The sequence below is a fragment of the Hemitrygon akajei genome, unplaced genomic scaffold (genome assembly GCF_048418815.1).
Source record: "Hemitrygon akajei unplaced genomic scaffold, sHemAka1.3 Scf000038, whole genome shotgun sequence".
In the NCBI taxonomy this organism is placed as follows: domain Eukaryota; kingdom Metazoa; phylum Chordata; class Chondrichthyes; order Myliobatiformes; family Dasyatidae; genus Hemitrygon; species Hemitrygon akajei.
Window position 1 is genome coordinate 7,890,107 of NW_027331924.1, and position 144,179 is coordinate 8,034,285.

The window sequence follows — 144,179 nt, forward strand, 5'->3', positions numbered from 1 at the left end:
GACTGAAACACTTCAAGACCTGTGTTGCTTAATGGTTCCTGCAAATTCATCCCCGTCCTAATGAGGGGCCGCGGGGGATGGGGTTGTGGGAAAGGGGACAAAGTCATCCTCATCTGCCATCTTTGCCCCCTCCAGCTTCTCATTACGTCTACACACACAGTTCACCCACAGGCTTTCCACCCCTCCCCCTCCTGGTTCAATCTGCCATTCATCTCTCCCCTTATCACCTCCTTTACTGTCTCAAACTATCACACTGCCCCACTACACACTCACAAATGAATGTGAACATTGTATGACGGGCCTGTTCCTGTGCTGTACTGCTCTATGTTCTCTGTTCCCAGTTTCGGAGAATGAGAGGAGATCTCATGGAAACACAAAATTCTTTCAGGGGTCAACAGGCAGGAGTGAGGGAGGATGTTTCCCCTGCCCAGCGGAAAACCCTTGTGGAAACATCTGCTTCTGTCTAGTCAAAGGTTCGTGTCGGCCACCCGACCGCGCCTGAGGCCCAGCGGCCTTTCCCTCGGTCCCGGGGCTCCGCTGCCCGAGTCTGGCCCCGATCCCCGGGGCCGCGCGGCCCGAGTCTCCCCCCCCCGATCCCCGGGGCCGCGCTGCCCGAGTCTCCCCCGATCCCCGGGGCCGCGCGGCCCGAGTCTCCCACCTGATCCCCGGGGCCGCGCTGCCCGAGTCTCCACCCGATCCCCGCGGCCGCGCTGTCCGAGTCTCCCCCGATCCCCGGGGCCGCGCGGCCCGAGTCTCCCACCTGATCCCCGGGGCCGCGCTGCCCGAGTCTCCCCCCGATCCCAGGGGCCGCGCTGTCCGAGTCTCCCCCCGATCACCGGGGCCGCGCGGCCCGAGTCTCCCCCCGATCCCCGGGGCCGCGCTGCCCGAGTCTCCCCCCGATCCCCGGGGCCGCGCTGCCCGAGTCTCCCCCCGATCCCCGGGGCCGCGCTGTCCGAGTCTCCCCCCGATCCCCGGGGCCGCGCTGCCCGAGTCTCCCCCCGATCCTCGGGGCCGCGCTGCCCGAGTCTCCCCCGATCCCCGGGGCCGCGCTGCCCGAGTCTCCCCCCCCCCCCCCCGATCCCCCGTGCCGCGCTGCCCGAGTCTCCCCCCGATCCCCGGGGCCGCGCTGCCCGAGTCTCCCCCCCCCCCCGATCCCCCGTGCCGCGCTGCCCGAGTCTCCCCCCGATCCCCGGGGGCCGCGCTGTCCGAGTCTCCCCCCGATCCCCGGGGCCGCGCTGCCCGAGTCTCCCCACGATCCCCGGGTCCGCGCTGCCCGAGTCTCCCCCCGATCCCCGGGGCCGCGCTGCCGAGTCTCCCCCCGATCCCCGGGGCCGCGCTGCCCGATTCTCCCCCCGATCCCCGGGGCCGCGCTGCCCGAGTCTCCCCCCGATCCCCGGGGCCGCGCTGCCCGAGGCTCCCCACGATCCCCGGGTCCGCGCTGCCCGAGTCTCCCCCCGATCCCCGGGGCCGCGCCGCCCGAGTCTCCCCCCGATCCCCGGGGCCGCGCCGCCCGAGTCTCCCCCCGATCCCCGGGGCCGCGCTGCCCGAGTCTCCCCCCGATCCCCGGGGCCGCGCTGCCCGAGTCTCCCCCCGATCCCCGGGGCCGCGCTGCCCGATTCTCCCCACGATCCCCGGGGCCGCGCTGCCCGAGTCTCCCCCCGATCCCCGGGGCCGCGCTGCCCGAGTCTCCCCACGATCCCCGGGTCCGCGCTGCCCGAGTCTCCCCCCGATCCCCGGGGCCGCGCTGCCCGAGTCTCCCCCCGATCCCCGGGGCCGCGCCGCCCGAGTCTCCCCCCGATCCCCGGGGCCGCGCTGCCCGAGTCTCCCCCCGATCCCCGGGGCCGCGCTGCCCGAGTCTCCCCCCGATCCCCGGGGCCGCGCTGCCCGAGTCTCCCCCCGATCCCCGGGGACTCTCTAATTCTCTGCTTCTCCCCCCAGTCTCTGTCACCCTGGATGTGGAAACGGCGAATCCGCGGCTCGAGGTGTCTGAGGATCGGAAGAGTGTGAGACGGACCGGGACCCGGAGGAATCTCCCTGACACCGGGAAGAGATTCACAAACCGGGCTTGTCTGCTGGGATCGGAGGGATTCACATCGGGGAGACATTACTGGGAGGTGGAGGTGACGGGGAATCAGATCTGGAGTCTGGGAGTCGCCACAGAGTCTGTGGAGAGGAAGAGAGGGGTCAGACTGAGTCCGGAGACCGGATTCTGGGTCATCAGGCGGTTTGGTGACGTGTTACATCGGGATTATGACGTGTCCCGTGGTCTCATCTCCCCCGAGTCCCGTCTCGCTGCCGGTCCCATCCCCGGGAGGGTGGGAGTTTATCTCAGTTTCGAGTCCGGGACAGTTTCATTTTACAACGCGGAGACCAAGTCCCATCTCCACACCTTCACTGGGAATAAATTCACGGAGAAACTTTATCCTTTCTTCCGGACTGTGGATGTAAACCAGTGGCTGAGAATCTGCTCCGGTTCCGCTCCGGGTCTGTAAACGGGTCGGGTCCCGGGACCGGCGTCAGGAGTAAAGTCCCTGTAAATATAAATGTGCGGAGAGTGCAGCTAAATACGTGACTAAGGAGACGGTGCAGGAGGAGTGCTTCATGTTTCTGGACAATTGGGCTTTGTTCCCGGGAAGGTGGGGCCTGTTCCGACGGGACGGTTTGCCCCTGAACTGGAGGGGGACTAACATCCTTTGCAGAGGGAGGGGAACCAGAGTGTTAGAGCAGATAGTGAGGTGGAGGAGGATAAAGGTCATACGAGGACTGCATGTATAGACAGAAATCAAAGGTTTGCACATTAGGTTGCAAATTAATTTTCAGAGCTTTAGAAATTGTAGAAAATAAAGATTTCCAAAAAGATTTTGATGAAGAACATGACCAGAACATATGTGAAAAAGTGGCTACTTCAGTTTTATAACTATCACAATAATTGTCTATGTTAGGAAATATTTTAGATAGTCTATCCTTTGTTAAATAGTAACAGTGAACAATTTTAAATTGAATTAAACACTGATTGGTTCATATTAAAGAAGAATTGACCATCTTCATTAACAAAGGTCATATTAAGTTCTCTTTCCCAAACTTGTTTAATCTTTAGTGATTAAGGGGATCTGTTTTTTTTTTGGAGATTTATTTATCTTTATTATCATTTATTTTGTGATGGTCGATTGATGACTTTTGAAGAGTTAATTAGCAAATATTCTCTCATACACACTTACTGCAATATCATCAGGTTAGACATTTTTTACAAAAGTAATTATCTCAGTTTCCATATATGCAAGAATCTGATTTGTTGGATACTATTTTGAATATGAATCCTTCAGTAAGAGAATTTGTAATTCTCATTGGTAGAATTTATAATTTATTTTTAATACATTATTACAAAAAGATAACCTCCCACCTAAGGTTTATACATGAAACATCACGTTGTTTCAGACGTGATAGAGGGGGAGGGGTGGCATTACTAGTCAGGGAAAATATCACAGCTGTGCGTAGACAGGACAGCCTGGAGGGCTTGTCTACAGAGGTCATATGGGTGGAGCTGAGGAACGGGAAAGGTGTGACCACACTAATAGGGGTGTATTATAGACCGCCCAATAGTCAGTGAGAATTGGAGGAGCAAATCTGTATAAAGATAGTAGACCTACTTTCATACCCTTCCTCTTAACTAAGGTTTTTTTTTCGGTCCCTTGCTTTCAGCTCTTTTGTTTTGGTAGTAGGCATTATTATTTTCTGTTTTTAAGTGTATTTACAGTTTTGGGGGTTTGAATGTCCTGATTTATGGACTGGAGTTGTGGTTGGACTGCAGTTTTTTTTTGTTACGGAGCTTGGGGAGGAAGTAATTTTACATGTCTTCAATTTGGGTGCTTTCTCAATTATCTTTTTTGTATTATATTATTATTGTATGTTTATTTTTGCACTGTATTAATTTTCTTCATTTTGATTTGGGATTTTTTTTCTATCTGTAGCGATGTAGAAAATGCATAAAAAACTAATAAAAAGATAGTAGACCGATGTAAGAAACAGGAAGTTGTAATAGTAGGGGATTTTAACTTTCCACATATTGACGGGGACTCCAAAAAACTGTAATAGGGCTCGATGGCTTGGAGTTTGTGAAATGTTTTCAGGAAAGTTTTCTAAATCAATATATAGAGGTACCTACGAGAGAGAATGCAATACTTGATCTCCTATTAGGAAACCAGACAGGTCAGATGACAGAAGTATGTGTAGGCGAACATTTTGGGTCCAGTGACCACAATGTCATTAGTTTCAAGTTAATTACGGATAAGGATGGGTCTGGTCCTCGAGTTGAGGTTCCAAATAGCAGAAGAGCTAATTGTGTGGAAATGAAAAAAGACCTCGGAAGAGTGGATTGGGATAAGTTTTTTTTTTCCTGACAAGGATGTGTTCAGGAAGTGGAATGCCTCCAAATGTGAAATTTTGAGGGTGCAGAGTTTGCATTTTCCTGCCAGGATTAAAGACAAAGTTAGCAGGCATAAGGAACCTTGGTTTTCAAGGGATATTGGCGATCTGGTTAAGAAAAAGAGAGAAGTGTATAGCAGGTAGAGGCAACAAAGAGCAAATGAGTTACTTAAAGAGTATAGAAAACATAAGAAAATACTAAAGAAGGAAATCAGGAAGGGAAAAAGAAGACATGAGGTGGCTTTGGCAGATAATGTGAAGGAAAACCTGAAGGGTTTCTACAAGTATATTAAGAGTAAAAGGATAGTAAGGGACAAAATTGGTCCCCTAGAAGATCAGAGTGGTCGTCCATGTGTGGAGCCTCACGAGATGGGGGAGATCTTAAACAGTTTTTTTGCATCAGTATTTACTCAGGAAACTGGCATAGTGTATATGGAAGGAAGGGAAACAAGCAGTAGTGTCATGGAACATTTGTAGATTAAAGAGGAGGAGGTGCTTGCTGCCTTACAGCGCATAAAGGTAGATAAATCCCTCGGGCCTGACTTGATAATTTCTCGCACACTGAGAGAGACTAGAGTAGAAATTGCAGGGGCCCTGACAGAAATATTTAAAATGTCTTCAGCCACGGGTGCAGTGCCAGAGGATTGGAGGGTAGCTCATGTTATTCCGTTGTTTAAAAAAGGCTCCAATAGTAAACCAGGTAACTACAGGCCAGTGAGCCTGACATCAGTAGTAGGTAAGTTATTGGAGGATGTTCTGAGAGATCGGATTTACAAGTATTTGGACAGCCAAGGGCTGATTAAGGATAGTCAGTACGGCTTTGTGCATGGTAGATCGTGTTTAATGAATCTCGAAGAGTTTCTCGAGGTGGTTACCAACTAAGTAGGTGAAGGAAAGGCTGTGGATGTTGTCCACATGAACTTTAGTAAGGCCTTTGACAAGGTCCCACATGGGAGGTTAGTTCAGAAAGTTCAGACATGAGGTATCCATGGAGAGTTTGAAGAGTGCAGAGATTTACTAGGATGTTGCCAGGTCTTCAGGAGTTGATGTACAGGGAAAGATTGAACAGGTTAGGACTTTATTCCTTGAAGCGTAGAAGAATGAGGGGAGATTTAATAGAGGTTTACAAAATTATGTGGGGTATAGATAGTAAATGCGAGTAAGTTCTTTCCATTTAGATTAGGAAAGATAAATATGAGAGGACATGGTTTTAGGGTGAAAGGGGAAAGGTTTAGGGGGAACATTAGGAGGATCTTCACTCAGAGAGTGGTAGGAGTGTGGAACGAGCTGCCATCTGACATGGTAAATGCAGGCTCACTCTTAAGTTTTAAGAATAAATTGGATAGATACCTGGATGGGAGAGGTCTGGAGGGTTACGGACTGGGTGCAGGTCAATGGGACGAGCGGAATAAAGTTTCCGCACAGACTAGAAGCACCAAATGGCCTGTTTTCTGTGCTGTAGTGTTCTATGGTTCTATGGAGTGAAATAAACACGAAATAAGAATTGTCGATTGATTAATTTTAACTCGTTCACCGCATCCGTCAACCGAACAGAAACACCGGGGATTCAGCAGCAGTTGCGGGCGGCGGGTCCTGAGCTCCCCCGGGTCCTAAAGTCCACCCGTAATGAGAAAGGTTAAATGGGACAAGTGGGGGCGGTGCTGACCAGAAAAGACAGTGAAGATTGTTCATTAAGTTCATCTGCCATTTCTTTGTCCCCCATTACTACTTCACCAGCATCATTTTCCAGTGGTCCAGTATCAACTCTCATCTCCCTTTCACTCTTCATGTAACTGAAAACTAAACTTTTAGTATCCTGATTTATATTACTGGCCAGTTTGCCCTCATATTTCGTCTTGACCATTCTTATGGCTTTTTTCATTGCCTTTTGTTGGATTTTAAGAGCATCCCAATAATCCATCATCCCACTCACCTTTGCTACCCTATATGTCATTTCCTTAGGTTTAACACAATTATTACATGCCTTTTCCAGCTCAAACTGTGAATTGATTTAAAGTCAGTCCCATAATTTAATAGTTTCTATTTGAAAACTATCTACCCTCGCAAACATTGTACTGAAGACTGCATTTGATTTTTCTTCAGCCTTATACGCTTCACATTGAAATAGTATCTGTTTCGACAGTTTCATAATGACAAACTGTACACGACACAGAATGAAGTTTTCCAATTAGTTACAAGGCATAATTAAGCATAGTGTGGACATTTCTATGTCATGTCAATATCATTCCTTCCCTTGTTTTAAGCCCTTCTTCTATAAACCCAACAGGTTTATGTATTCTGTAAAGGTGTCTGTCCTTATGTCCATTATCCTACGTCTTGTCATAAGCCCCCAATTCTTAACACTACCAGCCCTTTAGCTTCTAATTTGCTAAGTGGAAGGTCTATATCCACAGCTTAACATTTAACAGCTTTTGGTGCTAAACAGTCAACATCATCATTTCCCTCAACAGTGTGATGTGCAGGGCCCATAATGTGCAGACATATAAATCAAACTTTATATATGAAATCCCGATTGACAAGTTTCCAACAGTCAATCTGACCTACTGCCAGAATGACCTGTTTAAGACTTATCAAAACTGAAATGTATTCTGAGCAAATTATAAGGACCAATTTCCTCCACCCACTGTAAGCCTAAACTGTTGGCAAATAATTCTGCTTCCTATGCTGATAAATGGCTAAAAGTCATTTCTTTATCATTACCTGCAATTCAGGCACACAAAAACAGCCACACCAACATCCCCAGTTAACTTATCTTTGGATTCATCTGTAAAAATGGTTACTGTATGATAATAACTTTCATTAATATACTAACGAACCAACAGACTCTCAGGCAGAACCGAATCCGATCGTGTAACATAAAATCAACTGAAGTCATTGGAAAAAACAAGGTGGGGTTACAGAGAAAGCTACAGTGGGACATATTGTATCATCAAGTACACCCGTATTCCCAGCGTGATAAGAACCCAGCCACTCAGAACAAAAAACACTCTTCTTGTGATGTCCCCAACCGTCCTCCAGCACACCTTTAACAGGATGATCATTTCCTTGCCCCGCAAATTAATCCAGTATGTTGAGATCAACTTGAACCTCTGTTACTTTGAGGGCAATTGTCCCATTGCAATCAGTAAAGCCAAAACAGGAGACAACATTACTGCACCAGAACACAATCTTAAAGTCTGTAATTGTATCACATACAAACATTTTTAATTTGAAGATGAAGGTGATCCATAAGCCACACAGACATAATCAAGAACAGATCAAATTAAACAAATATAATTGGTCAACAAAGATTTTCATGTTGCACCCAAGAATACCCACATAGATGTCTGAGGAGATTTAAAGCTCCTTTACATTCATCAATTATTTTACTGATAGGTGCTTCCACGTCAGCTTATTATCCATCCACATACTGAGAAATCTTACCACTGACACTTCCACAAGATATTAATGACATAATTTAAAATCAAATGCAAGTCTATTAATGCTGTTTGTAAACCACATAATGCGTTTTAACGACTAAAAGCTTAAAATCCTCTTCAATCTGCCCACTTTTTTTTTTCCTTTTCAAATCTTTTTATTAGTTTTTTAAAAAAAACAGAAGAAAAATATTGTTACAAGACATTTGAGAGTACATAGTAGATTGATAAACATTCAAATATATATTGATCCATACATAGAATCTCTCAAACTCATATAATAATATAAATGATTAAGAGAAACCCCCCCCCCCCAAAAAAAAAACAACAACTAAATAGAAAAAAACTAACCAACATGGGCAATCGCATAATGTTATATATATACAGTAGTGCCTATGACTCCCAACCTCCATCCACACAATTCAGGATAGTGACAATAAGGTTCAGGATCAGACCGTTTAATTCATATGAAAATGCTGAATAAATGGTCTCCAAGTTTCCTCAAATTTAACTGAAGAATCGAAAACCACACTTCTAATTTTTTCTAAACTTAAACAGGAAATAGTTTGGGAAAACCACTGAAATACTGTTGGAGGATTGGCTTCTTTCCAATTCAGTAAAATGGATCTTCTAGCCATTAGTGTAATAAATGCAATCATTCGTTGGAATGAAGCGGATAGACACTTATTATCTATCATTGGTAGGCCAAAAATTGCAGTAAAAGGATGTGGTTGGAGATTAATATTTAAAACTCTTGAAATAATATTAAAAATATCTTTCCAATAGTTTTGTAAGCAAGGACAGGACCAAAACATATGAGTCAACGAAGCTATATCAGAATGACATCTATCACAGGTTGGATTAACATACGAGTAAAATCGAGCAAGTTTATCTTTAGACATATGAGCTCTGTGTACGACCTTAAATTGTATTAGAGTATGTTTAGCACATATAGAGGATGAGTTTACCAATAATAAAATTTTTTCCCATTGCTCAGTAGAAATAGGGCAATGCAGTTCTTCCTGCCATTCCTTCTTAATTTTTTCAGATATATCTGGTTGTAGATTCATAATCATATTATAAATGATAGCAACAAGACCCTTTTGACAAGGATTAAGAGCTAAAATTCTTTCTGTAATGTCCAATGGACATTCTTTCGAAAAAGACTTTAGTTCATTATATAAAAAATTTCTAACTTGTAGATATCTAAAAAAATGGGTTTTAGATAAATTATATTTATTAGATAATTGTTCGAAGGACATAATGTTATCATCCAAAAACAGATCACGAAAACATGTTATACCTTTTGTTTTCCATAAATAAAAGGCTTGATCTATGGAAGATGGTCGAAAAAAGTAATTAGCTGTTATAGGACTTGACAGTATAAACTTATTCAAACCAAAAAATTTACGAAATTGAAACCAGATTCGTAATGTATACTTGACTATAGGATTAGTTATCTGTTTATTCATTTTAAATAACGAAAAGGGAAGTGAAGATCCTAAGATTGAAATCAATGAGAAATCTTGCACAGATTTACATTCCAAATTTACCCATTGTGGGCCAGCAACTGTAGTCGATTCTTGTGTCCAAAATATCAAATACCGTATATTAACTGCCCAATAGTAAAATCTTAAGTTTGGTAGAGCCAAACCGCCCTCCTTCTTAGGCTTCTGTAAATATTTTTTAGCTAACCTAGGATTTTTGTTCTGCCACAAATACGACGATATTTTAGAATCAACTGTATCAAAAAAAGATTTAGGAATAAAAATTGGTAATGCTTGAAATAGGTATAAAAATTTAGGTAGTATCATCATCTTAATGGCATTAATTCTACCTACCAAAGACATAGATAGTGGAGACCACCTATTAGCAAGTTGCTTAATTTGATCTATTAAAGGCAAAAAATTAGTTTTAAATAAATCTTTATGTTTTTTAGTAATTTTAATACCTAAATAAGTAAAATAGTCTGTAACAATTCTATATGGTACCCGATTATAAATTGGAGTATGCATATTTAATGGAAAAAGTTCACTCTTATTAAAATTCAATTTATACCCAGAGAAGTTACTAAATTGAGCAAGCAAAGAAGAAATAGCAGGAATAGATCTTTCAGGATCAGATATATATAATAACAAATCATCTGCATATAATGATACCTTATACATCGTCTCCCCACGGGTAATACCTAAAATATTGGGTGATTCACGAATAGCTATAGCCAAGGGTTCCAAAGCAATGTCAAATAATAAAGGGCTTAAAGGACAACCTTGCCTTGTACCCCGAAATAGCTGAAAAAAAGGGGATCTTTGATTATTAGTGAAAACCGAAGCTAAAGGTTTCTGATATATTAATTTAATCCATGATATAAATTTTGAACTAAAATTAAAATGTTGCAAAGTATTAAATAAATATGACCATTCGACTCTATCAAATGCTTTTTCGGCATCTAAGGAGATGACACATTCTGGGATTTTAGATGAAGAAGTATAAGCAATATTAATTAATTTTCTAATATTAAAAGATGAATAACGATTTTTAATAAATCCAGTCTGATCCTCAGAAATAATCCGAGGCAATATATTTTCTAATCTAATAGCCAAGATTTTACTAAAAATCTTAAAATCCATATTCAGCAAAGATATAGGCCGATAAGATGCACATTCAGTGGGATCTTTATCTTTTTTAAGAATTAAAGAAATAGAAGCTTCATAAAAAGATTGTGGTAGTTTACCTATACTTAATGCATCTTTAAAAATTTTACAAAGCCAAGGAGAAAGTATAGAAGAAAAGGATTTAAAAAATTCTGCAGAAAAACCATCTGGGCCCGAAGCTTTACCCGAGTTCATTAAGAAAATGGCCTTTTCTATTTCAGACTCCGTAATAGGTGTATCCAAAAATACACTATCCTCAGCAGTTACTTTTGGAATATTCAATTTCCTTAAAAATTCACTCATTATAGAAGAGTCTTTAGTACATTCTGATTGATATAAAGAATTATAAAAGTCTTGAAAGGCTGTATTTATCTCTTTGTGATCAATCGTCAGAGTACCATCTTGTTTACGAATCTTAGTAATTTGTCGCTTATCCGAAACAATTTTCAATTGGTTAGCTAGTAATTTACCAGACTTATCTCCATATGTATAAAATTGAGCTTTCGATTTAATTAACTGACTTTCAATCGAAGAGGTTAATAATAAACTATGCTCCATTTGAAGTTCCACCCTTTCTTTATAAAGTTCTTTACTAGGGGTCAATGCATAAATCTTATCAATTGCCTTAATTTTATCAACTAATGTTGATATTTTAGAATTAGTTCGTTTCCTAACTCCGGCAGAATATGAAATAATCTGTCCACGAATATATGCCTTAAAAGTATCCCAGAGAGTTCCACTAGAGATGTCTGCTGTGGAATTTATTGAGAAAAACAAATCAATTTGCTGTTTAATAAAGTTAATAAAGTCAGAGTCCTGCAGTAAAACAGAATTAAACCTCCAACTTTTAGTACTAATATGTGAATCCGTCACCTTAATAGATAACTTCAAAGGTGCATGATCAGATATAACAATAGAGTCGTATTTGCAATCCATGACATCTGTAAGGAAGTGCTGATCAATGAAAAAGTAGTCAATCCTTGAGTAATTATGATGCACATGGGAAAAGTATGAGAACTCTTTATCATTAGGGTGTAGAAAACGCCAGATTTCACAGATAGCTGAATCAATCATAAAAGAATTAATAAGAGAAGCCGATTTGTTCGGAAAAGTTTGAATGGGTTTGGATCTATCCATCAAAGGGTTTAAACAACAATTAAAATCCCCGCCCATTATCAATCTGTATTGATTCAGATTAGGAAAGGATGTAAATAAACATTTAAAAAATTCAGGACAGTCAGTATTTGGAGCATAAACATTAACTAAAACAACTTTTTGATTAAAAAGCAACCCAGTAATAAGCAAAAATCTACCTTGCGGGTCTGAAATTGTTTCATAATGTATAAAAGCAGTTGATGAGTCTATAAAAATAGAAACACCTCTCACTTTGGCTTGCGAATTTGAGTGATACTGTTGGCCCTTCCAAAACCTAAACAACCTCTGACTATCCACCTTCCTAACATGAGTCTCTTGTACAAAAATAACATTCGCATTCATTCTATGGAATACTTTGAATACTTTTTTCCGTTTAATCGGATGAATCTGCCCACTTTTTGACCTATTAATTGTAAATTGCAATTAATACCTCTAATCCATAAAGCGACGTCATCTGTATATTGTGATTTACCCAGGGTATCCCATTTTCCCATCTCAGAGAAAATATCATTAATCATAATATTAAATAATGAACGGCTACAAATACTGCCTTATGGGATCCCATTCTCTATCTCATAGAAACACAAACATAACATGCCGACCGGTACATGCACAGTCTGTCCAAATAAAAAACTCAGAAAAATTATACAATGTCCCCCTCACTCCTAATTTAATCAAAAGTCCTTTCTTCCATATCATTTCCCTTTTCAGTAACAAGAAATACTGATATTACAACATCTTTATTTAATTGTGTTTTCCGAATATCGTCTTCCAAATCTAAAACTGAATCTAATGTCATTTCACCCTTCCAAAATCCACTCTAATAAAACACTTTATCACCACTCTTTCCAAAATATAACTCAAGCGCTTGATTACCATACATTCCATCAGTTTACATAAATGAGACATTCACGATATAGGCCCTTAACTAGAAGGATCAGATGGGGATCTGACAGGTTTTAGAATTGGCACTAGTATTTCCATTTTCCATGAGGAAAGTAGATGCACAATTCAAACATTTAATATTTTCACAAAAGCGAATTAGAAACAATTACAATTTCAAATATCACTCTTTCCTGGGAGCACCTGACCTGCATTATTAATAGACGTCTTAAATTCATACAAAGAAATCTCTCCATCAGTGATACTATCATTACTACAGCTGACTTCCAGCACATCATTCCAGCACTGAAAAACATATCCCTACATTGTTTAACTTCTTCACTTAAATTATCCTGATTATGAATCTCAACAAATGACCCAGACAGTAACACAACCTTCCCTGTTTCAGTAACAATCATTTTGCCCTCATTAATCAACACTGGAATATTATGATCCCCACAAATCCCCCCATTTTCTAAATCGTATCCCAAACAATTCCAAGTTTGATATCCCTTCCAATATTATCTCCATATAAACTCCAGTAAATCACCTACTTCCTCACAACGGCCTTTGCCCTTTTATTGTTAATAATGTCACTCGGAGACTGATGCACCATCACATAAAAACTCACATTTCTCCCAATTTGCTTCCGGTCCCGTTATAAATCCAAATCTAAACTCATAAAGACAGGAAGGCTGACTGACGTTCACAGAAACTAATCACCATCTGAGTTCCCTTTTGAGCGACAGCTAGTACAGCCAATGACAGCAGGGGTCAGTGTTAAGTCTGCACTACGATAAGCTGGTGGAAATCGGCCCATGATCAGCCCCTCCTCTTCCGCTCCATCGCCATGGCGGAGATCAGCGATTCGCTTCTGTCGGTGTCGCCGGCCTCGGCGCCCACAAGGACGGGTGTGATTCCGCTTCGCGCCTCGGTGGGTCTCTTTCGGTGACGTCTGTGGTGGCTGACGAAACATGCTTTCACAGGGAGCGAGCGAGGACAATGACTACAACTCCCAGAAGGCCCCACTGATGACGTTGTGGTGTTGTTTAGGGGTAAGTTATAAAAGCAAAATGGAGGAAAATGTAATGCATTACGTTTTCTGTACTGTGTCGTGCCTTCAATAAAAAATTAAAATAAAAGAGAGATTCCAACGAGAAATAGATAGAACATAGAACAATACAGCAGAGTACAGGCCCACAATGTAGTGCCGACCCTTAAACTCTGCCTCCCTAAGCTTAAATTCCTCCATATACCTGTCTAACAGTCTCTTAAACTTCACTAGTGTATCTGCCTCCACCACTGACTCGGGCAGTGCATTCCACGCACCAACCACTCTCTTGAGTATAAAATCTTCCTCTAATATCCCCCTTGAACTTCCCTCCCCTTACCTTAAAACCATGTCCTCTTGTATTGAGCAGTGGTGCCCTGGGGAAGAGGCGCTGGCTGTCCACTCTATCTATTCCCCTTAATATCAACTATACCGCTATAATTTCTCCTCTCATCCTCCTTCTCTCCAGAGAGTAAAGCCCTAGCTCCCTTAATCTCTGATCATAATCCATACTCTCTAAACCAGGCAGCATTCTAGTGAATCTCCTCTGTACCCTTTCCAATGCTTCCACATCCTTCCTATAGTGAGGTGACCAGAACTGGACAGAGTACTCCTTGTGTGGCCCAACCAGAGTTTTATAAAGCTGCAACATTACATCGCAACTCTTAAACTCTTAAATCCCTCGACTTATAAAAGCTAACAACCCGTAAGCTTTCTTAACTACTCTGTCTACCTGTGAGGCAACTTTCAGGGATCTGTGGACATGTAGCCCCAGATCCCTCTGCTCCTCCACACTTCCAAGTATCCTGCCATTTACTTTGTACTCTACCTTGGAGTTTGTCCTTCCAAATTGTACCAGCTCACACTTCTGCAGGTTGAACTCTATCTGCCACTTCTCAGCACTCTCCTGCATCCTATCAATGTCTCTCTGCAATCTTTGACAATCCTTTTCACTATCCACAACACCACCAACCTTTGTGTCTTCTGCAAACTTGCCAACCCATCCTTCTTCCCCCACATCCAGGTCATTAATAAAAATCACGAAAAGTAGGGGTCCCAGAACTGATCCTTGTGGGACACCACTAGTCACAACCCTCCAATCCGAATCTACTCCCTCCACCACAACTCTCGGCTTTCTGCAGGCAAGCCAATTCTGAATCCACCTGGTCAAACATCCCTGGATCCCATGCCTTCTGACTTTCTGAATAAGCCTACAGTGTGGAACCTTATCAAATGCATTACTAAAATCCATGTAGATCACATCCACTGCACTACCCTCATCTATATGCCTGGTCACCTCCTAAAAGAACTCCATCAGGCTTGTTAGACACGATCTGTCCTTCAGAAAGCCATGCTGACTATCCCTGATCAGGCCATGATTCTCTAAATGCCAATAAATCCTATCTTTGTGAATCTTTTCCAACAGCTTTCCCACCATAGATGTAAGGCTCAATGGTCTATAATTATCCAGACTATCCCTACTACCCTTTTTGAACAAGGGGACAACATTCGCCTCCCTCCAATCCTCCGGGACCATTCCCGTGGACAATGAGGACATAATGATCCTAGCCAGAGGCTCAGCAATCTATTTCCTCGCCTCGGATGCAGAACTGGGAAGTGGCAGAGGGAGTTCAACACAGATGAAGAGATTCATTTCTGCAGGTCAAATTTGAACACAGAATAAAATATTAATGGTAAGACTCTTGGCAGTGTGGAGGGTCAGAGAGATCTTGGGGTCCATGTCCATACGACTTTCAAAGCTGCTGTGGAGGTTGGCAGTGTTGTTAGGAAGACGTCTGGTGTGATGGCCTTCATCAACCATGGGATTCAGTTCAAGAGCTGTGAGGTGATTTTGAAGCTATATTTCTCCTAACCTGTACATAAGTAATTGTAATAAGATGATGAGAGGTTTTGTCCATGTGGATAACCAGAGGCATTTTCCCAGGCTTGAAGTGACTAACACGAGGGGACGTAGTTTTAAGCTGCCTGGAAGTCGGTACCGAGGGAATGTCAGGGGTAAGTTTCTTACACAGAGAGTGGTGGGTGCATGTAATGCACTGCCGGCAGCGATGGTGGAGGTGGATACAGTAGGATATTTTAAGAGGCTCTTAGATAGGTTCATGGAGCTTAGAAACATGGAGGGATATACGATCAGGAAATCCTAGGCAGTCTCTTGAGTAGGTTACATGGTCGGTACAACATTGTGGGCTGAAGAGCCTGTAATGTGCTGTAGATTTCTGTGTTCTGTGTCAAAGACAGGCAGAGGGATTAGTTTAAATGGACAGGAGGACAGCATGGTAAGGTTGGGCCGAAGGGCCTGTGTTAGTGCCGTAAGGGAGGGGTTCTGTCCCAACCATCGACTCTATTCCCCTCAACAGATGCTGCCTGACTTGACAACGTTCTTGAAAAGTTGCATTCAGTTCCGCTTAGCATTCTGTACAAAGGATGTTTTGTGCTGGAAGAGTGCAGAGGAGATTCATCATGATTGAGGGGGCTTCTGTTCCTAAGTCCATAAGGCATAGGAACAGAATTAGGCCATTCAGCCCATTGCGTCAGCCACCTTTCCATCATGGCTGATCCCAGATCGCACTCAATTCCAGATATCTGACCTCCCGCCATATCCTTTGATGCCCTGACTGATCAGGAAACGATCAACTTCCGCCTTGAATATACCCACACACTCGGCCTCCACCGCAGTCTGTGGCAGAGCATTCCACAGATCCAATACACCTTGGCTAATAAAAAAAATAAGCTGCTTACATCTGTTTGAAAATGTGGCCCCTCGACTTTGAGGCTGTGCCCCACCACAGGAAATACCTTCTCCACATCCACCTTATCCAGTCCTTTCAACATTCGGTAGGTTTCAATGAGATGCCCCACATTTTTCTGAGTTCCAATGAGCACAGGGTTAAAGCTGCCAAGTGCTCCTCATATTTTAACCCCTTCATTCCCGAAATCATCTTTCTGAACTTCCTCTGGACTCTCTCCAATGACAACACATCCTGTCTGAGATATGGGACCCAACACTGTTGACAATACTCCAAGTGTGGCCTGACTCGTGTCTTATAAAGACATTATCTCGTTGCTGTTGTATTCATGGGGCGAGATTGGACTGTGTTGATCTACAGGGGGACCTTGGAATCCGAGTTCATAACTCCCAGATAGTGGTTCCATTGTCAGGCAGGTATGTTGCAGTTGTATAAATCTCTAGGTTAACCACATCTGGAGAATTGCATTCGAAGACAGGAATAATACGTTGGCTTTGGATGGTGAGTGGAAGACGCTTAACAGGATGCTGCCTGGATAAAGTGAGACCGGACAATCTCGGGTAATTTTTTCCGGAGTGGCAGAGGCTGAGGAAGGTCTGACAGACGTTTACAGGAATGTGAGAGGCACAGACAGAGTGGACAGCCGGGATTTTATCTCTAAGGAGGAAATGTCCAATGCCAGTGGGCATGCACTTCAGGAGAAAGGGGGAACACATCCTCATTGGTCCTTTTTGCACTATTGAAGGATTTTGTAACTTTTAGTGCATTTTGTATCTTTTCTCTGCATAGTTGCTGTTGGAAAAAAAACAATTAGAAAAGACAATGATGTTAAAAACCTGACTCAGGATGTTTAAAGGAGATTTGCGTTTCAAGTTTTGTTTTTCATCCCCATAGTGGTGGGTGTCTGGAGTGAATATCGGGTGGTGGTGGAGGCAGATGCGAAAGAGGCTATTAGATACCACGTGAATGTGAGGAGAATGGAGGGATGTGTTCCTTGTGTAGGCAGAAGGGATTGGTTTAGTAAGGCATGAAGTGACCAGTTCAATTGGTTCAAAACAACACAGTGAGCAGAAGGGCCTGTTCAAGGACAAGTACAGCAAGCAGAGCAGGTAAATTGGATAAAGTGATCCCACTCAGAGAAGAGACTGTGACGTCAGTGGATATATGTCATCATCACAGTTCTCTCACCAAAGATACTTCACTGCTGGATAAAATGAAGTTTGTGATGTTTATAACCGATGTGGTGAATTGTACTGCTCAGACATCTCATCCTACTGAGGAAATTAAAATTATTGTGAAAGCTGCAGAAAGGTATCTTGGTGTAACTGGTGTTTTGTGGGAAGCTGTAAATGAAGCTCTGATTTGTGGGGGTTTCTGCATCCCAGTCTACTTGTGAAGATATGTAATGGGATTGAAATATTGAAGTGAAATTCAAGAAGCCTGATTTTACATGGTCAACACTTTAAGAAGTTTATTTCTGATTTGTCAGATTCTTCCGATGTTATATCTATTCAGGAAACCTGCACATTTTGGGTTTTATTCCTGTGCAGGATTATATTGTCGTTTGGCTTGACGGGTTTGTTGGTAGAGGGGTGGTGTTGTCAGTTTTATAAGGAGAAGGGCAGAGTATAGTGTTGTGAATGGGAACAAAATGTATCATGAACTTGTAGTAAAAAATCTTGATTCAACAGGCATGTGTGTAATTTTCTTTTGTGAAAATATTAACTTTCTGAATCGTATTTGGAGGTTTGGCCATCTACTTTTCTCATGGAAAATGGTTGTAGTAGTTCCCATTCTAAAACCTGGAACTCCCCATCTGATCCTCCTTCTTGTAGGCCAATATAATTAAAGTCTCATTTTTGTAAACTTGTGGAACGTATGGTAATCGAGTGTTTGAATTATATTTTCGATAAAAGAGGTAATTTCATGTTTTATCAGAGGAGAATTTGGAACGGTAGAATAAGACCATAAGACAAAGGAGCAGAAGTCGGTCATTCGGCCCATCGAGTCTGCTCTGCCATTTTATCAGGAGCTGATCCATTCTCCCATTTAGTCCCACTCCCCCACCGTCTCACCATAACCTTTGATACCCTGGCTACTCAGATACCTAGCAATCTCTGCCTTAAATAACATTGGAATCAGTTTGGGTTTGGAAGATCATATTAGGAAAATACAGTTAAATAAAGATGTTGTAATAGCAATATTTATGATATTGAGAAGGCAAATAATATTTATTGAAGTATGGACTTTTGATTAATTTTTGGAAATGCAATTGATAGGGCTATTGTACAAATTTTTTCTGATTGTTTCTATTTGTACATCTTCTAAAGGTATGAATGGGCAAGGATGACATTGAATTCATTTTTATATTTAGAAGATGGTATTAGTAAAGCCAGTTAAATATAGATGTTGTAACTGCAGTATTTTCACTATTCAAAAGGCAGATGGTATTTATGCAAGGAAAGAATTTTTATAAATTGTGGAAATGAGGATTGAGGGGCTATTATCTAACTTTGAGTTGTTTTAATTGAATGTTTTGTGTCAGGTATGGGTGGGAAAGTTATATTCAGGTTGTAATGAGATAGAGACTGGGATTCCACAGGCAGTGTTTATTATTTATAATTCATAGTATTTTTCTCTGAGACAGGTTTTGGAGTGTGTAAATCCCTATATGCAGATGATGGAGGTTTATGGATTAGAGGTAGAAATTTCAATTTTACTGTTTATAGGATGCATTCACAATTAATAAGGTCGATAAGTCAGGAAATAGATGGGACAAGTTATGTATTTTACGGACAGGATTAATGAACCTGCACTTGATAGGAACTGATATGGTCAAACTCCTTAAAAGGTGTCAGTGGTAAGATTTCCAGGCATCTGGACGGATAATAAGCTGACATGGAAGCACCTGATAAGAAAATAATTGATAAATATAAAGAAACATTAAATATTCTCAGTTATCCCTGCGGGTATTCTAGGGTGTTACATGAAAGTATATGTTGACCAATCTCATTTGTTTAATTGGCTCTGTTCTTGATTATGGTTGTGGTTTATAGATCAGCTTCAGCTTCAACTTTATTATATTTGGGTGTGATGCAAGCACAGGCTTTGAGATTGTGTTGTGGTGCAGTAAAGTTATCCCCTGTTTCGGCTTTACTGCATTGGTCAGGCCTAATCTGGAGTATTGTGTGTAGTTTTTGCTACCTGCCTGAAGGAAAGTTATCAACAACATTGAAAGAATGCAGAGAAAATTTACAATACGTTTGCTGGGACTTGAGGACTCGAGCTTTAGGAAAAGCTGAGGACTTTATTCCCTTTAGTGTTGGAAAATGAAGGGGGATTTTGCAGATTTATACAAAATTATGAGTGTTGTTGAGAGGGTAAATGCAGGCAGGATTTTTCCTCTGAGTTTGGAGGTCGCAGTTTAAGGGTGAAAGGTGAAATATTTATGAGGAACCTGAGTGGGAATTCCTTCACTCAGAGGGTGGTGAGGGTGTGGGAAGAGCTGTCAGTGGAAGTTATGGATTTCATTGCAGAGAAGTTTGGATCAGTACATGGACGGGAGGGGTATTGTGGGCCATGGTCCAGCTGCGGTTATGGGACTCGGCAGAATAACAATTCGGTACGGACTAGATGGGAAAAAGGGTTTGTTTGTTTGTTATAGTGCTCTCTGACTCCAAATAAAGTGTCGATGAAGGGGAATTGGTTGGGGCTGTTGTCGGGAAGCAAACGATGTGCTTTCAGGATTTCCTGCTAGGAATAGAAGTGAATTGATACTGGATATCCATAGTCAAAGTGTGGCGATCAGAGCCAGGGATTGTAAAGTAGTTGAAAACAAACAAACACATACACCCCCCCCCCACACACACACACACACACACACACTCTCACACACCTCACACACACTCTCTCTCTCTCACACTCACACACACACACACTCTCTCTCTCTCTCACACACACACACACACACACACACACACACACACACACACACACACACACACACACACACACACACAGATTTTGGCGTTCACCCCACTTCCCAAAAATATCTAGTTCCTCTTTGGCTCAAAATCTCCCCACCCTCCTGTCCCCATCTTCACCCCTTCCCACTTTTGCCACCTCTGCTTCCCCATTCCCTCACTGTCTCTTTCTCTCCATCTCTTGTCTCCTACTCCCTCATTCTTTCTCTTCCTCCTCTCCCCTCACCTATTTCCTTCTCTTCCACACACTCTCTGTCTCTCTCCTCTCTTCATCTGTTCCCTTCCCACTGACACACCCTTGTCCTCAGCACATTCCTCCCTACCCTACCCACTCACTCACTCCTCCTTTACCTTGTTGTCTCTTTCTCCCTTTCTACCCAATGCTTCACCTGCCTCTCGCCTTCTCCCCAATTCCTCCTTTACTGCAGCTCGTTTCCCCGGCCACCCTCCCGTCCCCACATCCCCCACCCCGCACTGTGATTACGGTTGACTCCCACAGTGAAATGACTGATGTTGTGCAATTCTTCGTTTTTTGGACAGTGACAATGTTTTCTCGGAATATGAAGGCTTGTGGTTTCCGGGAGAGGCCAGTTTGTTCCCTTTTTATGTGCTACAGAATAGGCGGGGGAGGGGAGTGTGGAGGAGAGTTGAGAGAGAGAGACTAAATATATGTAGCCTCAATCTCTTTCTCCCTGTCCTCCTCTCTTCATCCGTTCTCATCCACACTGCCCCACTCTTTCCTCCACACATTCCTCCCTAATCTTCCCCACTTTTCTGTCGCCCGCTTTCCCGACCCCCACCCCGCACTGTGATGACGGTTGACATTCACAGTGAATTATAGATGTTGTGTCATTCTTCATAGTTTGGAAAGCAGCAATGTTCTCTCAGAAGATGAAGGCTTGTGGTTTCCGGGAGAGGCCAGTTTGTTCCCTTTCTGTGCGCTACAGAATAGTCGGGGGAGGGGATGTGGAGTAGACGGGATAGCCGTGTGTTCTCAGTAGCTACGCCGTCACGACAAAGACCGAGCGCCGTCTGCGAGCTGGTCTCTGACACAAACACACACAGACACACAAAGAGACGGACAGACACATACGAGGACACATAGGAACATACAGAGATTCAGACATACAAAAATACTTTCAAAATGAATGCAGTTTGCATTTTCATCGTTTTAAGATGGATGTCGCTTTTTTGTGAACTGTTTGAAATGATTCTTTCTCTGGGATAATCTAGTGTGCTTGTGGGGATATCAGCGGGTTTGGGGGTTCACATGGAAATGGGTCTGCACATTGATTTGCGGATGTGCGAAGGTTTCAGGGTATGTTGGTGAATATGGATTTTGGAGTGTCGGTGAATTTGGGGCTCACACTGCTTTGGGCATTTGAGGGTGCACGGGGATTTGGGAGTATTTAGGGCTGCGCACAGATTTGAGTGTCTCAGCGGATTTGGGGTTGCACACGGATTTGAGGATTACGCTGACTTAGAAACGTTTTGGAGAATATGGGGTGCACAGGGATTTGCGCAGACATAGGGGTTTGTCAGTGAATATGGGGGTGTTGGTGGATTTGCGGGCACCCACTGACACCGGGGTGAGGATGGTTTGGGGAGGAGCGTAGATTTAAGGGGATGACAACTAGAATATGGGGACTATGCATGTGGACGTGTGTTTGAAATTTAAACTTTGTTCTTGCTACTTTTCAGGAGGAGGCAGCTGTTTTGTGAACACAGTTCTTAAATATTCTCTCTCTCTTCGGCTGTCACTCAGAAACCAGCTCCAGCCTCTGAAAGTGACACTCAGAGTTAAGGAAACAGGAGCTGGTAACAGGTGTGTCGGTTGCTTTGGGGTGCACACTGACTGGAGGGTTGAATGTGGGGTTTTTTCGGTGAGCCCAGATTTGTGGGTGCACACCGATTTGCAGATATGTGAAGAGTGGGTGTGTTGGCGGATTCGGGGCTGAACACTGACTTGGGGGAACCGGTGGATTTCGAGGTGTTACAAATCTCATGGTTTTTCCCTTTATACAGACTTCAATAATAAATGCAATATGAACTTTGACCTCTGTTTTTGATTTTTTATTAATGGAGACAGCCATTTCGTGAAATGATTCTTGCACTTAATGTGTATGTGGGGCTGTGTGCAGATTTGGAGCTGTGACGAGTCTCAAGGCAAATTTACAGTGGCAGCATATTCAATTGATCCCAACCTTTGTTGGGACAGACTAACTCCCACATATGGTCTAAATATTAACTCATTAATGTAATCACAATCTGTCTCCGTGGGCATTGCGCCGGTCAGACGTTATCAGGTGATGAGCCGGTGAAATATCCGGTCACCTCGGGGCTTCAGTTCATTAATAAAGCCGCGTCCTGAGCACACGGCAGAGGCGGCCGCAGTGTCTCCGGCCCGGGCTCCAGAACCTCACATTCACCGCCTCATCTCCCAGGTGTTTCTAAGGTGAGGACATGTTCGGCACAGCAACCTCCTGTTTTGTGCCGGAGGTTTCTATGTTTATTCCCGGGCGGATTGTCCCATCGACCGGCAGCTCCGGGAGGTTACCAGAGTGTGTGTGTGTGTGTGTGTGTGTGGGACGGGGCAAAGCACCGGCCTGGAAACTCGGCACCTCTTTGGATCGGTCAGATGGCAGTCAAAGAATTACTCCTGAATGCCGCTCGCCCATTGGTCTGCAAATATGCCCATCAGTTCCCATTCCCGCCCACCGAACTCGCAGCCCGACGTTGCCAGAAAGTGGCGGAGATCTAGTCGACACGTACAAACAAGCTGGAGGAACTCAGCAAGTCGGGAAGCAACATTTCGGTCCGAGACCCTTCGTCAGGACCACTTTGATGGCGACGGTCTAGCCGGATGCTGGTTGGCTAATCCATTGTCAATCACACCAGTCTCCGCCTTCTTCTTGAATAACTGGCTGACGTGAAGAACGAGGGCGGGGTTTGTATAAACAGCGGCGGACGCTCCAATTTAAAGCCGCATTCCGGACACGAACTGGACTGGAATGTGGTGTAGAGAATTGGGACATAAAACCCTCAGTGCTTCCTTTTTCAAATGAAACCTAAATTACACCCCAAAAGTCCTATAGTTTGTACGCAACAAAACACAATAGCGTGAGTTAAATTAAAATTATTGCCATTTTTAAAATGAAAACGACATACCCAGAATGATGCTTCCCAACATGAACAAAGAAATACAGTAATTAGGCATAGTGTGTCAAATTCCAAGTCATGTCAATTCCTTACCTTCTTGTTTCATCCACAATCTTCCATAAACACAACAGGTAAGTTTTCTGTAAAGGTGTCTCCATTGGTGCCCTTTATCCCACCAGTCTTGACATAATTCTTAACGCACCAATCCCTTAGCTTCTGATATGTTAGTTGAAATATTAACGGCTTTTGTAACTATGTGCAGGGACCCATAGAAGTGGAAATATAAACCAATATTCTGCGTATGAAATAATGTTTGATGAGTTTCCGACAGTAAATCTGTCCTACTGCCAGAATTACCTGTTTTAAGACTCATCAAAATTGAAAAGGTACCTGAACAAATGACAACTTTACATGAACAAATTTCCACCTAAGCCTAAAACGAGGGAAACAAATTCTAGGATAAATGGTTGGTAAGTTGTTTCTTTATCGTTACTTGTAATTCATGAACAAAAAAACAGCCACACCGTCATCCCGGTTAAGTTATCTTTTGATTCTTCTGCAGCAATGTTTAACACATCATAATAATTTTCCGCAATATACCACGAATCAAGATTCTCAAGCAGAACAGAATCCCGAGACCTTATTAAATTGTGTATCCTAAAATAAACTAAAGGCATTGAGAAAAACAATGTAGGGTTACCAAGAACGCGACAGTGGGACACATTGCATAATCCAGCGAACCCATAATCCCAGCGTGATTAGAACCCAGTCCCTGAACAACAAGCTGTGTGAACTGACAGCCAGAATCTCTCACCAGCGGGAAACAAAATAATGTAACGTTTTGTGCTTTGTGGATCCCTGGTTGACGGAGGAGACACCGGACCACGCCATCGAACCCTCCGGGTTCTCCCTGTTCCCTGGGGACAGGTGGAAACCCCTCACTGGGAAGAGTAAAGGAGGTGGGGTATGCTTCATGGTCAACAATGCTTGGTGCAACCCCCAGAATATGCATGTGCTCCAATCCTTTGTTGCCCAGATGTGGAGCAGCTGTTTAGACCCTACTGGCTGCCCAGGGAGTTCACGGTGTTATCATCACAGCAGTGTACATTCCGCCCCAGGCTGATACTGACCTGACTCTCAAGGAACTGTACGAAACCCTCAACACGCTGAAGACTGCCCACCCAGAGGCTGCCTTCATTGTCGCCGTGACTTTAATCCAGCATCGCTGACTGAAGTCCCTCCGAAGTGTTGTCAGCACATCCAGGTGAGCGCTCGGGGAGCTGGCACACTCGACCTTTCCATAACGCTTACAAAGTGCTCCTCCGACCACACTTCAACAATCAGATCACTCTCTGATCCGGCTTCTGCCGATGTACAGGCAAAAGCTGAAACAAGAGGCGGCCATAGGTGATCCGTCCACTGTTGGTCCGTCCAATCGGTCTTCATGCTACAGGACCGCTTGGATGACATCAATTGGATTGTCTTCCATGATGAGGATGTGACCAAGTTCACGATGGGGTCACGTGCTTCACCTGAAAGTGCATCGAGAATGTTGTTCTCCAGAAATCGGTCAATATCGTTTCTTTATCATTACCTATAATCTGGGCACAAAAACAGCCACACCGACAATCCCAGTTAAATTATATTTTGATCCTTCTGTAAAATGGTTAACATATCACAATAAACTTCCTTAATATACCAATGAACTAACAGATTCTCAGGCATAACAAAATCCTGAGACTTTATTAAACCGTGTACCCCAAAATCAACAAAGGCATTTACAATAACAAGTTGGGGTTACTGAGAATGCCTCAGTGGAACATATTGCATAATTCAACGAACCCACATTCCCAGCGTAATAAGAACCCAAGCACCCAAAACTATAACACTCTTCTTGTGATGTTCCCAACAGTCCTCCGACACACCTCTAACAGGATGATCATTTCTTTGTTCCTTCAAATTAATCCAGTACGTTAACATTAAATTCAATCTCTGCAAAATCAATCAGTAAACCTGACACAGGAGACGACCTTACTGCACCACAACAGAATCTTAAAGCCTGTGCTTGTATCACAGCCAAACATTTGAAAGTTGGAGATGAAGCTGATCCATGAGCCACAGAATCAAGACAAGATCTAAGGAAACAAATGTAAATGGTCAGCAGAGATTTTCAAGTCGCTCCCGAAGAATATCCACAGAGACACCGAGAATATTTATTGCTCCTTTATATTTATCAATTATTTTACTGACACGGTGCTTCCATGTCAGCTCATTGTGCATCCACCTGCCTGGAAATCTCACCACTGACACGTCTTCAAGAGTTTGATCAGATGATTTCAAATCAAGCGCAGGTCGATTAATCCTGTTTATAAAAACCTTGACTTGTGTTTTTTTGCCACTGAAAGCTCAAGTCCCATCGATTTGCCAACTGATTAATTGCTAATGGCATCCCATAGACAGTTAAATTGACATTTCTTCCTCTAATCCATAAACCTCCATCATCTGCAAATAGTGATTTACCCACCCGGTACCTATCTCAGAGAAAATATTATTAATTATAATAAGAAATAATAAATACTGCCTTGTGGGATCCCAATCTCTATCTCAGAAACCCGTGAATAACTTGTCCACCGGCACCTGCACAAGGCGTCTAAATAAACAAAAAATCTCATGAAACTTTACAGTCGAAGTTCCAAACTTTAATCAAAAGGCCTGTGTAAAAGCTGAGGAAATGGCATATAAGTAGCAAAAGTGAGTGGGAATTTGGATCATCGGGATGCTTTTAATGTTCAACAAAAGGGAACTAAGAACCCATAAGAATGGTAAAGGTGAAACACGAGAGAAAACTGGCCAATAATATAAAACAGGATACTATTTTTTCAGCTACATAAGGAGTGAAAGGGAGATGAGAGCTGATATTGGACAACCGGAAAATGATGCTGGTGAGGTAGTAACGGGGAACAAGAAATGGCAGATAAACTTAATGAATACTTTGCATCATTCTTCACTGTGGAAGACACAGAAGGAGTGAGTGCCTTCGTTATTACAAAGGAAAAAGCGTGTGACTAACTCACAGGTCTGAAGGTGGACAAATCACCTGGAACAGATGGACGACAACCCAGAGTCCTGAGAAAAGCTGTTGAAGAGATACAGATGCATTGGTCACGGTCTTTCAAGAATCACTTGATTCTGGCATGGTCCCGGAGGATCGGAAAGTAGAAAATTGCACTCTTTACGAAGGGAGGAAGGCAAAAGAAAGGAATTTCTATGCCAGTCAGCCTGAGTTCCGTGGTTGGGAAAGTATTGTAATCATTTAACGAAGATGGTTTTCCGAGGTACTTGGAGACTGATGATAAAACAAGTCAATGTCAGCATGGTTTCTGTAAAAGGAATTTGTACCTTATAAACCTGTTAGAGGCCATTGAGGAAGTGAAAAGGAGGATGGACAAATGAGAGACAGTTGATACCATTTACTTGGATTTTCAGAAGGCCTTTGATAAGGTACCACACATGAGGTTGCGGAGAAAGATAAAATCCTATGTTGTTACGGGAAAGATACTGGCATGGACAGAGGAATGTCTGACAGGCAGGAGGCTGCAGGTGGGAATAAAAGGCTGGCTTTTCAGGCTGGCTGCCAGTGACTAGTGTTCCTCAGGGGTCAGTATTGGGACCGATACTTTTCACATTGTGTATCAGTGACTTAGATAATGGAATTGACGGCTTTGTGGCAAAGTTTGCGGATGATACAAAGATAGTTGGAGGGAAAGGACGTGCTGAGGAAACAATGTGATGCAGCAGGACTTAGACAATTGGAAGAATGGGCAAAAAATAGAGGAATGGAAAATAAAATGTCAGATTGAATACGATGTTGGGAAATGTATGATAATTCATTTTGGTCAAAGGAAGAATAGATCCGACTGTTATTTAAATGGGGAAAAAAATTCAAACATCAGAAGTGCGGGAGAAGGGGGGGGGGGGGGGAGGTTGGTGAATGACTTAGGAGTTCTCATGCAAAATTCCGAGAAGGATATTTCACAGGTTGAGTCCGTGGTAAAGAATCAAAATGCAATGTTGTTTTTTTTTTATTTTTGAAGAGGAATAGAATATTTATAAGGAGATAATCCTGAGCCTGTATAAGACACAAGTCAGGCCGAACTTGGAGTTTTATCAACGTTTTGGGTCCCATACATCAGAAAGGTAGGGGAATCCCATTGAAACGTACCGAGTGTGAAGTGACGAGATAGGGTGGATGTGGAGAGGCTGTTTCATCCGGTGGGCGCATCCAGGCTAGAGGACACAGCCTCAACATTGAGGGGAGATGTTTTTGAACAGAGGTAAGGAGGAATATTTTTAGCTAGAGAGTAGTGAACCGGTGGAATATCCTGCCTCAGGCTGCGGTGGAAGCAGTCTGTGGGTATACTTATGGCGGAAGCTGATCATTTCCTGATCGATCAGGCCATCAAAGGATATGGAGAGAAGGCAGGTGTATGGGGTTGATTGGGATCCTGGATCTGCGATGATAGAATGGCGGAGCAGAATCGATGGGCTAAACGGCCAAATTCTGCTGTTATGTCTTACGGTCTTTTCAAGATTCAACTTGACTTCCCTTTTCCACTCATCACCGCCCCCACTTGTCTCTGTGCGGGTGGACTTTAGGACCCGTGGCAACACAGGACCGAATCCGCGGTGTTTCTGTTCCTTTGACAGACGCGGTGAGCAAGTTAAAATTAATGGATCGATAATTCTCATCTCGTGTTTATTTCACTCTCCGCACATATATATTTACAGGGACGTCACTCCTGACACTGGTCCCGGAACCGGAGCAGATTCTCAGCCACTTGTTTTCATCTCAAGTCCAGAAGAAAGGATAAAGTTTTTCTGTGAATTTACTCACAGTGAAGGTGTGGAGATGGTATCGGCGTTATAAAATGAAACTGTCCGGTACTCATAACTGAGATAAACTCCCACCCTCCCGGGGTTAGGACCGACAGGGAGACGGGGGTCAGGGGAGGTGGCAACACTGAACAAGTCATAACTCCGCTTGACCACGTCATAACCTTGTTCGATTACCAAGATCAGCGAGATCCTGGCGTCTGTGTCCACAGGACACTCGAAGCTGCTGCGGAGGTTGACAGTGTTGTTAAGAAGGCGTATGGCGTAATGGGCTTCATCAACTGTGGGATTGATTTCAAGAGCTGTGAGGTGATGTTACAGAGAAACAACGCCTTAGTTAGACCCCACCATGAGTACTGTGTCCAATTCTGTTCACCTCACTACGGGAAGGATGTGGATACTATAGAGCGAGTGCAGAGGAGATTTACAAGGGTGTTGCTTGGATTGGAGAGCATGCCTTATTATAATAGGCAGCGTGAACTTGTCCTTTACTCCCTGGAGCGCCGGAGGGTGAGAGGTGACCTGATACACGTGTATAAAATGATGAGAGGCACTGATTGTGTGGATTGCCAGAGACTATTTCCCAGGGCTGAAATGGCTAACACGAGGGGGCACAGTTTTAAGGTGCTTGGAAGTAGGTACAAAGGGGATGTCAGGGGTAAGTGTTTCACACAGAAAGTGGTGGGTGCACGGAATGCATTGCGAAGATGGCAGAGGTGGATAGAACAGGGTCTTTTAAGAGACTCTTCGTTAGGTACATGGAGCTTAGAAAAATAGAGGGCTATGCGGTAGGGAAGTTCTTGACAGTTTCTGGAGTATGTGACATGGTCAGCACATCATTGTGGGCCGAAAGGCCTGTAATGTGCTGTAGAAACTTTGTTCACTGCCAACGGCAAGATGCCGAACAGTGTTGCGGAGAGACAGTTCTTGGGATGCAAGTTCACAGCTCGTTGGATGTGGCTAAACAGGTCGATTAGGTGGTGAAGGAGGCTTATAGAAAACCGGCTTTTATTCGTGAAGCACTGAGTTCAAAAGCCAGGAGGTTATGTTGTAATTTATAACACTCTGGTCAGACCATGTCCGGAGTATTTATCTGAGGCTTCTATGCTGCATCTCTGGACAGTTAGGACGCAACATCCATGGTCGACCCTCTCCGACGGAGGCCTCACACACTCACACTGAGAAATATACAAATAACCAATGTCCCAGCACCCGACCCTGCGGTACACCACTTGTTCCAAACTTCCCTCACAACAGAGATGAGGAGGAATTTATTCAGAGTGGGGTGGTGAATGTGAGGCATTAATTGCCCTAATTCCTGCTGTCGGTGGTTGCCGGCCTCTGCGTCCACAACGACAGGCGTAGTTCTCTTCCGACGTCACGGTGAATCCGTTCCAACAGATGTTTGTGATGGCTGAGTGTTGAAGCAGGGAGCGAGTGAGAAGCTGAGAAATTGGACTACAACTACCAGATGGCCCCGCGGCCCCGCATATTCGGCAGCTGAAGCTGACTGAGCGCGGTGTCCGATGGGAGCTGTAGTTCTGATAAAAGCGGGTGTTTGTGACTTATGTGCAACTGTTCTATCATTGAACAATTTGTGTCATTTGTCACTCTTTATGTAACCCGACAATTACATCGTGACAACGGGGCCTGTGGTGGCGGAGGGGAGAATCGGTGGTGCATCATGCTCAGTTTTGGGGTCAGTGCACAATCACAATCGATCTCCTTTTGACTCCCGTTCTCCCCGGCCGGCAACAAAAGTCGTGAATCTTTACTGCGAATTCCAGTTTAATCACATCCTTTCTGAGGCGGCCGGCCAGAGTTGCACAGTTCTCCAGCCGTGGTCTCACCGACAGAGAACAATGACAGCAGGGGAACAGGCCCTTCTGCTCACTGTGTTGTTCTGGACCAATTGAACCGGTCATTTTATGTCTCACTAATCCAGTCCCTTCTGCCTACACAAGGTCCACATCCCTCCATTCTCCAACCATTCACGTGGTATCTAATAGCCTCTACCACATCTGCCTCCACCACCTCCCCTGGAATTCCTTCCAGACACCATCACTATGAGTCCGAAAAAAAAACAAAAGTTGCAACACACATCTACTTTAAACACTCAGAGTCAAGTTGAACATTACAGTCTAATATAAGGTGTTTGTTTTACAGCAGCAGTGTCATGAAAAGAGAGAAAAAATGCACTAAATTACAAAATAAATAAACATCGCAAAAAGGACCAGTTCCCCGTTTCTGCTGAAGTGCGTGTCGTCTGGTAGTAGACATTTCCTACTTGGAGACACAATACCGGCTGTCCACTCTGTCTGTGCTTCTCAGGTACCCATAAACTTCTGTAGGGCTTCCCACAGCCTCACCCGTACAGAGCAAATCCCCCGAGACTGTTCAGTCTTACTTTATCCAGGCAGCATCTTGTTAAGCGTCTTTTAATTACCATCCAAAGCTTCTGCATTATTCCAGTATTAGAATGCAATTCTCCAGATGTGGTTAAAATGGAGATTTATAGAGTTGCAACAGAACTGCCTGACACTGGAACCACTATCTGGGAGTTATGAACTCGGATTCCCTCTGTAGATCAGCCCATGAATACAGAAGCAAAGGGATAGCATTGAGCCTTTATCAGACACTAGTCATGCTGTACTTGGAGTATCGTCAACATTTTTGTGCCCCGTATCTCAGAAAGGAAGTGTTGTCCTCGGAGAGAGTTCAGAGGAATTTCACCAGGATGATTCCGGGAATGAAAGGGTTAACATACGGGAAGCATTTGGCAGCCTTGCGCCTGTACTTACTGGAATTCAGTAGAATGCGGGGCGATCTCATTGAAACCTACCGAGTGTTGAATGGACTGGATAGGGTTGATGTGGAGGGGATGTTTCCTCTGGTGAGCGTATCCAGCACTAGAGGGCGCAGTCTCAAAATTGAGGCGCAACCTTTCAGTACTTTTCTTGTTTTTACTGACTCTGTCTCAGGAGACAGCTTATCCACTGATGTCTACTGCAAACCCACGGACTCTCAAAGCTGCCAGGGTTATAACTATTCCCATCCTGTTATCTGTAAAATCGCGATACATTTCTCTCAGTTCCCCAGTCTCCAGCACATCTGATCTCAGGATGAGGCTTTTTATTCTAGAGCGAAGGAGATGTCCTCCTTTTTCAAGAGGCTTCCCTTCCTCCACCATCAACGCTGCCCTCAACCGCATCTCTTCCATATCGTGCACGTCTGCTCTGACCCCATCCTCCCGCCACCCTACCCGGGATAGGTTTCACCACCCCAACAGCCTTCGCGACCAGCACATAAATCAGACCATCTCACTGATCTCCCACCTGGGGCTTATCCTTGGAAGCAGAGCAAATGCTACACCCGCCCCGACTTCTCCTCCCTCTTTACCATTCAGGACCACAAACAGTCCTTCCAGGTGAGGCGACGTTTCACTGGTGAGGCTGTAGGGATGGTGTACTGTGTCCGGTGCTCCTGCTGTTCCTCCTGTTTAACGCTGAGACCCGACGGAGGTTGGGAGATCGCTTCGCCTAGCACCTATGCTCCGTCCGCCGGAAGATCCTCTACTATCGCGATGAGGCCACATTCGGGTTAGAGGAACAAAACCCTATATTCCGTCTGGGTTGCCTCCAACCTGATGTCATGACATCGATTACTCGAATTTCTGGTAATGCCCCCCCCCCCCTTCACCAGACCTCATCCCATTTTCCCTCTCTTATCTTATGCCTTGCCTGCCCATCGCCTCCCATCTGGGTCAACTGGCCCATCTGGGTCACATCTGGGTCACCTCTGGCCCATCTGGGTCATCTGGCCCATCTGGGTCACATCTGGCTCATCTGGGTCACATCTGGCCCATCTGGGTCATCTGGGTCACCTCTGGCCCATCTGGGTCATCTGGCCCATCTGGGTCACATCTGGCTCATCCGGGTCACATCTGGCCCATCTGGGTCATCTGGGTCCTGTGGGCCATCTGGGTCACATCTGGCCCATCTGGGTCATCTAGGTAATGTGGGCCATCTGGGTCACATCTGGCCCATCTGGGTCATCTGGGTCATGTGGGACATCTGGGTCACATCTGGCCCATCTGGATTTCTGGGCCATCTGGGTCATGTGGGCCATCTGAGTCACATCTGGCCCATCTGGGTCATGTGGGCCATCTGGGTCACATCTGGCCCATCTGGGTCATCTGGGCCATTTGGCCCATCTGGGTTATCTGGGTCATGTGGGCAATCTGGGACACATCTGGCCCATCTGGGTCATCTGTGTCACATCTGGCCCATCTGGTTCATCTGGGTCATCTGGCCCATCTGGGTAATGTGGGCCATCTGTGTCACATCTGGCCCATCTGGGTCATCTGGGTCACATCTGGCCCATCTGGGTTATCTGGGTCATCTGGGTAATGTGGGCCATCTGGGACACATCTGGCCCATCTGGGTCATCTGGGTCATGTGGGACATCTGGGTCACATCTGACCCATCTGGGTTTCTGGGTCATCTAGGTCATGTGGGCCATCTGAGTCACATCTGGCCCATCTGGCTCATCTGGGTCATGTGGGCCATCTGGGTCACATCTGGCCCATCTGGGTCATCTGTGTCATCTGGGTCACATCCTGCCCATCTGGGTTATCTGGGTCATGTGGGCCATCTGGGTCACATCTGGCCCATCTGGGTCATCTGGGTCACATCTTGCCCATCTGGGTCATCTGGGTCATGTGGGCCATCTGGGTCACATCTGGCCCATCTGGGTCATCTGTGTCATCTGGATCACATCTTGCCCATCTGGGTTATCTGGGTCATGTGGGCCATCTGGGTCACATCTTGCCCATCTGGGTTATCTGGGTCGTCTGGGTAATCTGGGCCATCTGGGTCACATCTGGCCCATCTGGGTCACATTTGAGTCTGTTGAGACTTCAGTTTTCTGCAAAGGAACAAAAAGCTCCTGAATTAAACTAAATGAAGCAGTCTTGATCCTGATTTGTGCCCTGTGACCGGCCTCTCAATGAGCTTGTGGGAGACGCTAATGGGATGAACAGTGACATCGGCGGGTTGCAACAGTCGTAGATCGACCCCACGCTGAAGAACAACCTGATCCAGGCCTGGAATTGTTCGGCGAGTGGGGGATTGTGCGAAATACAGAAAGGAACCACAGGGGCTGCGTTGAGCTTCTGATGATTGAAAACATTTTCTGGACGGACTGCTGTGTATTCTGTGATATTTCATTACAACCCCAGGGGAGGTGTTCTTTGTTAAATAAGTTCCAAGCTGTGAACTTGATCTCCACTTTGCTCTGTGAGCTCCGCCCCGATGCTGTCTGGCGTGGAATGAAATCAGCTGAAATATTTCTCAGAACAAAAGGACCCTATTCCACTGAACTCGGCCCAAATCCTTTAATTGCTTTCTGAAATCACTTCTCTCAATACTTCTAGTCGCAGAGAACTTGGGTGAAATTTGAGTAAGCTTGGTGAAAGGAGAAAGTAAGGAGGCAGGAGAGACTGTGGTTGCTCGGCGGATAGGTCGCCTCGGGACTGACCCTGCGCCAATTTAACCCGTTCCATGCCGGATGGTCTCCATTTCTCCATCTGAATCCGGTCTCCACCAGACGTTGAACCCCGGGTCGCGTACAATAAAACTGTTCCAAGATTTTCTCAGGACTTCTCGATTCAGGGGAATTCACTGACATTCATTTATTAACTCTATCACTGAGAGATTATTGCATTTCCGTCTTACATATATAGTCGTATGTGTTTGGTTTAATTGCAGCAGGAAGGACGCTCCCTGTACCTGAACAAGTGAGGGGAGTTTCAGCTGAAACTCTATCCGTGTCAGGCAGTCTTTCTTACACAGAAGGCCGATCTCAGATCCTCGCAGAACCCAGGCTGGATCAAATTCGCAGCCTGGGACTCGCTAAGCCAAACAGAGAAACTCCACGCCACTGGTGGCGATGAAAGAAAAAGGCGAGATCTCCATGGAAATCCGGACAGAAAGGTTAATGCAGCCTGTTTGTTTTCCTCTTTAGTGTTGCTACATGATCCCACTCCCGCCTCCTCCTGCTGTCAGACCCGTCCTGAGCCAGTGAGAGTTAGTGTGACCCGGACCGCGGCCGTCCAGCTCTACCCCAGCTCACCCGGCCCTGTCAATCTGATGAGCGACGGACACGTCACAGCCGAGTGGCCTCGGGAACGGCAGCTCAGACTCAACTCTCCGTACAGGGTGAGAACACCGGTGCAGGAACATTGTCGGTCACCCGGGTAGTCAGACTGATTTCCCGGGACCACACTGAACACTGTCCGGTTACAACATCAGAAGTAAGTGTTGTCTATGATTCTGTACCAGTATTCAGCATTTACAGCGAGGCTCCGCTTTGGTCCGGATCGGAAGTGAATTTAGTGGGAGGAGGGAGTCCTGACGTGTTCATGTTAACGAGTCAGTTATTGTCCAAATGGATTAAGACAAACGAGGTCTTTGCCGTCAACCACAAATACTCTCCAGGGTTGTCTCTAATCAGTGCGAGCAGAAAGCATCTTTTTCCCCGGTAGTGACATGCGAAATATCCCACCCGTCACCGATCTCTCTGAAACAAGAGAAGATCAGCAGATGCTGGAAATCCGAGAAGCAGACACAAAATGGCGGAGGAACTCTGCAAGCAGGGCAGCATCTATGGAAAAATAAAGAACAGTCACCTTGGAGACTGCAGGTACTGTTCTTTACATCGCGTCATGTAGCAGAAAGGTTTAAATAACATATTAAACTTCCTTCACATTTGAACAACAGTGTCTTGTCGAACCGGTCTGGAATTGATTTCAGCAGAACGGCCGCTCCCTGTTCAGAAGAATGAGCAAGGACAGTGCACGGACACAGAGACCCTGAACACCGTTTCTCACAGAACAACGAGCCGTGCCTTCCAAATCAGTCAATCGTTTGGCTCCTTCCCCTTTCCATTCCAGTCCTGATGAAGGGACTCGGTCCACAACATTGACTGTCCATGGATGCTTCCTGACCTGCTGAGTTCCTCCAGCATTGTGTGTTGCCATGGTTACGAGAGATCCGCGTAGGACAGTGAGAGGGGCAACTTGTAAGACACGACACACAGTATCCACGTTGCCATAATATTCTTGGGGAATTAAGGTGAGAATAATTCAGCTTCCGATGTTTTTTCCTATACTCATTCTACATGAAATGTTCCTTTGATTTCTCTGATCTTCTTCAACAGATCTCTTGTTTTTTTTTTCAATTCTGTTGGTTTCCTCAGCTTCAATGCAACGCTTCTTTAAGAGAGTTTCCTTATATGTTCTTGCTATCTTCTTGAACTTTGCCTACAGTTAGAAGTATTTGTTCCAATCTCCATTTACTCCCTGGAATGTCAGAGAGTGAGCAATGACCTTACAAAAATGCTTTAAATTATGAAGGGCAGAGTAAAGGACTCACTCTGTTTTATTTGTGTAATTTCAGGTCATTGCCAGCAGGCGGAGCTTTCTTCCACCCGGACGGCAAACAAGAGGACGACACTCAACCAAAGTCAGAATGGACACAGGTATGTTCATTGGGCTCATTGTCATTAAAGCTCTGTCCTTCTGGTACACGTGAGGTCAAATCACCAATAGTTCAGAGGAATAAACTTCAGCGATAAAGGGGCAGAGAGAAAGTACCATCAAACGGGGTCATTGATCCTACTGATAATGCGACATCGAGCACTGGAACAATTCACCAGCTCCAGCGCAGGTATCTAATAAGGAGATGGTCGAATCACTCCGCTACCATCAGACAGGAATACAGCAGCGAGCAAGGTAACAGTCCAGGGAACAGACAGAATTTCTGTCAGTATTTGGTACATCCTGATGTGAGATATGCCTTCAACAGCCAGTGGTTGAAACAAATGTTGCTTTCTCTTTTGGAAGGGCAATGGTGAATTCTCCCCGGATTTTCGGGTTGTTGCCCAATGGAGGTGAGGATAGTTTCCGGTGTCTGTTTCTGTGACCGAAATTTTAAACAGGGAATCAGGGGTGGGGGTGAGGGGGGGGTGGTGGTGGCTACTGAAATGACATTGGCGAACAGGATTAAAGTAAAACAGAATGATAAGCAGAGAGGGCAACGCACAAAATCTGGGGGAACTCAGCAGGTCAGGTAGTATTGTAGAAAGAATTTAACTATCGACGTTTCGGTTAGAGGCATCTTAATCGGAGAATTTGTACATTGATTTCAGAGTTGTCTTGGGCACATAAGAAAGAGTCAGAACTGGAGAAGCATTATTCTGGCTGAAGGTCTGTGACCAGTAGAGTCCGCAAGGTTCACTGTTTCACCATGCGCCGTGTGTGATGTAAATAAATCAATAATGTACTATGATGTAAAACTACATGGTTGGAGTGATTCGTCGATTTACAGAGTTGGCGGAGTTCACTAAATTTGGGACTGTTGTCTTAGTATTGGATCCAATTACAAACACTGTAGAAATATGAACAGAGAATCACCAGGTACAGGTAATTAGGGCAAATGTGAGAAGTTGCACTTTGGGAGGTCAAGTTCCTAACGATGTGCACGGTGAATATGGGAAGCGTTAATAAGATTGATGTACGGACGGGTCTTGTGATGGATATGCGCAGCTCCCTGAAAGTGGTAACACAGTTGATAGTGTGCCAACGATAAGTTGAGGTATTTGTTAAAGATGGGCTATAACTGGATGAACTTTGTTTAAGAGACATATTCAGTTTTATGCACAAATCTGGTAACCACATCACGAGAATGATATGAGTGTCTGGACAGGGTGCAGACAGGTTTCGCCACAAATCCCAGAGGGAATGTGCTTAAGGTTAGAGGGTAAAGTTTAAGGGGGATTTAGGACGCATGTTTTCCACAGAGAGTGATCAATGTCTGGAATGTGCTGCCGAGGGAGGGACTGGAAACAGATACCCAGCAGCATCTGAGAGGCCGGGAATGGATGGACATTGGCCATGTTCCTGAAGATGGGATTGATTTAAACGGCATCGTGTTGGCATACGCATGGTGCACTCTACTATTTTATGTTCTGTGACTGACTACAGATCTGAACTCTGCAATCTCCGCCTTCCTGTCAAATTGTGAGGATCACCACCTGTTCCGGTTGACGAGATTCCACACGGAGCGACTGGAGCAGGCGATTGAGGAGGGCGTGGAGGGAGTCGGCTTCATGTTAACACATGATCATCATTTCAATGAGCGGGAGTATCACGTAAGTGGAAGGAACATAGATTCAGTGTAGATTCTACTGAATCAATCACAGACCGACAGAACAGGCACAACGGCACCACTGGGCTATGACAATCCTGCGATGCTTGGGTTAACATCAAGAAAAGAGTTTACATCTGCGGAAACACTGAACCTATTTTCACCAATACAATCCTCTATCCAATTGTCGGAACACATTCATTTTTTAGACGGGTTGGGATACAGACAATGATTGACAGGTGACTTTAGTAAAACGTCACTTGACGGATACTGCAAGTGGACACGGGACCACTTTACACCACTGTTTTTGGTATCACATCAGGTTCCCAGTGTTCGACCTTAATGTCCATTCACCAATCTGTGTTCTCCTGATGACCCACGGGATTCCCACAAATCAAATATATGGTGAGCTATTTCTCATCTAATTTCTCGAGTCTACTTTCACCCTGATTTTCAATTGACCAGGCCACACTGATTATCGTCTCTCATTTGAACTACTGACCTTTTTTGATCAATATCCGAACCTGCCTCATGTTTCTGTTACCTTCTGTTTCTTGTGACTATTCCAATTTGAGTTTGTAATAACTACAGCATATACCGTTAACACCTGGAAGTGCAGCATTAGAATAGCTAAGACAGAATTACAAATGGTCCTTGTGCTACTGGAGTGCTTTCAGCTAATGCCACCCAGATTGAATTTTAGTGAAGAGCTACACACCATACTGAACACTACACTCCACGTGAGGCAGCTGACAATTTCAATCCAAACCTCTTAATCAACATTACCACCAGTTGGCTTTGGTCTGTCACACATGCACAATAGTTCTGAATTTGCTGTCTGCTCCTCACTGCCAATTCCCAGCCGTAGGCTGACACTGTTCCGCTCCCCCCCCCCACCTCCCTCAGAGCCCGGCAGAGAAGTGTATACCTGCTGGGGTTCACCAGCAATTACCCCAGGGACAATAAACAGCGACCCTGCCATAGTTTGACCTACCCATAGTCATCAAACTCTACAGTACAGCAACAGACTCTTCTGCTCATCTCGTCCACACCGACCTATTACCAGCTTATTGACATTGATCTGAACCCGGTCTGGAGACGCACATAACTCCCCCATTGAATGAACTTATCCAAACTGATCATAAATGTTCAAATCGAATGTACATCGACTAATTCCGATGGCAGCGCGTTCCACGCCCTCTGCAACCTCTGAGTGAATAAATTCCCCTTCATATTATGGAGAAGGATAGGACAGGAACCAGGGTTGAGATTTCTGATTGGAGAAAGGCTAACTTTGAGGAGATGCGAAAGGATTCAGAAGGAGTGGATTGGGACAGTTTGTTTTATGAGAAGGATGTAATAGAGAAATGGAGGTCACTTAGAGGTGAAATTTTAGGGTACAGAATCTTTACGTTCCCTTTAGGTTGAAAGGAAAGGTTCAAAGTTTGAGAGAGACATGGGATGTTGGAAACTTGGTTAGGAAAAAGAGAGATATCTAGAATAAATATAGGCAGCATAGAGTAAATGAGGTTCTCGAGGAATATAAAGAATGTAAGAAGAATCTGAAGAAAGAAATTAGAAAAGCTAAAAGAAGATACGAGGGTGCTTTAGCAAGTAAGGTGAAAATAAATCCGAAGGGTTTCTACAGTTATATTAATAGCAAAACGATAGTGAGGGATAAAATTGGTCCCTTAGAGAATCAGAGAGGACAGCTATGTGTGGAGCCAAAAGAGATGGGGGAGATTTTGAACAATAACTTTTCTTCAGTATTCACTAAGTAGATGGATATTGAATTGTGTCAGGTAAGGGAAACAAGAGGGAAGTTATGGAAACTGTGACGATTAAAGAGGAGGAAGTACTGGCACCTTTAAGGAATATAAAAGTGGATAAATCTCCATGTCCTGACAGGATACTCACTAGCAGGGGCTCTGACAGAAATATTTCAAATGTCATTAGAAACCGGGATGTTGCCGGTGGATTGGCGTATTGCTCATGTGGTTCCATTGTTTAAAAAAGGGCTCTTAGAGTAAACCTAGCAATTATAGGCCTGTCAGTTTGACGTCAGTGGTGGGTAATTTAATGTAAAGCATTCTTAGACAAGGTCTTTGACAAGGTTCCGCACGGATGGTTAGTTAGGAAGGTTTAATCGTTAGGTATTAATATTGAAGTAGTAAAATGGACGCAACAGTGCCTGGATGGGAGATGCCAGAGGGTAGTGGTGGATAACTGTTTGTCAGGTTGGAGGCGGGTGACTAGTTGTGTGCCTCAGGGAACTGTACTGGGTCCAGTGTTGTTTGTCATATACATTAATGATCTGAATGATGGGGTGGTAAATTGGATTAGTAAGTATGCAGATGATACTAAGGTAGATTGCGTTGTAGATAATGAAGTAGGTTTTCAAAGTTTGCAGAGATATTTAGGCCAGTTAGAAGAGTGGGCTGAACGATGGCAGATGGAGTTTAATGCCGGTAAGTGTGAGGTGCTACATTTTGGTAGGAATAATCCAAATAGGATATACATGGTAAATGGTAGGGCATTGAAGAATTCAGTAGAACAGAGTGATATAGGAATAATGGTGCACAGTGAAGGTGGAATCTCACGTGGATAGGGTGGTAAAGAAAGCTTTTGGTATATTGGCCTTTTAAAATCAGTGCGTTGAGTATAGGAGTTGGTATGTAATGTTAAAATTGTTCAAGACCAAATTTGGAGTATTGTGTACAGTTCTGGTCACCGAATTGTAGGAAAGATGTCAACAAAATAGAGAGAGTACAGAGAAGATTTGCCAGAATGTTACCTGGGTTTCAGCAGGTAAGTTACAGAGAAAGGTTGAACAAGTTAGGTCTTTATTCTTTGGAGCGTAGAAGGTTGAGGGGGGACTTGATAGAGGTATTTTAAATTATGAGGGGGATAGATAGAGTTGCGGTTGATAGGCTTTTTCCATTGAGGGCAGGGGAGATTCAAACAAGAGGACATGAGTTGTGAGATGGGGGCAAATGTTTAAGGGTAACACGAGGGGGAATTTCTTTACTCAGAGAGTGGTCGCTGTGTGGAATGAGCATCCAGTAGAAATGGTACAGGCAGGTTCGGTATTGTCATTTAAAGTAAAATTGGATAGGTATATGGACAGGCAAGGAATGGAGGGTTATGGGCTGAGTGCGGGACAGTGAAACTAGGTGAGAGTAAGCGTTCGGCACGGACTAGAAGGGTCTAGATGTCCTGTTTCCGTGCTGCAATTCTTATATGGTTGTATGGTTATATTACCTTTCACCTGTCATCGTTACCCCATGACCTCTAATTCCAGTTACTAAATTTACTAATTTAGTAAACTTGTATATCACATCTCTCCTGGTTCTCCTACACTCCATGGAATAATTTCCTAACCTATATACACTTTCCCTCGATCTCAGATGCTCAAGTCCTGACATCAATCTTTAAATTTGTTCTGCACACGTTCAATTTTATTGATATCCTTTCGAGACGTAGGTGCACAAATTGCTTCAAATTAGCCTGTGCTACATCAATTTCGACATGATATCCCAACTTCTGTATTCAGTATTCTGATTTATCAAGACCCATGTCCTAAAGGCTTTACAACGCCATCTAACTTCGACAACACTTTCAAGAGATTTTGGATCTGTATTCCCAGACACTTCAGTTTCACCGCACTGTTCAATGTCCTACCTCTCAATGTCTTAGTGTTATCGTTGTTTATCCTCAAAAAGTACAACACCTCACACGTGTCTTCATTAAATTCTGTCTCCCAATCTACATTCCACCATTTCTAATCTGTTCCACGTCCCACTGCAATCTCTGATAACCTTTCTCGCTGTCACTGCCTTGGTGTCATCCAGATTTGCTGACCCAGTTTAGCACATTATCATCCAGAGCGTTGATACATATGACAGACAACAACAAGATCCCTGCCGCACACCTCTAGTCATAGAGTCAGAGAAGCAAGTCTCTGCTGCCACTCTTAGCTTCTCTCGTGAATCCAATATCTAAACTAGCATACTCTCATGTCATGAATGCCAAGCGACTTAAATCGTATTGACAAAGCTCCCATGATGGACTTCGTCAATGGCCTAGCTGAAATCCATGTAGACAACTTCCACTAACTTGTTTTCATGTGATTTGCTTGGTAAATTCCTCGAGAACCTATAAGATAGGGTAGATGGGATCTACTAGGCACAAATCCGTGTTGACTATCCCTAATCAATCCTTGCCCATCCAAATGCTCATATTCAGTCCCTTAGAGTACCTGCCGGTAACTTTCCCATCACTGGTGTCAATCTCACCAGCCTGTACTTCCCTGGCTTATTCTTACAGACTTTCAAGTAGCAGAACAACAATACCAATCCTCCAATACTTCCGCATCAAACATTTAAAATATCTTTACTGAAGCACCTGCAATCTCTGTTTAGCCTCAAACGAGGTACGAAGCAAAGCCCCAGGGATGTATCTACCCTAACCTGCTTCGAGACAGTAAATATCTCCTCCTCTGTAATCTGTATAGAGTCCGCGATCTCACTGCTGATTTGCCTCAGTCTAACTACTCTATATGCCTGCTGACTAAATATAAATGCAAAAGATTAATTTAAAATCTTCCCCACTTTTTCTCATCTTCATGCATAAAGGCCCACTCTGAACTTCAAGAGGACCAATTTTGTTCTGAATATATTTGATGAAGAGTTTGGTATTCTCCTTTCCCTTGTCTGCTAGCGCAAACTCATGCCGTACTTTAGCCCTCTTTTGTTTTCTGACTTTAGTAACTCTTGCATTTCTTTTACTCATCAAGTGCCTCATCTGATCCCTCGAGCCTGTACTTGTGATGCGCTCGGGGCCTCAATATCTCTCAAAAACCTAGGCTCCCTGAATATGTTACCCTTGCCTTTTAATCTGTCAGTAAGATTCAATCTGTACTTGTGGTCATTCATGCATTCAAACTTTGTACTCTCAAAATATCAGTTTTGGAAGCCTCACACCTACCAAGCACATCTGTTACCAGAAAACAACCAGTCCCAATCCCTTTCGTCAGATCCCTTCCGATGCTACTGAAGTTGGCCTTTCTCCAATATAGATTCTTAACCCGAGGACCAGACCCATCCTTGCCCATAATGATCTTTAAACTAATGGCATTATGATCACCAGATCCCTGCACACATGCTTGTCACCTGCCGTATCTTGTACCCTGATAGAATTCCAGTATGTGCTGTTTACAGTCACGACCGCAATGTATTGATTATGGAAACTTCCCTGGACATATTTGACATACACAATCCCATCGGGCCCTTTAAAATGTGGATGTCACAGCCAATAAATGGACAGTTAACATTACCTACCATCAGAAGCCGAAGTTTCTTGCAACTGTCTGTGATCTCTCTGCAAATTTGATCCGCTATGTCCCAGTAACTATTGGGTGATGCACAATGTCATCCCATTAACCTGGTTGTTCCTCTCTTATTGCTCAGTTTCACCCATGTAGACTCAATAGATGAGCTCTCCAGTCTGTCCTATCTGAGCAATGCAGTGATATTTTCCCTTAAGCGACCACTCCTTCTGTAATCCGACCCGGTCTATTGAATCATGTCTAACGCTACAGAACCCTGGAATGCTGAAAAGCCAGTCCTCACCAACTCTAAGCAAATCACATCAATAGTCGCCTTCCTGTAATTCAATGTGCTGATCCATTCGTGAAGCTCATCTTCCTTTCTTACAACACTCTTTATATTGAAATAATACGAGTTTCGGAAAAAAAAATAGCTTCACGATGCTCATCCTTTAGCTTCCTGACTTTCCCACACAACCGCTCCATTATCCACTCCGGTTCTTCATTCCCCTGTTCATGTTTAACGCATTCCCACTCCCTATGCAGCGCTGACAAACCTTCCCCCATGGGTATCAGTCCCCCTCCAATTCGAGTGCAAAACCATCACGTCTGTCCAAGTCCCAAATTCCTTGGAAGAGAGCCCAATCATCCCAACATCTGAAGCTCTCAGTCATGCACCATCTCATCAGCCGCACGTTAGACTGTATTATCGTCCTACTTCAGGCCTCTCTAGTACCTGGTACGGATAGCGATCTTGAGAACTCAACCCTGGGAGTCCTGCCCTTTGGCTTAGCATCCATGAACTCACATTGCAGGAGCTCCTCACTCTTCCTGCTCTTACGTCATCCGGCGAATCACCCTGCCGTTAAGAAAGTTTCAGACTTTGATGCGAGAGATCCCCGAGCTTGACAACACACCATCCAGAAATCTTGTTGTCGGCAACAGAATCCCCAGTCTGTTTTCCTAACCGCAGAATTCCCCCTGTTAATGCAGCTCACTCTTCTCAGTCCTTCTGAGTCACACAACCAAACTCAGTGCCAGAGGTATAATCGACATGCCTTTTCTCTTCTCGGTCATACCCGGAAACAGAAAATGTGTTCTGTTATAGAGGGGTTCGCTGCAGTGACAGATTCTGATTTCCCCCTCTTGCCTGTCACCCACTTACCTGTGTCCTGCCCCTTGTGTATAGCTCCATCCCTGTACATCCTGTCAGTCAACCTCTCAGCCTTCTGAATGATCCCGGTTTCATCCAGCTCCAGCTCCAGTTCCTTAGCACAGTCTGTAATAAGCTGCAGTTGGATGCACTTCTTCCAGTTGTACTTGTCAGGGACACTGGATTTCTCCTTGTCTTGCCACACCCTGTAGGAAGAACATTCCACTATCCTGCCTGGCATTCCCACTGTTCAAACCGTAAAAACGAGAGCTAAAATATTACCCAAATTCTAGCTAAAGCCTCACTGGACCGTCTGTGACACTAAGCCTCAATTCTCCACACTATCTCTGGGTCACTCACCCTATGTCTGCTCCGCTTAAACATTGCTAAGTGATAATTACTGCGCAATCTGTGGCACAGAATGTCCGGACTGACACCTCTCGCTTCTTTAAATTCTTTCTCCCGCTATGAACACTTCAATGGCTGTTAGCGATCTGTGTCGAGCAGAAAGTGCAGAGACGGTCCATGCTCAGGGTAGTTTTGTACCCATCCCTCCGCTCCTCAATATATTCCCCATTGTTCATTACAGAGCGTGACTGAGCTCGCGGAGAAGGGAAACCGAGCGGGCGCTTCCAAACTCCTCCTGGATCTGGTGATGGAGAAGGGCACCGGAGCCCGGAGAGTGATGTGGGAATCCTTTGTGAAACTACATCATCATTTACCGAAGCTGAGCAGAATATTGAATGAAATACGGGAACGTGGTACGGTGAACAATACACTGTGTGTTACAGATGTAAATGCTAATGAATTTACAGTATTACAAAGAACAGACTTCATGCAGGTTAATCTATTTGGACAGGTGACGGCCAGTTCACCTACATTGACACTGAGCGGGGTTTATCTGAATTGCCCACGCGTCTGAAAGGTAAGCGATGGAACGGAGATCTCAAAGTCTTTCTTTTACTCTGAGAGTCTGAATACCTGTCTTTAGTGATATGATTAGAGACTGTCTAAACATGGGAGACATTTTTTGTTGCTGTGGCTGGAGGACATGTAACCATCTGTAATTTTCAGATCACCTTGTACCGTCCGGGTCTTCGGCTGTGCACCTGGAGACATCTATGAAATGTAACCCCAAACTCAACCCCATACACCTGCCTTCTCACCATATCTTTTGATGCCCTGACCAATTAAGACCTTCTGCCATAAATATACCCATGGACACGGCCTCCACTGCAGTCTGTGGCACAGCATTCCAGCATTCACTACTCCTTGGCAACAATAATCCTCCTTACCTGTCGTAAAGGTTTGCCTCTCAATTTTGATGTTGTGCCTATCAGTTCTGGATACGCCCACCACAGAAAACATCCTGTCCATATCAACCTTATCTGGTTTTTTCAACATTCAACAGGTCTCAAAGAGATTCCCAACCGAACCCTCCCCCCGCATTCCGCTAAATTCCAGTGATTACAGGCCCAAAGTTGCCAAGACGCTCCTCATATGTTAACCCCTCCCCCATTCCCAGAATCATCATCGTGAATCTCCTCTGGACTCTCTCCAATGACAACACATCCAGTCTGAGATATGGGTTCCAACATTGCTGCAATACTCCAAGTGTGGCCTGACTACAGTCTTATAAAGGCTCAGCATTATCTCTTTGTTTTAATATTCGATTCCCTTTGAAATAAATGCCAACATTGCATTTGCCTGCTTTGTTACAGACGCAACCTGTAAATGAACCTTCTGTGAATCTTGCTGGAGGACTCCTAAGTCCCTCTGCACCTCTGGTGTTTGGCCCTTCATCCCATTGAGATAATGGTCCGCACTATTGTTCCTTTAACCAAAATGCATTTTCATACATTTCCCAACACTCTATTTCATCTGCTACTTTTTTTGCCCATTCTTCCAATTTGTCTTCTTTCTGGTACAATCGTATTGCTTCCTCAGCACTACCTATCCCTCCACCTATCTTTTTATCATCCGCAAACTTTGCCACAAAGGCATCAATTCCATTATCTAAATCATTGATCAAACAATGTGAAAAACTGCGGTCCCAATACTGACCCTGAAGAACACCACTGGTCACAGGCAACAAACCAGAAAAGGCCCCATTTATTCCCACTCGCAGTCTCCTGTCTGTCAGCCATTCCTCTATCCATGCCAGTATCTTTCCTGTAACGCAATAGGGCTTTATCCTGTTCAGCAGTCTCATATGTGGCACCTTATAAAATGCCTTCCAAAAATCCAAGTAAATGGCACCCACTGACTCTCCTTTGTTCACCATTCCTGTTATTTCCTTGAAGAACATATTTATCAGGCATGATTTCCCACGTCATCGGGTTCTGTGATACAATAATAAACCTCGATCTGGCTGGCAGCCACATTCAGTGTGAAGGAATCCAGCGGCTGGGACCCGGGCTGCACAAGTGCCAGGATTTGAGGTAACTTGATTTATCGCTCACTCTGAACTGTGAAACTTCCATTATGATTTTGGCAAAGTTGTAGTAAATCCGATTGTGAAGAATTGTGTAAAATGACCAGGGGATCGGTCCGTATTTCCCCAAGGATGAGAGCTTTCTGTGTTTCGTTGTTAAGGGGTGTGGGGACTTTAGATTAGTAAACAATGGCCATTTGTTTAATGGTAGTAAATCATGGGAATGGCCGTGACTGCAGCAGGTTGGTCAGAGTTTCACACACCCTTCCCGGTGAAGGACAAGAGATCGTCAACAGACTGTCCCTATGAGAAGGAAATAATTATCATTATGAAATTGTCCTCCACTGCCCTTTCCCGCGTGTGACTATCACCATCAGTCCACCTGTGTGACTGTGTTCACTACCGGATACCCAGACCCCATGGGTGCATCTGTTCTCCCGCTTGTGGGCCTCAGTTCAGATCCACCCCTCCCGTGCAATCCCTCGTCTTGTTGGAATTTCTTTTCCCATCAGTATCCTCCTATGGCATCTCTCTTTCCCATCCCTCTTCCTCTTGTGGGATCTCCTCCTTCCTCATGTGGGACCACTCCTCTTTCCTCTTCTGGGATCTCTCTTCTTTCCTCATGTGGGATCTCTCCTCTTTCCTCTGAGGGACCTCTCCTCCAGCCTCCTCCGTGATCTCTCTTCCTCAATCACCATCCTCTTGCAGGTTCTCTCTTCCTGTCCCTTTTCCTCAGGTGGGTTCGCTTCCACCATCTCCCATCGACACTTTCCCATTAACAAATCTTCCTCACTGTGGGACTTCCCCCCATCCTTCAACCCCGCCCCTCCTGACCCTCCCACGTCTGGAACACGTTTCTAACTATTGGTGAATGACACAGAATATGTGGAGTTTACAGGGTCACGCTGACAGACAAACTTACTGAAATTCGGTGAATACGCTGGAGCTGGGCAGTGAGGAACATTGACAGTGATGGGAACTCCGACCGGTGATTTACTGACGGGTTTAATTTTTCCTCAAATATCTGAGTGAGAGAAATTCCCTCAGACACACGGGTTGAATCACTTTGTTCATCAATTTGTTTAGACTTGGGCGTAATGAACTGGGAGATTCTGGAATGTCGGCGGCACTAAACAACCTGGAGTGTAAAATAGAGAAACTGCGGTAAGTACGGGACTGTGGGAGATTGTGTTTACAGTCACTGGGTGTCTGACACTGAACACTAACGAGATATGTAATTGTGTTACTGATAAACACTGAGGATTTGTACCGTCTCCTGTCTCGCTGTGCCCTTCACCCCGCTCTCTCTCATCTCCAGGCTGAACCATGTCGGTGTCACAGATTCCGGTGCCAAGGAACTCACTTCCGCACTCAATACAAACCGATCACTTACGGAGCTGCTCCTGAGTGAAAATGACCTTTGAGATTCAGGAGTGAAACTGGTGTCTGCGGCTCTGAGGAACCCGGAGTGTAAAATACAGGAACTGCGGTAAGTACCAGACTGGGGTATTGAGTTTACAGTCACTGGGTGACCGACACTGAACAATAATGTGATCAGTAATTGTGTTACTAATAAACACTGGGGATCTGCACCGTCTCCTTTCTCTCTGTGTCCGTCATCCTCACTCTCTCTCTCTCATCTTCAGGCTGGAGAGAGTCGGTCTCACAGAATCTGGTGCCGAGGATCTCGCCTCCGCTCTCAGTACAAACCCATCACTGACGGAGCTGCAACTGAGTGATAATGAACTAGGAGATTCAGGAGTGAAACTGGTGTCCACGGCTTGAGGAACCCGGGGTGTAAAATACAGAAACTGGTGTAAATACCAGACTGAGGGTGATTCTGTTTGCAGTCACTGAGTGTCTGACACTGAACATTAATGTGATCAGTAATTGTGTTACTGATAAACACCGAGGATTTGCTCCGTCTCCTGTCTCTCTGCGTCCTTCACCCTCGCTCTCTCTCATCTCCAGGCTGGACAATGTCGGTCTCACAGATTCTGGTATCGAGGATCTCGGCTCCACTCTCAGAACAAATTTATCACTGACGGAGCTGGACCTAGGATGGAACTCTCTCACAGATCGATCTGTCCCCGGTCTCCGCCGCCTCATACTGACTCCCCCCAGTCTGTTGTGGATCCGGTGAGTGTTTGTGTTAATGTTCAATGTGATAAAATAACAGCGGATCCGCGGGTTTTCTGGTGATATTTGTCTGTGAGTGTTGTTGAAACATTAACCTCAGTCTCCTGTAACTGATACTGTTGTGTAATCTGTTTATTTCATCTTTATTCCTCCATCTGTTTCAGGCTGGGTGGGAATCAGTTCAGTGAGACCGGGAGGAAGGAACTGAGATCTCTGCAGGAACCCAGACCCGGACTAAGAGTGTGGACCGCGTGAACCTTTATTCTTTCTTTATTATTTCTTTCGTTTAGAAAAGCAACGTGCCCAATTCAATTCCATTCATCAGCTTAATATTGATGGCGTGACCACAGAGTAATCTAATAAAAATAGTAAAATATTGTTCTGCTTGTTCTGCTCAAACTATTGTGAAGCATCTACAGTACATTTAATGAATGATATTAATATTCTTAGGAAGCTGTCCAATGATTAGAAAGTCTTGTGTGATGCTCTTATTGCCGTGGGAGAGGTTAAGGCTGCCATTTCAAATTTAAAAATCAATAAGTCGCCGGGTGTGGACGGTCTGACTGCAGAATTTTGTAAGATGTTTTCTGACACCTTAGCTCACTTTTTACTAAAATTGTTATTTTAGAATACATTGGTAAAGGATTTCTTCCCACTTCTTTAACACAGGGCCTTATTACTTTAATTCCCAAACCAAGAAAAGATAAATTATTTATCAATAATTGGCATCATATTTGCCTTCTCAATAGTGATTATAAAATTCTGGCCCAAATCATTGCTAACAGAATGAACATAGTTTTAACATTTATTATTGATGAAACACAGTCAGGTTTCATAAAGGGTCAGCATATCTCTAATAATGTCAGATTGATTATTCTCATCTTGTTCAAAATGCTAGTTTTATACTGTTTTAGATTTTTGCAAAGCTTTTGATACTATTGAGCATCAGTTTATCTTCACTGCTCTTGGTAAATTTGGATTTGGTCCATTCTTTTGCAAGGCGGGGTGGAATTATCCTGGGAGATAATCTTTTTGCTCCCCTTGCTGAGGACGGTGCATTCAGCAGTCTGGCCGATATAATGATGTTAAATTGACAAATCCCTCGGCAGTGAGCCTGGCTCTACAGCGCTCTCGGACGCGGGCCTGAAGTTTGATTTTATAACCATCGGTTCCGCGATGCAGAGTGATGGTGAGAAACGGGAATGATTATTCAGACTGGCACTCCTTGTCGCCGGTCAGCTAATTGTGTGTGAATGTGAGTTACTCGAGAGCAGCTTATTTATTCCCGCACGTCAGCAGCTCATACGTTGTTTAACTTACACTTGTCATGATGAATTCAATAAACCGCTGTATCTTCCTGTCATGGTGTCGGACTTTATTCTCATCAGAGCAGAAACGATGACCTGGGGTTACTGCTGCCCTCCGCCCCCGGAGAACTACAATAATGGGTCTGAGCTCCTCACACTGACACAGTAGCGTCTCAGCCCCAGGCTGAGGGATGTCGGACTTGCGGAGTCTGGGTTCTCAGGATTTCATCTCCACTCTATCCCCATCGTGGCTAACTGCCCCTGCAGACAGTTAAAATCGACTGTTACGTCAGACGTGATTTCACTTATGTCCCAAGTACGATAGGGATGGGGGATGGAATACCGGCGTTGGGCACAGGGTGAAGCTCCCTCTACATCATCCCATCACACACACTCCCGGGGTCAGACACAGAGTGAAGCTCCCTCCACACCGACCCATCACACACTCCCGGGGTCAGACACGGAGTAAAACTCTCTCCTCGCTGTCCGATCTCGCCCTCTCATACCCAGCCACGGAGAAGCGGTCTCTCTGGCGTGAGATGTATCAGCTAAGTTCAGATTGAAACCGTAGCACAGGAACATCCTCCATCCCACGAGTTGAATCTACGTAGGGGTGGTCAGAGAGATGGGGAGTGATACAGGGTGCACGGAGGTGGAGCGGGTGGGAGGGGGCACAAATGGTAAGGGGAATGAAAGTGGATATTAGAACGCTAGCGGTTGACAATCGAATTTGACGTCTATCGTGAAGTAGCCCAGGATGAAATCGAAGTTGAGGATAATTTTGCAAAAATGAGACCACACCCCTTGCTGTCCTCTCTCACCGACCGCACTCCTAACGGGACGCTGTCCCTTCCCGTTCACTCACACTGGCCTCGCTCTGAATCCAAGGCCAACTTTTCCCATTCATTCCTACTATCTGCACTCCCAATAGACGTCACCCCTTCCCATTCACTCCACCCATTCGCATTCCTAACGGGACGTACCACGACCCATTCACTCCCACCATCCACACTCTCAATAGACTCCAAGAGAGTGACGCTGTGACATGAAATAGTCACAGATTCGCTTAAAATGTCTGACGGGGCAGTTTAGGGCTGGTGATATCTTGTTTAAAGTGGGCTTCGGGAATGGAGGGGGTGAGAGGCCGATTGAAAGCGGCCTTCACCATCGTTAATCTTGTTGAGAAAAAAGGAGAGATGTGGTGACTGAAGGAGACCCCGTTCGGCCGGGTTGAAACGGGACCAAGGAGGGAGAGATGTGGTGACTGAAGGAGACCCCGTTCGGCCGGGTTGAAACGGGACCAAGGAGGGAGAGATGTGGTGACTGAAGGAGACCCCGTTCGGCCGGGTTGAAACGGGACCAAGGAGGGAGAGATGTGGTGACTGAAGGAGACCCCGTTCGGACGGGTTGAAACGGGACCAAGGAGGGAGAGATGTGGTGACTGAAGGAGACCCAGTTCGGCCGGGTTGAAACGGGACCAAGGAGGGAGAGATGTGGTGACTGAAGGAGACCCCGTTCGGCCGGGTTGAAACGGGTCCAAGGACGGAGAGATGTGGTGACTGAAGGAGACCCCGTTCGGCCGGGTTGAAACGGGTCCAAGGACGGAGCGCCGCCTTGGTTAAAGTGAGCGGCAGAGAAGGAGTGAAGGACACGTTGACTGCAAATGGCCGACGCTCCTCTGAAATGGCTGCTGGGGAGGGAGTGACGGATTTGGTAGAAGTGAGCATAAGAGAGGGCGGGATGCGCTGACTTAAAATGGGGGAATCCTGGGTTAATGTTGCCGCCAGGGATGGAGTGAGGCACTGACTTACAATGGCCACTGTCTCACACAGAATCGATGGCGAAGGAGCATGCGGTACCCATGGATGTAATCCGGGATCGAGCGTGTTATTCATTGCAATAACACTATTTTAATTTGTGCTTTACATAGTCTCACGTATTGTATTTCTGCTTTACTTCTAATAATTTTGTCATTGAATAAAGTAATGTACATATCTCAGATATTCACACACGCACATCCATATACATGTGGGTTTTGGGGAGGAGGGGTGAGGGCTTTGGGAGGAAGAGGAGTGATGGGATGAGGAGCGGACTGATGAGACGGAGAGGTGGCGAAGTCACTGACTCAATAGGGGACGATACGGGAAGGGGCGAAATTTCCTTTCACAAACTTGTGGCCGACGTGGATAAGGTAAAGATGGGGTGAGGAGGAGTGATACGACAGGAAGGGAGCTGGAGTGATGGGACCCGGGGAAGGAGGTGAAGTGATGGGACAGAGGGAGAGGGGAATTGATAGGACGGGGAGAGACGGGAATTGACAGGATGGGGAGGGAGGGAAAATGATGTGACGGGGAGAGGGGGGAGTGATGGGACGGGGAGGCAGGGTGTGACGGGATGGGGAAGGAGGGAATATGATGGGACGGGGAAGGGGGGGAATGAATGGACAGCGAAGGAGGTGATAGGACAGGGTGGGAGGAAAAGGATAGGGAATGTGGTGGAAGGGTTTGTGGTGAAATTGCATCGTAAATCAGACGGACAGCAAGAAAGGTGAAGGGTGTGCTCTTGGGAAAATGAGGAGCGAGAGGTCGGGGACTTGGTGGGACGGAGAGTTGAGTGCCCCAGCAGAGAACGAGGGGAGCCACTCAGTCAACGGCGGAGGGAAGGGATTGGGTGGGGGAGCGAAATTTCCCATCAGAAAATGTTCACCACCCAGGATGTTGTGGATGGCGGGAGAAAGGGTAAGGGAACAGAGAGGGGAAGGTGTCAGGAGTGATGGGGTGAATAGGGGAGTGACTCCGTGGGTAACAGAGAGAGAAGGCGATGTGGTGAGGCGAAAATTTGCATCGCAAAATGGCAGCCAACCAGCAAACGATGCGGAGCATTCAGGTAGCGGGGAGAGGAGAGCGGGGTGTGCGAGGGAAGGGATTTGCGAGTGATGGAATGGGAAGTAGTGTGACAAGAGGGTGAGTGTGAGGGAGTGACACACTTCGTGGTGGAGGAAGTGAGAGGGAGGGTTACACACTGTTACAAAATTGCTGTCGGCAGAGTGTGAAATGGAGATTCGGGAGAGCGGGCACCGAGGGAAATGAGAGGAGGAACGGGGAGTTGGGATTGAATAAACAGGGAGGGAAGTGAGTGGAAGGTGAGGAAAAGGGTGAGACTCATTCTATGTTGCTGGGAGAGCGGTTGTCAATGGTACCCAGCACAAAAAGGCCGCCAGTCAGGGTTAGATGGCTCTCATAGAGGCGGAGCGAGGGGACAGAGATTGGAGTGTTTCAGGAATGAAGGGATGCTGAGGGTGGGACAGGGCGACTCATAACAAGGGAGCTGGAATTGGGTGTACCCACGGGGAGGAATGTGGCTCCGAGAAAGGCTGGCACCGTCTCCAAAGTACCGTCTCGTTTTTTTTTTGCTGCCCTCTTCAGGTGGCGTGGGCCCGAATCCTTCAGACTGCCCCGTGAGGAACGTGTCGTTCATGAGGCCCGTCAAAGGCAGGAGTGGACGCGGGCTTGCTGGAGAAGATGGAGGCGAGGACTGGCGCCGCGGGCTGGTTAGCGTGGATCACCACCATTCTCTGCGGGGGCTGGGGTAGGGAGAGATCAGATTGAGGAGGAGAGGGGAGAAAGAGAAGGTGAGAAGATAGGTGAAAGAAAGAAAGGTGGAGAAAGGTGAGAGGTGAAAGAGAAGGTCATTCATTACCCACTCCTCCGCCTCTCTCTTCCACTCCCCTCTCTTCCCGCTCTCTATCCCCTCTTCTCTCTCCATTTCTTCCCCTACCCCTCTCTCCCCCACCCTATCCTCTTCTCTCCACTCCGTCTTCCCACCCTTTTTCCTTTCTCCCCTCTGTCCTCATCCCTCTCTATAACCCTCCCCATTCTCTTGCTCCCTCCCGTCTCTTCCCAGTCATTTTCATCCCCCCCCCCGTCTCCCATTTCTCCTACCTGTGTCTCAACCCTCGCTGTGCACAGGAAGATCCCACTCACAACCGGAGGCGGTACGGTGCAGCACGCGATGTTCCTTTAGTTGGAGGTGACCGTCAGGAGTTGAGCGGAGGAAAGAGGGAGAGAGAGAAATGAGGTTAGAGCGAGAGGTGAAAGACAGAGAGCGAGAGAGCGGTGAGAAACAGAGAGGAGGAGGAGAGAGAGAGAGAGCGGGGTGTATGGGGTGTGTTGGCCGGGGGAGAGGAGGGAGAGAGATGGGAGATGTTCCTTTAGTTGGAGGTGACCGTCAGGAGTAGAGCGGAGGAAAGAGGGAGAGAGAGAAATGAGGTTAGAGCGAGAGGTGAAAGACAGAGGGCGAGAGAGCGGTGAGAAACAGAGAGGAGCAGAGAGAGAGCGGGGTGTATGGGGTGTGTTGCCCGGGGGAGAGGAGGGTGAGAGATGGGAGAGGGAGAGTGGGAGGGGAGTGAGAGTGTGGGATAGGTGGTGGGAGACAGAGGCAGGGAGGAGGGGGAGGGATGGGCGTAGAGAAGGGGGAAAGAGGAGAGGTGGGAGAGAACAGTCGATAGAGGGGAGAGACGTGAGAGACCGATTGGGGAATGGGAGGTGAGACAGAAATGTGAGAGAGAATCGTGGAAGACGGAGAAGAGAGAGAGGTGGGGGGGGGGGGAGAAGCGTGAGAGGCAGGAGATGAAAGACGTCGACAGTGTGGGGAGGGAATGGTGGAACACAGTGGGGGAGAGAGTTGAGAAAGAGAGAGTTGGGAGAGTTGTGAAAGACGGACGGAATGAGAAGGGGAGAGGGGTGAGAGAGAGCAGGGTGAGAGTGGGAATGAGGTTAAAAGACGGAGAAGGGTGGAGGTGTGAAAGATAGAAGAACGAGAGAGGTGAGTCGGAGAGGGATGAGGGACAGAGAAGGGTGAGAGGGGGACAGGTAGTATGAGCCGGGGAAGGGGAGAGGGGTGATAGGATGAGAGAGGGATGAGAGTGGAGAGGTGTGAGAGGCGGAGAGACTGAGGGGGAAAAGAGATGAAAGACAAAGATGAGTAGAGGGGAGGAGCGGCAAGAGACAGAGAGAAGAGAGTGTGTGGGACAGAAGGGGATAGTTGAGAGTGTGTGAGAGAAGGGGGTGAGTTTCGAGGGAGGGAAAGAGAGGAACAAGAGACGAAGGCGGCAGAGAGGAAGAGATACTGAAGGGGAAGGGGAGAGGGACAGATGGCCGGTAAGAAAGAGGAGGGGGAGTGTTTGGGGTATGGGGTTGAAAGGTATGGGTAGAGCGGTGGCGGCGAAAGGAAAGCATTGGGAAGAGAGAGGGGGAGTGTAAGAGAGGGAAATGTGTTTAGAGGTGGCGGGGTGGAGAGAAATCTGTGTTCACTCTGTCTAGTTTTCGATTAACGGAACGCACTAAATTTTGGTAAGTGGTTCCACGTAGACGGGGAGGTAAAAGCGGATTTTGGCATGCCAGCCTGCATCACTCAGGGCACCGCGTACAAGAGACAGAAGACCACGTCGCTCAGAGATTCTTCAGAGGGATGGCGGGCAGCCGGAAGACAGGCTGAATCTCACACAGCATGCTTGAAACATTTTACCGTGCGGGAAAGACATGCTGATTGATCATTGCCGTTATCCGTGTTTCCCGTAAGAGCATCGGCGAAGCAACATTTGCAGTTTTGTGTGTGAAGTCTGCGGACCCGATCAGTTACCGACAACGTTGTGCTGCCGATGCATCAGCGAGTGCGGCGCAGACATTGTGACGACATCAGCCGGCAGCTGATCCCTGTAGAACGGTGCAGAGCGATTCATTTCTGTGGAGTCAGGGAGATGTGGAGCCAATATGCATCGAAGTATTTACAAACGGTAGTATGCTGCAGTAATTTGGAGCAGCCCCTAAAGAGGTGGATGATCTGAACCCGATATTGTTGTTTGATGATGTGTCCACTAATGAACAAAATACTTAAAATAATCAGCGTGTCAGGCAGAATCCATAAAAAAAAATGAAACTGGAATTTTCTGAATGGATACCTTGACGTAGTGTGAAAAAACCCCGAAAAAGGGCAGTTGCAGAATTTAAAAGACGTAACCCAAGCGGGTCCCTGTGCGGGGTAGGGCTGATAAACGGCTGTCTCTGAGGAGGCGGAGACATGCGGACCGTGGAAATGAGATTATCTTTACCCGCTTGTCACCAGTATAGTGTGTAGAGGGGTGGTTCATTCTGTACTCACCAGCCTTCGGAGCAATGTGAGTGTATGGAGATCATTCTGTGGATATCAGTCCCTGGTACAGCCTGAGACTGTGGGGTTCGGGCGGTGTCACTCTCTGGTTTAGTGTGAATGTAAGAATTTTATTCTCATAACATTTTATTTTATTTTAAAAAATAAAATTTTATTTTATAACAGTCTCTGAAACAGTGCGAGAGTGTGGGTTTCATTCTGTATCTGTCAGTCTCTGTTACAGTGTGAGAGTCGGGATTTCATTCTGTATCTGTCAGTCTCTGTTACAGTGTGAGAGTGTGTCCCATTCTGTATCTGTCAGTCTCTGTTACAGTGTGAGAGTGTGTCCCATTCTGTATCTGTCAGTCTCTGTTACAGTGTGAGAGTGTGTCCCATTCTGTATCTGTCAGTCTCTGTTACAGTGTGAGAGTGTGTCTCATTCTGTATCTGTCAGTCTGTGCAACATTAACCCCGGATTCCCCCATTTTAAGTCAGCGCGTCCCTCCCTCTCTTATGCTCACTTCTGCCAAATCCGTCACACCCTCCCCAGCAGCCATTTCAGAGGAGCGTCGGCCATTTGCAGTCAACGTGTGCTTCACTCCTTCTCTGCCGCTCACTTTAACCAAGGCGGCGCTCCGTCCTTGGTCCCGTTTCAACCCGGACGAACGGGGTCTCCTTCAGTCACCACATCTCTCCCTCCTTGGTCCCGTTTCAACCCGGCCGAACGGGGTCTCCTACAGTCACCACATCTCTCCCTCCTTGGACCCGTTTCAACCCGGCCGAACGGGGTCTCCTTCAGTCACCACATCTCTCCCTCCTTGGTCCCGTTTCAACCCGGCCGAACGGGGTCTCCTTCAGTCACCACATCTCTCCCTCCTTGGTCCCGTTTCAACCCGGCCGAACGGGGTCTCCTTCAGTCACCACATCTCTCCCTCCTTGGTCCCGTTTCAACCCGGCCGAACGGGGTCTCCTTCAGTCACCACATCTCTCCCTCCTTGGTCCCGTTTCAACCCGGCCGAACTGGGTCTCCTTCAATCACCACATCTCTCCCTCCTTGGTCCCGTTTCAACCCGGCCGAACGGGGTCTCCTTCAGTCACCACATCTCTCCTTTTTTCTCAACAAAATTAACGATGGTGAAGGCCGCTTTCAATCGGCCTCTCACCCCCTCCATTCCCGAAGCCCACTTTAAACAAGCCCACTTTAAACCAGCCCTAAACTGTCCCGTCAGACATTTTAAGCGGATCTGTGACTATTTCATGTCACAGCGTCACTCTCTTGGGGTCTATTGAGAGTGTGGATGGTGGGAGTGAATGGGAAGCCGTGGGGTCCCGTTGGAATTTTCGGATGATGGGAGCGAAAGGGTCGTGGTGCGTCCCGTTAGGAATGCGAATGGGTGGAGTGAATGGGAAGGGGTGACGTCTATTGGGAGTGCGGATGGTAGGAATGAATGGGAAAAGATGGCCTTCGATTGAGTGCGAGGCCAGTGTGAGTGGATGGGAATGGATAGCGTCCCGTGAGGAGTGCGGTCGGTGAGATAGGACGCCTAGGGGTGGGGTCTCATTTTGCAAAATTATCCTCATCTTCGATTTCATCCTGGGCGACTTCTCCACGATAGACGTCAAATTCGATTGTCAACCGCTAGCGTACTAATATCCACCACCATTTCCCTTTCCATTTGTGCCCCCTCCCACCCGCTCCACCTCCGTGCACCCTGTATCACTCCCCATCTCTCTGACCACCCCTACGTAGATTCAACTCGTGTGTGGGATGGAGGATGTTCCTGTGCTGCAGTTTCAATCTGAACTTAGCTGATTCATCTCACGCCACAGAGACCGCTTCTCCGTGGCTGGGTATGAGAGGGCGAGATCGGAAGGCGAGGAGAGAATTTTACTCCGTGTCTGACCCCGGGAATGTGTGATGGGTCGGTGTGGAGTGAGCTTCACCATGTGCCTAACGCCGGTATTCCATCCCCCATCACTATCGTACTTGGGACATAAGTGAAATCACGTCTGACATAACAGTCGATTTTAACAGTCTGCAGGGGCAGTTAGCCACGATGGGGGGTAGAGTGGAGATGAGATCCTGAGCACCCAGACTCTGCAAGTCCGACATCTCTCACCCTGGGGCTGAGACGCTACTGTGTCAGTGTGAGAAGCTCAGACCCATTATTGTAGTTCTCCGGGGGGCGGAGAGCAGCAGTAACCCCAGGTCATCGTTTCTGCTCTGATGAGAATAAAGTCCGACACCAAGACAGGAAGCTACAGCGGTTTATTGAATTCATCATGACAAGTGTAAGTTAAACAACGTATGAGCTGCTGACGTGCGGGAATAAATAAGCTGTTCTCGACTCACTCACATTCACACACAATCAGCTGACCGGCGACAACGAGTGCCAGTCTGAATAATCATTCCCGTTTCTCACCATCACTCTGCATCGCGGAACCGATGGTTATAAAATCACACTTCAGGCCCGCGTCCGAGAGCGCTGTAGATCCAGACTCACTGCCGAGGGATTTGTCAATTTAACATCATTATATCGGCCAGACTGCTGAATGCACCGTCCTCAGCAAGGGGAGCAAAAAGATTATCTCCCAGGATAATTCCACCCCGCCTTACAAAATAATGGACCAAATCCAAATTTACCAAGAGCAGTGAAGATAAACTGATGCTCAATAGTATCAAAAGCTTAGCAAAAATCTAAAACAGTATAAAACTAGCATTTTGAACAAGATGAGAATAATCATTCTGACATTATTAGAGATATGCTGACCCTTTATGAAACCTGACTGTGTTTCATCAATAATAAATGTTAAAACTATGTTCATTCTGTGAGCAATGATTTGGGCCAGAATTTTATAATCACTATTGAGAAGGCAAATAGGATGCCAATTATTGATAAATAATTTATCTTTTCTTGGTTTGGGAATTAAAGTAATAAGGCCCTGTGTTAAAGAAGTGGGAAGAAATCCTTTACCAATGCATTCTAAAATAACAATTTTAGTAAAAAGTGAGCTAAGGTGTCAGAAAACATCTTACAAATTCGGTAGTCAGACCGTCCACACCCGGCGACTTATTGAGTTTTAAATTTGAAATGGCAGCCTTAACCTCTCCCAAGGTAATAAGAGCATCACACAAGACTTTCTAATCATTGGACAGCTTCCTAAGAATATTAATATCATTCATGAAATGTAGTGTAGATGCTTCACAATAGTTTGAGCAGAACAAGCAGAACAATATTTTACTATTTTTATTAGATTACTCTGTGGTCACACCATCAATATTAAGCTGATGAATGGAATTGAATTGGGCACGTTGCTTTTCTAAACGAAAGAAATAATAAAGAAAGAATAAAGTTTCACGCGGTCCACACTCTTAGTCCGGGTCTGGGTTCCTGCAGAGATCTCAGTTCCTTCCTCCCGGTCTCACTGAGCTGATTCCCACCCAGCCTGAAACAGATGGAGGAATAAAGATGAAATAAACAGATTACACAACAGTATCAGTTACAGGAGACTGAGGTTAATGTTTCAACAACACTCACAGACAAATATCACCAGAAAACCCGCGGATCCGCTGTTATTTTATCACATTGAACATTAACACAAATACTCACCGGATCCACAACAGACTGGGGGGAGTCAGTATGAGGCGGCGGAGACCGGGGACAGATCGATCTGTGAGAGAGTTCCATCCTAGGTCCAGCTCCGTCAGTGATAAATTTGTTCTGAGAGTGGAGCCGAGATCCTCGATACCAGAATCTGTGAGACCGACATTGTCCAGCCTGGAGATGAGAGAGAGCGAGGGTGAAGGACGCAGAGAGACAGGAGACGGAGCAAATCCTCGGTGTTTATCAGTAACACAATTACTGATCACATTAATGTTCAGTGTCAGACACTCAGTGACTGCAAACAGAATCACCCTCAGTCTGGTACTTACCGCAGTTCCTGTATTTTACACTCCGGGTTCCTCAGAGCCGCAGACACCAGTTTCACTCCTGAATCTCCCAGGTCATTTTCACTCAGGAGCAGCTCCGTAAGTGATCGGTTTGTATTGAGTGCGGAAGTGAGTTCCTTGGCACCGGAATCTGTGACACCGACGTGGCTCAGCCTGGAGATGAGAGAGAGCGGGGTGAAGGACACAGCGAGACAGGAGATGGTACAAATCCCCAGTGTTTATCAGTAACACAATTACATATCTCGTTAGTGTTCAGTGTCAGACACCCAGTGACTGTAAACACAATCTCCCACAGTTCCGTACTTACCGCAGTTTCTCTATTTTACACTCCAGGTTGTTTAGTGCCGCCGACATTCCAGAATCTCCCAGTTCATTACGCCCAAGTCTAAACAAATTGATGAACAAAGTGATTCAACCCGTGTGTCTGAGGGAATTTCTCTCACTCAGATATTTGAGGAAAAATTAAACCCGTCAGTAAATCACCGGTCGGAGTTCCCATCACTGTCAATGTTCCTCACTGCCCAGCTCCAGCGTATTCACCGAATTTCAGTAAGTTTGTCTGTCAGCGTGACCCTGTAAACTCCACATATTCTGTGTCATTCACCAATAGTTGGAAACGTGTTCCAGACGTGGGAGGGTCGGGAGGGGCGGGGTTGAAGGATGGGGGAAAGTCCCACAGTGAGGAAGATTTGTTAATGGGAAAGTGTCGATGGGAGATGGTGGAAGCGAACCCACCTGAGGAAAAGGGACAGGAAGAGAGAACCTGCAAGAGGATGGTGATTGTGGAAGAGAGATCACGGAGGAGGCTGGAGGAGAGGTCCCTCAGAGGAAAGAGGAGAGATCCCACATGAGGAAAGAAGAGAGATCCCAGAAGAGGAAAGAGGAGTGGTCCCACACGAGGAAGGAGAAGAGATCCCACAAGAGGAAGAGGGATGGGAAAGAGAGATCCCATAGGAGGATACTGATGGGAAAAGAAATTCCAACAAGACGAGGGATTGCACGGGAGGGGTGGATCTGAACTGAGGCCCACAAACGGGAGAACAGATGCACCCATGGGGTCTGGGTATCCGGTAGTGAACACAGTCACACAGGTGGACTGATGGTGATAGTCACACGCGGGAAAGGGCAGTGGAGGACAATTTCATAATGATAATTATTTCCTTCTCATAGGGACAGTCTGTTGACGATCTCTTGTCCTTCACCGGGAAGGGTGTGTGAAACTCTGACCAACCTGCTGCAGTCACGGCCATTCCCGTGATTTACTACCATTAAACAAATGGCCATTGTTTACTAATCTAAAGTCCCCACACCCCTTAACAACGAAACACAGAAAGCTCTCATCCTTGGGGAAATACGGACCGATCCCCTGGTCATTTTACACAATTCTTCACAATCGGATTTACTACAACTTTGCCAAAATCACAATGGAAGTTTCACAGTTCAGAGTGAGCGATAAATCAAGTTACCTCAAATCCTGGCACTTGTGCAGCCCGGGTCCCAGCCGCTGGATTCCTTCACACTGAATGTGGCTGCCAGCCAGATCGAGGTTTATTATTGTATCACAGAACCCGATGACATGGGAAATCATGCATGATAAATATGTTCTTCAAGGAAATAACAGGAATGGTGAACAAAGGAGAGTCAGTGGGTGCCATTTACTTGGATTTTTGGAAGGCATTTGATAAGGTGCCACATATGAGACTGCTGAACAGGATAAAGCCCTATTGCGTTACAGGAAAGATACTGGCATGGATAGAGGAATGGCTGACAGACAGCAGACTGCGAGTGGGAATAAATGGGGCCTTTTCTGGTTTGTTGCTTGTGACCAGTGGTGTTCTTCAGGGTCAGTATTGGGACCGCAGTTTTTCACATTGTTTGATCAATGATTTAGATAATGGAATTGATGCCTTTGTGGCAAAGTTTGCTGATGATAAAAAGATAGGTGGAGGGATAGGTAGTGCTGAGGAAGCAATGCGATTGTACCAGAAAGAAGACAAATTGGAAGAACGGGCAAAAAAAGTAGCAGATGAAATAGAGTGTTGGGAAATGTATGAAAATGCATTTTGGTTAAAGGAACAATAGTGCGGACCATTATCTCAATGGGAGGAAGGGCCAAACACCAGAGGTGCAGAGGGACTTAGGAGTCCTCCAGCAAGAGTCACAGAAGGTTCATTTACAGGTTGAGTCTGTAGCAAAGCAGGCAAATGCAATGTTGGCATTTATTTCAAAGGGAATCGAATATTAAAACAAAGAGATAATGCTGAGCCTTTATAAGACTGTAGTCAGGCCACGCTTGGAGTATTGTCAACAATGTTGGAACCCATATCTCAGACTGGATGTGTTGTCATTGCAGAGAGTCCAGAGGAGATTCACGATGATGATTCTGGGAATGGGGGAGGGGGTTAACATATGAGGAGCGTCTTGGCAACTTTGGGCCTGTAATCACTGGAATTTAGCGGAATGCGGGGGGAGGGTTCGGTTGGGAATCTCTTTGGGACCTGTTGAATGTTGAAAAAACCAGATAAGGTTGATATGGACAGGATGTTTTCTGTGGTGGGCGTATCCAGAACTGATAGGCACAACATCAAAATTGAGAGGCAAACCTTTACGACAGGTAAGGAGGATTATTGTTGCCAAGGAGTAGTGAATGCTGGAATGCTGTGCCACAGACTGCAGTGGAAGCCGTGTCCATGGGTATATTTATGGCAGAAGGTCTTGATTGGTCAGGGCATCAAAAGATATGGTGAGAAGGCAGGTGTATGGGGTTAAATTTCATAGATGTCTCCAGATGCACAGCCGAAGACCCGGACGGTACAAGGTGTTCTGAAAATTACAGATGGTTACATGTCCTCCAGCCACAGCAACAAAAAATGTCTCCCATGTTTAGACAGTCTCTAATCATATCACTGAAGACAGGTATTCAGACTCTCAGAGTAAAAGAAAGACTTTGAGATTTCCGTTCCATCGCTTACCTTTCAGACGCGCGGGCAGTTCAGATAAACACCGCTCAGTGTCCATGCAGGCGAACTGGCCGTCACCTGTCCAAATAGATTAACCTGCATGAAGTCTGTTCTTTGTAATACTGTAAATTCATTAGCATTTAAATCTGTGACACACAGTGTATTGTTCACCGTACCACGTTCCCGTATTTCATTCAATATTCTGCTCAGCTTCGGTAAATGATGATGTAGTTTCACAAAGGATTCCCACATCACCCTCCGGGCTCCGGTGCCCTTCTCCATCACCAGATCCAGGAGGAGTTTGGAAGCGCCCGCTCGGTTTCCCTTCTCCGCGAGCTCAGTCACGCTCTGTAATGAACAATGGGGAATATATTGAGGAGCGGAGGGATGGGTACAAAACTACCCTGAGCATGGACTGTCTCTGCACTTTCTGCTCGACACAGATCGCTAACAGCCATTGAAGTGTTCATAGCGGGAGAAAGAATTTAAAGAAGCGAGAGGTGTCAGTCCGGACATTCTGTGCCACAGATTGCGCAGTAATTATCACTTAGCAATGTTTAAGCGGAGCAGACATAGGGTGAGTGAGCCAGAGATAGTGTGGAGAATTGTGGCTTAGTGTCACAGATGGTCCAGTGAGGCTTTAGCTGGAATTTGGGTAATATTTTAGCTCTCGGTTTTTACGGTTAAAACAGTGGGAATGCCAGGCAGGATAGTGGAATGTTCTTCCTACAGGGTGTGGCAAGACAAGGAGAAATCCAGTGTTCCTGACAAGTACAACTGGAAGAAGTGCATCCAACTGCAGCTTATTACAGACTGTGCTAAGGAACTGGAGCTGGAGCTGGATGAAACCGGGATCATTCAGGGGGCTGAGAGGTTGACTGACAGGATGTACAGGGATGAAGCTATACACAAGGGGCAGGACACAGGTAAGTGGGTGACAGGCAAGAGGGGGAAATCAGAATCTGTCACTGCAGCGAACCCCTCTATAACAGAACAAATTTTCTGTTTCCGGGTATGACCTAGAAGAGAAAAGGCATGTCGATTATACCTCTGGCACTGAGTTTGGTTTTGTGACTCAGAAGGACTGAGAAGAGTGAGCTGCATTAACAGGGGGAATTCTGCGGTTAGGAAAACAGACTGGGGATTCTGTTGCCGACAACAAGATTTCTGGATGGTGTGTTGTCAAGCTTGGGGACCTCTCGCATCAAAGTCTGAAACTTTCTTAACGGCAGGGTGATTCGCCGGATGACGTAAGAGCAGGAAGAGTGAGGAGCTCCTGCAATGTGAGTTCATGGATGCTAAGCCAAAGGGCAGGACCCCCAGGGTTGAGTTCTCAAGATCGCTATCCGTACCAGGTACTAGAGAGGCCTGAAGTAGGACGATAAGACAGTCTAACGTGCGGCTGATGAGATGGTACATGACTGAGAGCTTCAGATGTTGGGATGATTGGGCTCTCTTCCAAGGAATTTGGGACTTGGACAGACGTGATGGTTTTGCACTCGAATTGGAGGGGGACTGATACCCATGGGGGAAGGTTTGTAAGCGCTGCATAGGTAGTGGGGATGTGTTAAACATGAGCAGGGGAATGAAGAACCGGAGTAGATAATGGAGCGGTTGTGTGGGAAAGTCAGGAAGCTAAAGGATGAGCATCGTGAAGCTATTTCTTTCCGAAATCAGTATTATTTCAATGTAAAGAGTGTTGTAGGAAAGGAAGATGAGCTTCACGCATGGATCAGCACATTGAATTACAGGATGGCGACTATTGATGTGATTTGCTTAGAGTTGGTGAGGACTGGCTTTTCAGCATTCCAGGGTTCTGTAGCGTTAGACATGATTCAACAGACCGGGTCGGATTACAGAAGGAGTGGTCGCTTAAGGGAAAATATCACTGCATTGCTCAGACAGGACAGACTGGAGAGCTCATCTATTGGGTCTACATGGGTGAAACTGAGCAATAAGAGAGGAACGACCAGGTTAATGGGATGACATTGTGCATCACCCAATGGTTACTGGGACTTGGAGAGGATCAAATTTGCACAGGGATCACAGACAGTTGCAAGAAACTTCGGCTTCTGATGGTAGGTAATGTTAACTGTCCATTTATTGGCTGTGACATCCACATTTTAAAGGGCTCGATGGGATTGTGTATGTGAAATATGTCCAGGGAAGTTTCCATAATCAATACATTGCGGTCGTGACTGTAAACAGCACATACTGGAATTCTATCAGGGTACAAGATCCGGCAGGCGACAAGCATGTGTGCGGTGATCTAGTGATCATAATGCCATTAGTTTAAAGATCATTATGGGCAAGGATGGGTCTGGCCCTCGGGTTAAGAATCTAAATTGAAGAAAGGCCAACTTTTGTAGCATCGGAAGGGATCTGACGAAAGGGATTGGGACTGGTTGTTTTCTGGTAACAGATGTGCTTGGTAGGTGTGAGGCTTCCAAAACTGATATTTTGAGAGTACATAGTTTGAATGCATGAATGGTCACAAGTACAGATTGAATCTTACTGACAGAATAAAAGGCAAGGGTAACATATTCCGGGAACCTAGGTTTTTGAGAGATATTGAGGCCCCGAGCGCATCATAAGTACAGGCTCGAGGGATCAGATGAAGCACTTGATGAGTAAAAGAATTGCAAGAGTTACTAAAGTCAGAAAACAAAAGAGGGCTAAAGTACGGCATGAGTTTGCGCTAGCAGACAAGGGAAAGGAGAATACCAAACTCTTCATCAAATATATTCAGAACAAAATTGGTCCTCTTGAAGTTCAGAGTGGGCCTTTATGCATGAAGCTGAGAAAAAGTGTGGGAGATTTTAAATCAATTTTTTTGAATTTATACTTAGTCAGGAGACTACAGAGTAGTTAGACTGAGGCAAATCAGCAGTGAGATCGCGGACTCTATACAGATTACAGAGGAGGAGATATTTACTGTCTTGAAGCAGGTTCGGGTAGATACATCCCTGGGGCTTTGCTTCGTACCTCGTTTGAGGCTAAACAGAGATTGCAGGTGCTTCAGTAAAGATATTTTAAATGTTTGATCCGGAAGTATTGGAGGATAGGTAATGTTGTTCTGCTACTTGAAAGTCTGTAAGAATAAGCCAGGGAATTACAGGCTGGTGAAACTGACACCAGTGATGGGAAAGTTACCGGCAGGTACTCTAAGGGACTGAATATGAGCATTTGGATGGGCAAGGATTGATTAGGGATAGTCAACACGGATTTGTGCCTAGTAGATCCATGTCCATCATGGGAGCTTTGTCAATAAGATTTAAGTGGCTTGGCATTCATGACATGAGAGTATGCTAGTTTAAATAGTGGATTCACGAGAGAAGCTAATCGTGGCAGCAGAGACTTGCTTCTCTGACTCTATGACTAGAGGTGTGCGGCAGGGATCTTGTTGTTGTCTGTCATATGTATCAACGCTCTGGATGATAACGTTCTAAACTGGGTCATCAAATCTGGTTGACACAAAGGCTATAAGAGCGAGAAAGGTTATCAGAGATTGCAGTGGGACGTGGAACAGTTTAGAAATGGTGGAATGTAGATTGGGAGACAGAATTTAATGAAGACACGTGTGAGGTGATGTACTTTTTGAGGATAAACCACGATAACACTAAGACATTGAGAGGTAGGACATTGAGCAGTGCGGTGAAACTGAAGTGTCTGGGAATACAGATGAAAAATCTCTTGAAAGTGTTGTCGAAGTTAGATGGCGTTGTAAAGCATTTAGGACATAGGTCTTCATAAATCAAAATATTGAATACAGAAGTTGGGATATCATGTCGAAATTGATGTAGCACAGGCTAATTTGAAGCAATTTGTGCACCTACCTCTCGAAAGGATATCAATAAAATTGAACGTGTGCAGAACAAATTTAAAGATTGTTGTCAGGACATGAGCATCTGAGATCGAGGGAAAGTGTAAATAGGTTAGGATATTATTCCATGGATTATAGGAGAACCAGGAGAGATGTGATGGAGGTATACAAGTTCATTAAAGGTATAGACAGAGCAAGTGCGAAAAGGCATTTTCAACTGAGCTTGGGTGGGACTGGAATTAGAGATCATGGGGTAACGATGACAGGTGAAAGACAAAATAACCATATAACAATTGCAGCACGGAAACAGGACATCTCGACCCTTCTAGTCCGTGCCGAACGCTTACACTCACATAGTCTCACTGTCCCGCACTCAGCCCATAACCCTCCATTCCTTGTCTGTCCATATACCTATCCAATTTTACTTTAAATGACAATACAGCACCTGCCTCTACCACTTCTACTGGAAGCTCGTTCCACGCTACCACTCTCTGAGTAAAGAAGTTCCCCCTCGTGTTACCCTTAAACTTTTGCCCCCTAACTCACAACTCATGTACTCTTGTTTGAATCTCCCCTACTCTCAATGGAAAAAGCCTATCCACATCAACTCTATCTATCCCCCTCATAATTTAAAATACCTCTATCAAGTCCCCCCTCAACCTTCTACGCTCCAAAGAATAAACCCCTGACTTGTTCAACCTTTCCCCGTAACTTAGGTGCTGAAACCCACGTAACATTAAATATGTACTCTCTCCATTTTGTTGACATCTTTCCTGTAATTCGGTGACCAGAACTGTACACAATACTCCAATTTTGGCCTTGTACAATTTTAACATTACATCCCAACTCCTATACTGAATGCTCTGATTTATAAAGGCCAACATACCAAAAGCTTTCTTCACCATCCTATCCACGTGAGATTCCACCTTCACTGTTCACCATTATTCCTAGATCACTCTGTTCTACTCCATTCTTCAATGACCTACCATTTACCATGTATGTCCTATTTGGATTATTCCTACCAAAATGTAACACCTCACACTTATCAGCATTAAACTCCATCTGCCATCGTTCAACCCACTCTTCTAACTGGCTTAAATCTCTCTGCAAATTTTGAAAACCTACTTCATTATCCACAACGCCATCTACCTTAGTATCATCTGCATACTTACTAATCCAATTTGCCACCCCATCATTCAGATCATTAATGTATATGAGAAACAACATTGTACCCAATACAGATCCCTGAGGCACACCGCTAGTCACCGGCCTCCAACCTGACAAACAGTTATCCACCACTACTTTCTGGCATCTCCCATTCAGCCACTGTTGATTGCATTTTACCTCTTCAATATTAATACCTAACGATTGAACCTTCCTAACTAACCTTCCGTGCGGAACCTTGTCAAAGGCCTTGTCTAAGAATACTTTACATTAATTTACCCACCACTGACGTCAAACTGCCAGGCCTATAATTGCTCGGTTTACTCTAAGAACCCTTTTTTAAACCATGGAACACATGAGAAATACGCCAATCCACCGGCAACATCCCCGTTTCTAATGACATTTGAAATATTTCTGTCAGAGTCCCTGCTAGTGAATATCCTGTCAGGACCCAGAGATTTATCCACTTTTATATTCCTTAAAGGCGCCAGTACTTCCTCCTCTTTAATCGTCATAGTTTCCATAACTTCCCTACTTGTTCCACTTACCTTACACAATTCAATATCCATGTACTTAGTGAATACCGAAGAAAAGAAATTGTTCAAAATCTCCCCCATCTCTTTCGGCTCCACACATAGCTGTCCACTCTGATTCTCTAAGGGGCGAATTTTATCCTTCACTATCCTTTTGCTATTAATATAACTGTAGAAACCCTTCGGATTTATTTTAACCTTACTTGCTAAAGCACCCTCGGATCTTCTTTTAGCATTTCTAATTTCTTTCTTAAGATTCTTCTTACATTCTTTATATTCCTCGAGAACCTCATTTACTCTATGCTGCCTATATTTATTCTAGATATCTCTCTTTTTCCTAACCAAGTTTCCAACATCCCATGTCTCTCTCAAACGTTGAACCTTTCCTTTCAAACCTAAAAGGAACATGAAGATTCTGTACCCTCAAAATTTCACCTTTAAACCACGTCCATTTCTCTAATACATCCTCCCCATTAAACAAACTGTCCCATTCCACTCCTTCTGAATCCTTTCACATCTCCTCAAAGTTAGCCTTTCTCCAATCAAAAATCTCAACCCTGGTTCCAGTCCTATCCTTCTCCAGAATATGAAGGGGAATTTGTTCACTCAGAGGTTGCTGAGGGCGTGGAACGTGCTGCCAACGGAATTAGTTGATGTACATTCGATTTGAACATTTACGATCAGTTTGGATAAGTTCATTCAATGGGGGAGTTATGTGCGTCTCCAGAACGGGTTCAAATCAACGTCAGATCGGTGTGGACTAGATGAGCAGAAGAATCTGTTGCTGTACTGTAGAGTTTGATGACTATGGGTAGGTCGCACTATGGCCGGATCTCTGTTGATTTTCCCTGGGGTAATTGCTGGTGATCCCCAGCAGGTTTACACTTCCCTGCCGGGCTCTGAGGGCGGTGGGGGGCAGTGTCAGCCTACGGCTGGGAATTGGCAGTGAGGTGCAGACAGCAAATTCAGAACTATTGTGCCTGTGTGACAGATCAAAGCCGACTGGTGGTAATGTTGATTAAGAGGTTTGGACTGAAATTGGCAGCTGCCTCACGTGGAGTGTAGTGTTCAGTATGGTGTGTGGCTCTTCACTAAAATTCAATCTGGGTGGCATTAGGTGAAAGCCCTCCAGTAGCACAAGGACCATTTGTAATTCGGTGTTAGCTATTCTAATGCTGCACTTCCAGGTGTTAACAGTATATGCTGTAGTAATAAGAAACTCAGATTGGAATAGTCACAAGAAACAGAAGGTAACAGAAACATGAGGCATGTTCGGATATTGATCAAAGAAAGCTTCAGTAGTTCAAATGAGAGACGATAATCAGTGTGGCCTGGTCAATTGAAAATCAGGGTGAAAGTAGACTCGAGAAATGAGATGAGAAATAGATCACTATATATATGATTTGTGGGAATCCCGTGGGTCATCAGGTGAATGGGCATTAAGGTCGAACATTGGGAACCTGATGTGATACAAAAACAGTGGTGTAAAGTGGTCCCGTGTCCACTTGCAATATCCGTCAAGTGACATTTTACTAAAGTCACCTGTCAATCATTGTCCGTATACTAACCCGTCTAAAAATGAATTTGTTCCGACAATTGGACAGAGGATTGTATTGGTGAATATAGGTTCAGTGTTTACGCAGATGTAAACTCTTTTCTTGATGTTAACCCCAAGCATTGCAGGATTGTCATGGCCCAGTGGTACCGTTGTGCCTGTTCTGTCGGTCTGTGATTGATTCAGTAGAATCTACACTGAATCTATGTTCCTTCCACTTACGTGATACTCCCGCTCATTGAAATGATGATCATGTGTTAACATGAAGCCGACTCCCTCCACGCCCTCCTCAATCGCCTGCTCCAGTCGCTCCGTGTAGAATCTCGTCAACCGGAACAGGTGGTGATCCTCACAATTTGACAGGAAGGCGGAGATTGCAGAGTTCGGATCTGTAGTCAGTCACAGAACATAAAATAGTAGAGTGCACCATGCGTATGCCAACACGATGACGTTTAAACCAATCCCATCTTCAGGAACATGGCCAATGTCCGTCCGTTCCCGGCCTCTCAGGTGTTGCTGGGTATCTGTTTCCAGTCCCTCCCTCGGCAGCACATTCCAGATACCGATCACTGTCTGTGGAAAACATGCATCCTAAATCCCCCTTGAACTTTACCCTCTAACCTTAAGCATATTCCCTCTGGGATTTGTGGCGAAACTCGTCCGCACCCTGTCCAGACACTCATATCATTCTCGTGATGTGGTTACCAGATTTGTGCACAAAACTGAAATTGTCTCTTAACCAAAGTTCATTCAGTTACAGCCCATCTTTAACAAATACCTCAACTTATCGTTGGCACACTACCAACTGCGTTGCCACTTTCAGGGAGCTGCGCATATCCATCACAAGACCCGTCCGTACATCAATCTTATTAACGCTTCCCGCATTCACCGTGCACATCGTTGCGAACTTGACCTCCCAAAGTGCAACTTCGCACGTTTGCCCTAATTACCTGTACCTGGTGATTCTCTGTTCATATTTCTACAGTGTTTGTAATTGGATCCAACACTTTGACAACAGTCCCAAATTTAGTGAACTCCGCCAACTCTGTAAATCGACGAATCACTCCATTCATGTAGTTTTACATCATAGTTCATTATTGATTTATTTACATCACCCACGGCGCATGGTGAAACAGTGAACCTTCCACTGGTCACAGACCTTCAGCCAGAATAATGCTTCATCAGTCCTGACTCTTTCTTATGTGCCCAAGACATCTCTGAAATCAATGAACAAATTCTCCGATTAAGATGCCTCTAACCGAAACGTCGATAGTTAATTTCTTTCTACAATACTACCTGACCTGCTGAGTTCCCCCAGATTTTGTACGCTGCCCTCTCTGTTTATCATTTTGTTTTACTTTAATCCTGTTCGCCAATGTCATTTCAGTAGCCACCACCACCCACCCTCACCCCCACCCCTGATTCCCTGTTTAAAATTTCGGTCACAGAAACAGACACCGGGAAACTATCCAAACCTCCATTGTGCAACAACCCGAAAATCCGGGGAGAATTCACCATTGCCCTTCCAAAAGAGAAAGCAACATTTGTTTCAACCACTGGCTGTTGAAGGCATATCCCACATCAGGATGTACCAAATACTGACAGAAATTCTGTCTGTTCCCTAGACTGTTACCTTGCTCGCTGCTGTATTCCTGTCTGATGGTAGCGGAGTGATTCGACCATCTCCTTGTTAGATACCTGCGCTGGAGCTGGTGAATTGTTCCAGTGCCCAAGGTCGCTTTATCAGTCGGATCAATGAGCCCGTTTGATGGTACTTTCTCTCTGCCCCTTTATCGCTAAAGTTTATTCCTCTGAACTATTGATGAGTTGACCTCACGTGTACCAGAAGGACAGAGCTTTAATGACAATGAGCCAAATGAACATACCTGTGTCCATTCTGACTTTGGTTGAGTGTCGTCCTCTTGTTTGCCGTCCGGGTCGAAGAAAGCCCCGCCTGCTGGCAATGACCTGAAATTACACAAATAAAACAGAGTGAGTCCTTTACTCTGCCCTTCATAATTTAAAGCACTTTTGTAAGGTCATTGCTCACTCTCCTACATTCCAGGGAGTAAATGGAGATTGGAACAAATACTTCCAATTGTAGGCAAAGTTCAAGAAGATAGCAAGAACATATAAGGAAACTCTCTTAAAGAAGCGTTGCATTGAAGCTAAAGAAACAAACAGAATTGGAAAAAAAACCAAGAGATCTGTTGAAGAAAATCAGAGAAATCAAAGGAACATTTCATGTAGAATGAGTATAAGAAAAAACATCGGAAGCTGAATTATTCTCACCTTAATTCCCCGAGAATATTATGGCAACGTGGATACTGTGTGTTGTGTCTTACAAATAGCCTCTCTCACTGCCCTACGCGGATCTCTCGTAACCATGGCAACACACAATGCTGGAGGAACTCAGCAGGTCAGGAAGCATCCATGGACAGTCAATGTTGTGGACCGAGTCCCTTCATCAGGACTGGAATGGAAAGGGGAAGGAGCCAAACGATTGACTGATTTGGAAGGCACGGCTCGTTGTTCTGTGAGAAACGGTTTTCAGGGTCTCTGTGTCCGTGCACATTCTTCTGAACAAGGAGCGGCCGTTCTGCTGGAATTAAATCCAGACCGGTTCGACAAGACACTGTTGTTCAAATGTGAAGGAAGTTTAATATGTTATTTAAACCTTTCTGCTACATGGCGCGATGTAAAGAACATTACCTGTAGTCTCCAAGGTGACTGCACTTTATTTTTCCATAAATGCTGCCCTGCTTGCAGAGTTCCTCCGCCATTTTGTGTCTGCTTCTCGGATTAGATAGATAGATAGATAGATAGATACTTTATTCATCCCCATGGGGAAATTCAACATTTTTTCCAATGTCCCATACACTTGTTGTAGCAAAAACTCATTACATACAATACTTAACTCAGTAATAATATGATATGCATCTAAATCACTAACTCAAAAAGCATTAATAATAGCTTTAAAAAAGTTCTTAAGTCCTGGCAGTTGAATTGTAAAGCCTAATGGCATTGGGGAGTATTGACCTCTTCATCCTGTCTGAGGAGCATTGCATCGACAGTAACCTGTCGCTGAAACTGCTTCTCTGTCTCTGGATGGTGCTATGTAGAGGATGTTCAGGGTTTTCCATAATTGACCGTAGCCTACTCAGCGCCCTTCGCTCAGCTACCGATGTTAAACTCTCCAGTACTTTGCCCACGACAGAGCCCGCCTTCCTTATCAGCTTATTAAGACGTGAGGCGTCCTTCTTCTTAATGCTTCCTCCCCAACACGCCACCACAAAGAAGAGGGCGCTCTCCAGCATTTCCAGCATCTGCTGATTTTCTCTTGTTGCAGAGAGATCGGTGACGGGTGGGATATTTCGCATGTCACTACCGGGGTAAAAGATGCTTTCTGCTCGCACTGGTTAGAGACAACCCTGGAGAGTATTTGTGGTTGACGGCAAAGAACTCGCTTGTCTTAATTTATTTGGACAATAATTGACTCGTTAACATGAACACGTCAGGGCTCCCTCCTCCCACTAAATTCACTCCCGATCCGGACCAAAGCGGAGCCTCGCTGTAAATGCTGAATAATGGTACAGAATCATAGACAACACTTACTTCTGATGTTGTAACCGGACAGTGTTCAGTGTGGTCCCGGGAAATCAGTCTGGCTATCCGGGTGACCGACAATGTTCCTGCACCGGTGTTCTCACCCTGTACGGAGAGTTGAGTCTGAGCTGCTGTTCCCGAGGCCACTCGGCTGTGACGTGTCCGTCGCTCATCAGATTGACAGGGCCGGGTGAGCCGGGGTAGAGCTGGACGGTCGCGGTCCGGGTCACACTAACTCTCACTGGCTCAGGACGGGTCTGACAGCGGGAGGAGACGGGAGTGGGATCATGTAGCAACACTAAAGAGGAAAACAAACAGGCTGCGTTAACCTTTCTGTCCGAATTTCCATGGAGATCTCGCCTTTTTCTTTCATCGCAACCAGTGGGGTGGAGTTTCTCTGTTTGGCTCAGCGAGTCCCAGGCTGCGATTTGATCCAGCCTGGGTTCTGCGAGGATCTGAGATCGGCCTTCTGTGTAAGAAAGACTGCCTGACATGCATAGAGTTTCAGCTGAAACTCCCCTCACTTGTTCAGGTACAGGGAGCGTCCTTTCCGCTGCAATTAAACCAAACACATACGACTATATATGTAAGATGGAAATGCAATAATCTCTCAATGATAGGGTTAATAAATGAATGTCAGTGAATTCCCCTGAATCGAGAAGTCCTGAGAAAATCTTGGAACAGATTTATTGTACGCGACCCGGGGTTCAATGTTTGGAGGAGACCGGATTCAGATGGAGAAATGGAGAACATCCGGCATGGAACGGGTTAAATTGGCGCAGGGTCAGTCCCGAGGCGACCTATCCGCCGAGCAACCACAGTCTCGCCTGCCTCCTTACTTTCTCCTTTCACCAAGCTTACTCAAATTTCACCCAAGTTCTCTGCGACTAGAAGTATTGAGAGAAGTGATTTCAGAAAGCAATTAAAGGATTTGGGCCGAGTTCAGTGGAATAGGGTCCTTTTGTTCTGAGAAATATTTCAGCTGATTTCATTCCACGCCAGACAGCATCGGGGCGGAGCTCACAGAGCAAAGTGGAGATCAAGTTCACAGCTTGGAATTTATTTGACAAAGAACACCTCCCCGGGGGTTGTAATGAAATATCACGGAATACACAGCAGTCCGTCCAGAAAATGTTTTCAATCATCAGAAGCTCAACGGAGCCTCTGCGGTTCCTTTCTGTATTTCCCACCATCCCCCACTCGCCGAACAATTCCAGGCCTGGTTCAGGTTGTTCTTCAGTGTGGGGTCGATCTACGACTGTTGCAACCCGCCGATGTCACTGCTCATCCCATTAGCGTCTCCCTCAAGCTCATTGAGAGGCCAGTCACAGGGCACAAATCAGGATCCAGACTGCTTCATTTAGTTTAAATCAGGAGCTTTTTGTTTCTTTGCAGAAAACTGAAGTCTCAACAGACTCAGATGTGACCCAGATTACCCACACTACCCAGATGACCCAGATAACCCAGATGGGCCAGATGTGACCCAGATGACCCAGATGGCTCAGATGACCCAGATGGGAGATGATGGGCAGGCAAGGCATAAGATAAGAGAGGGAAAATGGGATGAGGACTGGTGAAGGAGGGGTGGGGGCATTACCGGAAATTCGAGAAATCGATGTTCATGACGTCAGGTTGGAGGCAACCCAGACGGAATATAAGGTCTTGTCCCTCTAACTTGAATGGGGCCTCATCGCGATAGTAGGGGATCTTCTGGCGGACGGAGCATAGGCGAAGCGGTCTACCAACCTCCGTCGGGTCTCAGCGTTAAACGGGAGGAACAGCAGGAGCACCGGACACAGTACACCATCCCTACAGCCTCACCAGTGAAGCGTCGCCTCACCTGGAAGGACTGTTTGTAGCCCTGAATGGTAAAGAGGGAGGAGATGTAGGGGCGGGTGTAGCATTTGTTCTGCTTCCGTCGATATGCCCCAGGAGGGAGATCAGTGAGAGAGTCTGGTTTATGTGCTGGTGGCGAAGGCTGTTGGGGTGGTGAAACCTATCCCGGGTAGAATGGCGGGAGGATGGGGTCAGAGCAGACGTGCATGATATGGAAGAAATGCGGTTGAGGGCAGCGTTGATGGTGGAGGAAGGGAAGCCTCTTTCTTGAAAAAGGAGGACATCTCCTTCGCTCTGGAATAAAAAGACTCATCCTGAGATCAGATGTGCTGGGGACGGGGGAACTGAGAGAAATGCATCGCGATTTTACAGATAACAGGATGGGAATAGTTATAACCCTGGCAGCTTTGAGAGTCCGTGGGTTTGCAGTAGACATCAGTGGATAAGCTGTCTCCTGAGACAGAGTCAGTAAAAACAAGAAAAGTACTGAAAGGTTGCGCCTCAATTTTGAGACTGCGTCCTCTAGTGCTGGATACGCTCACCAGAGGAAACATCCCCTCCACATCAACCCTATCTCGTCCATTCAACACTCGGTAGGTTTCAATGAGATCGCCCCGCATTCTTCTGAATTCCAGTAAGTACAGGCGCAATGCCGCCAAATGCTTCTCGTATGTTAACCCGTTCATTCCTGGAATCATCCTGGTGAAATTCCTCTGAACTCTCTCCGAGGACAACACTTCCTTTCTGAGATACGGGGCACAAAAATGCTGACGATACTCCAAGTACAGCGTGACTAGTGCCTGATAAAGGCTCAACGCTATCCCTTTGCTTCTGTATTCATGGGCTGATCTACAGAGGGAATCCGAGTTCATAACTCCCAGATAGTGGTTCCAGTGTCAGGCAGTTATGTTGCAACTCTATAAATCTCCATTTTAACCACATCTGGAGAATTGCATTCTAATGTTGGAATAATGCAGAAGCTTTGGATGGTAATTAGAGGACGCTTAACAAGATGCTGCCTGGATAAAGTAAGACTGGACAATCCAGGGGAATTTGCTGTGTTCGGGAGAGGCCGTGGGAAGCCCTACAGAAGTTTATGGGTACCTGAGAAGCACAGACAGAGTGGACAGCCGGTATTGTGTCTCTAAGTAGGAAATGTCTACTACCAGACGACACGCACTTCAGCAGAAACGGGGAACAGTACTTCACTGGTCCTTTTTGCCATGTTTATGTATTTTGTAATTTAGTGATTTTTTTCTCTCCGTTCATGATACTGCTGCTGTAAAACAAGCACCTTATATTACACTGTAATGTTCTACTTGACCCTGAATGTTTAAAGTAGATGTGTGTTGTAACTTTTGTTTTTTTTTTGGACTCATAGTGATGGTGTCTAGAAGGAATTCCAGGGGAGGTGGTGGAGGCAGATGTGGTAGAGGCTATTAGATACCACGTGAATGTTTGGAGAATGGAGGGATGTGGACCTTGTGTAGGCAGAGGGGACTGGTTTAGTGAGACATAAAGTGACCAGTTCAATTGTTTCAGAACAACACAGTGAGCAGAAGGGCCTGTTCTCCTGCTGTCATTGTTCTATGTCGGTGAGACCACGGCTGGAAAACTGTGCAACTCTGGCCGGCCGCCTCAGAAAGGACGTGATTAACCTGGAATTCGCAGTAAAGATTCACGAGTTTTGTTGCCGGCCGGGGAGAACGGGAGTCGAAAGGAGGCTCGATTGTGACTGTGCACTGACCCCAAAACTGAGCGCGATGCACCACCGATTCTCCCCTCCGCCACCACAGGCCCCATTGTCACGATGTAATTGTCGGGTTACATAAAGAGTGACAAATGACACAAATTGTTCAATGATAGAATGGTTGCACATAAGTCACTAACACCCGCTTTTAATTGGAACTACAGCTCCCATCGGGCACCGCGCTCAGTCAGCTTCAGCTGCCGAATATGCGGGGCCGCGGGACCATCTGGCAGTTGTAGTCCAAATGTCTCAGCTTCTCACTCGCTCCCTGCTTCAACACTATTCCTCAGCCATCACAAACATCTGTTGAAACAGATTCACCGTGACGTCGGAGGAGAACCACGCCTGTCGTTGTGGACGTAGAGGCCGGCAACCACCGATAACAGGAATTAGGGCAATTAATGCCTCACATTCACCACCCCACTCTGAATAAATTCCTCCTCATCTCTGTTGTGAGGGAAGTTTGGAACAAGTGGTGTACCGCAGGGTCGGGTGCTGGGACATTGGTTATTTGTATATTTCTCAATGTGAGTGTGTGAGTTCTCCGTCGGAGAGGGTCGGCCATGGATGTTGCGTCCTAACTGTCCAGATATGCACCACAGAAGCCTCAGATAAATACTCCGGAAATGGTCTGACCAGAGTTTTATAAATTACAACATAACCTCCTGGCTTTTGAACTCAGTGCTTCACGAATAAAAGCCGGTATTCTGTAAGCCTTCTTCACCACCTAATCGACCTGTTTCGCCACATCCAACGAGCTGTGAACTTGCATCCCAAGATCTCTCTCTCCGCAACACTGTTCGGCATCTTGCCGTTGGCAGTGAACAAAGTTTCTACAGCACAATACAGGCCTTTCGGCCCATAATGATGTGCTGACCATGTCACATACTCCAGAAACTGTCAAGAACTTCCCAACGTGAGGTAACCAGAATTGGATACAGTAGTCCAGGTGGGGTCTAACTAAGGCGTTGTTTTTTCTGTAACATCACCTCACAGCTCTTGAAATCAATCCCACAGTTGATGAAGCCCATTACGCCATACGCCTTCTTAACAACACTGTCAACCTCCGCAGCAGCTTCGAGTGTCCTGTGGACACAGACGCCAGGATCTCGCTGATCTGGGTCATCGGACAGGGTTATGACTTGAATTATGATTTGTTCAGTGTTGCCACCTCCCCTGACCCCCGTCTCCCTGCCGGTCCCAACCCCGGGAGGGTGGGAGTTTACCTCAGTTATGAGTACGGGACAGTTTCATTTTACAACGCGGTGACCAAGTCCCATCTCTGCACCTTCAGTGAGAATAAATTCACGGGGAAACTTCATCCTTTCTTCTGGACTTGGGATGGGGGCTGTACTGACTGGAAAAGGGAGGTCATGTTGAATCTTGGAAAGACCGTAAGACATAAGAGCAGAATGTGGCCGTTCAGCCCATCGATTCTGCTCCTCTAGTCCATCATCGCAGATCCCGGATCCCACTCAACCCCATACACCTGCCTTCTCGCCATATCGTTTGATAGCCTGATCGATCAGGAAATGATCATCTTCCGCCATAAACATACCCACAGACAGCTTCCACCGCAGCCCGTGGCAGGGTATTCCACCGTTCACTACTCTCCGGCTAAAAATATTCCTCCTTCCCTCTGTTCCAAAACATCTCCCCTCAATGTTGAGGCTGTTCCCTCTAGTGATGATAACACCGTGAACTCCCTGGGCAGCCAGTAGGGTCTAAACAGCTGCTCCACATCTGGGCAACAAAGGATTGGAGCACATGTATATTCTGGGGGTTACACCAAGCATTGTTGACCATGAAGCATGCCCCACCTCCTTTACTCTTCCCAGTGAGGGGTTTCCACCTGTCCACAGGGAACAGGGAGAACCCAGAGGGTTCGATGGCGTGGTCTGGTGTCTCCTCCGACAACCAGGTCTCCGCAAAGCACAAAACGTTACATTATTTTGTTTCCCGCTGGTGAGAGATTCTGGCTGTCAGTTCACACAGCTTGTTGTCCACGGACTGGGTTCTAATCACGTTGGGAATATGGGTTCGTTGGATTATGTAATATGTCCCACTGTCGCGTTTTTGGTAAACCCACATTGATTTTCTCAATTCTTTTTAGGATACACGATTCAATGAAGTCTAAGGATTCTGTTCTGCTTGAGAATGTTGATTCGTCAGTATAATGTGGAAAATTATAATGATATGTTAAACATTGCTGCAGAGGAATGAAAAGATAACTTAACTGGGATTGTTTCTGTGCATGAATTACAGGTAACGATAAAGAAACAATTTGCCAACCATTTATCAGTATATATGGTAGAATTTGTTTCCCTCAATTTAGGCATACAGTGGGCGGTGGAAATTTGTTCATGTAAAGTTATAATTTGTTCAGATGCCTGTTTGGGTTTGTTGAGTCTTAAAAAAAGTAATTTTGCAGAAGGACAGATTTACTCATCAAACATTATTTCATACGCAGTGTTTTGGTTTATTTGCCCAATTCCTATGCGTCCCAGCACACAGCGGTTCAGTTAGAAAAGCTGTTAAAATTCCAACTAGCACATCAGAAGCTATGGGGTTGGCAGGTTAAGAATTATATCGAGACTGGTGGGATAAAGGACATCAAAGGAGACACCTGTACAGAATACATACCTGTTGGGTTTACGGGAGATCGGGGGTGAAACAGGAAGATAAGGAATTACTTTGACTCGACTTAGAATTTGGCACACTATGCATCATTATTCCTTCGTTCGTGCTGGAAAACATTACCCTGTGTCGTTTAGTTTTCATTTAAAAGTTTTCAGAAGTAATGGTAGTAATTTTAATTTAATTCACGGTGTTGTGTTTCGTTACGTACTATCTATAGGACTTTTGAGGGGTTATTTAGGTTTCATTTGAAAAAGGAAGCAGTGAGGGATTTATGTCCCAATTCTCTACACCACTCTCCAGTACAGTTAGTGGAGTGTCAAACATCGTTTATACAAACCCGGCCCTCGTTCTTCACGTTAGCCAATCATTCAAGGGGAAGGCGGAGACTCGTGTAATTGACAGTGGATTAGCCAACCAGCATCTGACTAGACCGTCGCCATTTTGTGGGAACGTCAGGCAGCGAGTTTGGTGGGCGGGAATGGGAATAGATGAACATACGCACACACCAATGAGCGATGGGCATCTGGAGTAGCTGTTTGACTGACATCTGACGGACCCAGTGAGGTATCGACTCTCCAGGACGGTGCATTTACACTCAGACCCCCCACGCGCCCCTCCCCCCACCCACACTATCCCAATGTCCCGCCGCTGCAGGTCAAAGGGGCAATCCGGACCGGAGACACTGCGGCCGCCAGTGGCGTGTGCTCAGGACGCGGCTTTATTAATGAACTGAAGCCCCGAGGTGACCGGATATTTCACCGGCTCATCACCTGATAACGTCTGACCGGCGCAATCCCCACGGAGACAGATTGTGATTACATTAATGAGTTAATATTTAACCATATGTGGGAGTTAGTTTGTCTTAACAAAGGTTGGGATCAATGGAATATGCTGCCAGTGTAAATTTGCCTTGAGACTCGTCACAGCTCCAAATTTGCACACAGCCCCACATACACATTAAGTGCAAGAATCATTTCACGAAATGGCTGTCTCCATTAAAAAAAATCAAAAACAGAGGTCAAAGTTCATATTGTATTTATTATTGAAGTCTGTATAAAGGGAAAAACCATGAGATTTGTAACACCTCGAAATCCACCGGTTCCCCCAAGTCAGTGTTCAGCCCCGAATCCGCCAACACACCCACTCTTCACATATCTGCAAATCGGTGTGCCCCCACAAATCTGTGCTCACTGAAAAAACACCACATTCAACCCTCCAGTCAGTGTGCACCCCAAAGCAACCGACACACCTGTGACCAGCTCCTGTTTCCTTAACTCTGAGTGTCACTTTCAGAGGCTGGAGCTGGTTTCTGAGTGACAGCCGAAGAGAGAGAGAATATTTAAGAACTGTGTTCACAAAACAGCTGCCTCCTCCTGAAAAGTAGCAAGAACAAAGTTTAAATTTCAAACACACGTCCACATGCATCGTCCCCATATTCTAGTTGACATCCCCTTAAATCTACGCTCCTCCCCAAACCATCCTCACCCCGGTGTCAGTGGGTGCCCGCAAATCCACCAACATCCCCATATTCACTGACAAACCCCTATGTCTGCGCAAATCCCTTTGCACCCCATATTCTCCAAAACGTTTCTAAGTCAGCACAATCCTCAAATCCGTGTGCAACCCCAAATCCGCTGAGACACTCAAATCTGTGCGCAGCCCTAAATACTCCCAAATCCCCGTGCACCCTCAAATGCCCAAAGCAGTGTGCACCCCCAAATTCAGCGACACTCCAAAATCCATATTCGCCAACATACCCTGAAACCTTCGCACATCCGCAAATCAATGTGCAGACCCATTTCCATGTGAACCCCCAAACCCGCTGACATCCCCACAAGCACACTAGATTATCCCAGAGAAAGAATCATTTCAAACAGTTCACAAAATAGCTCTCTCCATCTTAAAACGATGAAAATGCAAACTGCATTCATTTTAAAAGTATTTCTGTATGTCTGCATCTCTGTGTGATCCTATGCGTCCTCGTATGTGTCTGCCCGTCTTTTCATGTGTCTGTGTGTGTTTGTGTCAGAGACCAGCTCGCAGCGGGCGCTCGGTCTTTGTCGTGACGGTGTAGCTACTGAGAACACACGGCTATCCCGTCTACTCCACGTCCCCTCCCCCGCCTATTCTGTAGCGCACAGAAAGGGAACAAACTGGCCTCTCCCGGAAACCACAAGCCTTCATCTCTGAGAGAACATTGCTGCTTTCCAAACAATGAAGAATTACACAACATATAATTCACTGTGAATGTCAACCGTCATCACAGTGCGGGGTGTGGGGGGGGGTGGATGTGGGGACGGGAGGGTGGCCGGGAAAGCGGGCGACAGAAAAGGGGGAAGATTAGGGAGGAAAGAGTGGGGCAGTGTGGATGAGAACGGATGAAGAGAGGAGGACAGGGAGAAAGAGATTGAGGCTACATATATTTAGTATCTCTCTCTCTCTTTCCCTCCTCTCTCCTCCACACTCCCTTCCCCCGCTTATTCTGTAGCACATAAAAAGGGAACAAACTGGCCTCTCCCGGAAACCACAAGCCTTCATCTTCCGAGAAAACACTGTCACTGTCCAAAAAACGAAGAATTGTACAACATCAGACAATTCACTGTGCGAGTCAACCGTCATCACAGTGCGGGGTGGGGGATGTGGGGACGGGAGGGTGGCCCGGCAAACGAGCTGTAGTAAAGGAAGAACAGGGGAGAGTGTGAGAGGCAGGGGAAGCTTTGGGTAGAAAGGGAGAAAGAGACAACAAGGTAAAGGAGGAGTGAGTGAATGGGAGACAAGCGATGGAGAGAAAGAGACAGTGAGGGAACGGGGAAGCAGAGGTGGCAAAAGTGGGAAGGGGTGAAGATGGGGGCAGGAGAGTGGGGAGAGTTTGAGCCAAAGAGGAGGAATGAGATATTTTTGGGAAGTGGGGTGAACGCCAATGTGAAGTTGAAGGGAGTGTGTGTGTGTGTGTGTGTGTGTGTGTGTGTGTGTGTGTGTGTGTGTGTGTGTGTGTGTGTGTGTGTGTGTGTGTGTGTGTGTGTGTGTGTGTTTGTTTGTTTTCAACAACTTTACAATCCCTGGCTCTGATCACCACACTTTGACCATGGATATCCAGTATCAATTCACTTCTGTCCCCAGCAGGAAATCCTCAAAGCACATCGTTTGCGTCCCGACAACAGGCCCAACCAATTCTCCTTTATCAACACTTTATTTGGAGTCAGAGAGCACTATAACAAACAAACAAACCCTTTTTCCCATTTAGTCCGTACCGAATTGTTATTCTGCCGAGTCCAATAACCGCAGCTGGACCATAGCCCTCAATACTCCTCCCGTCCATGTACTGATCCAAACTTCTCTGCAGTGAAATCCATAACTTCCACTAACAGCTCTTCCCACACCCTCAACAGCCTCTGAGTGAAGGAATTCCCACTCAGGTTCCTCATAAATATTTCACCTTTCACCCTTAAACTGCGACCTCCAGTTCCCATCTCACCCAACCTCAGAGGAAAAACCCTGCCTGCATTTACCCTGTCAACAACACTCATAATTTTGTATAAATCTGCAAAATCCCCCTTCATTTTCCAACACTAAAGGGAATAAAGTCCTCAGCTTTTCCTAAAGCTCGAGTCCTCAAGTCCCAGCAAACGTATTGTAAATTTTCTCTCCACTCTTTCAATGTTGTTGATAACTTTCCTTCAGGCCAGTAACAAAAACTACACACAATACTCCAGAATAGGCCTGACCAAAGCAGTAAAGCCGAAACGGGATAACTTTACTGCACCACAACACAATCTCAAAGCCTGTGCTTGTATCACACCCAAACATAATAAAGTTGAAGCTGAAGCTGATCTATAAACCACAACTATAATCAAGAACAGATCCAATTAAACAAATGAGATTGGTCAACAAATACTCTCATGTAACACCCTAGAATACCCGCAGGGATAACTGAGAATATTTAATGTTCCTTTATATTTATCAATTATTTTCTTATCCGGTGCTTCCATGTCAGCTTATTATCCGTCCACATGCCTGGAAATCTTACCACTGACACATTTTAAGGAGTTTGACGATATCAGTTCCTATCATTTCCAATCAAGTGCAGGTTCATTAATCCTGTCTGTAAAACACATAATTGTCCCATCTATTTGCCGACTTTCAACCTTATTAATTGCGAATGCATCCTATATACAGTAAAATTGTAATTTCTACCTCTAATCAATAAACCTCCATCTTCTGCATATAGAGATTTACACAACGAAAACCCTATCTCAGAAAAAAATGTTAATTATAATATAAAATAATAAATACTGCCTGTGGGATCCCAGTTTCCATCTCATAACAACCTGAATATAACTTTCCCACCCATACCTGACACAAAACGTTCAATTAAAACAACTCAAAGTTAGATAACAGCCCCTCCATCCTCATTTCCACAATTTCATAAAAATTCTTTCCTTCCATAAATACCATCTGCCTTTTGAATAGTAAAAATACTGCTGTTACAACATCTATATTTAACTGGCTTTACTAATACCATTTTCCAAATATAAAAATGAATTCAATGTCATACTTGCCCACCCATACCTTTACAAGACGTACAAATGGAAACAATCAGAAAAAATTGTACAATAGCCCTCTCAATTGCATTTCCAAAAATTTATCAAAAGTCCATCAATAAATATTATTTGCCTTTTCAATATCAAAAATATTGCTATTACAACATCTTTATTTAACTGTACGTTCCTAATATGATCTTCCAAACCCAAACTGATTCCAATGTTATTTAAGACAGAGATTGCTGGGTATCTGAGTAGCCAGGGTATCAAAGGTTATGGTGAGAAGGCGGGGGAGTGGGACTAAATGGGAGAATGGATCAGCTCCTGATAAAATGGCAGAGCAGACTCGATGGGCCGAATGACCGACTTCTGCTCCTTTGTCTTATGGTCTTATTCTACCGTTCTAAATTCCCCTCTGATAAAACGTGAAAATACCTCTTTTATCGAAAATATAATTCAAACACTCGATTACCATACATTCCACAAGTTTACATAAATGAGACTTAAATGATATTGGTCTACAAGAAGGAGGATCAGACGGGGAGATCCAGGTTTTAGAATGGGAACTACTACAACCATTTTCCATGAGAAAAGTAGATGGCCAAACCTCCAAATACGATTCAGAAAGTTAATATTCTCACAAAAGAAAATTACACACATACCTGTTGAATCAAGATTTTCCACAAGTTCATGATACTTTTTATTCCCATTCACAACGCTATTCTCTGCCCCTTTCCTTATAAAACTGACAACACCACCCCTCTATCAACAAACCCGTCAAGCCAAACGACAATGTAATCCTGCACGGGAATAAAACTTAAAATGTGCAGGTTTCCTGAACAGATATAACATCGGAAGAATCTGACAAATCAGAAATAAACTGCTTAAAGTGTTGACCATGTAAAATCAGGCTTCTTGCATTTTACTTCAATATTTCAATCCTATTACATGTCTTCACAAGTAGCTGGGATGCAGAAACCCCTACAAATCAGAGCTTCATTTACAGCTTCCCAAAACAAAAGGTACACCAAGATACCTTTCTGCAGATTTCACAATTATTTTAATTTCCTCAGTAGGATGAGATGTCTGAGCAGTACAATTCACCACATTGGTTATAAACATCACAAACTTCATTTTATCCAGCAGTGAAGTATCTTTGGTGAGAGAACTGTGACGCCGGCATATATCCACTGACGTCACAGTCTGTTCTCTGAGTGGGATCACTTTATCCAGTTTACCTGCTCTGCTTGCTGTACTTGTCCTTGAACAGGCCCTTCTGCTCACTGTGTTGTTCTGAACCAATTGAACTGGTCACTTCATGCCTTACTAAACCAATCCCTTCTGCCTACACAAGGATCACATCCCTCCATTCTCCACACATTCACGTGGTATCTAATAGCCTCTGTCACATCTGCGTCCATCACCACCCCTGACATTCACTCCAGACACCCACCACTATGGGAATGAGAAACAAAACTTGAAACGCAAATCTCCTTTAAACATCTTGAGTCAGGTTTTTAACATCATTGTCTTTTCTAATTGTTTTTTTTTAAAAGCAGCTATGCAGAGAAAAGATACAAAATTACACTAAATTACAAAATACTTCAATAGTGCAAAAAGGTCCAATGAGGATGTGTTCCCCCTTTCTCCAGAAGTGCATGCCCTCTGGCATTGGACAGTTCCTCCTTAGAGAAAAAATAACGGCTGTCCACTCTCACATTCCTGTAAACGTCTGTCAGACCTCCCTCAGCCTCTGCCACTCCGGAGAAAATTCCCCGAGATTGTCCGGTCTCACTTTATCCAGGCAGCATCCGGTTAAGCCTCTTCCACTCACCATCCAAAACCTCCGCATTATTCCTGTATTCGAATGCAATTCTCCAGATGTGGTTAAACTGGAGATTTATACAACTGCAACATAACTGCCTGACAATGGAGCCACTATCTGGGAGTTATGAACTCGGATTCGAAGATCCCCCTGTAGATCAACACAGTCCAATCTCGCCCCATGAATATAACAGCAACGAGATAATGCTGAGGCTTTATAAGACACGAGTCAGGCCACACTTGGACTATTGTCAACAGTGTTGGGCCCCACATCTCAGACAGGATGAGTTTTCATTGGAGAGGAAGTTCAGAAAGATGATTTCGGGAATGAAGGGGTTAATATATGAGGAGCACTTGGCAGCTTTGACCCTGTGTTCACTGGAACTCAGAAAAATGCGGGGCATCTCATTGAAACCTACCGAATGTTGAAAGGACTGGATAAGGTGGATGTGGAGAAGGTATTACCTGTGGTGGGGCACAGCCACAAAGCTGAGGGGCCACCTTTTCAAACAGAGGTAAGCAGGGTTTTTTTTATTAGCCAAGGTGTATTGGATCTGTGGAATGCTCTGCCACAGACTGCGGTGGAGGCCGAGTGTCTGGGTATATTCAATGCGGAAGTTGATCGTTTCCTGGTCGGTCACGGTATCAAAGGATATGGCGGGAGGTCAGATATCTGGAATTGAGTGCGATCTGGGATCAGCCATGATGGAAAGGTGGCTGACTCAATGGGCTGAATGGTCTAAATCTGCTCCTATGCCTTATGGACTTATGAACACAAGCCCTCTCAATCATGATGAATCTCCTCTGCACTCTTCCAGCACAAAACATCCTTTGTACAGAATGCTAAGCGGAACTGAATGTAACTTTTCAAGCACGTTATCAAGTCAGGCAGCATCTGTTGATGGGAATAGAGTCGATGGTTGGGACAGAACCCCTCCCTTACGGCACTAACACAGGCCCTTTGGCCCAACATTTCCACGCTGTCCTCCTGTCCATTTAAACTAATCCCTCTGCCTGTCTTTGACACAGAACACAGAAATCTACAGCACATTACAGGCCCTTCAGCGCACAATGTTGTACCGACAATGTAACCTACTCTAGAGACTGCCTAGGATTTCCTGATCGTATATCCCTCTATGTTTCTAAGCTCCATGTACCTATCTAAGAGTCTCTTAAAATATCCTATTCTATCCACCTCCACCACCGTTGCCTGCAGCCCATTCCATGCACCCACTACTCTCTGTGTAAGAAACTTACCCCTGACATTCCCTCTGTACCGACTTCCATGCAGCTTAAAACTACGTCCCCTCGTGTTAGTCACTTCAAGCCTGGGAAAATGCCTCTAGTTATCCACACAGTCAAAGCCTCTCATCATCTTATACACCTCTATCAGGTCACCTCTCATCCTCCGTCGCTCCAAGAAGGAAAGGCCAAGTTCACTCAATATATTCTCATAAGGCATGCTCTCCAATCCAAGAGCAACATCCTTGTAAATCTACTCTACACTCTCTATAGCATCCACATCCTTCCTGTAGTGAGACCACCAGAACTGAACACAGGACTCCCAAGTGGGGTCCAACTAAGCCCACAGTCCTGCCGTGTTGGGGTACAATTACTTATGTACAGGATAGGAGAAATATAGTTTCAACATCACCTCACAGCTCTTGAACTCAATCCCACGGTTGATGAAGGCCATCACACCAGACGCCTTCCTAACAACACTGCCAACCTCCACAGCAGCTTTGAATGTCGTATGGACATGGACCCCAAGATCTCTCTGACTCTCCACACTGCCAAGAGTCTTACCATTAATATTATATTCTGTCTTCAAATTTGACCTGCAGAAATGAATCTCTTCGTCTGTGTTGAACACCAGCTGCCACTTCCCAGTTCTGCACCCGAGGCGAGGAAATAGATTGCTGAGCCTTTGTCTAGGATCATTATGTTCTCATTGTCCACGGGAATTGTACTGGAGGATTGGAGGGAGGTGAATGTTGTCCCCTTGTTCAAAAAGGTTAGCAGGGATAGTCCAGATAATTATAGACCATTGAGTCTTACATCTGTGGTGAGAAAGCTGTTGGAGAAGATTCACAAAGATAGGATCTATTGGCATTTAGAGAATCATGGACTGATCAGTGACAGTCAGCATGGCTTTCTGAAGGACAGATCGTGTCTAACAAGCCTGATGGAGTTCTTTGAAGAGGTGACCAGGCATATAGGAGGGTAGTGCAGTGGATGTGATCTACATGGATTTTAGTAATGCATTTGATAAGGTTACACACAGTAGGCTTATTCAGAATGTCAGTAGGCATGGGATCCAGGGATGTTTGAGCAGGTGGATTCAGAATTGGCTTGCCTGCAGAAAACAGAGAGTTGTGGTGGAGGGAGTACATTTTGATTGGAGGGTTGTGACTAGTGGTGTCCCACAAGGATCAGTTCTGGGACCCCTACTTTTCGTGATTTTTATTAACGACCTGGATGTGGGGGTAGAAGGATGGGCTGGCAAGTTTTCAGAAGACACAAAGGTTGCTGGTGTTGTGGATAGTGGAGAGGATTGTCAAAGATTGCAGAGAGACATTGATAGGATGCAGGAGTGGGCTGAGAAGTGGCAGATAGAGTTCAACCTGGAGAAGTGTGAGGTGGTACACTTTGGAAGGACAAACTCCAAGGCAGGGTACAAAGTATAATGGCAGGATACTTGGAGGTGTGGAGGAGCAGAGGGATCTGGGGCTACATGTCCACAGATACCTGAAAGTTGCCTCACAGGCAGACAGAGTAGTTAAGAAAGCTTATGGGGTGTTAGCTTTCATAAGTAGAGGGATAGAGTTTAAGAGTCGCGATGTAATGACGCAGCTCTATAAAACTCTGGTTGGGCCAGACTTGGAGTACTCTGTCCAGTTCTGGTCACCTCACTATAAGAAGGATGTGGAAGCATTGGAAAGGGTACAGAGGAGATTTACCAGAATGCTGCCTGGTTTATGGATTATGATCAGAGATTAAGGGAGCTAGGGCTTTACTCTTTGGAGAGAAAGAGGATGAGAGGAGAAATGATAGAGGTTTAGATGATATTAAGGGGAACAGATAGAGTGGACAGCCAGCGCCTCTTCCCCAGGGCATCTCTGCTCAACACAAGAGGACATGGCTTTAAGGTAAGGGGAGGGAAGTTCAAGGGGGATATTAGAGGAAGATTTTATACTCAGAGAGTGGTTGGTGCGTAGAATGCACTGCCCGAGTAAGTGGTGGAGGCAGATACACTAGTGAAGTTTAAGAGACTACTAGACAGGTATATGGAGGAATTTAAGTTTAGTGAGGCAGAGTTTAAGGGTTGGCGCAACATTGTGGGCCGAAGGGCCTGTACTGTGCTGTATTGTTCTATGTTCTATCTATTTCTCGCAGGAATCTCTCTTTTAATTTAATTTTTTATTGAAGGCACGACACAGTACAGAAAAAGTAACGCATTACATTTTCCTCCATTTTGCTTTTATACCTCACCCCTAAACAACACCACAACGTCATCAGTGGGGCCTTCTGGGACTTGTAGTCATCATCCTCGCTCGCTCCCTGTCAAAGCATGTTTCGTCAGGCACCACAGAAATCACCGAAACAGACCCACCGAGGCCCGAAGGGGAATCACACCCGTCATTGTGGGTGCCGAGGCCGGCGACACCGACAGAAGCGAATCGCTGATCTCCGCCATGGCGATGGAGCGGAAGAGGAGGGGCTGATCATGGGCCGATTTCCTCCAGCCTATCGTAGCTCAGACCTGACACAGACCCCTGCTGTCATTGGCTGTAGTGCCTGTCGCCCAAATGGCAACTCAGAGGGTGATTAGTTTATGTGAACGTCAATCAGCCTTCCTGTCTTTATGAGTTTGGATTTGGATTTATAACGGGACAGTCAGCAAATTGGGAGAAATGTGAGTTTTTATGATCAGTCTCCGAGTTACATTATTAACAATAACAGGGCAAAGGCCGTGCTGAAGAAGGAGGTGATTTACTGGAGGTTATATGGAGATAATATTGGAAGAGGTATCGAACTTGGAATTGTTTGGGATATGATTTAGAAAATGGGGGGATTTGTGGGGATCATAATATTCCAGTGTTGATTAATGAGGGCAAAATGATTGTTACTGAAACAGGGAAGGCTGTGTTACTGGCTGGGTCATTTGTTGAGATTCATAATCAGGATAATTTAAGTGAAGAAGTTAAACAATGTAGGGATATGTTTTTCAGTGAATACCCTGACGTGCTGGAAGTCAGCTGTAGCAATGATAGTATCACTGTCATTTATTTTTCGCTTTTGTGAAAATATTAAATGTTTGAATTGTGCATCTACTTTCCTCATGGAAAATGGAAATAGGAGTGCCTATTCTGAAACCTGGCAGATCCCCATTTGATCCTTCTAGTTAAGGGCCTATATCGTGAATGGCTCATTTATGTAAACTTATGGAATGTATGGTAATCAAACGCTTGAGTTATATTTTGGAAAGAGTCGTGATAAAGAGTTTTATTAGAGTGAATTTTGGAAGGGTGAAATGGCATTAGATTCAGTTTTAGGTTTGGAAGATGATATTCGGAAAACACAATTAAATAAAGATGTTGTAATAACAGTATTTCTTGATACTAAAAAGGGAAATGATATGGAAGAAAGGACTTTTGATTAAATTAGGAGTGAGAGGGACATTGTATAATTTTTCTGTTTTTTTTTGGATGGACTGTCCAAGTACCGGTCGGCATGTTATGTTTGTGTTTCTATGAGATAGAGAATGGGATCCCACAAGGCAGTATTTGTAGCCCTTCATTATTTAATATTATGATTAATGATATTTTCTCTGAGATGGGAAAATGGGATACCCTGGGAAAATCACGATATTCAGATGACGTAGCTTTATAGATTAGAGGTATTAATTACAATTTACAATTAATAGGTCAAACAGTGGGCCGGTTGATGAGGATTTTAAGCTTTCAGTCGTTAAAACACATTACGTGGTTTACAAACAGCATAAATAAATTTGCACTTGATTTTAAATTATGTCATTAATATCTTAAGGAAGTGTCAGTGGTAAGATTTCTCAGTATCTGGATGGATAATAAGCTGACGTGGAAGCACCTATCAGTAAAATAATTGATACATGTAAAGGAGATTTAAATCTCCTCAGACATCTATGTGGGTATTCTTGGGTGCAACATGAAAATCTTTGCTGACCAATGATATTTGTTTAATTTCATCTGTTCTTGATTATGTCTGTGTGGCTCATGGTTCAGCTTCATCTTCAAATTTAAAATGTTTGTATGTGATACAATTACAGACTTTAAGATTGTTTTCTGGTGTGGTAATGTTGTCTCCTGTTTTGGCTTTACTGATTGCAATGGGCAATTGCCCTCAAAGTAACAGAGGTTCAAGTTGATGTCAACATACTGGATTGATTTGCGGGGGCAAGGAAATGGTCATCCTGTTAAAGGTGTGCTGGAGGACGGTTGGGGACATCACAAGAGGAGTGTTTTTTTTGTTTTGGGTGGATGGGTTCTTATCACGCCTGGAATATGGGTGTATTTGATGATACAATATGTCCCACTGTAGCTTTCTCTGTAATCCCACCTTGGTTTTTCCAATGAATTCAGTTGATTTTAGATTACATGATCGGATCCGGTTCTGCCTGAGAATCTGTTGGTTCATCAGTATATTAATGAAAGTTATTATCATACAGTAACCATTTCTACAAATGAATCAAAAGATAAGTTAACTGGGGATGTTGGTGTGGCTGTTTTTGTGTGCCTGAATTGCAGGTAATGATAAAGAAATGATTTATAGCCATTTATCAGCATAGGAAGCATAATTCCTTGCCAACAGTTTAGGCTTACAGTGGGTGGAGGAAATTGGTCCTTGTAATTTGCTCAGAATACATTTCAGTTTTGATGAGTCTTAAACAGATCATTCTAGCAGTAGGTCAGATTGACTGTTGGAAACTTGTCAAACGGTATTTCATATATAAAGTTTGATTTATATGTCTGCACATTATGGGCCCTGCACATCACACTGTTGAGGGAAATGATGATGTTGACTGTTTAGCACCAAAAGCTGTTAAATGTTAAGTTGTGGATATAGACCTTCCACTTAGTAAATTAGAAACTAAAGGGTTGGTAGTGTTAAGAATTAGGGGCTTATGGCAAGACGTAGGATAATGGACATAAGGACAGACACCTTTACAGAATACATAAACCTATTGGGTTTATAGAAGAAGGGCTTAAAACAAGGCAAGGATTGATATTGACTCGGCTTAGAAATGCCCACACTATGCTTAATTATGCCTTGTAACTAATTGGAAAACTTCATTCTGTGTCGTGTACATTTTTTCATTATGAAACTGACGAAACACATACTATTTCAATGTGAAGCGTACAAGGCTGAAGAAAAATCAAATGCAGTCTTCATTACAATCTTTGCGAGGGTAGATAGTTTTCAGATAAAAACTTTATTCAATTATGGGACTGAATTTAAATTAATTCACAGTTTGAGCTGGAAAAGGCATGTAATAATTGTGTTAAACCTAAGGAAATGACATATAGGGTGGCAAAGATGAGTGGGATGTTGGATTATTGGGATGCTCTTAAAATCCAACAAAAGGCAACGAAAAAAGCCATAAGAATGGTCGAAGAAATATGAGGGCAAACTGGCCAATAATATAAATCAGGATACTAAAAGTTTAGTTTTCAGTTACATGAAGAGTGAAAGGGAGATGAGAGGTGATACTGGATCACTGGAAAATGATGCTGGTGAATTAGTAATGGGGGACAAAGAAATGGCAGATGAACTTAATGAACAATCTTCACTGTCTTTTCCGGTCAGCACCGCCCCCACTTGTCCCATTTAACCTGTCTCATTACGGGTGGACTTTAGGACCCGGGGCAGCTCAGGACCCGCCGCCCGCCACTGCTGCTGAACCCCCGGTGTTTCTGTTCGGTTGACGGATGCAGTGAACGAGTTAAAATTAATCGATCGATAATTTTCATGTTGTGTTTATTTTACTCCATCGAACCATAGAACACTACAGCACAGAAAACGGTCCATTCGGCGCTTCTAGTCTGTGCGGAAACTTTATTCTGCTCGTCCCATTGACCTGCAACCAGTCCGTAACCCTCCAAACCTCTCCCATCCATGTATCTATCCAATTTATTCTTAAAACTTAAGAGTGAGCCCGCATTTACCATGTCAGATGGCAGCTCGTTCCACACTCCCACCACTCTCTGAGTGAAGAAGTTCCTCCTAATGTTCCCCCAAAAGCTTTCTCTCGTATTTATCGTTCCTAATCTAAATGGAAAGAACCTACTCGCATTTACTGTCTATATCCCCCATAATTTTGTAAACCTCTACCAAATCCCCCCTCATTCTTCTACGCTTCAAGGAATAAAGTCCTAACCTGTTCAATCTTTCCCTGTAACTCAACTCCTGAAGACCTGGCAACATCCTAGTAAATCTCTGCACTCTTTCAATCTCTCCAGCCTCTCCATGGATACCTCATATCCGAACTTTCTGAATAACCTCCCGTGTGGGATCTTGTCAAAGGCCTTACTGAAGTTCATGTAGGCAACATCCACAGCCTTTCCTTTACCTACTTTGTTGGTAACCTCTTCGAAAAACTCTTCAAGATTAATTAAACACGATCTACCATGCACAAAGCCATGCTGACTATCCTCAATGAGCCCTTGGCTGTCCAAATACTTATAAATCCGATCTCTCTGAACATCTTACAATAATTTACATACTACTGATGTCAGGCTCACTGGCCTGTAATTACCTGGTTTACTATAGGAGCCTTTTTTAAACAACGGAATAACAAGAGCTACCCTCCAATCCTCCGGTACTGCACCCGTGGCTGAGGACATTTTAAATATTTCTGTCAGGGCCCCTGCAATTTCTACTCTAGTCTCTCTCAGGGTCCGAGGAAATATCAAGTCAGGCCCGGGGGATTTATCTACCTTTATTCGCTGTAAGGCAGCAAGCACCTCCTCCTCTTTAATCTACAAATGTTCCATGACACTACTGCTTGTTTCCCTTCCTTCCATATACACTATGCCAGTTTCCTGAGTAAATACTGATGCAAAAAAACTGTTTAAGTTCTCCCCCATTTCGTCGTAGACGACCACTCTGATCTTCTAGGGGACCAATTTTGTCCCTTACTATCCTTTTACTCTTAATATACTTGTAGAAACCGTTCAGGTTTTCCTTCACATTATCTGCCAAAGCCACTTCATGTCTTCTTTTTTTCCTTCTTGATTTCCTTCTTTTGTATTTCTTAACGTTTTCTATACTCTTTAAGTAACTCATTTGCTCTTTGTTGCCTCTACCTGCTATACACTTCTCTCTTTTTCTTAACCATGTCGCCAATATCCCTTGAAAATCAAGGTTCTCTATGCCTGTCAACTTTGTCTTTAATCCTGGCAGGAAAATGCAAACTCTGCACCCTCAAAATTTCACATTTGGAGGCCTTCCACTTACTGAACACATCCTTGTCAGGAAAAAAAAAATATCCCAATCCACTCTTCCTAGATCTTTTTTCATTTCCACACAATTAGCCCTTCTGCTATTTAGAACCTCAACTCGAGGACCAGACCCATCCTTATCCATAATTAACTTGAAGCTGATGACATTATGGTCACTGGACACAAAATGTTCGCCTACACATACTTCTGCCACCTGACTGTCTGGTTTCCTAATAGGAGATCAAGTATTGCATCCTGTCTTGTAGGCACCTCTATATATTGATTCAGAAAACTTTCCTGAAAACATTTCACAAACTCCAAGCCATCTAGCCCTATTAGAGTTTGGGAGTCCCAGTCAATATGTGGAAAGTTAAAATCCGCTGCTATTACAACTTCCTGGTTCTTTCATTGGTCTATTATCTTTATACAAATTTGCTCCTCCAATTCTCTGTGACTACTGGGCGGTCTATAATACACCCCTATTAGTGTGGTCACACCTTTCCCGTTCCTCAGCTCCACTCATACGGCCTCTGTGGACAAGCCCTCCGGTCTGGCCTGTCTACGCACAGCTGTGATATTTTCCCTGACTAGTAATGCCACTCCTTCCCCTTTCATCCCTCCCCCTCTATCATGTCTGAAACAACGAATATTTCTATCATGTATAAACCTTAGGTGAGAGGTTATCTTTTTGTATTAATATATTAAAACTAAATGATAAATTCTACCAATGGAACCTCTTACTAAAGGATTCAGATTCAAAATAGTATCCAACAAATCAGATTCTTGCATATATGGAAACTTAGATAAACTTAGATAGTCATTCAATGTCTGTAGTGAGATGCTGAAGATGTTCTATAGGTCAGTTGTGGAGAGCGCCCTCTTCTTTGTGGTGGCGTGTTGGGGAGGAAGCATTAAGAAGAGGGACGCCTCACGTCTTAATAAGCTGGTAAGGAAGGCGGGCTCTGTCGTGGGCAAAGTACTGGAGAGTTTAACATCGGTAGCTGAGCGAAGGGCGCTGAGTAGGCTACGGTCAATTATGGATAACTCTGAACATCCTCTACATAGCACCATCCAGAGACAGAGAAGCAGTTTCACCGACAGGTTACTATCGATGCAATGCTCCTCAGACAGGATGAAGAGGTCAATACGCCCCAATGCCATTAGGCTTTACAATTCTACCGCCAGGACTTAAGAACTTTTTAAAAACTATTATTAATGCTTTTTGAGATAGTGATTTAGATGCATATCATATTTTTTACTGAGTTAAGTATTGTATGTAATTAGTTTTGCTACAACAAGTGTATGGGACATTGGAAAAAAGTTGAATTTCCCCATGGGGATGAATAAAGTATCTATCTATCTATCTATCTATCTATCTATCTATCTATCTATCTATCTATCTATCTATCTATCTATGTTTGTAAAAAATGTCTAACCTGAAGATATTGCAGTAAGTGTGCATGAGAGAGAGAATATTTGCTAATTAACTCTTCAAAAGTCATCAATCGACCATCACAAAATAAATGATAATAAAAATAAATAAATCTGCAAAAAAAAACAGATCCCCTTAATCACTAAAGATTAAACAAGTTTGGGAGAGAGAACTTTATATGACCTTTGTTAATGAAGATGGTCAATTCTTCTTTAATATGAACCAATCAGTGTTTAATTCAATTTAAAATTGTTCACTGTTACTATTTCACAAAGAAGAGACTATCCAAAATATTTCCTAACATAGACAATTATTGCGATAGGTGTAAAACTGAAGTAGACACTTTTTCGCATATGTTCTGGTCATGTTCTTCATCAAAATCTTTTTGGAAATCTTTATTTTCTACAATTTCTAAAGCTCTGAAAATTAATTTACAACCTAATGTACAAACCTTTGATTTCTGTCTATACATGCAGTCCTTACATGACCTTTATCCTCCTCCACCTCACTATCTGCTCTAACACTCTGGTTCCCCTCCCACTGCAAATCTAGTTTAACACACTTTCCCCCCCCCCCCCCCCCCCCCGAGCAGCACTGGCAAATCTACCCGCAAGGATGTTAGTCCCCCTCCAGCTCGGGCGGCAACCCGACCCGTCGGAACAGGCCCCACCTTCCCGGGAACAAAGCCCAATTGTCCAGAAACATGAAGCCCACCCTCCTGCACCATCTCCTTAGCCACGTATTTAGCTGCACTCTCCGCACATTTATATTTAAAGGGACTTTACTCCTGACGCCGGTCCCGGGACCCGACCCGTTTACAGACCCGGACCGGAACCGGAGTAGATTCTGAGCCACTGGTTTTCATACCAGGTCGCGAAGAGAGGATAAAGTTTCCCCGTGAATTTATTCCCAGTGAACGTGTGGAGATGGGACTTGGTCTCCGCGTTGTAAAATGAAACTGTCCCGGACTCGTAACTGAGATAAATCCCACCCTCCCGGGGATGGGACCGGCAGCGAGACGGGACTCGGGGGAGGGGCGAACACGGAACACATCACAATCCCGATGTAACACTTCACCATACCGCCTGATGACCCAGAATCCTGTCCCCGGTCTCAGTCTGAACAGTCCCTTCCTCTCCACAGACTCTGCGGCGACTCCCAGACCCCAGTCCCGATTCCTTGTCACCTCCACCTCCCAGTAATGTTTCCCTGATGTGAATCCCTCCGATCCCAGCACACAAGACCAGTGTGTGAATCTCTTCCCGGTGTCAGGGAGATTCCTCCGGGTCGGGGTCCATGTCACACTCTTCCGATCCTCAGACACCTCGAGATACGGATTCGCGGTTTTTACATCCAGGGTGACAGAGACTGGGGGGAGAAGCAGAGTATTAGAGAGTCCCCGGGGATCGGGGGAGACTCGTGCAGCGCGGCCCCGGGGATCGGGGGGAGACTCGGGCAGCGCGGCCCCGGGGATCGGGGGGAGACACGGGCAGCGCGGCCCCGGGGATCGGGGGGAGACTCGGGCAGCGCGGCCCCGGGGATCGGGGGGAGACTCGGGCAGCGCGGCCCCGGGGATCGGGGGGAGACTCGTGCAGCGCGGCCCCGGGGATCGGGGGGAGACTCGTGCAGCGCGGCCCCGGGGATCGGGGGGGGAGACTCGTGCAGCGCGGCCCCGGGGATCGGGGGGAGACTCGTGCAGCGCGGCCCCGGGGATCGGGGGGGATTTCCGCTGGACGGAGAGCAGAGAGACCCCTGGCCCTTGACTCCTCAGACAGGTGAAACATCCTCCCTAACTCATGCCTGTTGCCGCCTGAAAGAATTTTGTGTTTCCATGAGATCTCCTCTGATTCTTCGAAACTGGGAACAGAGAACATAGAGCAGTACAGCACAGGAACAGGCCCGTCATACAATGTTCACATTCATTTGTGAGTGTGAAGTGGGGCAGTGTGATGGTTTGAAACAATAAAGGAGGTGATAATGGGAACCAGTATGGGAGAGATGAATGGCAGATTGGACCAGGAGGGGGAGGGGTGGAAAGCCTGTGGGTGAACTGTGTGTGTAGACGTAATGAGAAGCTAGAGGGGGCAAAGATGGCAGATGAGGATGACTTTGTCCCCTTTCCCACAACCCCATCCCCCGCAGCCCCTCATTAGGACAGGGGATGAATTAACAGGAACCCTTAAGCAACACAGGTCTTGATGAAGGGTTTCAGTCCGAACCGTGGACTGTTTATTCTTTTCCATAGAAACTTCCCGGCCTGCTGTTCCCCCAACAATTTGTGTGTGTTACTCTGCTTTAAATATACTCAATTATTTTGCCTCCACAGCTGCCTGTGGCAGATTCACTATCCAGTGGATAAAGGAATTCCTCCTCATCTCTGTCCTAAATGGACATCCTTATAGTCGGAGGCTATGCTTACCGTTCTCGACCCACCCACATCCTCCCAACATCAACTCTCTCCAGACAGGTGTCAGAGAGATCTGGCGAGACCCTTCATCAGGACCTGTGTAGCTTGGATTACCAGCATCTGCAGATTTTCTCCTGTTTGATTTTTAAAACAGAAGTTAATAAGTAAGCTTTTGATTAGTCAGAGTCTCAAAAATTATGGGGAGGAGGCAGGAGAATAGGGTTGAGGTGGATAATAAATCAGCCAATCTTCTAAACTCCAGTGAGTACAGGCCCAGAACCATCAAACACTCCTCATATGTTAACTCTTTCAATCCTGGAATTAGTCTTGTGAATCTTCTGGACCCCCTCCAATGCCAGTACATGTTTTCCGATAGAAGGGACCAAAATTGCTCACAATACTCCAAGTGTGGTCTGACCAATGCCTTATAAAACCTCAGAATTACATCCTTGCTCTTGTATTCTAATCCTCTCGAAATAAAAGCAAACATTGAGTTTGCCAATCTTACCACTGACACAAACTGCAAGTTAACCTTCAGGGAATCCCGCACAAGAACACCCATGTCCCTTTGCACCTCTGATTTTTGAATTTTTGCCCTGTTTACAGAAGGGCATACCTGTTTAAAGTCATACCTGCCTAAGTTTGTACCTGTCAAACTCTACCTTTACTACAAGATACTTATTACGTATACTGGTGCATTCAAATAAGACAAAGCAGCAGAAGCCGGCCATTCTGCCCTTCGAATCTTTTCCACCATTTTATCATGAGCTGAACCATTCTCCCATTTAGTCCCACTCCCCCACCTTCTCACCATGACCTTTGATGCCCTGGCTACTCAGATACCTATCAATCTCTGTCTTAAATACACCCAATGACCTGGCCTCCACTGCCGCAAGAAATTCACAGATTTACTACCCTCCGGCTAAAAAAATTTCTTCGCATCTCCGTTCTGAAAGGGCGCCCTTCAATCCTTGTGATGATCTCTCATACTAGACTCCCCCATCATGGGAAACAACTTTGCCACATCCACTCTGTCCATGCCTTTTAACATTCGAAATGTTTCTGAGAGGTTCCCCCTCATTCTTCTAAACTCCAAGGTGTACAGTCCAAGAGCGGTCAAATGTTCCTCGTATGTTAACCCTCTAATTTCCGGATTCATTCAGGTGAATCTTCTCTGAACCCTCTCCAATGTCAGAACATCATTTCTTAGATAAGGAGCCCAAAACTGCACACAGTACTCCAAGTGAGGTCTTACCAGTGCCTTATAGAGCCTCAACATCACATCCCTGCTCTTATACTCTATTCCTCTGGAAATGAATGCCAACATTGCATTCGCCTTCTTCACCACCGACACAACCTGGAGGTTTACCTTAAGGGTATCCTGCACGAGCACTCCCAAGTCCCATTGCATCTCAGAACTTTGAATTCTCTCTCCATTTAAATAACAGTCAGCCCGTTTATTTCTTCTACCAACGTGCATGACGATACACTTTTCAACATTGTATTTCATTTGCCACTTCTTTGACCATTCTCCTAATCTATCCAAGTCTCTCTGCAGACTCTCTGTTTCCTCAGCACTACCGTCCCCTCCACCTATCTTTGTATCATCCGCAAACCTAGCCACAAAGCCATCCATTCCATAATCCAAATTGTTGATATACAACGTAAAAAGATGCGGCCCCAACACGGACCCCTGTGGAACACCACTGGTAACTGGCAGACAACCAGAATGGGATCATTTATTCCCACTCTCTGTTTCCTGCCAATCAGCCAACGCTCTATCCACATATGTAACTTTCCCGTAATTCCATGGGCTTTTATCTTGTTTAGCGGCCTCAAGTCCGGCACCTTGTCAAAGGCCTTCTGAAAATCCAAATACACAACATCCACTGCATCTCCCTTGTCTAGCCTACTTGTAATCTCCTCAAAAATTTCAATGAGTTTGTCAGGCAGGATTTTCTTTTAAGGAAACCATGCTGAGTTTGGCCTATCTTGTCATATGCCTCCAGGTACTCCGTAACCTCATCCTTGACAACTGACTCCAGAAACTTCCCAACCACTTCTCAAGCTAACAGGTCTATAATTCACTTTTTGCTTCCTTGCCCCCTTCTTAAATAACAGAGTGGCATTTGCAATCTTCCACTCCTCCGGAACCATGCCAGAATCTATTGACTTTTGAAAGATCATTGCTAATGCCTCCGCGATCTCCACAGCTACTTCCTTCAAAACACAAGGGTGCATTCCATCTGGTCCTGGAGATTTATCTACCCTTAGACTATTCAGCTTCCTGAGTACTTTCTCTGTCGTAATTGTGACTGCGCACACTTCTCTTCCCTGACTACCTTGAGTGTCCGGTATACTGTTGATATCTTCCTCAGTGAGGACAGATGCAAATACTCGTTCAATTCCTCAGCTATCTCCTTATCTCCCATTACAATTTCTCCAGCATCATTTCCTATCTGTCCTATATCCACTCTCACCCGTTTTTTATTCCTTATATACTTGAAAAAGCTTTTAGTATCTTCTTTGATATTATTCGCTAGCTTCCTTTCATAGTTTGCCTTTTCCCTCTTAATCGCCTTCTTAGTTTCCTTTTCTAAGCTTTTAAAAACTTCCCAATCCTCTGTCTTCCCACTAATTTTGGTTTCCTTGAACGCCCTCTCCTTTGCTTTTACTTTGGCTTTGACTTCTCTTGTCAGCCACGGTCGCATCCTTTCTCCATTCGAAAATTTCTTCTTTTTTGGAATATATCTGTGTTGCACATTCCTCACTTCTCACATAAACTCCAGCCACTGCTGCTCTGCCGTCCTCCCGCTAGTGTCCCTTTCCAGTCAAATTTGGCCAGTTCCTCTCTCGTGCCACTGTAATTTCCTTTACTCCACTGCAATACCGACACATCGGATTTCGGCTTTTCTTTCTCAAATTTCACAGTGAACTCAATCATGTTGTGATCACTGTCTCCTAACGGTTCCTTTACCTCAATCTCTCTAATCACCTCTGGGTCATTACACAATATCCAATCCAGTACCTCTGATCCCCTAGTGGGCTCAACAACAAGCTGTTCTGAAAAGCCATCTCGTAAACTTTCTACAAATTCTCTGTCTTGAGATCCAGTGTCGACCTGATTTTCCCAATCCACTCGCATGTTAAAATCCCCCACAATTATCATAACACTGCCCTTCTGGCAAGCCTTTTCCATTTCCTGTTGTAATTTGTAGTCCCCCACAGTGCAGCTGTTAGGAGGCCTGTAGATAACTGCCATCAGCATCCTTTTACCCCTGTGATTTCTTAGCTCAACCCAGAAAGATTCTGCACTTTCCGATCCTATGTCACCTCTTTCTAATGATTTAATATCATTTCCATTCCATCCCCTCTGCCTACCTGCCTATCCTTCCGATACACCGTGTATCCTTGGACGTTCAGCTCCCAGAGACATGCATCCTTTAGCCACGTCTCAGTGATGGCCACAAAATTATACCAATCTGTAGCTGTACGACAAGATCATCCACCTTATTCCTTATGCTGTGTGTATTTAAGTTTATTTAAGTATAACACCTTAAGCCCAGTATTTGGTACTTTTTGTTTTGATTGCACTGCAACTCACCCCAGTGGCTGCAAATTTGCCCCATCACCTGCCTGTCCTTCCTGACATCTTTACTGCTCAGTATCTTAGATTTATTTCTGTTTCCCCCCTCCTCCACTCTATCATTCCGGTTTCCCATCCCCCTGCCAAATTAGTTTAAACCCTCCCTAACAGCTCTATTAAACATTCCCGCTAGGATATTGATCCCCTTCAGTTTCAGGTGTAACCCGTCCTTTTTGAACACGTAATACTTCCTCCTGAAGAGATCCCAATGATCCAAGAATCTGAAGCCCTGCCCCCTGCACCTGTCTCTCAGCCACACATTCATCTGCCTGATCCTACTATTCTGGCCCTCGCTAGCACGTGGCACGGGTAGCAATCCTGAGATTACTACCCTGGAGGTCCTGCTTCTCAGCTTCCTTCCTAACTCCTGGAAATCTCTCTTCAGGACCTCCTCCCTTTTCCTCTCTATGTCATTGGTACCAACATGTACCAAGACAGCTGGCTGCTCGCCCTCTCCCTTCAGGATATTCTGGACCTGATCCGAGACATCCCGTACCCTGGCACCTGGGAGGCAGCACACCATGCGGGTATCTCTACCAGGCTCACAGAATCTCCTGTCTGTCCCCCTGACTATGGATTCCCCTATGACTACCGCATTCCTCTTCTCCCTCCTTCCCTCCTGCACAACAGCGCCAGGCTCAGTGCCAGAGACCCGGTCACCGTGGCCGTCCCCTGTCAGGTCATCCCCCTCAACAGCATCCAAAACGATATACTTGTTGCTGAGGGGGGCAGCCACAGGGGTGCTCTTCACTATCCGGGCATTTCCCTTCCCTCTCCTGACAGTCACCCAGTTTTCTGACCCATGTAGCCTAGGGATGACTACCTCCCTGTAGCTCCTGTCTATCACCTCTTCATTTTCTCTAATAAGCAGTAGGTCATCAAGCAGCAGCTCCAGATCCCTAACACGGTCTCCGAGGAGCTGAATCTCGGTTCACCTGGTGCAGATGTGGCTATCAGGGAGGCTGGAGGTCTCCCAGGATTCCCACATCTGACACCCTGAACAAAGCACTAACCCTGCAGACATGCTACCTAATTCTACAGGAATGGAACAAGGAAAGATAGGTCTACTCACCCACTTACTTCACCAAACAGATAAACTTTCTAAACCGTCAGCTAATGTGCCCTGCTGGTCCCCCGTCCGTTCGGGCCGATTTGCCAAGGGGAGAAAAAGAGTCGGTGCCTCGCTCTCGCCTCTTCCCGTTACCACCTAAGCCCTTTGAGCCAAAGCCCTACACTCTGCTGCCACCCACTGCGCTGCCCGCTGTATAGGGTGGTCATCTTTTAAAACTCTCCGCACTGTCCTGCGCAGTCTCGCCGTTCTTGTACGCAAAGTTTTTTTTTAAAACTGCCTTCCTTCAGAATTTAGCTCCCACGCCGCCCTTCTTGTCCCAATCTAAAAAGCACCTTCAGTCCTGTATTCATCAGCCTATTCCACACTGTCCACATGAAATTCAGCAAGGCCTTTGATGTCGATGATAGACCACACTTGGAGCATTGTCTGTATTTCCGGTTCCCGAATATGGGGAGGATGTCATTACACTGGGCAGGAGGCTTCAGGAGGATGTTACCAGGACTGGGGGCTTGGGTTAAAAGCAGAGAGTGGATAAGCTTGGGCTATTCAGCTGTAGTGTAGGATGTTCAGGTATGACCCCTTATTGAGGTAAGTAATTCATAAGGAGCTTAAATAACATAAAATAAATTTGGGCAGGTACACAGATGGGAAATGGTTAGAGGGATGGGGAGGGGGCAAACACACACAAATGGGACATGCTCAAGAAGACATCTTAGTCTTGCAGATTGATGAAGTGGGCCGTGAGTTCAACATCCGTCAAACCCTCCCAGATCACCCTCCTGAGGAATCTCACCCCGGAGTCTGACTGTGAAGTGTTGATGTGACCTCACGTCAGAGGGCAGCTCAGTGCCACAGAACAGACAGACTGGGTAAGGACGGCAGATTTCAATACTAAATGGGAATTTGTGCCTATTTATTGTTGACAATGTGTCACACTCTGATAGTGTATCGTGTGTGTGTGTGTGTGTGTGTGTGTGTGTGTGTGTGTGTGTGTGTGTGTGTGTGTGTGTGTGTGTGTGTGTGTGTGTGTGTGTGTGTGTGTGTGTGTGTTGATTGTGGAAAATATCCGTGTGGTGTGTATACACATTGAAGGAGAGTGTAGACATTGAAGAATGTGTATGTTACAGTGTGTCATCACATGTCTGGTGTGTGTTGACAATGTGTCACACGTGATTGAGTTGTTTAAATGAATAAATGACTGTCTCTGAAGAGATTGGTTTCCAGGTTACTGAGGGAAATAACAACGTATATTGCTGAGGCTCTGACTACAATCTGCCAGTCCTTCCTGTGTATGTGTGTGAGGGAGCTTTGCCAGGCCGGTTATGCTGTGTGTGCTTCTCCTGAGATGAAATCTTGACCCATGTCAATGCTTGTTGGTGTGTCTGAGCTCATTCTCACAATCCTTCAATGTAGTGGTCTGATCACCATAAGACATAGGAGCAGAATTAGGCCATTTGCCTATCGAGTCTGCTCCGCCATTCAATCATGGCTGAACCTTTTTTTCCATCCTCAGCCCCACTCCCTGGCCTTCTCCCCGTAACCTTTGATGCTGTGTCCAATCTAGAACCTATCAAGCTCTGCCTTAAATACACACAACAAGTTCCACAAATTCACCAGCTGTTGGCTCAAATTTCTCTGTATCTGTTTGAAATAGATGCACCTCTATCTCGAGGCTGTGCCCTCTTGTCCTAAACTCCACCACCATGGGAAACATCCTTTCCACATCTACTCTGTCTGGGCCTTTCAATGTTCAAAAGGTTTCGATGAGATCCGGCCTCATCTTTCTAAATTCCAGTGAGTACAGACACAGAACTATCAAACGTTCCTCGTATGAGAACCCTTTCATTCCTGGAATCATCCTTATGAAATGAACCTTCTGCAATGCCAGCACATCTTTTCTTAGATGAGGAGCCCAAAACTGTTCACAATACTCAAGGTGAGGCTTCACCAGTGCCTTATAAAGCCTCAGCATCACATCCCTGCTCTTGAATTGAATGCTATCTAAACCCCTTGAACTGAATGCTAACATTGGATTTGCCGTCCTCACCACTGACTCTACCTGCAAGTTAACCTTTAGGGTGTTCTGTAGAATGACTGCTAAGTCCATTTTCATCTCAGCTTTTTAGGTTTTCTCCCCATTTGAAAAATAAATCTGCACATTATTTCTATGACCAAAGTGCATGGCCATGCATTTTCCAACATTGTATATCATTTGCCATTTTCCTTCCCATTCTCCTCATTCAAGACCTTGTCCAGCGTAACTGTTTCCGCAACACTACCGGCCCCTCCACCAATCTTCATATCATATGAAAACTTGGCCACAAAGCCATCTTCTCTAGGACAAAAGGGTATGACTTCAGGATTGAAGGACTTCCTTTTAGAACTGAGGTGTGGAGAAATTACTTTAGTCAGTGGGTGGAACATCTGTGGAATATGTTTTTTGCGTACCTTCTTCCTTGTAACAGTAACTGCACTCACTTCTCTTCCCTCGCACCCTTCAACACCGGGCACAGTGCTAGTGTCTTCCACATTGAGGGCTGATGCAATGTACTCATTTAGTTTATTTGCCATCTCTTTATCCCCTGTTATTATATATCCAGCCTCATTTTCTAGCGGGCCTATATTCGCTCTCAGCTCTATTTCATTTTTTTTACAATACTTGAAAAACAAATTGATATTGTCTGCTAGCTCGTTTTGCAAAGCCAGGTATGTAAAAAGGGCCTGAAGGATCATTGGAGAATCGAGTCACCCCAAATAAAAACTGTGCTAGTTGCTACCATCCGGGATACGGTTTTGCAGCATAAAAACCAGGATCAACAAGTTCCGGGACAGCTTCTTCCACAAGTCCATCAGAATGCTTAAGTCATGCTGACACAACTGTATTTCTGTGTTAAACTGACTATCATGTTGAACATATTATTCATCATAAATTACTATAAGTTGCACATTGTGCATTTAGACGTAGATGTAACATAAAGATTTTTACTCGTCATGTAGATAAAGGATATACGTAACAAAGTCAAATCAATTCACATTTAATTTTTCTTTTATTTCCTCGCTGTAGGTTTAAAAGCTTCCCAATCCTCTGTCTTCATACTATTTTTTGCTTTGTTCTCTGCTCTCTCTTTTGCCTTTACATTAACTTGTCTTCCCTTGTCAACCACGGCTGTACTATTTGGCCATTTGAGTATTTATTTATTTTTGGAATACATGTATCCTTCACCTTCCTCATTTTCCCAGAAACTGACACCATTTCTGCACTGCTCGCATCCCTGCCAGCATCTCCTTCCAATTTGCTTTGGCCAACTCCTCTCCAGACCACTGTAATTTCTTTTCCTCCTCTGAAATACTACAATGTCAGACTCACAGGTCACTAAGGACTTGTGTATTTTTCTGACAATACCGGTCACCACACAGCTACCCACTTTTATTCCCTACGATATCATCAAGTCAGTATTAAACTCCCAGCTCCTATAGTAGGATTCAAATTCATGTCTTGATGTGTTAGTTCAGTGTGCCTGGGATCGGGACACAGTGGTTCATCTCCCAGTCCCGTGTATTGGTTGTATTGTGACCCTGTGCTGGTGTGTTCAGGGGTCTGACATCTCCAGCTGACCATGGACAGTGATGCCTCCCAGTTGGTGGGGTTGATGTGGAATAAACTTCAGTTCCCCTTCAGTCCATTATCACAGCCAATCCTTGCTTCAAATTATTACAATTGAGCTTCATAAACAAGGAGAAATTAATCTTTGTAAGTTTTACCTTGTTTAATAGTATCAAGCGTTTCTCTCAGCACTGTTTTCAACAAATAGGGGTGATCGAATTTTTCAACCGGTAGGGTCTCATCTGTCACTGACAATTCCTGGATATCGTCATTAATCCTGTAAATATTAAACTGCTGGTTATAAATTGCTATTCTGAACTATTTTACAAATCCATTCAGGGTTTTAGTAAAGAGCATGTCCTACCGTCTGTTCCGACGAGCTTCCTCCTGAAATAAATAAAACACAAATCTAATTAAACATTCACTTACTGTCTACATCCTGAATTTCATCCAAATCATGACAAGGTGTTGAAAATCCCCACTCCCGCAGTCACTCACTCACACGAACAATCAGAACCATGGGGAAAATTACAGGGAATGTTTCTGAAAGTTAGACCATTACTGAGAGGATGAAACTTACAGGAAAGACAGGACAGGCTGTGCATTTTCATCTGGATAAGACATCAGAATGATAAAATGCAACAATTTAAGATGAGCAATGGATTTGATCTTGTGCAGGTGGAGAAAGTACTTCATTTATGGCTGACACGAGATAACACAGTTTCAAGGTGCTTGGAAGTAGTATAGAGGAGATGTCAGGGGGTAAGTGTTTTGGAATGGGTGGAATGAGCTGCCAGCAATGATGGTGAAGGCGGATGCGAAAGGGTCTTTCAAGGGACTCCTAAATAATACATGGAGCTTAGAAAAATAGAGTGCTATGGGTAACTCGAGGTAATTTCTAAAGTGAGTAGATGTTCGACACAGCATTGTGGGCCAAAGAGACTGCATTGTGCTGTAGGTTTTCTTTGTTTCTATGTTTCTATTTATGGGGAGACCTTCAGTCAAAGATAAAATGCCAGGTGATTTTTAATAAATCCCACAAGAAATGTAGTGAAGAGGATGTGGAACTCAACGCAACAGGAGGGGATGAAATGGAACAGCAGAGATTGACTGTAATGGGGAGACTGGATAAACACGTGAGGGACCAGGGAGTTCGGGGCACTGTTGCTGGGTTTGGTGAGTAAATGGCCGGAGGATTGTGCAGAGGGTAATTGGTAGGAGAAGATGGACTGAATGGCCTGCTCATGATGGAGAATGGGACACAATCCCATGTAAAACCTATCCGAAAATAAGTAGAGACAGTGAAATTTTCCGTAATCTGACGGAAACCAGTTATGGAGGTTATGTCTGATGTGTGGGTCACATTCATTGTTCTCACTGATTGACAGAGAAACCCTCACACCCACCGCACCAGACACACTCACAGCTGGGCACTGGAACTGGGTGTTAATGGGAGTTTTAGAGGATATTTAATGTGGTAATTAAGGACACAATCAGCAGCTCTGTGTTATAATCAGAGTAAATCATTTCAGAAAAGATTGCATTCTGTCCTGGGATGTACAGAAGTTGTGGAAGTCCAGTTTTAGGACAACAACAACCCTGAATAGATGCATCAATTTTCTGGTGAGAAACAGTTTACTGCCATTTGTAAATGCTGTGTGTAGGAGCAACACGTCTGTTTCCTGTCTGCATTGTATTCTGTGTTATGTGTTTATTACGATAACCAGTAACGTGAGTGGGTATGTGGTAAAGGTGAAAGGAATAAGTTACGTATTCGTACTTTGCTCTGGGTTGTCTTGAGCCTGGGACTGGCAAATGCCATATCATTTGTTGACCGATACATTGCAGAATAATTTATTATTAATTATGCTGAAATTTCATCGCTTAAATAGTGTATGTTGCTGATAAAGGGTCGAATACCTATCTCCAACATTTTAGAATGTCATTTGCGGAGTGATTGGAGGTTCGTCATGCAAGGAGAACACTCTGTGTGAGGACACCAGCAGCGGCAATTGATTTGTTAGAATTGGCCGCTGTGCTGTGTTCATTTCAAATATACCACTGTTTATTTAATTCAATTATACAGAAATAAATTGAAATGTAATCCCTCACCTTGAGAAATTTCACAATGTCTTTTTGATCCATCTGTTCCTTTAACTTTGAGATTTCCGCCTGAATAAACCTTATATTCTTTTGAATCTTAAGAAGATTTTTCTCCTTTGGATTTAGAATCCTCGCCTTTTCCTTCCTGAGATCCCTGAGTAAGCTCTGCTCTTTCTCAGTGATAATCCGGCGCAGTTCAGCAAACTGAGATGTGATGTGGGTCTGAATGCTGTGTGACAGTTTCTGTCAAATGAAAGGTGAAGAGAAGATAACTGCATTGCATTGTTGTATTTCCTGATGACATGAAGGTGACCATTCGGTCCATTGGGGTCCATACTACTTCTGAGACATTCCCGTCAACCACATTCCCTCACGTTTTCCTGAAACCTATTTTCCCTCATTGACCCATTAACTCCTACCTGATTCACATACACCCTCCACCACCTTCACAGGGTTAACGGTAATTAACCATTCATCCAGCATGTCCTTGGGATGTGTCTGAAACTGTCATGGTCACAGGGAGAGTATGCAAACTCCACACAGACAGCAGCAGAGGTCAGGATCACTGGGGCTGCGATACTCTGCTATTCTGCATTAAATGGAGCAAAACTCGACAGTAATATCAGAAATTCCGCTCAGGAAGCCTCACCCGAACTCCGGAAATCTTCTCTTTCTGTTGCTGCTCCTTTTTCTGGAAGTCAGATTTCTTTTTTGTGAGAGAGTCTAAGGAAGATTTTAGCTGATCCTGGAAGTCAGAGAGTGAAGGAAATAGAAATTTAGATGCATATCATATTTTTTTACTGAGTTAAGTATTGTATGTAATTAGTTTTGCTACAACAAGTGTATGGGACATTGGAAAAAATGTTGAATTTCCCCATGGGGATGAATAAAGTATCTATCTATCTATCTATCTATCTATCTATCTATCTATCTATCTATCTATCTATCTATCTATCTATCTATCTATCTATCTATCTATCTATCTAAACAAAGATGCATCAAAAGAAACAGGTGATCAAACCCGATTATCACACAAAATGCCGGAGGAACTCAATGAGTCAGGCAGCATCTATTCAGGGGAAATAAACAGTCGGTGTTCCGGGATGAGACCCTTCATTAGGACTGGGAAGGAATGGGACAGAAACCAGAATAAAAAGGTTGGGGGTGAGAACCAGCTGACAGGTGACGGGTGAGGCAACTTGAGGGGGAACGTGAGGGAGGGTGATGAAGTGAGAAGCTGAGAGGGGACAGGTGGAAGAGGTAAAGGGCTGGAAAAGAAGTTATCTAAGGTGACAGGACAATCGACCGCGGAGGTAACGGGGGGGGGGGGGCGGATTTGGGGCTGTTTGGAGCCCTGAATGGTGACGAGGGAAGAGGTATTGGAATCAGACGAGGCACTTGTACCATTTTCAGGTGTCAGTGCCAGGAGGAAGATCAGTGGGGAGGAGCGAGTGGATAAGGGCGATACAGTACGGGGAGCGATTCCTACAGAGAGCGGAGAGTTGTGGGGTGTGGGATGGAATGTGGGACGGATAGATGGTAGAATCCTGTTGGAGATGGCGGAAGTTGCAGAGAATGGTGTGTTCGTTTTAGAGGTTCACGTGATGGTAAAAAGGACAAGAGAAAAGGACCACAGCTGTTTACAATATACACTAATGATTTAGATGAAGGGATTAAAAGTAAAATTAGCAAATATGCCGATGACACAAAGCTGGATGACAGTGTGAAATGTCAGGAGGTGTTATGAGAATGCAGGGTGACTTGGACAGGCTAGGTGAGCGGGGAAATGTATGGCAGATGCAGTTTAAAGTGGATAAATATGAGGTTATCCAATTTGGTGGCAAGAACAGGAAGGCAGATGACTATCTAAATGGAGTCAATTTAGGAAAAGGGGAAGTACAACGAGATCTAGGTGTTCTTGTACACCAGTCAATGAAAGCAAGCATGCAGGTACAGCAGGCAGTGAAGAAAGCTAATGGCATGCTGGCTTTTAAAACAATAGGTATTGAGAATAGGAGTAAAGAGGTCTTTCTGCAGCTGTACAGGACCCCGGTGAGATCCCACCTGGAGTATTGTGTGCAGTTTTGGTCTCCAAATTTGAGGATGGACATTCTTGCTATTGAGGGAGTGCAGCGCAGGTTCACAAGGTTAATTCCCGGAATGGCGGGACTGTCATATGTTGAAAGATTGGGGCGACTGGGCTTGTGTACACTGGAATTTAGAAGAATGAGAGGTGATCTGATTGAAACATATAAGATTATTAAGTGATTGGACACGCTGGAGGCAGGAAGCACGGTCCCGCTGATGGGTAAGTCCAGAACTAGAGGCCACAGTTTCAGAATAAGGAGTAGGCCATTTAGAACAGAGATGCGAAAAAAACATTTTCACACAGAGAGTGGTGGATATGTGGAATGCTCTGCCCCAGAAGGCAGTATTGTCTATTGCCTATTGTCTATTGAGTATAAAATTCGGGTTAGTTTTACCTTGTAGATTTTAACAGCTTCTTTAATCGGCATGAAGCGGTGCTCTCTGTGTTCCTGCGCATCTCTACAGATCACACAGATCAGTGTCTTGTCCGTTTCACAAAACAGCTTCAGTTCTTCCTCATGTTCCTTGCAGTGACGTTTATTTCCCTTCCCCTTCGGATTCAGGTTTAGATTTCGAGCTTTTTCAGCCAGATTTGCTAAGGCCCGATTCACCCTGAGGGTGCGGTCAGCAAACGCCTCTTTACATTCCGGGCAGGAGTTTCTCTCCTCCCTTTTCCAACACCGTGTGATACAAGAGCGACAGAAGTTGTGTCCACACTCCAGTATAACCGGATCGGTGAAGAAATCCAGGCAGACGGGACAAATTACTTCCTCGATCCAACTCCCGGCCTTTCTTTTCGAAGCCATGTTAACTCCCAGCACTTCCCGATTCAGAATGCTTTCACTTTCGGGGGAGTTGCTGATCCCCTGCAGTACCGCGATTGTCCACTACGCGCGCTGCAGTCTCTGGGAGTGAACATGGTTTTGCTGGATATGTTCAGTGGAAATTCTGGCCACTGAAATTATGTTGCTGTCTGTGGGAAGGAATTGTGCTATCTATTTCAGGGAGGGATCAGAAATAGATTAAGCAGGTCGGAGCAGAAATGAAAACTCGGCCATGCCCAAGCCCGGCTGCAAAAGGAGGAGGGTCGGGCATGAGGTTAACAACCCCATCCCGTAAAAGCCTAGTGCTACATAAACGTCAACTGAATCTCCAAAGTCCTTATCCCTGCGGTCGGAAGGACCTTCCCCTGGAAGGCCATTGAAGTCGGGTGGGGAAAACAGAGACCACAGGGCCGATCAACCCTCGGAGAGCTGCTGTTAACGGCCTGTATCCCAGTAGGCGTGATGGGCTAAAGAAGAAGCAGAACAGAAATGAAACCGGAGAGAAGAGTCTGAGGCCGGACTGAAAGGGACAAGTTTTGAAAAGAGAGGCACGAGAGACTGCAGACTTCATCTGGACTGTCTCATTCTGAAATGTCGATTCTCCATTTCCCTCCACAGATGCTACCTGATTCGCTGAGATCCTCCAGCAGCTCGTTTTCATTTTTGTGGAGGTCGAAAGAGAGTCTGGCTAAAACGGTAGTTAAGTAAGTAACTGAAGTCACTATTAAATTAGTTCATGCCATGAAGCTGGGTGTGTGGAGAGGATTGTGTGTTGTGAGGAGGTAGATGCAGTGATAATGACCGACCCGTGGCTGCAGGAAAAAGCACAGGACTGGAAATTCTATTTTCGGTGAAGTCCTGATTTCAACCGCCCTTCGTGAAGAAACGTAACCCATGTCCGTCCCGGCTCCAATGGAAAACCCGGTTCCATCAGTCTGGACAGAGCACAAAAGTTGCTATTTTTATCAAAATGAACTTCATTCACTATAAAATATTGACAATGATACACCGTGCAGCGCCTTTACCCAATGAATTTAGATTCGTTGCCTATGAGGTATCTAGTTTCCTTTACATTCGTTAAAACCGATAGGGATGTTGTCGGCCCTGTGGTGTTTCACTACGACAATAATTGAGAGGCTTCCTCAGCCAACCCGGCCCCTCCCTCAGTAGTAGAGGAACCCTGTAATTTCAATGGTGTCCCTGCAGCCTAGAGTGTGCCAGTCGGCAGTATTCCGGCATGACAGGGGTTCCCAGCTTTTCTCATCTTTTCCGGACATCTCGATGTGATGACAGACCAACAAGTTTCGGGGGTCTTTCCCCGAGTTCCCCGGCAGCACTCGCTGTCCGTTTTCCTGCGCGTCCTGGGAACAGCCCGAGGATCAGTGAGCCTTCTGTCACGCAGCTGCTGTGGCACAGGCCCTTGCATCTTTCTCCACAGATCTCCGCCAGCCCACAGTCCGCAAAGAGGTGAGTGACCGTCTCGTCTCCACTGCAGTAATCGGGGCAGCGCGCTGTGGGAGTGATCTCCGGGCATGCAGCAAGGATCAGACTGGGAGGGGCCCTCTCGTCTCCACTGCAGTAATCTCGGGGCAGCGCGCTGTGGGAGTGATCTCCGGGCATGCAGCAAGGATCAGACTGGGAGGGACCCTCTCGCCGTCAGACAGGTGAAGTCTTGGTGCCTGTTGGTGAGATTTGGTGAGGAGGCATTCTGCCAGATGGTCTGATAAGTGAACTCCACTGCGTTCATCCAGCACATCCCATGCTGACCACTGTCTGGTGTTCTTGTGGTCAAAGCTGCTGGTCTGAAAGAACTGTCACCAATTTCATTAACACAAGGTTCACATGGAGAAGCTTCCTGACTGAGACAGACACAGTCTCACAGGGTATTTACAGGGTAGGGGCAGGAATGATGTTTCTCCTGGCTGGGCAGTGGAACCAGTGATCACAGACTCAAAATCCGAGCTCACCTCAGCAGGACCGAGATGAGGAGAAATTTTCCCAACACAGTGCGGTGAATATTTGGAGTTTTCTCCACGTTTTTTAAATTAATCAGACATATTTAGGGGCTCGGCGATGTTGGGAACGTTGCAGGAAAGTGGCGCTGAGGTCAAAGATCAGCCATGTTCCGAGTGAGGGGCAGAACAGCGCAACAGGCCGAATGACAATGCCTGCTCCTGTTTCTTATTTTCGAAATCACGAGGTTACCTTTGCGCCTTGTTCTCCCTTGGCCTTCAACCTGTCGGATTGCACAGGGGAGCGGTGAGAGCTCCGGAGATCCATCAGCAGCCGCTGCGGTTATTTCATTTTCTTGTTATTTATCCTGTTTCTCCATATTTGCATTTGCACAGTTTGTTACCTTCAGCACTCTGGCTGATCTTTCACTGCCTGCTTCTGTTATGGTTACTATTCTATACTTTTTCTAAGTATGTCCGCATGAAAATGCTTCTCGGGATTGTATGTGGTGACTTATCTGTACTCGGATAATAAAATTTACTTTGAAATTTGAGTTTCGGGGATTTACCTTTAATTCTGAGAACAAACTGTGACTGACACCTCCAGCTCCCAGCAGCAGCCCGGCCTCACACACTCACAGCCAATCAGCGATCACCGTTGGGAGAAGGATGTCCCCATTGGCTGACGGGTGTCAGTGGGCGGGACGCTGAGCGCCCGGCCGGGCCGGGGTTTGGAACCGGGACCGAGTGAGGTCGGAGACCGGGAGCTGCGCCTCGGGTTTCGGCTGCACCACCGGCGGGTCGTGAATCCTTTCGAAGGCAGAGCTGAAGAGACCGGCGGAGATTCCGTGAGATGTTTCAGCTACACGGAGGGTGCCCGGCCTTTCCCCGCCGAGGATCGGGGCCTGTTGTCTGGAGTTGTCTCCCAGACCCGTCCCTTCCTGCTGGGAGACGCGAGCTGCCCCGCAGCGGCTGCCGATGGATCTCCGGAGCTCTCACCGCTCCCCTGTGCAATCCGAACGGCTGAAAACCAAGGGAGAACAAGGCGCAAAGGTAAACTCGTGCTTCAGAAAATAAGTAACAGGAGAGTGACTGGCCATTCGGCCCGTTGCGCCTATTCCACCCTTTCCTCAGAATAGTCCTTTCTTTTTAAATATTTTTATTGATTTTAAACAAACACAAATGAAACATGAATACAAAGAGCTTGAGAGTACATAATTAATAGGTTAAGGTATAAATACAAATAGATGATAATAACCTCCCAAACTCATAGTGGTTACAAAAAATGGAGAAAATAAGAAACCCTCACCCCCCAAAAAATGAAAAAATCCTAACCGACATGGGCCATTGCATTTTATCAATTATAGACAGTAGCGTCAATAACTCCGCACCTCCATCCAAATAATTAAGGATAATAAAAGTAAGGTTTAGGAAAAGTCAGTTTAGCTCATATGAAAATGTTGAATAAATGGTCTCCAAGTTTCTTCATAATTAACTGAAGGGTCAAAGACAACACTTGAAATTTTTTAAAAACTCGAACAAGAAATAGTTTGAGAAAACCACTGAAATATAGTTGGAGGATTAATTTCTTTCCAATTCAATAGGATAGATCTTCTAGCCATTAATGTAACAAATGCAATCATCCGCCAGGCTGAGGGGGGATAAATGACTATTATCCACCATTGGTAAACCGAAAATTGCAGTAATAGGATACGGTAGCAATTTGATATTCAGAACTGTTGAAATAATACCAAAAACATCTTTCCAATAATTTTGCAAACAGGGGCAAGACCAGAACATGTGGGTCAATGAAGCGACTTCAGAATGACATCCGTCACTGGTTGGATTAACATAAGAATAAAATCGAGCGAGTTTATCCTTGGACATGTGAGCCCTATGAACAACCTTAAATTGTATTAGGCATGTTTAGCATAAATAGAAGAAGAACTGACTAATTGTAAAATTTTCTCCCACTGCTCTGTGGGTATAAGACAGTGAAGTTCTTTTTCCCATTCCTTCTTAATTATTGCTGATACTCCTGGCTGTATTTTCATGATCATATGATAAATGATGGCTACTTAACCCTTCTGGCAAGGATTCAGAGCTAGAATTTTTTCTGTAATGTCCACTGGTCATAATTTCAGAAAATACTAACATTCAAGAAATTTCTAACTTGCAAGTATCAATTATTCAAGCCAAAGAAGTTACGAAATTGAAACCATATTCTTAATGTATGTTTAACTATAGGATTAGTTATTTGTTTATTCGGTTTAGATAAAGCAAAAGGAAACGAAGATCCTAAAATAGAAAACAATAAGAGGTCATGTACAGATTTACACTCCAAATTTACCCATTGTGGGCAAGGTACTATGACCGATTCTTGTGTCCAAAATATTAAATATTGAATATTAACTGCCCAACAGTAAAATCTCAGGTTTGGCAAAGCAAAACCACCTTCCTTATTAGGCTTCTGTAAATATTTTTTACTTAATCTAGGATTTTTATTCTGCCACACATACGAAGATATTTTGGAGTCAATAATATCAAAAAAAGATTTAAGAATAAAAATTGGTAATGTTTGGAATAAATATAAAAATTTGGGTAATACTATCATCTTGATAGTATTAATTCGACCAACCAATGACAGAGATAATGGGGACCACCGGGTAACAAGTTGCTTGATTTGTTCAATTAAAGGTAAAAAAATTAAATTTAAATAAACCCTTATGTTACTTGGTAATTTTAATACCCAAATAAGTAAAATGATCTGTGACAACTTTAAATGGTAAGTGTTTATAAATTGGAACTTGCATATTTAATGGAAATAATTCACTCTTATTAAAATTCAGTTTGTAGCCAGAAAAGCTACTAAACTGAGCAAGCAAGGATGAAATAGCAGGAATAGATCTCTCAGGGTCAGATATGTATAGTAACAAATCATCAGCATATAATGATAACTTATGTCCCTTACCCACCTAATATATAAATTCTGCAATGTATTAAATAAATATAGCCATTCAACTCTATCGAACACTTTTTCAGCATCTAAGGAAATGACATTCTGGTATTTTAAATGAAGAAGTATAAACTGTATTAATTAATTTTCTAATGTTAAAAGATGAATAACAGTTTTTAATAAATCCGGTCTGATCTTCAGAGATAATTTGAGGTAATACATTTTCTAATCTAGTGGCCAAAATTTTGGTAAAAATCTTAGAATCCGTTTTCAGCAAGGATATTGGCCGATAGGATGCACATTCAGTGGAGTCTTTATCTTTTTTAAGAATTGGAGAAATGGAGGCATCATAAAAAGATTGTGGTTATTTACCTATAGTGAATGCATCTTTAAAATTTTTACAAAGCCAAGGAGTGAGTATAGAAGAAAAGGATTTTAACTTTACCTGAATTCATTGAAAAAGGGAGTGGGTGCCCCTTTCCAGACGCTGCCTGGGGACTTGTGCCACTCCTCAGGGTTATATATGGAACATCTCAGACAGGGACAGGGAGTGGGTTCCCCTTTCCAGACCCTGCCCGGAGACTTGTGCCACTCCTCTGGGTTATATATGGAACCTCTCGGACAGGGACAGGGAGTGGGTTCCCCTTTCCAGACCCTGCCAGGGGACTTGTGCCACTCCTCAGTGTTATATATGGAACCTCTCGGACAGGGACAGGGAGTGGGTTCCCCTTTCCAGACCCTGCCCGGGGACTTGTGCCACTCCTCAGTGTTATATATGGAACCTCTCGGACAGGGACAGGGAGTGGGTTCCCCTTTCCAGACCCTGCCCGGGGGGTTGTGCCACTCCTCAGGGTTATATATGGAACCTCTCAGACAGGGACAGGGAGTGGGTTCCCCTTTCCAGACCCTGCCCGGGGGCTTGTGCCACTCCTCAGGGTTATATATGGAACCTCTCGGGCAGGGACAGGGAGTGGGTTCCCCTTTCCAGACCCTGCCTGGGGGCATGTGCCACTCCTCAGGGTTATATATGGAACCTCTCGGACAGGGACAGGGAGTGGGTTCCCCTTTCCAGACCCTGCCCGGGGACTTGTGCCACTCCTCAGGTTTATATATGGAACCTCTCGGACAGGGACAGCGAGTGGGTTCCCCTTTCCAGACCCTGCCCTGGGGCTTGTGCCACTCCTCAGGGTTATATATGGAACCTCTCGGACAGGGACAGGGAGTGGGTTCCCCTTTCCAGACCCTGCCCGGGGGCTTGTGCCACTCCTCAGGGTTATATATGGAACCTCTCGGACAGGGACAGGGAGTGGGTTCCCCTTTCCAGACCCTGCCCGGGGGCTTGTGCCACTCCTCAGGGTTATATATGGAACCTCTCGGACAGGGACAGGGAGTGGGTTCCCCTTTCCAGACCCTGCCCGGGGACTTGTGCCACTCCTCAGGGATATATATGGTACCTCTCGGACAGGGACAGGGAGTGGGTTCCCCTTTCCAGACCCTGACCGGGGACTTGCCTGCACTCCTCAGGGTTATATATGGAACCTCTCGGGCAGGGACAGGGAGTGGGTTCCCCTTTCCAGACCCTGCCCGGGGACGTGCCACTCCTCAGGGTTATATATGGAACCTCTCGGACAGTGACAGGGAGTGGGTTCCCCATTCCAGACCCTGCCCGGGGACTTGTGCCACTCCTCAGGGTTATATATGGAACCTCTCGGACAGGGACAGGGAGTGGGTTCCCCTTTCCAGACCCTGCCCGGGGGCTTGTGCCACACCTCAGGGTTATATATGGAACATCTCAGACAGGGACAGGGAGTGGGTTCCCCTTTCCAGACCCTGCCCGGGGACTTGTGCCCCTCCTCAGGGTTATAAATGGAACAACTCGGACAGGGACAGGGAGTGGGTTCCCGTTTCCAGATCTTGCACGGGGACTTGTGCCACTCCTCAGGGTTAGATATGGAACCTCTCAGACAGGGACAGGGAGTGGGTTCCCCTTTCCAGACCCTGCACGGGGACTTGTGCCACTCCTCAGGGTTAGATATGGAACCTCTCAGACAGGGACTGGGAGTGGGTTCCCCTTTCCAGACCCTGCACGGGGACTTCTGCCACTCCTCAGGGTTATATATGGAACATCTCGGACAGGGACAGCGAGTGGGTTTCCCTTTCCAGACCCAGCCCGGGGACTTGTGCCACTCCTCAGGGTTATATATGGAACCTCTCGGGCAGGGACAGGGAGTGGGTTCCCCTTTCCAGGCCCTGCCCGGGGACTTGTGCCACTCCTCAGGGTTATATATGGAACCTCTCGGGCAGGGACAGGGAGTGGGTTCCCCTTTCCAGACCCTGCCCGGGGACATGTACCACTCCTCAGGGTTATATATGGAACCTCTCGGGCAGGGACAGGGAGTGGGTTCCCCTTTCCAGGCCCTGCACGGGGACTTGTGCCACTCCTCAGGGTTACATATGAAACCTCTCGGACAGGGACAGGGAGTGGGTTCCCCTTTCCCAGGCAGATGCCCGAAGGTGACCGGGAGCCACCAGAGGGGCTGATGTAATACAAACCATGGCACGGTGGGTCACTGAGGAAAGGGAACCCATTTGAATGACAGCCCGACTGCACACGAATTTTGGTGAATTTACCCGATAAGTACAGAAAAAAGGAGAATCCCTTGCGTACTTTATAGCTCGTTTTAAGGATACGTGAGAGTCCAATGCCGGCAGACCCCTGGACAGATCAGTATGTCCATCTGGTAGTGCAGACTTTTCTAAACTGTCTCAGTCCCAAGCCTGCCCACTCCTTTAAGTTAACTAATCTCAATTTGCTGTGTCATACCTGGCCCCAGGGTGACATGAATTCTGATGAATAGGGAGCGCAATTGACTCTTTAAAGGGACTGGGGAAAAGCGAGAGTGTGCACAGAGAACCGGTAGTGAGGAGATGGAGTTCGCGTCCCGACGATGAACCCAGAACGGGTGGCAGGATCGTGCGGACGGTGCAGATGAAGAGGACACTTGGCAAATGACAGAGACGGGGTTTGTAGAAAGAGGGGACATTGGGGCAGAGATTGTCACACTTCAATCACAGACAAGAATAATAAGGGGCAGGGAGACCAGAGGGGACGGATCACAGTGATACTCGACAGAGTACCACATTTACTCTCCAGAATCCCTTTGGTCCCGGATAGGGCAGGCCAGAGGGGACGGATCACAGTGATACTCGATAGAGTACCACATTTACTCTCCACAATCCCTTTGGTGCCGGATAGGGCAGGCCAGAGGGGACGGATCACAGTGATACTCGACAGAGTACCACATTTACTCTCCACAATTCCTTTGGTCCCGGATAGCGCAGGCCAGAGGGGACGGATCACAGTGATAATCGACAGAGTACCACATTTACTCTCCACAATCCCTTTGGTTCTGGATTGGGCAGGCCAGAGGGCCGGATCACAGTGATACTCGACAGAGTACCACATTTACTATCCACAATCCCTTTGGTCCCGGATAGGGCAGGCCAGTGGGGACGGATCACAGTGATATTTGACAGAGTACCACATTTACTCTCCACAATCCCTTTGGTCCCGGATAGGGCAGGCCAGAGGGGACGGATCACAGTGATACCCGACAGAGTACCACATTTACTCTCCACAAACCCTTTGGTCCCAGATAGGGCAGGCCAGAGGGGACGGATCACAGTGATACTCGACAGAGTACCACATTTACTCTACACAATCCATTTGGTCCCAGATAGGGCAGGCCAGTGGGGACGGATCACAGTGATACTCGACAGAGTACCACATTTACTATCCACAATCCCTTTGGTCCCAGATAGGGCAGGCCAGTGGGGACGGATCACAGTGATACTCGACAGAGTACCACATTTACTCTACACAATCCCTTTGCTCCCGGATAGGGCAGGTCAGAGGGGACGGATCACAGTGATACTCGACAGAGTACCACATTTACTCTCCACAGTCCTTTGGTCCCGGATAGGGCAGGCCAGAGGGGACGGATCTCAGTGATACTCGCCAGAGTACCACATTTACTCTCCACAATCCCTTTGGTCCCAGATAGGGCAGGCCAGAGTGGACGGATCACAGTGATACTCGATAGTGTACCACATTTACTCTCCACAGTCCTTTGGTCCCAGATAGGGCAAGCCAGAGTGGAGGGATCACAGTGATACTCGATAGTGTACCACATTTACTCTCCACAGTCCTTTGGTCCCGGATAGGGCAGGCCAGAGGGGACTGATCACAGTGATACTGGACAGAGTACCACATTTACTCTCCACAATCCCTTTGGTCCCGGATAGGGCAGGCCAGAGGGGACGGATCACAGTGATACTCGACAGAGTACCACATTTACTCTCCACAAACCCTTTGGTCCCAGATAGGGCAGGCCAGAGGGGTCGGATCACAGTGATACTCGACAGAGTACCACATTTACTCTCCACAATCCCTTTGGTCCCAGATAGGGCAGGCCAGAGGGGACGGATCACAGTGATACTCGACAGAGTACCACATTTACTCTCCACAATCCCTTTGGTCCCGGATAGGGCAGGCCAGAGGGGACGGATCACAGTGATACTCGACAGAGTACCACATTTACTCTCCACAATCCCTTTGGTCCCGGATAGCGCAGGCCAGAGGGGACGGATCACAGTGATACTCGACAGAGTACCACATTTACTCTCCACAATCCCTTTGGTTCTGGATTGGGCAGGCCAGAGGGCCGGATCACAGTCATACTCGACAGAGTACCACATTCACTCTCCACAATCCCTTTGGTCCCGGATAGGGCAGGCCGGAGGGAACGGATCACAGTGATACTCGACAGAGTACCACATTTACTCTCCACAGTCCTTTGGTCCCGGATAGGGCAGGCCAGAGGGGACGGATCTCAGTGATACTCGCCAGAGTACCACATTTACTCTCCACAATCCCTTTGGTCCCAGATAGGGCAGGCCAGAGTGGACGGATCACAGTGATACTCGATAGTGTACCACATTTACTCTCCACAGTCCTTTGGTCCCAGATAGGGCAAGCCAGAGTGGAGGGATCACAGTGATACTCGATAGTGTACCACATTTACTCTCCACAGTCCTTTGGTCCCGGATAGGGCAGGCCAGAGGGGACTGATCACAGTGATACTGGACAGAGTACCACATTTACTCTCCACAATCCCTTTGGTCCCGGATAGGGCAGGCCAGAGGGGACGGATCACAGTGATACTCGACAGAGTACCACATTTACTCTCCACAAACCCTTTGGTCCCAGATAGGGCAGGCCAGAGGGGTCGGATCACAGTGATACTCGACAGAGTACCACATTTACTCTACACAATCCCTTTGGTCCAAGATAGGGCAGGCCAGTGGGGACGGATCACAGTGATACTCGACAGAGTACCACATTTACTATCCACAATCCCTTTGGTCCCAGATAGGGCAGGCCAGAGTGGACGGATCACAGTGATACTCGACAGACTACCACATTTACTCTACACAATCCCTTTGGTCCCGGATAGGGCAGGCCAGAGGGGACGGATCACAGTGATACTCGACAGAGTACCACATTTACTCTCCACAATCCCTTTGGTCCCGGATAGGGCAGGCCGGAGGGGACGGATCACAGTCATACTCGACAGAGTACCGCATTCACTCTCCACAATCCCTTTGGTCCCGGATAGGGCAGGCCGGAGGGAACGGATCACAGTGATACTCGACAGAGTACCACATTTACTCTCCACAATCCCTTTGGTTCCGGATAGGGCAGGCCAGAGGGGATGGATCACAGTGATGCTCGACAGAGTACCACATTTACTCTCCACAATCCCTTTGGTCCCGGATAGGGCAGGCCATAGGGGACGGATCACAGTGATACTCGACAGAGTACCACATTAACTCTCCACAATCCCTTTGCTCCCAGGTAGGGCAGGCTGGAGGGGATGGATCACAGTGATACTCGACAAAGTACCACAGTTACTCTCCACTATCCCTTTGGTCACGGATAGGGCAGGCCAGAGGGGTCGGATCACAGTAATACTCGACAGAGTACCACATTTACTCTCCACAATCCCTTTGGTCCCAGTTAGGGCAGGCCGGAAGGGACAGATCACAGTGATACTCGACAGAGTTCCACATTTACTCTCCACAATCTCTTTGGTCCCGGATAGGGCATGCCAGAGGGAACGGATCACAGTTATACTCGACAGAGTACCACATTTACTCTCCACAATCCTTTTGGTCCCAGAAAGGGCAGGCCGGAGGGGACGGATCACAGTGATACTCGACAGAGTACCACATTTACTCTCCACAATCCCTTTGGTCCCAGAAAGGGCAGGCCGGAGGGGACGGATCACAGTGATACTCGACAGAGTACCACATTTACTCTCCACAATCCCTTTGGTCCCCGAAAGTGCAGGCCGGAGGAGACAGATCACAGTGATACTCGACAGAGTACCACATTTACTCTCCACAATCCCTTTGGTCCCAGAAAGGGCAGGCCGGAGGGGACGGATCACAGTGATACTCGACAGAGTACCACAGTTACTCTCCACTATCCCTTTCGTCCCGGGTTGGGCAGGCCAGTAGGGACGGCTCACAGTGATACTCGACAGAGAACCACATTTACTCTCCACAATCCCCTTGGTCGCAGATAGGACAGGCCAGAGGGGTCAGATCACAGTGATACTCGACAGAGTACCACATTTACTCTCCACAATCCCTTTGGTCCCGGATAGGACTGGCCAGAGGGGACAGATCACAGTGATACTCGACAGAGTACCATATTTACTCTCCACAATCCCTTTGGTCCCGAATAGGGCAGGCCAGAGGGGACAGTGATACAGGTGGCTGCGATCAGGCTCACCACACAGGCAGGCTCTTTTCTCACTGCTGTAATCAGGTAGAAGGTACTAGAGCCTCAGGACTCGCCCCACCAGGGTCAGGAACAGTTACTACACCTCAACCATCAGTCTGTGGAACAACACAGGATAACTGCACTCACCTGCTGTCAATAGAGATGCTCCCACAACAAATCATCGTACTGGGACTGTCTCCAAATGAGTGAAATAAGTGGTGGTTTGACTAAGACAGATCACATTCCTGTCTCAGAATTAGAGAAATTCAATCTCACAGGATATTTACAGCGGAAGGGCTGGAATGATGTTTCCCATAAGGTGTGGAACCAGCGCTCACAGACTCAAAATCCGAGGACAACTCAGCAGGACTGAGATGAGGAGATATTTCCTCACCCAGAGTGCAGTGAATCATTGCAATTATCTCCACAAGGTTTCTAAATTGAATGGACATATCCTGGGGCTCAGCGGTGATGGGAAGTTGCAGGAAAGTGGTGCTGAGGTCAAAAGTCAAGCATGTTCTGAGTGAAGGGCAGAAGAGGTGCAAGGGGCCGAATGGCCACGCCTTCTCTATTTCTGATTTTCTGAAACACGAGTTTACCTTTGCGCCTCACTGTTTCTCGTCCTGTCAGATTGAACAGGGAGCGCTGAGTGCACCGGACATCTATCGGCAGCCGCTGCGGTTATTTCATCTTCTCGTTGTTTATTTGCATTGGCGAAGTTTGTTGTCTTCTGCACTCTGGTTGATCTTTCAGTGATCCAGGTATAGTTACCGTTCTGTAGCTTTGCTCTGTATGTTTGTAGGAGTTGTATGTGGCGACTTATACGTACTCTGTTAGTTTTTGGAATAGTCGCTTGGGGAATCTGAGGTGGAGGAGTATCTGGGGCTTATTTAAAATTATACATAGATATTATCCAACCAATGTTTATTTGACAAGGGTTAATTCTGATATTGAAACTAACTGTTCTTTTGGCGGTTTATATCCAGAGGATTTATTTCATCTGTTTTGGGATTGTGAATATGCTAAAACATTTTAGTTTGATGTTGGTCAATTTATAGATCAATATATTCATGTGGATTTTACTTTTTGTTTTCAAAATGTCTTATTTGGGTTTACTAATAACACCAAATCTCATCGGGATCATTTCTTTATCATAAATCTTTTGTTAATTTACAGCAAATTTTATATCCATAAATGCAATCACAGCAATAAGAAACCTTCATTTATATTTTGATGTCAGACTTCAAACTATACGTTTATCCTCTGAAAACTTCCCACAGCCAGAAGGCTGTAAAGACTGTACAAATCTGTCAAAGTTTTGGGTTATCTCTGTAAATGTTCCTGTTTTGTGACTCCTCTTAGATACAGTTCCTTCTGTCCAACAATATTTAGAGCGGATTTCCTTGTTTATTTGTATATTTAAAATTAATAGTTATATATTTATTGCTGCTTTTGTGTGACTCCCTGGCTTTTTTAGCATATGTTTAGTGTTTCTGTTTTTGTTTGTGTTTAACAAAAATTTAAAAAATTAAAAATGATAATAAAATTTACTTTGAACTTTGAGCCTCGGGGAACTTGCTTTGATTCTGTGAACAAACTGTGACTGACATCTCCATCTTCCGGTAGCATCCGCCCTCGGACACACTCACAGCCAATCAGAGATCACCACTGGGAGAACCTTGCCTCCATTGGCTGAGGCGTGTCAGTGGGCGGGACGCTGAGCGGACCGAAGTTTGGAATCGGGAACGAGCGGACCCGGTGAGAGACCCGAGATTGGGAGCAGCTCCCCGGGTAAAGGCTGCAACAGCGGCCGGAGTTTTGAATCCTTCCGATGGCGGAGGTGAAGATTCGGGCGGAGATTCCGTGAGATATTTCAGCCACACAGAGGGTGCCCGGTCTTTCCCCGCCGTGGATCGGGGCCTATTGTCCGGAGTTTCCTCCCAGTCCTGTCTCCTGCTGCGGGGATACGGGAGCTGGCCCGCAGCGGCTGCCGATGGGACTCCGGTGCTGTGAGCGCACCCCTGTGCAAAAGGACAGGCTGAAGGCCAAGGGAGAACCAGGCGCAAAGGGAAACTCGTACTTTAGAAAATGAGTAACAGAAGCAGGCCTGGCCGCTCGGCCCGTTGCGCCTATTCCACCCTCTCCTCAGAGTAGTCCTTTCTTTTTAAATCTTTTTATTGATTTTAAACAAACAAATGAATCATGAATACAAAGAGCTTGAGAGTACATAATTAATAGGTTAAGGTATAAATACAAATAGATGATAATAACCTCCCAAACTCATAGTGGTTACAAAAAATGGAGAAAATAAGAAACCCTCCCCCCCAAAAAAATTAAAAAAATCCTAACCGACATGGGCCATTGCATTATATCAATTATACACAGTAGCGTCAATAACTCCGCACCTCCATCCAAATAACTAAGGACAATAAAAGTAAGGTTTAGGAAAAGTCATTTTAGCTTATATGAAAATGTTGAATAAATGATCTCCAAGTTTCTTCATAATTAACTGAAGGGTCAAAGACAACACTTGAAATTTTTTAAAAACTCGAACAAGAAATAGTTTGAGAAAACCACTGAAATATAGTTGGAGGATTAATTTCTTTCCAATTCAATAGGATAGATCTTCTAGCCATTAATGTAACAAATGCAATCATCTGCCGGGCTGAGGGGGGATAAACGACTATTATCCACCATCGGTAAACCGAAAATTGCAGTAATAGGATGCGGTTGCAATTTGATATTCAGAACTGTTGAAATAATACCAAAAAGATCTTTCCAATAATTTTGCAAACAGGGGCAAGACCAGAACATGTGGGTCAATGAAGCGACTTCAGAATGACATCTGTCACTGGTTGGATTAACATAAGAATAAAATCGAGCGAGTTTATCCTTGGACATGTGAGCCCTATGAACAACCTTAAATTGTATTAGGCATGTTTAGCACAAATAGAAGAAGAATTGACTAATTGTAAAATTTTCTCCCACTGCTCTGTGGGTATAAGACAGTGAAGTTCTTTTTCCCATTCCTTCTTAATTATTTCTGATACTCCTGGCTGTGTTTTCATGATCATATGATAAATGATGGCTACTTAACCCTTCTGGCAAGGATTCAGAGCTAGAATTTTTTTTTAATGTCCATTGGACATAATTTCAGAAAATATAACATTCAAGAAATTTCTAACTTACAAATATCTAAAAAAAAATGAGTTTTAGGCTGGATAGCTGTTCAAAGGACATAAAACTGTTATCTAAAAATAGATCACGAAAACATGTTATACCTTTTGTTTTCCATAACACAAAGGCTTGGTCCATAAAAGAGGGCTGGAAAAAGAAGTTAGATATAATAGGGCTTGATTATTCAAGCCAAAGAATTTATGAAATTTAAACCATCTTCTTAATGTATGTTTAACTATAGGATTAGTTATTTGTTTATTCAGTTTAGATAAAGCAAAAGGAAGCGAAGATCCTAAAATAGAAAACAATGAGAAGTCTCGTACAGGTTTACACTCCAAATTTACCCATTGCGGGCAAGGTACTATGACCGATTCTTGTGTCCAAAATATTAAATATTGATTATTAACTGCCCAATAGTAAAATCTCAGGTTTGGCAAAGCAAAACCACTTTCCTTCTTAGGCTTCTGTAAATATTTTTAACTTAATCTAGAATTTTTCTTCTGCCACACATACGATGATATTTTGGAGTCAATAATATCAAAAATAGATTTAGGAATAAAAATTGGCAATGCTTGGAATAAATATAAAAATTTGGGTAATACTATCATCTTGATAGTATTAATTCGACCAACCAATGACAGAGATAATGGGGACCACCTGGTAACAAGTTGCTTCATTTGTTCAATTAAAGGTAAAAAATTAACTTTAAATAAACCCTTCTGTTTCTTGGTAATTTTAATAACCAAATAAGTAAAATGATCTGTGACAACTTTAAATGGTAAGTGTTTATAAATTGGAACTTCAATATTTGATGTAAATAACTCACTCTTATTAAAATTCAGTTTGTAGCCAGAAAAGCTACTAAACTGAGCAAGCAAGGATGAAATAGCAGGAATAGATCTCTCAGGGTCAGATATGTATAGTAACAAATCATCAGCATATAATGATAACTTATAAGTCCCTTACCCACGAGTAATACCAAAAATATTAGGTGATTCACGAATGGCAACAGCTAAAGGTTCCAAAGCAATGTCAAATAATAGAGGACTTAAAGGGCAGCCTTGCCTTGTACCACGGGACAAATGAAAACAAGGAGATCTTTGATTATTGGTAAGAACCGAAGCCAAAGGTTTATAATATATTAATTTAATCCATGATATAAATTTCAAGCTAAAATTAAAATTCTGCAACGTATTAAATAAATATGGCCATTCAACTCTATCGAACGCTTTTTCAGCATCTAAGGAAATTACATTCTGGTATTTTAGATGAAGAAGTATAAATTATATAAATTAATTTTCGAATGTTAAAAGATGAATAACAGTTTTTAATAAATCCGGTCTGATCTTCAGAGATAATTTGAGGTAATACATTTTCTAAACTAGTGGCCAGAATTGTGGTAAAAATCTTAGAATCTGTATTCAGCAAGGATATTGGCCGATAGGATGCACATTCAATGGGGTCTTTATCTTTTTTAAGAATTGGAGAAATGGAGGCATCATAAAAAGATTGTGGTTATTTACCTACAGTTAACACATCTTTAAGATGTTTACAAAGCCAAGGAGCGAGTATAGAAGAAAAGGATTTAAAAAATTCAACAGTATAACCATCCAGACCAGGGGCTTTACCTGAATTCATTGAAAAAGGGAGTGGGTTCCCCTTTCCAGACCCTGCCCAGGGACTTGTGCCACTCCTCAGGGTTATGTATGGAACCTCTCGGACAGGGACAGGGAGTGGGTTCCCCTTTCCAGACCCTGCCCGGGGACTTGTGCCACTCCTCAGGGTTATATATGGAACCTCTCGGACAGGGACAGGGAGTGTGTTCGCCTTTCCAGACCATGCCCGGGGACGTGCCACTCCTCAGGGATATATATGGAACCTCTCGGAAAGGAACAGGGAGTGGGTTCCCCATTCCAGACCCTAACCGGGGACTTGCCTGCACTCCTCAGGGTTATATATGGAACCTCTCGGACAGGGACAGGGAGTGGGTTCCCCTTTCTGGACCCTGCTCGGGGACTTGCGCCACTCCTCAGGGTTATATATGGAACCTCTCGGACAGGGACAGGGAGTGGGTTCCCCTCTCCAGACCCTGCCCGGGGACTTGTGCTACTCCTCAGGGTTATATATGGAACCTCTCGGACAGGGACAGGGAATGGGTTCCCCTTTCTAGATCCTGCCCGGGAACTTGTGCCACTCCTCAGGGTTATATATGGAACCTCTCGGGCAGGGATAGGGAGTGTGTTCCCCTTTCCAGACCCTGACCGGGGACTTGTGCCACTCCTCAGGGTTATATATGGAACCTCTCGGACAGGGACAGGGAGTGGGTTCCCCTTTCCAGACCCTGCCCGGGGACTTGTGCCACTCCTCAGGGTTATATATGGAACCTCTGGGACAGGGACAGGGAGTGGGTTCCCCTTTCCAGGCCCTGCCCGGGGACTTGTGCCACTCCTCAGGGTTATATATGGAACCTCTCGGACAGGGACAGGGATTGGGTTCCCCTTTCCAGACCCGGCCTAGGGACTTGTGCCACTCCTCAGGGTTATATATGGAACCTCTCGGGCAGGGACAGGGAGTGGGTTCCCCTTTCCCAGGCAGACGCCCGAAGGTGATCGGGAGCCACCAGAGGGGCTGATGTAATACAAGCCATGGCACGGTGTGTCACTGAGGTAAGGGAACCCATTTGAATGACAGCCCGACTGCATGTGGATTTTGGTGAATTTACCCGATAACTACAGAAAAAAGGAGAATCCCTTGCGTACTTTATAGCTCGTTTTAAGGATACGTGAGAGTCCAATGCCGGCAAACCCCTGGACAGATCAGTGTGTCCAGCTGGCAGTACAGACTTTTCTAAACTGTCTCATACCCAACCCTGCCCACTCCTTTAAGTTAACTAATCTTAATTCGCTGTATCAGACCTGGCCCCAGGGTGACATCAATTCTGATGAATAGGGAGTGCAATTGACTCTTTAAAGGGGCTGGGGGAAAGCGAGAGTGTGCACAGAGAACCGGTAGTGAGGAGATGGAGTTCGGGTCCCGACGAAGAACACAGAACGGGTGACAAGATCGTGCGGACGGTGCAGATGAAGAGGACACTTGGCTAAGGACAGAGACGGTGTTTGTAGAAAGAGGGGACATTGGGCCAGAGATTGTCGCACTGCATTCACAGACTAGAATAATAAGCTGCAGGAAGAGAGCCTGGATCACAGTGATACTCGACAGCGTACCACATTTACTCTCCAGAATCCGTTTGGTTCCGGATAGGGCAGGACAGAGGGGACGGATCACAGTGATACTCGACAGCGTACCACATTTACTCTCCACCATCCCTTTGGTCCCAGATAGGGCAGGCCAGAGTGGACGGATCACAGTGATAGTCGACCGAGTACCACATTTACTCTCCACAATCCCTTTGGTCCCGGATATGGCAGGCCAGAGGGGACGGATCACAGTAATACTCGACAGAGTACCACATTTATTCTCCACAATCCCTTTGGTCCCGGATATGGCAGGCCAGAGGGGACGGATCACAGTAATACTCGACAGAGTACCACATTTACTCTCCACAATCCCTTTGGTCCCGGATAGGGCAGGCCAGAGGGGACGGATCACCGTGATACTCGACAGAGTACCACATTTACTCTCAACAATCCCTTTGGTCCCGGATAGGGCATGCCAGAGGGGACGGTGATGCAGACGGCTGTGATCAGGCTCACCACATAAGCAGGCACTTTTCTCACTGCTGTAATCAGGTAGAAGGTACAAGAGCCTCAGGACTCGCCCCACCAGGGTCAGGAACAGTTACTACACCTCAACCATCAGGCTGTGGAACAACACAGGATAACTGATAGATAGATAGATAGATAGATAGATAGATAGATACTTTATTCATCCCCATGGGGAAATTCAACTTTTTTTTCCAATGTCCCATACACTTGCTATAGCAAAACTAATTACATACAATACTTAACTCAGTAAAAAAATATGATATGCATCTAAATCACCGTCTCAAAAAGCATTAATAGCTTTAAAAAGTTCTTAAGTCCTGGAGGTAGAATTGTAAAGCCTAATGGCATTGGGGAGTATTGACCTCTTCATCCTGTCTGAGGAGCATTGCATCGATAGTAACCTGTCACTGAAACTGCTTCTCTGTCTCTGGATGGTGCTATGTAGAGGATGTTCAGAGTTATCCATAATTGACCGTAGCCTACTCAGCGCCCTTCGTTCAGCTACCGATGTTAAACTCTCCAGTCCTTTGCCCACGACAGAGCCCGCCTTCCTTACCAGCTTATCAAGACGTGAGGCGTCCCTCTTCTTAATGCTTCCTCCCCAACACGCCACCACAAAGAAGAGGGCGCTCTCCACAACTGACCTATAGAACATCTTCAGCATCTCACTACAGACATTGAATGATGCCAGCCTTCTTAGGAAGTACATTCGACTCTGTGCCTTCCTGCACAAGGCATCTGTGTTGGCAGTCCAGTCAAGCTTCTCGTCTAACTGTACTCCCAGATACTTGTAGGTCTTAACCTGCTCCAAACGTTCTCCATTAATGATCACTGGCTCCATATGGGGCCTAGATCTCCTAAAGTCCACCACCATCTCCTTGGTCTTGGTGATATTGAGACGCAGGTAGTTTGAGTTGCACCATATCACAAAGTCCTGTATCAGTTTCCTATACTCCTCCTCCTGTCCATTCCTGACACACCCCACTATGGCCGTGTCATCAGCGAACTTCTGCACATGGCAGGACTCTGAGTTATATTGGAAGTCTGATGTGTACAGGGTGAACAGGACCGGAGAGAGTACGGTTCCCTGCGGCACCCCTGTGCTGCTGACCACCGTGTCAGACCTACAGTCTCCCAACCGCACATACTGAGGTCTATCTGTCAAGTAGTCCACTATCCAATCCACCATGTAAGAGTCTACTCCCATCTCCGTTAGTTTGTGCCTTAAGATCTTGGGCTGGATGGTGTTAAAGGCACTAGAGAAGTCAAGGAATGTAATCCTCACAGCACAACTGACCCCCTCTAGGTGAGAGAGTGATTTGTGCAGCAAATACGTGATGGCATCCTCCACTCCCACCTTCTCCTTATACGCAAACTGAAGAGGATCCTGGGCGTGCCTGGTTTGTGGCCTCAGATTCTGTATTATCAGCCGCTCCATGGACTTCATCACGTGCGACGTCAAGGCAACAGGTCTGAAGTCATTCAACTCCTTTGGTTGTGGTTTCTTCGGTACCGGGACAATACAGGATGTCTTCCACTGTCTGGGTACTCTTCTCTGCTCCAGGCTCATGTTGAAGATACACTGTAGTGGTTCTCCCAGCTCAGTCGCACAGGCCCTCAGTAATCGTGGGGAAACTCCATCCGGTCCAGCCGCCTTGCTGATACAGATCTTCCACCTGTGCAGCCGTAATCCTGGGCGTGGGCAAGGTCTCCTGTGATTGGCTATTTTCCTGTGAGGGAAGTAAGCCTGGTGTGGATTTCTGCGGTGAGGATGAGATTGAGCTGTCGAACCTGTTGAAGAAGTTGTTCAGCTGGTTCGCTTTCTCCACATCTCCACTTATGTTCGCCCTCCGCTTTGCACCGCATCCGGTGATGATCTTCATCCCATCCCACACCTCCTTCATGCTTTTTTTCTGCAGCTTTAGTTCTAGCTTCCTCCTATACTGCTCCTTTGCCCCCCTTATCTGTACTCTGAGTTCCTTCTGAACTCTTTTAAGCTCCAACCGATCACCATCTTTAAAGGCCCTCTTCTTCTGGTTTAGGAGGCCTTTGATGTGACTAGTGATCCAGGGCTTATTATTGGGATAGCAGCGAACAGTTCTAACAGGGACAACTGCATCCACACAAAAGTTAATATAGTCCGTTGTGCATTCAGTGACCTCCTCAACGCCCCCACAAAGCCCCCCTTGCAGTACATCCCAGTTAGTAGTACCGAAGCAGTCTCTCAGGGCCTGTTCAGCTTCAGGAGTCCACTTCCTAAAAGAGCGTGTGGTAGTGGGATGCCTCATCACAATTGATTTATATCTGGGCTGTAACAAAACCAGGTTGTGATCAGCTTTTCCCAATGAAGGCAGTGGGGATGCACTATATGCCTCCTCTACGTTCGCATACAGTAGGTCAATACTGCACTCACTTGCTGTCCATAAAGATGCTCCCACATCAAATTATCGTACTGGGACTGTCTCAAAATGAGTGAAATAAGAAGTGGATTGACTGAGACAGATCACATTCCTGTCTCAGAATTAGAGAAATACAATCTCACAGGATATTTACAGCGGAAGGGCTGGAATGATGTTTCCCATAAGGTGTGGAACCAGCACTCACAGACTCAAAATCCGAGGACAACTCAGCAGGACTGAGATGAGGAGAAATTTCCTCACCCAGAGTGTAGTGAATCATTGCAATTATCTCCACAGGTTTTCTAAACTGAATAGAGATATCCTGGGGCTCAGCGGTGATGGAAAGTTGCAGGTAAGTGGTGCTGAGGTCAAAAGTCAAACATGTTCTGAGTGAAGGGCAGAACAGGTGCAAGGGGCTGAACGGCCGCTCATTCTCTATTTCAGATTTTCTGAAACACGAGTTTACCTTTGTGCCTCACTGTTTCTTGGCCTGTCAGATTGAACAGGGAGCACTGAGAGCACCGGACATCTATCGGCAGCCGCTGCGGTTATTTCATGTTCTCGTTGTTTATTTGCATTGGCGAAGTTTGTTGTCTTCTGCACTCTGGTTGATCTTTCAGTGATCCAGATATAGTTACCATTCTGTAGCTTTGCTCTGTATGTTTGTAGGAGTTGTATGTGGCGACTTATATGTACTCCGTTAGTTTTTGGAATAGTCGCTTGGGGAATCTGAGATGGAGGCTTATTCAAAATTATACTTAGATATTATCCAACCAATGTTTATTTGACAAGGGTTAATTCTGATATTGAAACTAACTGTTCTTTTTGTGGTTTATATCCAGAGGATTTATTTCATTTGTTTTGGGATTGTGAATATGTTAAAACTTTTTGGGTTGATGTTTGTCAATTTATAGATCAATATATTAATGTGGATTTTACTTTTTGTTTTGAAAATGTCTTATTTGGGTTTACTAATAATACCAAATCTCACAGGCATCATTTCTTTATCATAAATCTTTTGTTAATTTACAGCAAATTTTATATCCATAAATGCAATCTCAGCAATTAGAAACCTTCATTTATATTTTTACGTCAGACTTCAAGATATATGTTTATACTCTGAAAACTTCCCATAACCAGAAAGCTGTAAAGACTGCACAAATCTGTCAACGTTTTGGGTTATCTCTGTAAATGTTCCTGTTTTGTGACTCCTCTTAGATACAGTTCCTTCTGTCCCAACAGTATTTAGAGTGGATTTCCTTGTTTATTTGTATATTTAAAGTTAATAGTTATATATTCGTTGCTGCTTTTGTGTGATTCCCTGGCTTTGTTAGCATATGCTTAGTGTTTCTGTTTTTGTTTGTGCTTAATAAAAATTTAAAAATTAATAAAAAATACTTTGAACTTTGAGCCTCGGGGAACTTGCTTGATTCTGAGAACAAACTGTGACTGATATCTCCGGCACCCGGCAGCAGCCCGCCCTCGGACACACTCACAGCCAATCAGAGAACACCGCTGGGAGGATCTTGCCTCCATTGGCTGAGGAGTGTCAGTGGGCGGGACGCTGGGCGGACCGAAGTTTGGAACCGGGAACGAGTGGACCCGGTGACAGACCCGAGATTGGGAGCAGCTCCCCGTGTAAAGGCTGCAACAGCGGCCGGAGTTTTGAATCCTTCCGATGGCGGAGGTGAAGATTCGGGCGGAGATTCCGTGAGATGTTTCAGCCACACAGCGGGAGCCCGGTCTTTCCCCGCCGTGGATCGGGGCCTATTGTCCGGAGTTTCCTCCCAGTCCTGTCTCCTGCTGCTGGGATACGGGAGCTGGCCCGCAGCGGCTGCCGATGGAACTCCGGTGCTGTGAGCGCTCCCCTGTGCAAAAGGACAGGCTGAAGGTCAAGGGAGAACCAGGCGCAAAGGTAAACTCGTGCTTTAGAAAATAAGAAACTGGAGCAGGCCATTCGGCCCTTTGCGTCTGTTCTGCCTTTTACTCAGAACATGCCTGATCTTTGACCTCAGCGCCACTTTCGCGCGACGTTCCCAGCATCGCAGAGCCCCAAAATTTGTCCTTCGAATTCAGAAACCTTGTGGAGAAAATTGCAATGATTCACTACCCTCTGGGTGAGGAAATTTCTCCTCATCTCAGTCCTGCTGAGGTGACCTCGGATTCTGTGACCCCCATTCCTCACCACAGCCAAAGGAAACATCATTCCTGCCTCTACCCTGTCAATACCCTGTGTGACTGTGTCTGTCTCAATCAGACGGCCTTTTATTTCTCTAATTTTGAGACAGGCCCGGTCAGTATAATCTCTCTGAGGACACTACCTCATCTCCTAAATCAATCTGGGAAATCTCTTCATTCCCTTCATCCCACAGGCTGACTCCGGGAGGGAGACCAGACCTGTGCACAATGTTCCATGTACGCTCTCACCAGGTCCCCATATACCTTCAGAGGAGATCTTTAATCTTGTATTCAAACCTTCCTTCCCATTCAATGCTCTTCATTTAATATCGAACTCAAACAGTGAACAGACACAACACAGCCTCAGCCATGAATTTAAAGGGCAGGTGTTGCAACAGTTTGAGCTTCATACCGGGGGCCACGGAGCAAGCAGGGTGTCACAAAGGGAGGAATGTGGGAGTGTTGTATGTCTGAGCCCAGCTGTGTGTGTCTGTGTATCAGAATCAGGTTTAATAACAGCGGTGTATGTGGTGAAATTTGTCAGCAGTAGATTGCAATATTTAGTAATAAAAACTACAGATTACAATTAGTATGTGTAAAATTATATTTAAAATGTAGTGCAAAAAGTGAGGGAAAATTCTGAGTAAGTGTTTATTGGCTCATTGTCCATTCAGAAATCTGATGGTGGGGAAGAAGCTGTTCCTGAACTGGCGAGAGTGTCTTCAGGGTCCTGTACATCCTCCTTGATGGTAGCAATGAGACGAAGTCATGTCCTGGGTGATGGGGGTCCTTAATGATGGATACCACCTTTTTGTGGCATCATCTTTTGACTGTGTCCTGGATGCTGGTCCAGTGCCCATGAAGGAGCTGGCTGAGTTTATAACTTTCTGCAGCATTTTCCGATCCTGTGCAGTGGCCTCTCCACACCAGGCAGTGAATCAACCAGTTAGAATGCTCTCCAAGGTACATCTGTAGAAATTTGCAAGTGTCTTTAGTGACAGACCGATTCCCCTCAATCTCCGAATGAAATATAGCCGATGTTGTGCCTTCATTGTAACTGCATCAATATGTTGGGCCCATGATAGTTCCTCAGAGATGTTGACAGGCAGGAAATGGAAACTGCTCACCCTTTTCACTTCTGATCCCACGATGAGGACTGGTGTGTGTTCCCTCGACTTCCCCTTCCTGAATCCACAATCAATTCCTTTGTCTTCATGATGCTGAGAGCAAGGTTGTTGCTGTGACACCACTCAACTTGCTGATCATTCTCACTCCTGTACTCCTCCACGTCACCGTCTGAAATTCCAGCAACAATAGTTGTGTCATCAGCAAGTTTATAGATGAGCCTAGACACACAGACGTGGTGTAGAGAGAGTAGAGCAGTGGGCTGAGCACGCATCGTTGAGCTGTGCCGGTGTTGATTGTCAGCAAGGAGGAGATGTTATTTCTGATCCACACAGACTGTGGTCTCCTGGTGAGGATCCAGTTGCAGAAGGAGGTACAGAGGCCCAGGTTTTGGAGCTTGTTGATTACAATTGAGGGTCTGATTTTGTTGAACGCTGAGCTGTAATCAGCAGCCTGACTTGTGTATTGCTATTGTCCTGGTGATCTGAGGCCGAGTGTGAGCCAGTGAGAATTGTTGACAGATTGTAGCGATTGGCAAATTGCAGTGGGTCCCTGCACACAGACAGGAGCTGATTCCAGTCATGACCAACCCCTCAAAGCACTTCATCACAGTAGTGAGCGAAACTGGGCGATAGTTGTTGAGGCAGGTCACCCTGGTATTTTTGGGCACTGGTATGATTGTCGACGTTTTGAAGCGTGTGTGTGTGTTTGTACGCGTATTCGCATGCTTGAGCAGAGAGACAGAGTATTTGAGGCTTTCCAGTTCAATTCAGGAATATTTCCAGTAATTGATGTGCCTCGAAAGATGGGTCACAGTGTTCGGCCGACCATTCAGATCAGAACAAAATAATTTACCCAGCAGACTGAGCTCACAACCCGCTCTTGTGTTTCAGAGTTATTTACAAATTGAAATGTACAATTTAAAATGTGTAAAGTAAATTTGTTATCAAAGTATAGACATGTCACCATGTATAATCCTGGGATTTGATTATATTGTAAATTCAGTAAACTCAAGAACCATTATAATGTGTCCATTGGTTTTGGGAATAGCAAAGTTTAAGGATCTGGTCTCAATTTAGAAATTTTTTTGGTTTAGCGATTTTTTCATTATCATCTCCCATTCTCCTTAATTATTTTTTTAACCCTTCCATGACTGACAAAGTTTTTAAGAATTGGGATGAACTAGGTATTAAGCGTTTTTGGGACTTGTTTATCTCAGGATCTCTTGCATCATTTGACCAATAGATGGCAGCATTGAGAAGAGAGCATGGCCTGGGTGGTGGGGGTCCTTGATGATGGATGCTGATTTCCTGCGACAGCACTCCACAGAGATGTGCTCAGTTGTGAGGGGAGTTTTACCCGTGATGTACTGGGCAATATCCACTATTTCTAGTAGGATTTTCCTTTCAAGGGCTTCGGTGTTTCCATACCAGGCCATGATGCAACCAGTGAACATGCTCCCCACCACACATCTGTCGAAGTTTGTCAGGGTTTTAGATGTCATTCTGAATCCACGCAAGCTTCTAAGCAAGGACAGACAGTTCCTACATTCTTGTAATTGCACTTGTGTCTCGGGCTCGGGAGAGATCCTCTGAAATGTTAACACTGTGGAATTTAAAGTTGCTGAACGTCTCCACCTTTGAGCCCCGATGAGGATTGCCTCATGGGTTCCTGTTTCCTCCTCCAAAGTCCAGAACCAGTTCATTGCTCTTGCTCTCATTGAATGAGAGGCTGCTCTTGGACCATAAGACCATGAGAGACAGAAGCAGAATTAGGCCATTTGGCCCATCAAAACTGCTCTGCCAATTCATCATGGTAAATCCATTTTTCCTCCCAGCCCCATTTTCCTTCCTTCGCTACGTATCCTTTCATGCCCTGACCGATCGAAAGTCCATCAACGTCTGCCTTAGCAAAAGGAAAAGCAACATCCGTCACGAAGTCAAAGATGAGGTGAGGCACCTCCCACTCCATACCCATCCATTTCTGTCCCTCCCCCTCCCCACTCTCTTGCCTACAAAACCTCGCTTTCACTCCTTACCATTCTCTTCTCTCTCTCTCCCTCCCCTCTCTCCTGTCACTCAACTTCCTCAACTCTCTCCCCACACTCCCCCACATTCTCCCCCCTCTCCCAACTCTCTGCTTCACGTTTTCCTCTCCAGTATACCCCACTCCTACTGTTAAACCCTCTCTCCCCGTTCTTTTACTCTCACCCCCTCTTCCTCTCCCCTTCCCGTTTCCTTTCCCTCCCCCCTCACCACCCTCATCCCTCTCCCTTACTCTCCCCTTCTCACCCACCCTCCCCCACCCTCTCTCAGAGGGCTAAATGACGGTTATTTTTGGAAGTGAGTTGTCCACTCACAGTACTTACAATGAACAAGAATGTCAGTTAAAATAATGTGAAACATGAGATCGTAAAGTCTTCATTCTTTAGATCGATGAGACCTTGAACATGCAGATGTGAGCGATGATGGAACGTGACGGAGTATTTTCTGGAGATGAGCCGCATGTTTCAACTGGCAAAGTAAAACTTGTCTGAAAATGTTTCCAAGAATAATCGGACCGACATCGATATAGAATCCTCCCTATCCACCACCAATTCAGAAAGGGTTAACTTTAGTACTGCAAATGACTCGTACGCTAAGGCGGAAAATGAAGTGCCAGTTGTTTAAAAATTGTATCAGTGTTGGATTTCTGCCTTCGGACCGGAAATGCGATTGGTCGTAGTGACTTTCAGAGTCTCCAGGGCCGTCATCGGAAACTGGAGTCTCTGACCGGCACAATGGGGGTGAGACTTGTGACTGTATCAGTGATTCTGTGCTCTGTTTACACTTGTTTAGTAGATTGTTCGTATCACTCGTTCCTTCATCAATTCTGTCACTCTTTGTTTTAGACTTGTGATTGCGTTTTTCATTATGTATTGTACTTCTCACTTACTGTAATCTAACAAACAATCCCGCAGCATCCTCGGGAAGTTCCCACTCCCCACTGATCGAATCCTCTCATCTTGCTGATCTCAGTCCGACACGTCCACTCTTTATTATTTTCCACAGTGGTTGCCTGACCTGCTGAGTTCCTCCAGCATTTTGTGTGTGTTGTTCTCCGTTACACCTCCTCCTCTCTGTCCCTTTCTTTTCCCCATTTCCTGCACCTCTCTCCCTTCCTCCATTCTTACCCATCTCTCCCACGCACTCTCACTCCCTCTGTCCCTCTCTCACCCCGACTGTTCATTGCAGTCTCTCTCTCTCTCACCCTTTTTTCACTCTCTCTCTCTCACACACACACACAAACCTCTCCCCTCTGTTACTCTCCCACACTCTCCTCCGCTCCGGCCCTCTCCATCTCTCCCACCTCCATGCTAGTCCACTCCTTCCTTTCTCCCTCTCTCCTTCCCTCCCTCCCTATCCCACCCCTGTTCCCGCTCTCCTTCTCTCCCTCACTCTCTTTCTCTCCTCACCACTGTCACATCTGTCCTTCGGCCACGGAGAGAGGGGAAAGAGTTAGACGGAGATGGAGAGGGAGGAGTGAAACTGACCGAGTCAGCAATTGATTGTATCGGCATTGGCTTCGTTCAGTGACCCCAGCTCCGCCTTTCTCCCAGACTGCATATCCTTTCCTCCATCCGTGCATTTATAGTACACTGAGAGTGAGAGAGAAAGACAGAGAGAGGAAGAGAGAGAGCGAGAGAGAGACAGAGAGAGACACAGTGAGACAGAGAGGTGGAGAGAGAGAGAGAGGAGGGGGAGTGAGAAACGGAGACAGATAGGGAGATGGAGAGGGTGAGAGTGAATTTTCTCTCCTGTCTGGTTCAACTCAGCCCTGTTTCTACATCTCTCCCAGTATCTCCTGCTTCTCAACTACCCCGAGTTCTTTACCCACACTATCTCTCCTCCTCCTGCACACTTATCTCTCCCCACATCTCGTCATCCCTTAGTCTCCCTCCTCCCTCTCCCCTTCCCAATTCCCTCAACTGTTTCTCCCTCTTCCCAAAGGCCTGATACTTCCCCTCGCCCTCTCCCACTCTCTCCGATGAGGGTTTGACAGTGAATCAGTCACCGGAAGTTGAGTAAATCCGTGTCCTGCGGAAGCGACAGCAGATAAAGCCTTTCGGCTGGATGAGGAGGGCGTGGGAGGTATATGTTTCATATGAGTGATGTAGGATTGGGGGCGTTGGCGGATTCGGGGGTGAGCACTGGCTTGGGGGAGCCGGTGGATTTGGAGGTGTGTCAAAACTCAGTGTTGTTCCGTTTATAAAGGAATTTATGGAGACAGCTATTTTGTGAACTGTTCGAAATGATTCTTGCTTCGGGATAACCTAATGTGCATGTGGGGCTGTCTGCCGAAATGGAGCTGTGACGAGTCTCAAGGTTGTTTTATTTCTACATACATTAATAATAAATGCAATTTGAGATTTTGTGAAGCGTTTGAAATGAGAGTTCGAGAACATCTGCATTGCGGAGACAGATGGGAAGGGGCTGAACCAAGGGGGATAAACTGAATTGAAGGTGTACAGGCACGTGTATAGTCAGGCAGGGACAAGCAGAGACACAGACACAGAAACACACTGACGCACAATAACATTCATAGACAGACAGAAAGACACACAGAAACACACACGCACACACACACACACACACACACACACACACACACACACACACACACACACACACACACACACACACACACACACAAACACTTTCGCACCGTGTTCTGTGACACCTACGGAGTGACATGATTAAAACATACCCCTCCCCCCACTAGACTGCTCAATTTCATGGCATGCGTTCGGGTTAGGGATGGGTCCTGGATGAGCACCAAAATGATCTGTGTGTGACTAAGTCACTGAAGCAGATGGAGGATTTAGTGGATATGAAATTGTGTTTAATCATCAACACAAACAGACATTTTCTTCGAGGCCTCTCAGTAGAGTCCCACAACCACAAACTACATCAAGAGTTTATACTCTTGAGGAGAATGGTAACAGCAGGTGATTCCGAACAATTTCACAGGCACAATGACATAATTTACTTCAATATTCTGTGTCCGACAAATGGTTCCTTTGAAGTACATATTTACAGTGGAAGCAAATTTAATTGATAAGACACCTCGGACGGTTCAGTCACTTTGTTGTAACAAACTAACTCCCACAAATTATCTAAATATTATTCATTAATTTAATCTCAATCTGTCATCTCAGGGATTGTACTTGTCTGACGCAATTGGTTTGTAAATAATTTTAAAACCTTTATTTTTCAATCTGTTGAAATCTGTCCCTGTGGAATTGCTGAATGGCTTTAAAAGCCCCAGTCATGTGCTGCCTTAACATTTCATTCCGAGAGATCGCCTGTCGCACAAAGAGACAAATCACTGGCCAGAGAAAATGGCTGCAATGTTCGAAAAGTATATCAGTGTGGAGAAAATATTGTACATTTTCATTGCCGTCATTGGAGTTCCAGGTGAGTGAGCAGAACATTTCATGTTCGTTATTTCTGGGTTTTCTGAGCCTGTTTAAGATAATGTTACAAGCTTACAACCTGATCATCACTGCACAAATATCCATCCGAGATATCGATCCTGTCAATTTCACACTCTGAACTTTCAGATTTAATAACAAGTGGAACTAAGCTTATTTTTCTCCTCTAACTCACGGGATCTAATTGAACGCTGTTCTTGCCTTGAATGACAGCTTATCCAGAGATGTCCCAGTGCTGGGGCCAGGGATCTGTCCGGGAAGTTGTTACTGGGAGATGTTTGCATTCTGAAGTACACTTTTCCCAAGTTATTGATCAGAGGGTGACCTTAGTCTTGTGCTTCACGTCTCCCTGTGGAGACTGTCACAGTCGGATCCCGCTGTCTGTTGGTCAGTTATCGGGTCTGATCACCTGAACCAGTGTTCACGGATCTGCTGCCGTGTGTTATCGAATTAAACTGCGCTGCAGAATTAATCCATTAACGGAGCGATTCAGCCACAGGTCACTACGTGGTTCCTTCTTTCCCTCTGAAATCCGTCATAAATCGGGGCAGCGCTTCGTCCTGAGGAGGGTCTCGATCTGAAACGAAAGCTGATTCAATTCCACGGATGCTGCCTGACATGTTGAGTTCCTCCAGTTTTGTGTGTGTTGCTCCTCTCTGTATCCCTTCTCGGCCTCATCAGATGCTGACTTTCCAGAGTCCTGGTCAGTCACAGTTAATTCAGTGAAACCGGCCCCATCAGCGATTGGAATGGGGATTAGCACCGATCGGTGTTGTTCATTCAGATCGCTTTTATCGTCGAGGATTCCCCACACATCGTCTTATCTCCATACTGAAGAAGACAGGACAGAGACAGTGCGATCCATTTCTGGTGTTAGATTAGCAGCCGTTTACAGACTCTAGCACTCCCGAGTATTTAGCCAAAGCCCGATACCATGTTAATTCCTGGAAAATATTTTCAGTAATGCCCACTGTCTGTTCTCTCTCTCCAGTAAATTTACTGGCGATTGTGATCCTGTCTCGGGGAAAGTGTGGCCTCTCTACCTGCACTACTCGCTACCTGGTGGCCATGGCAGCGGCGGATCTACTGACCATTGTCATCGGGGTCATTTTGAATCGAATCAGGGTATATTACTTCCCGCGGAGTTTTCTGGGCATCACCCCTGTGTGCAGTGTTACCGATGTACTGAGCTACACAGCCACACACTGTTCTGTCTGGTTCACCGTCACTTTCACCTTTGACCGGTTTGTCGCCATTTGCTGCCAGAAACTGAAAACAAAATTTTGCACCGGGAAAACTGCGGCTGTGGTTCTAACAACAACCGGTGTACTGTCCTGTCTGAGAAATGTTCCCCGATACTTCTTACAGGAACCCAGAGTGATCATCGACAATGTACCGTGGTTCTGTATGATCATGGACAATTATTTCACTGACCCCGGGTGGGTAGCATATGACTGGCTCGATACAGTTTTAACTCCGTTACTCCCTTTCGCTGGGATCCTGCTGCTCAACGCTCTGACGGTCAGGCACATTTTAGTGGCCAGTCGGGTCCGTAAGGGGCTGAAGGGTCAGAGCAAGGGGGAGAACCGCAGTGACCCGGAGATGGAGAGCAGGAGGAGGTCTGTGGTTTTACTCTTCACCCTCTCCGGCAGCTTCATCCTCCTGTGGATGACAATAGTTGGAAATTTCATATATTATCAGGTCTCAAGAAAAGGACACAATTTCAATTATTCTGAATTGATCTTTCTGTACTTCGGGTATTTCCTGATGAATTTCAGCTGCTGCACAAACACATTTATTTACGCGGTAACTCAGTCGAAATTCAGGGAGCAGGCAATCAGCGCGGTGAAATATCCCGTCACTTCGATGCTTCAGTTGATTAACGGCGCCGCATCCTGAGTAGTCACCAGAGGCGGCGGCAGAGTCTCCAGTCCGGGCTCCAGCTCCTCAGATTCACCGCCTGATCTCCCAGGTGTTATTCCCGGGCGGACTTTCCCATCGACCGGCAGTCCGGGACGTTAAGATAGTGTGTGTGTGAGGAGGGGCAAAGCACCGTCCAAGAGAGTCAGAACCTCATTCTTCCCGCCAGATGCCAGACAAAGAACTACTCCGGAATGCCGCCCGCACATTCGTCTGCGGATATGTCCATCTATTCCCATTCCGGTCACCAACTTCACTGTCAGACATTCCCACAAGACGGCGCGGGTCGAGTCAGATGCTAATTTACTAACCCAATGTGAATCACACCAGCCTCCGCCATCTCGTTTAATAATTGGCTAAATTAAGACACTCCAACTTAAAGGCGCATTCACGTTATCAACTGGACTGGACTGTGGTGTACAGAATTGGGAAATAAAATCCTCACTTCTTCTGTCTTCTAATGAAAGC

General features: G+C 45.5%; 1 protein-coding gene across 1 annotated transcript; it reads right to left on the reverse strand.

The window, feature by feature from the left end:
- Positions 1-55,601: 55,601 nt before the first annotated feature.
- LOC140720213 (uncharacterized) lies at positions 55,602-111,610 on the reverse strand. The gene is made up of 8 exons (XM_073035099.1): positions 111,528-111,610; positions 109,694-109,789; positions 109,180-109,287; positions 71,990-72,071; positions 70,326-70,492; positions 63,205-63,376; positions 63,041-63,106; positions 55,602-55,711 (listed from the first exon to the last, which is right to left on the reverse strand). The coding sequence occupies exons 1-8, from the start codon at positions 111,558-111,560 to the stop codon at positions 55,602-55,604; spliced, it is 834 nt and encodes a 277-aa protein (XP_072891200.1). The 5' UTR covers positions 111,561-111,610.
- Between the last annotated feature and the right edge of the window lie 32,569 nt (positions 111,611-144,179).

Bases quoted from the DNA above. Each gene is read 5' to 3' on its own strand.
- LOC140720213 (XM_073035099.1), bottom strand. From the start codon at position 111,560: ATGCCGATTAAAGAAGCTGTTAAAATCTACAAG. The intron at 70,493-71,989 runs GTATGTTCATTT...GACTGACTACAG, and splicing joins CAAAGTCAGAATGGACACAG to ATCCGAACTCTGCAATCTCC. The intron at 63,107-63,204 runs GTACGGTGAACA...CTATTTGGACAG, and splicing joins GAATGAAATACGGGAACGTG to GTGACGGCCAGTTCGCCTGC.